Genomic DNA, 134544 nt, shown 5'->3' with positions numbered 1-134544 from the left:
ATTTAATAATCCTCCATTATTTTCCGGGCTCTTTTATTACTTTGGTCGCAGAAGCATTGACTTTACCAATCTCAAATTAATGGGCCTCTACGTTCCAATCATTATATCTTCACCTTTCGGTTTTGTTTTATAGCATTATGAATAAATGTCTAACTTCTAAACAGAGTCATCAGTTTACGTGCAACAGCTATTAATCATTAATGCAATAATTTAGAAATATAGTGTCTTTGCCATACCCATAATAGCGATTATTATGTAATTTTTATTATTTTATACTAATTATAAAATTTGTACACTCTATGATCCAACCTAAGTGAGATGTTATTTATTTTCACATAAGAAATTTAGATAGTAGTGTTTAGTAAATCAAATTGTACTTATTAGAAAGGAAATCAAAATTAAAAAGAGAGAATAAATTAAGAAAAAAATAAAACATAAAAGAATAAAAAGATGTACGGAAAATTGAACTGAACTAATTATCATTAAAAAGGAAATGTTTAGGTCAAAATATCTTAAAGAAATTTTCCTCCTTTAGGCTGAGACGAGAAGGTAGTATTTTATATTGAGACGTTCTTGCCCTGCATCTAATATGATTACAATATAGTACTACTGGTATTATTTAATTTAAAAACAAATAAATAGGCTCTGTTTGTGCAATAGTAGTCTCTTTTATATATCTCTTTAATCTTTTTTTCCTTTCAATGCCTATATTTTTATTTTCCTCTTTGTTCAATCCACTTAACTTGTTTATCATTATCCTCCTTTTTTAGTGCATAAACATCCTGCAATTATTTAACTATTACTAGTATATAATTGAGTGAACTGCAAAAATGGTATCTACACAATATAAGATATATATTTGAGATATTTTGTGAAAATAAATTGCATTTAAGGTATATGGATAAAATTTTAATTTATTTGAGAAACTGTTATTTCTTTTTGACTTTATTTCCATTTCTTTACTTTTTTACTTTTTTTACTTTTTTGTATTAAGGGGTATTTTAGTACATCGAAATTATTTGTGTCTATCTTTTCTAATTTATTTATAAATCACTCATCTCTCCACTCTTTTAATTTAGTTATGATTTCTATTCCTCTTTATCTTTTTTCTATTTTCCTTCTTTCTCATTTATTTCTCTTAAAATTATTAGTTATACTCCAAAAATTAATATTTTAAAATACTGAACGAAAATAATACAAAAAAAAAATTAATTTAAATCATATATCATATTTTAATTTAATAAAAAATAATTTCAATAAATAATAATATCATATAATTATCGTTAATGCCAAAAGCAAATGAATAACGACAAAGAAAAAATAAGTCTTTCAAATATAATTTTAAAAATATGTAATTAATAATAATGTTAATAGAAAATGTATATAAATAAATTGAATTTCAGTACAAATTATAATTCAAGTCGAAATTATTTTTTCATCAATTGTATACTCCGTCTGTTTCCTAAAAATAATTTTTCCCCCTTTTAGTCCGTTTTCTAAACATAGAAACTCTCCATTTTAGAAAATAGATCTCACAGTCCACTAACACTAATTTCACACTTTTTTCTTTCCTCTCTCTTACTTTACCTATTTCTTTTGCTTCTTATTTTTTACTACTAAGGTCCTATTTTTAGGAAAGGGATGGGATGGAGTACTCCTATTACTCTTGCCGCGGGCGTTACAAGACACCCTCACATCACTCCCCGTTTTCTTTTCTGAATAACGTTCTTTTTGGGTAGACAACACGAACAATCAAGGAAAAGTCTCTTTTAATTTTTCTTTCCAACCAATAGTAGTGCCAAAATCTTATGTGGGACCCATTTCCAATTACACACGAAATACCTTTTGGAGCCACTTCCTGAATCTTTCTTTTAAAGCTTTTGAATGATGTAAGCTGGGGCCAAATGCTGCTATAGGTTGTATCCGACACCAAAATGCAGTATATACCATGATGAGACTTCCAAAGTGGATGTCGATCATCCATGAATCTCCACTCTTTTCAAAATAGATTGGCAAGTCGTGGGATGGATGAAACATATGTCGTGGAGAAGGGCCACCACAAAGAGACACAGGCCGATGACCATGACTATCGTAGAACAGAGAAGACGACAGGACTTTGTAGAAGCAACCAAACAGTCCATTAATGTCTTCAAATCATTAGCATAGGAGCTAAACCACTGTTATTATAAATCCAAAACTAAAAAGTTAGCGTAATTTGATTTTTTATTTTGTTTTAAATATCTTACTATGTACTACAGTATTAATCTTTTTATCTTTAATTATCTATTAATAAATAAATTCTCAATTTATTAAAAAAATCATACCCCGACATCCAGAGTGCTTGGCGATCATTTCAATTACCAGACGCAACAATAAACTGGAGTAACATTCTTTATATTACGTCTTCAACAAAAATTATCAAGGAAGTCCAGATATCCGAAGGAACGTGACACTTGAAAGTTGAAACCCAATAAAGGGATGCCCAAAATTTTTAGCCAAGTAACATTATAATTCTTGAATATATAAACAATTAGCTTGCATATAATCAAAATTTCCAGTGAACCTATAATAAATCTCCAACACATCTCTTTTAAGAACCGAGTGCCTGTATCATTTTCATGTATGAGTAGAGCTCCATAACAATGTCTCTTTTAAGGAGTGTTCCACACTGCTATTATGTCCTTGTAATGAAGGTTTAAGTCTCACCTCCTATCCTGCAAAATTAATTTTTTTTTGTTTATATTAAGGCAATGCAGATACAAGGCACACATACGAATTATGGACTTTCACAGCTGGTGTATATGGAGATTCGTACCTCAATATAATTTCAATAAGACGATAATGTTTTCTGGTGTTAGTGAGTGTCACTCATCCTGGTTCTTACCTTTCCTCTTCATTCCGCCTTTACGGCCCCGCTTTGATGCCTGAAACCATGACTTTGTGTAAAATGACAAAATCATACAGCAAATAACCGCATTTGACAGTAGCTATTGGCAGCGAATGCACCCAGTTGACAATATCAATTATCATCACAGAATTATACTAGAATCCTACATGAAGAGGTAATTCAAATGCAACAACGTTGGAGCCATGCAATCGTTTGGGAGAAGAATGGAAAATTGGAGAAAGCCATTCAATACATCTCAACCAGGAACGAATAATTGGATAAGGTCTGTGTTCGTTATCAGGTGAGGCAACTAGCAAAGAAGAGAATAAAGTGGACGACAAGAGCAGGAAAGTATTTTACCTCAGCGGAGAATGTTTTCAAGGGATCTCTACTTTTTTTGGATTTTCCTTTGAAACCTCTGCGATTAGTAGAACCAGTATTTCCCATGGCAGCTCTAGCAAGCTTTACAATCTTGCTAGCTTCTTTTGTTGTTGCGTCAAGTAAGTACTCCGGCACATCACGAAGGTGCGCAGCAGGTTCCTTTTTGCTCAGAACTTTGTCATGTTTCAACAGATCTATCCAAAGAAAGCAACAGTTATAACAAGTATCAACTATCAAAAAAATTGATCAATTTTTTTAACCCAGTAGGATTTCAGTTTACCTAAGTCCTTTGGGTTATCTTGAAAATGAGCCTTCAACCTACACATTTTCAGAATTAAGACAAGCAGCATTCTTTGAGTAATCAAGATAAAATCAATACTAGTAACATGTAACTGCAGTTAAAAGATCTGGGTTCATAACTAAAGGGTAAAGTAACTCTTAAGTAAAGTCTCAAACATATAGCACTAGAAACAAAAAAAGGGAAGAAACAATTTGCTTTTCCCAGAAGAGCTCTCTTGTCAGAAGATAACTCACTTCTCAGAATTGAGAATTTCATTTCTTAGATCCTGTGCTCGTGATTCTCTCACTGCAAGTTTTGTTATACTCCTCGAAACATCCTGAAATGAAAAAATTAAGGTTATGCATTAAGAACCAATCATTATAAATAAAGTAAAAAACCATGCATGTTTTATGCTGAGAACTCAATACAAACATTCGAAAATATGGTTATGTGATTAATTCAAGTACTGAATACAGCAACTGTAATTGTTAATTAGACAGCTCAAATAAGTTGTAGGTTGTGCTTAAAGGGCATTTTTTACTTTTCATGGCCTACAGAAACAATGCTGGTACTTTCTGCACTTCTGAACAAGGTTTCACTTTCAGCAAAATTAAGAGCATATGCCTTGGGAGCAACAAAGAGTAACTATCACTGACAGGATACAGGTCACAAATGACCTAATGTGGGAATAATATTTAAACCATGCCTTATCCGGCGCATGGGGGATTGGAAGCTAGAGAAGGGTAGAGTTCATGATTGTTGAAACAATTGTTACCGGTGAATTAAAGACTTCAATGGGGAAATTTAGAATGTACAGAAGTTATCATATACTAGTTTCAATGTATAGATTTTCCAAGCTTCAGAAATCAATTTTTCCAACAATTGCCCTTCTCATTGACGGATAACTATATAGGTGTTCCTAAAGTATTTGGAATTTTGGATTAAAAATAAATAATTCCCACATTTTAAAAGAATGTGAGTCAAGCTTCTGCAGTATTTAAAAGAAAATTGTCAGATAGATTGTGTGGAGAAGTATAGCCTCAGATATTCTACATAACCTAATTTACACCACATAGCTTCATGGAGAAAAGGAAAAGAGAATCAAGACATCAGAAGAAGAGTCACAATGTGAACTGCATAATCTTACAAGTTGCAAATAATATGGGTGTGAAATATAACATAATACTAGTATTCAAGGAATTCTGCCACTTGTAACATGAGCTTTTCCTGAAATGAATAATGAATTCAATCTACCTCGGTTCTGTAGCGCAAGGACTCCACGGCATTTTTACTAAGCAAAGGGAATGGAGCAATGTATTTGGAGTCATCCGCATCATTTTTGCCCAAAATAGATTTGATCTCTTCGAAAATTTCCATCTCCTCGGGAGAAACCTATTCAAAGATTAATCAGATGATTGAATCAGATTCCATAATTAAAGAAAGGTATAAGAAAATTCCAGCATATTCAATAAATGCTGCTACTAAAGAATTCGCTCAATTAAGGTGAAACAAATAGTAAGTAATAAGTCCTTTTGAAGGTGCAATGGAGATCCCATGAATAATCTTACTAGAGAAACAGAAGCACCAGTATTATATGCTCTTCCAGTACGTCCAATCCGATGCACATATCCAGGTGCAGTTTGAGGCATGTCATAGTTAACCACCTATAAAAAAGTAAGAAAGCGCAGGCATGCAGCATCAATTTATCTGAAATAATTATCAAATAAACAAGCAAGGTAGTACACAAATCCTGTTGATGAAACAATTCCAAATCACAAATTTCACATATAAACAGGGTTGCAGAAATTGACAACTAAGTCAGAATGGGCAGCATACAAGTTTCAAACAGATGAAGTGGCATAATTGCAAATGTATAAGATTAGTCATACAATAATCTTCAGTTCATTTCACACATAAAAGGAGTAGGTAATACAGATTAGAAGGAAACTATCTCCACAAGCCCATCCAGAATGGCATACATAAACAATCAGAGAATACTCAGCTAAGTAGTAACTACAAGTTGACGACCAATCATCAGCTCACCGTGTATACGTTTTTAAAGTCTATTCCTCTTACTACCCCGAATTCTGCATCCAACTTCTTGGAATGCTTTTTAGATTTTTTTTTAGAAGAATGAGTTTCCTTATCATTCTGCTCTTCTGCTGATTGACTGTCGTCAGTTGCAATAAGGTAATCAAACAGACCAGCATTGAACTCCTGAAATAAAAATAAATAAAAGGTTTAGAATTGGTGCCAAACATAAGTTCTCTCAATTTGACTAAAGAACGAACAGCATAACATTCAATCGGAACTAGCAAAGAGAATATTTCAAGTTCAACTAGTACCTCAAGAATATGTAGGCGAGAATTCTGAGGCAGCTCAGCATTTAAAACTGCAGATTTTATTCCAAACTGCAAGATTGAAACAGTGGTCAGACTTTTGATCCCCAATAACCTAATATTATGAAGAATTAAGCTTCAAGTTAAACTATGATACTACATTATTGGAACATAGCATTGGGCAAACAACAGTGGGAGCTATTATATTAGACGACACAAAGCCACAATCACTTGCCAATGATGCTTAGTTTCAGCAGCTAGTTCTAAAGATAACAGGTCTAAACACAATCGTTATTCCTTATTTACAGTGATATGTATGCAACTATATATGCATATTTATGTAGGCGAATTCCAAATTACATACAAGAGTAGGCAGTTTTTATTTCTCATTTGTATCTGCAAGTATTTCTGTTTTCAATTCTCTTTTAATTAGTTGCTTCCCCATAACTTGTAAGTGATTGGAATGTTTCTGTTCAATTATTCTGATTGTAAATCACAAGATTCACAACAGACAGAAAATATCACTAACAGAATGCGCTTTTCTTAATGCTAATGGTTTAAGGGGATACATTTGGAAACATTTCGACTCTTTCTCAATGTTTTACCAAGAAATATTTGAGGCTGGGCTGTGGTAATATGTTTTATGGTCAGTATACATAAAATTAGTTAACTTCATTCTCATTAGGCATCAATATAACATCACTCCATATGGTTGAGTGGTGAACCATTTACCTGTTCAAAGAATAGCTTCAATCTAAAACTCGTGTCAATGGAATTAACAAAAATCAGCACTTTCTTTTGAATCAGCTCCAGTTTCAACAGAGCAAGGATATGGATAAGCTTGTCACGTGCACTACACGAAATCTACACAAGTAAAAAGATCAAACACAAAAAGTTCATTATTAGGCAACAGATTGAAATCAAAATCCACTGAGACAGACTCAAAAGGGTCATGAGTTTACACATACGTCACCAAAAATTGAGTAAACTAAACAGTTATTCAGTGCCCATAATATACAAAAGTAGCATGCCTAGAATAGAAAATTTACTTCAACAACTGTGTTGAAAAATATAAGGATAACTTACATAAAACTGCTGAACATTTCTGGGGACGATGTCATCCTTTACGTCTCCCACCTCTGGTAGTGTTAGAATGTATGGGTTATGTAATATAAGCTTTTTCAGCTTTTCAACATCAGCACTGAATAACATGCAGGTCAAAGGAGGCATTAGAGATAGCCATGTTTCTCAGTTCACAAAGTGAGAACAACATCAAAGCAAATATGCATGGATTGATGAGTAAGAGCAATAAAATACATTGATGGATGTCATGATGAAAGAATGTCATATGTGATGTGTATGATTCTATCTTAAACATTTCGTGCAGTAATTACGCAGAAGAAACAGAAGGTGGTCATAGTCATCTGAAAATAAGCAGCATGTATCTCACTGAGTTTATAAAAATATTCCCAGTACCCAGATCATAACAATTCATAACTTCAAAAAAGAAATAGCAGCAGACTCCCACTGATCTGGAAATCAAGAAATTGTTTTCAGGAATAAAATGCCAACTTAATGATTTACAGTTTACAGTATACACAGTATTGTATACTATGTTAAGGTGTGGAAGTTTGTATGTTTGAAGGGATAACACACCCAAGTATGTCAACACTCACATTGACAAATGACACATATAAGGGATTCTAGCCACAGTATGCCATGGAGCCAACTAACTTCAGTACTAATGGTCAAGGTAAAAAATCCAACTATCAACTAATTAGTGCAGCAGTATTATAAATGAAATGAACCTTGAAGTAGCAGACATGAGAAGGCACTGGCAGCGCTTAGGAACATAAGCTGTAAGTGCTTTTATATCGTCCTCGTATCCATATGACAACAGAAGATCTGCCTGAGAGATAATATTCAGAATGAATCACATAGTACAATTGTATCAACATTAAGTGGATTGATGAGCATCCATAAAAACTACGCCCTTGTAACTTGCTATAGTTCAGTGAAGACACTGTAAATCTAATGATTCATTGGAGATCTTGGCTGATAAGTTTATAATACTTATTGTGGTAGGCCACTAGTTATTATTGTTATTATTGTTATTATTATTAACACAGTTAAGTGATGACAGATCTTGAATATCAATAGATTATAAAAAAGTCAGTGGATATATCAATACATTATTTACGCAGATAGTATCTAGTATCTACAGCTTATACAAGATATATATAAGCAGACGAGCAGGTCTATACTCTTTCATAGAGTCCACTCTCTTTGCCTATAAGTTTTGTCTACAAACTTTCTGAACGAACCACTAAGCACTGCATTGGTTCTACAAACAAATTCGATAATACCTGTGTTCTACTGTCTACACATCAATCAAATTCTAGTTGTGTTCAAAATTCAAATTATTAAGTGAAGTTGTGAATAGGACAAAAGGGGTCGGCATACCTCATCAAGGACAAGAACTGAAAGTGATTCTTGAAGAGCTTTAGCTTGAAGAGTACCATTTTTCAAGCATGTTTGTACACAAGCAGGAGTTGATACAACAATATCAGGAAGCCCAGCCAAAGACGTTTTCTATGAGAAAAAGGGAACAAGAAGTTTCATTCTTCGCACGATCACATTTAAAATAAGAACTGATTATAACAGCATAGAAGATCCCAAACTGATTATTGTGACGAACTAAATTTACCGACCAAGTCAGAAGCAGACATCGTGCTCCTTAGCTGAACAACTTTTAGTTGCACTCTGCATAGCTCAATCAGTGACGTCACTTCCGAATAAACCTTGATAATTCACGAGTAAATGAATAACCACCAGGATAAATGCATATTTCAGAAACTAGATTCAAAGACACATACTTGTTGGCACAGCTCTCGAGTTGGAACAAGAATAAACACGGCGGGAGCAAGATTCGATTTGGATGGCGAATCAGCGAACAGATTGTGAAGCACCGGGAGAAGATAAGCTAATGTTTTACCGGAGCCGGTTTTTGCCCGAGCCACCACATCTTTACCCTCCTGCGGTTACAGAAAATACAAACTAAGCTTAATAAACAAACAATTGAAATAAGTAATGGCAAATTTATGAAGAATACATACGAGGATGAGAGGGATAGCAACGCGCTGGATTGGAGTGGGCTTCTCGATTGATTTCTTCGATAAGGCACGAACTAGTCGGGCTTCGAGCCCTAATTCTTCGAAGCTCCGCTCGTCGTCATCCTGTTCTTCTTCTATTACTTCTCCTGCAGCAACATGTTCTTCTTCTACTACTTCTCCTGCAACAACCGGTTTATCTTCTGCAATTTCTTGATCATTTGCGCTCTGTGGTTGGCGATTTCTTTTCACCATTGAAGCTGGGAGTATTGGAGAGAAAGGTGTCGACGCGGATTAGGGTTTAGCAGGGGTTTTTGTTTCAGAAACTCTGAGACGGGTTGGACCGGGTCGGAATGACTTCGCCTAGGGTCTAGCGATATCAATTTAGCCAGCAACATTTAGGCTAGCCAATAGCCCGCCACATTGATAGGGTTAAACTGAAATTTTCTATCCTCATAAAAATTAAAACTCAATTAGCCCGGATTAATCGCAACCTTTTAGGACAGATCCAAAAACGCGATGGGATGGCCTGAAAATCCGATAAAATTTCTATTATTCAATTTTTTTTACTCCTAATACGACACTTCATTGATTAATTTTAAAATATAAATACCTAAAAAATACTTAACTTTCAATTTTATATTAAATATAGTACAAATTATATATTGAATTTTTATTAATATAGTAATTAATAAATAAATTAAAAACTTCAAATTCACTAAAATATGTTTAAATTTCTAAAACATGCATTAAAATTTTATGAAATATCTCAAATAGTAGTATCTGATCGTGTTTATGATTGAGTTTAAGCATATATCTCAAATTTATCATAATTAAATATTTTTACATTTTATAAATATAACTAATTTTCATCATTATTTATTGGATTGATCGCATGTTACTCTTATCAGTAGCAACCCGATTAACCCGTTGTGCTAGCCCGAAACCCGAGCTTCTAGGGTTAGGGTTAAACTTACAACCCAAAAGAAATCACAATTCGATTAGCCCGCACTCGATTGACCCGAAACCCAATAGGCCAACCCGATTGACATCCCTAAATCTATTCGATCCGCGCTCTTGTTAGATTGGATAAAGTAATTAATTAACAATTAAAACTCGATTAGAGTCACTTCAACTTACATTAACGTCAAATGTCATACGGTTATGTACTTAAAAAGTAGAGTACTCTCTCCATTTCACAATAAGAGCCACATTTGGTGTGAGCATGCGTTTTAAGAAATGTAAAGAGTGACCGTAAAAGTTAGTGGAATATAGAGTCTATTTTTTATATTGGTTTTATAATAAAATGTGAGTGAAGTGAGTTGGTGAAACGTGAACCTACTTACTATTTATAGTAAAAGTGAAATGTGACTCTTATTGTGGAACGAACTGAAATTGTAAAATGTTATTCTTATTGCGAGAAAGAGAGAGTAATTTAAATTTGTGTTAGTGTAAACCTAAAAATAAATGGGATGAGTTATGCTCTAAAACACAAAATGGGATTAATTCTGAAGTACCATTGGAATTAGCTAAGACTGATGGTCCTTTTTTTTTTGGAAGAAAAGACTGATGGCCTTACTTACCACTTTCCATCTCTTTTTTAAATCAAAACACTCGAAGGTGAGGGTTAAATGGACCATCTACATGTAAATATAACCGAAATAGTTCCAAACAAAGCTTAAGTCCAAAAATTATTTGAACCCAATAACCAAACGAGAATGAAAGAGGAAGCCACAAGTCAGGTGCAACCAAGTAATCAAAATCTAAAGAGATATAAAAACAATGACAAAAATCACCAATAAAATCACTCTCAGAACCTCACCCAACTCTGCGACGAAAATAAAAGTTAACAAGGCGTAGAATAATAGCCATTAATAGTAAGAAAGTCAATTGCCCCGATTTCTTTTATGTGAATGCATAGAAGCGAACCTGCCGCTGTGAGAGCATACTGCGAATGCGAACCTTATTGATGGAGTGTCTCACATCCGAAATACCATGTTGTAGAAAACTCCACAGCAAGCATGAAACCGTTAATAAAAGTAAGAAATCTCACCTCAAAATTTGACGGTATCCTAAGGGGAATACAAAAGGCCCTAATACACATTTTTAATACCGCGGAAGTATTAATATGTGAAGGTAGGATTCATATTCCACTATTTTTTTAATTTATGTTTTTATAAAGGTTAACGATTTCTTCAAATATGAAATGATAAAAATAAGACCCATACTATTTTGCCAAAATTTTAAAATGAAAGACTGTTCAATTAAAAAGTCAATATAATGACATAAATTTCTCACTTTTTCTTACCTACAGCATTAAACCTCCCAGCAATTATGTGATGCAATCAATGCCAATATGAGCTCATAAATTTCTCCGCTACGGACAATTAGATATACAAGATCTGTTTAGGCAGCAGTTTGTAACTCGTAACTTAGTGGGGGCCTGATTAAATGAAGATCCTCAAGTCAACCGTAAAAGTTACTATAACATTGAAAGATATATATTCATGTTGTTTCGTTTAGAATCTCACTATTTACAACAAGATAATAACTTAGAAGTCTAACTCGATCTAAAAATGTTGAGCAGTATTTGAATATCAGCGGGACGAAAACATTATTATTTAGGTTCAAATTTCAATATGTTATATTAGTATTCAATTCAGCTTATTTACAAGTATACAATATACTAGTACTACATAATTTGTGCATACTAGGAGTATATAATTAGACTCTTTTGCATAATTCACCTTTAAAACCTGTTCATGAATATTAATGAATTTATATATGAATTCACATTTTACAGATTTATCTGTTTGCAATAATTTAATAAAAAATAGAGGCTAACTTTTCCATTGGATATAAAACAATTATATCTAAATCAAAATGGAAATACATGTACTATGAATTTATCATTCATATCGTCCATTTTCATCACCACGTACACAATAATATTATTAATAATAAAAGCGATTTAAATAAAATCAGCCTGGTTCAATTTCAAAAATAGAGATATTATGTACATGGTAGTATACTAAGTTATAAGAGTGATTCAATTGGAATCTATCTTTATATAAAAATTTTAAAACTTATTAATTGAAAGCACAACAAAATAAGTTGACGACACGATCAGACAAATCATTTCACTTGACAGTTGTCAATATAAAATATATCAATTGTATTATCATCTACTCCCTCTGTCAATCACGGACCTTACTCGTGGGGTCGGATATAATACATAATTAATAATAATAATAATAATAATATTATTGAATAATTGTTTTAAAAACATAATTTAATTAATAAAAAATATAAAAAAATAATTATTTAAAAATAATTCAAATTATATAGTCATATCTTCTGAATGATATTTTTCCTAGGAATATCTATATTCAACAAAATCTACTAACAAATTTCTTTCATTTATAATACTAGTAATTAAATGTTTCCCTTTATATATGTATTAAGATTTTTTTCAATCATACACCACCATCATATTTTTGCAGCTTATATAAAAAAAATTAAGAAAATATTATAAAAATAATAATCACTTGGTAATTTATAACTAATTTTAAAAACTTAATAAATGAAATAAAAACAGAGTGAAATTATGATTAATAACATATATATTATGTAATAATTATGGTGATAACCTAACTAATTTAACTAATTAAGCCATCAATATGTATGTAAAAACAAACCGACTGATTTTATATTTTAATATGCCGTGATGCCCTTTCATCTAATTTATTGTTAAATAAAGGGATATTGACATCTAATATCATGAAACTTTAAAAAAGTTAGATTTTTCTCACGAACTTTAAAATTGGCAAATAATACCATGAACTTTACCCCGTGTTTTTTTTTCCCACGAATGAAAAAATTCCCACAAATAATATTATGATATCGATTTTTTTTCATAATTTCTCGACAACAATTTTGAAAGTTTCAAGTTTTTCAATTTTTGAAGATAGTTTTTCTTGAAGCGCACCCTCCAAAATTATTCTTCAATCTATTAAAATAACATGAATTTTTTCATTCGTAGGAAAAAACAAACACGGGGTAAAGTTCGTGATACTATTTGTCAATTTAAAGTTCGTGGGAAAAACCCAACTTTTTGAAAGTTTCGTGATATTAGATGCCAATATCCCTTAAATAAAATAAGTGGGGAATCGTTTAATCTACGGAGTATTACTGATGTATATCGATTCTACTCCTATTTTTTTACTGTCTCTCTCCTCCATCCCCAATATCTCCTTATTAATCCAACTGATTAGTCCTCTCGTGACTCTGATGAAGGCCAAACCATGGGTCGGAGATCTGCTGTATGGGGTCGGAGATGCTGCTGCGTTGGGTCGGAGGTCAAAAAAATGAAGTTTCTCGACAGCCTCATCTGACGGCGGTGGGGTCGGTCGACTCCACCCGACCCCACCTGCGTCCGTCATTGCCCTCTGTCTTACAATAATTGTCACTCTTATTGTGGTCATGGATTTTAAGAAATGTAAAGAAAAGTTGGTTGGAAAAGTTAGTGGAATGTGAGATCCACTTTTTTATATTGGTTTTATAATAAAATGTAAGTTAAGTGAGTTAGTAGAATATGAGATCTACTTACCATTTATAATAAAAGTAAAGTGTGACAATTATTGTGGAAAAGACCGCAAGAGTGACAACTATTATAGGACGCACAAAATATTTAATAGTACCAACTGATCATTTTCAAAATTCTCATTAAAATAATAATGAAATGATCATCTCTTCGGTTGTACGTATCTATCCTTATTCTATTTGTACTAAAACAATTTATAATAAGAAAATAAACTGTAACTCTCAAACATGATAATGGAGGACATCTATTCTCCCAAACTCGGTTTGCTAGTGTTTGACTTCATCTAAATGGAATGAATTTTTTAAATCATATGCACACACGCATATAAAAACAAAGAAAGAAAGGATCAATGAGAATTAGCCACCGTCTCGTACGGAACAAAATATCGCCGGTAATGGGCACGGCCGCCGCCCGCAAGGCTGAGGTGGTGGGATCCGATTGGCCACTGTTTCAAAGCTAGTTGGATTCCAATTTCAGCTCAACAAATTCCACCATGTTTATGCTTAATTTATTGTTTTGACTTAGATGCTTATGTCTAATTTAAACTCGTCTCTATCGCTTAACACTTATATGTCATGCCACCCACGATCGTTTTTTAGTCTACAATTTTGTCCTGATTGAAATACTTTAGTTTTGGAGATAATATTGTTTACAAGTTGAACACTTACAAATTGATTAACTAGTAGTAGTAGTAGTATAGAAGATGAAATCTATCATCATAAAATTTGTTTCTTAATTATCCTGTGTTAGATTAAAAATAAGCGAAAAAGATGAGATATTTTTCTTTCTATGATCCTAGCTCTTTTGTTTTTATGATAAGAAAAATTTGCAACTGTAAATACATAACTTTTTTTTCTGTATAAATCAAAATGCTCACGTCTTAAAAGGACAAATTGAGCTACAAAGACACATTGAGAATAAAAAAAAGTCTTGAAAACAAGCAAAACAAACATTAAAAAAACAACTATCAACGAATCTATCACGTCGAAAAACAAATTTATCAAAGACAGCCCAAAACTAAAATCAATCAACGCAAGGATCCCCTACCACAACAAATAAAAAGAACAGAGTCAGACTCATAAAGAAGTTGAGAGTCACAAGGCCAGTATTATAGAATATAGCTTCAAGATTTTCTTCCTTTGATCCAACCCGCTACATTAACACACTTTTCCGACCAATAATTTTATTTTTTCGACCTCCAATTTGGGTTTAGTCGTTGTTATGTGCAATTTAACAAATACTATATGGAAAGTATGATAACAAGTACTAGTACTATTTTTTCTACAACAGTAAATATATCCCAAGAGTGGAGTAAAAGCAAAGTGGTAGTAAATCAATAGGGAAAAAAAAAATGAAAGCCGCGTGGGCCCAGCACCAAGCACGATACGTCTCACACGCCATAAAATATCTGTATTTCTGTATGCTTATAAACCCAGCAATCTCATATCCTTCTCTTCCTCACATTAGACAGAGCCACAAATACAATCATCTCTCTTCTCTCTCTCCCAATTCACATCTCTCTATATAAAACACCCTGATTTGTCATTCATTGTTTTTTTCTGTGAAGCCGCTCGCTCTCTTATTAGTTATTACACAGCCTCCTCATCACATTTTCCACCTTGTTCTTGTAACAGTTTATTTACTGATTCAATTTCCCAGTGAGTTTTAGCATCTGGGATTTGAGATTTAATCAAGAGCGAGCGGCCAAACAAAAACAGAGCAATCATCCATATATGGATTCATGTTCATCTAAGAGTAAAGGAAAATCAAAGAAGATGATTGGAATGGATTGGGAGAGAGACGAAGGACAAAAATATTGCCCTGCTTCCTTTTCAAACCGCCCTTTCAAGAAAGTCCGTAGCCCCGACCGCCGCCACAACTCCTCGTCATCTACTTCGCCGCCGCTTCTACCGGCAATGACGTCTCCGCCTCCGTATTTCCCCTTCTCGCTGCCGCCAGAGAACTCGGGGTCTAATCCGACCCCATTGTTCCGGCCGCAGCAGCAGATGATCTCATTCACGCCGCACCACCAGCAAAATACGGCGTTCCCGCCATATTTTGCCGGGGAGGCGGCGTCTATGCAGCAGCAGCAGATGCTGCTGCAGTACTGGAGCGACTCCCTCAATTTGAGCCCGAGGGGGCGCATGATGATGATGAGCCGCCTCGGGCAGCCTCTGTTCCGCCCTCCCGGTATGCCCCTGTCGGCGACGAAGCTCTACCGGGGCGTGCGGCAGCGCCACTGGGGGAAGTGGGTGGCCGAGATCCGCCTCCCCCGCAACCGCACGCGCCTCTGGCTCGGCACGTTCGACACGGCCGAGGACGCCGCCCTCGCCTACGACCGCGAAGCGTTCAAGCTCCGCGGCGAGAACGCGAGGCTCAACTTTCCCGACCTTTTTATCGGGAAAACGGCGGTACCTCAGCCGATAGCAGCGGACGAAGAGGAGAATTCCTCTTCCTCCGCTGCTCCTCCGTCAGTGCCGGTGCCAGCGGCTGCAGCACTGGCACTGACACTGACAAATGAAGAGGAGGAGGAGCCCCCGCCTTCCGCTGAGGAAGTGGAAGACGGAGACAATGCCGGCAGCGCATCGCAGTCGTCGGAGCTGGTGTGGGGTGGCATGGAGGAAGAGGAGTGGTTCGAGTCGATTCCGGCGGGGTGGGGCCCGGGAAGCGCGGTGTGGGACAATTTGGATTCGAATAATAATTTGATGCTTCCTCCAAATCTTGTTCCATTTGAGAAACAAGACTCTGAAAATCATTGTGATGCACACAAACAAGACAACAGAGATTCATCATCTTCTTCTACTTCTTCTGCTGTCAGACCCTTCTTCTGGAAATAACTCTCTCTCTCTCTAGAAAAGGAGAAACATCTTTTTAGTCATCTCCTCTTCAATTCTAACTCTCATCAGATGCAGAGGGCTGTGTATTAGAGGCCAATTTGCATGGGAATGTGTGAGTGTGTGTGATTTAGTTTTAGTTTTAGTTTTAGTTTTAGCTTTAGTTTTATTTGAAGTTTGTAAAATCAGGAGACATTTTTTGTGATCTCCTCTATTACTATTAGTGGTTTTATCCATCATTGTTTCATTAGATCTGTTTTTGCCATGATCTAAGGAAGGTGGAAATTAATCAGTAGTTAATTGTTTTAAAATTCATGGCATGCCACTTTTGCTTAGAATGTTGCTTGATTGTTGGTTGCTAATTCTAGATTCTACTTAGTGGAGTAGTACTTAATATGGTAATGGTTGCATTTCAAGATTTCTTGTTTTTTGCTTTCACGTAGTAGTAATACAAAATCATTATTGGTCTTTTCGCATTTCCCAACAAATAGGATCACGTTAATCATATTTTGTTCTGTTCTGATTATATCCATTTTCACGTGAAACATGATTATGTAATTACATTTTTACCATGATTCTATGAAATACACAAATATTTAATAACCAAAATTTCTATTTTGCTATGAAGATAAAAAAAAATATAGTCCATAAAAGATTAAAAACACGCTGTTGCAATATAATACTGTAAGCAAAATGTAGACCACGACAAAAAATGTAAGTATAGTGGTTGCATGGTTGATTCACTATTAGTAATTAAGAAGGTTAATGATTGTGATTTGTGAATTGTGGTAAAATTTGGTCAGTTCACGTCTAAAAGATATTTTGATTGTTTATTTATACTACTACTAAGCAAATAAAGTATGGAACGCTAAGAACCCTTATGATTTTAAAATACTCAAATTCTATGCAAAATATGGTCACAACGAAAGAGTTTTGTGAATGTTGATTATTACAAAAATGAAAAGAGAAAATATAAAAAAATAGCTATTTTTAACTACTTTAGAATTTAAATGATTATTTTTAATATTTACAACTATATACAAAATATTTTATTAGTTTCCTCGGTATAATATCATGCTCGCAAATAGCACAACTTCCACACACAGACACACTACACCAATTTACCACTTGCCCCCACATAATTTTTCAGCTTATTTAAAAACAAGTACAATTAAAATAGTTATAAACTCTTAAATGAAAAATGTCCGAAAGATTGTATTTTTTATCAGATAATCTCATAATCATACCTTCAATCAGTACAGATTTTATATTATAATCGAGAGTTCGAGACTTCTTAGTTCTAACATAATTAACAACCACATAGCCACATCTATCACTTATAAATATTGTAAATTACAAAAAATACAAAACATAATGGGCATGCGTTCCAAATTTAATCTATTTATTAATCAATCAATTAGTGTTAAAAATGTCATGGGTGTGCTGAGGGTGGGGCCAAATAACCGGCCCATGAGATCATCTTAATTTCTTAATTGCGACGTCAAGAAATCTGAATTCAATTGGATGCTTAAAGATAATGATATGATTAAAAATAAATATACTATTTTATTATCTATAAATATCTAATTTTTGGTCTTCTCTTTAACCAATCACGCCCAACATTGATATCATTGGGGTAGGGCTCTTCTTTTTTATTTTCCCTCAGTTTGTGGAGAATATTACTAGTACCTATATTTAAAATGAAAGGAGTGGGCCCAATAATTTGAATGAAAGATAATCTAGGACGAGGTAATTAGGCATGCAAACTAACGAGATTTATGTAATTGTAACAATTAATACTCCTACTTCTTAATTGTATTTATTTCAATGCGTATTGATTAAATTAATAAACAAGAAATATATAGCGAACATTATTATTATTCCTATTATTATTATTACTACTACCACTATTATTATTATTATTATTATTATCATATGTATGTATGTAATCTTATTGGATTATTATTATTATTATTATTATTATTATTATTATTATTATTATGTTAGTAATCTCATTGGATTAGTATTTGATTATAATTCAACTTATCAATATTTATTGACATAGGTTTGTAAATTTAACTGCAAAATGGTAAAGCAAATAATGGAGTTGTTGTGACTACTACTTTTACGTGAAGCCGCCCAATGTAGTGAATTGTGATAGACATCAATCATTGACGACCGACCTCATAGAATTTCATACACAAAATTTTATTAATTATTAAGTGCACAAAGACAAAGTCAATCTGAATAATGCTTATTTTAGGTGGAGGGAGACTGCCTCTGAGGCTAAAATTTGAAGGGTAATTAAGGTTAGTGCCGTCCACACTAGGTTAGTTGTTCTTTCCCTTTCAATCTAGGTAGTAAATTTGACTGGTTTTCCATTAATTAAGCCAATATATAAACCAAGACTAAATTTCAATGTTTTCAGGTTAAAGCTATAGCTTCGAGATGTACCTTTAGAGATTATTGATTCTTCTATTCTCTAATCAATTCAACATCAAGTTGGAAAAAATAAAAGAATAAAATATGAAGAGGAGAAGAAAATAGAATAATAAATTAAGTCGAGATTACAAATCTTTTTTATTCTAGTTCTAGTAATAAAAAGCAATAGGCATACCCTTAAATAGCTACTATAGGATGGAATATATATGGCACTGTTTATCATTTTAGTATTATTTTCTTACAAATAAATTTATCAGCCTATTATGAATCATACTTTGCTATTTCTTAAAAAAAATGAAGTTAAAGAAATGTAGGAGTATATATACCATAACGTTGGATTTACCAATCCTATAACTAATAAAAGAATGAATGATACTTGTATCTCCAAATCGAGTGATATAAATTGCAGTAGTTGCTCCGTCCATAAAATGTTGTCCAGTTTTGTCATTTCGGTCCGTCCATAAAATATTGTCCATTTTGTTTTTTTACCTTTTTTAGTAAATTGACCTCACTTTCCATTAACTCATACTCACATTAACTAATGCATAAATGTATGGCCTACATGCTACTAACTTTTTCCACTCACTTTTCTTCACATTTCTTAAAACTCGTGCCGAGTCAAACATGGACAACATTTTGCGGACGGGGGAGTAATAGATTTGAGGTATACCTTAATTTTAAAGCCAAAATTTCATGTAATTATTCCAAATCACGAATGATTAGACAAAATTACAAACTTGTTTTCAAATGAATAGGTCTTTTAGCTACTAACTATGCACAAATAAAAAATAAAGCAATGCCTTAATTAAACTTTTTTTTTATGGAGTACTACTATTTCTTTTATATCGTGGAGAATAGTTATTGCAGTGACGGGCTTTCGAAGTGGAGCCCAGTTTTATGAAATTGTACGGCCCTAAAAAACCCTACAAAGCCCAGCCCACAATATCAGTAGAATCTACACGCAAGATCCACTTTTGAAGATTTAAAACTTTCTCGCTGACACACAGAGTATTTATTTTACAAAAGATTATTTTTTAAGTACTTAATAACTATACAAGTGGCTAATTGTTTAAAAATTACCAACTTATATCTAAGTTTAGTTTCAGAATGACCTGTCAAATATGCTAATAATGACCATTATTTATTTATTAATTCGTGCAAAAATAATTTGGACACATTGCAAAGTGCAGTGATGATTTTTGTCAAGTAACACACCTACAGCAATAAATTGGTGGAGTCTTGAATAGCCAAAATATTTTTCTGATAGGACCGATTTCTAAACCACGTATTTCAACTTCGCATTTGAGTAGGAAAAGGAGAGATTACAACATCATTGACATTCATAGATTGATTACTTCAGTTGAGATGATGAAAATGACGACGTCAGAGGAAGTGGTGAAAAGTATTAGAGAACATGTTCAAGATGTTGTAAATGCTACCCTTCAAATCAAAGCAGTGCATGATGTTAATGAGTCGTGTGAAGAAGATTATAAGTTGCCTGCACAAGAAGATGAGAAGTGAAAGAAATAATTATGGTGTCTTTTGCAATTCCTTTTGTTGTTAATTTGATATAGTTACTTGTGTCTTTTGTGATCCTAGATCGATCAGCAGATGTGTATTTAAGCTATATCAGCTTCTTGACAAAATTGAATCAATACACTGTATTCAGCAGTTTACATATTCATATTTCTCTTCCAATGGTTCCCAAGCTTTTCTTTTATGGTATTAGAGCAGGATCCTGATTCTGTTTTTTTTTTCTCTGCTTGTTGACTTGTTGCTATCTCTTCGTACTTTCAATGGCAATTCAAGTGAGTCAAATGCCACTTCTTCCGCCAGAATACCATCTTTGCCACAAAATTTTCAAGTCTCTGTTAAGCTATTGGAGGCAAATTATTTAATGTGACGGCAACAAATGGAAGCTACCATTTGGGGCCATGGACTTGAGTCCTATATTACAGGTGATGAACCTGCACCTCCAATGAAAGTAAAGGTTGGTGAAGTTCTGGTGAATAACCCAGAATATATAGCCTGGAAAAGACAAGATCAGAGGCTATCGGCCTTGATTCTATCATCACTCTCAGAGAGTGCAATGGTTATTGTTGTTGGTTTGAAAACAACTAAAGATATTTGGGATGCCTTGGAAACGAATTTTGCTAGCCAATCTAAGGCAAAGATTATGCAATACAAGATGCAATTTCAAGCTTTGAGAAAGGAGTCTCTGCCGATGATGGAATACTTGAATAAGGTGAAAAAGTTTTGTGACTTATTGGGATCAGCAGGATGTGTTATTGCTGAAGATGATCAGATTCTCCATATTTTGGGTGGTCTTGGATCAGATTATAATCCAATAATGGTATCAATCTCATCCAGGATAGAGCCTTGGACAGTGAAAGAAGTCTGCGCACTTTTACTCAGTTTTGAATCAAGGCTTGAGGGTATAGATGGATCTGGTGGAAGTTCAGAGGGATCTCAACCATCTCTTAATTTTGTTCAACAATCTGGTCAAAGAAAGGAGTATTCTTCTCAGTACAACAGAGGTGGTTCTTCTGCTAGAGGATCATTCAGAGGAGGTAGAAGTAGTAGAGGTGGTAGAAGTTCTGGAAAACTAATTTGTCAGTTATGTGAGAAACCAGGACACACAGCCAGTAAATGTTGGTATCGTTTTGAGCATACTTTTGCTCCACAAAGTTTGCAGCCAAGACAGCAACACCAAAATCTCTCTCCAAGTCCTTCAGCTCATCTGGTTCAGGCTAGACCTCACTCATATGCTCAAATTCCTACACCTCCACCTACCTCAGAATACAACTTTGACAGCAGCAGTTCCACATCATGGTTCCCTGATTCTGGTGCAACGAACCACATTTCCAATGACCTCAACAATTTTGCAATTTCATCAGAATATACAGGAGGTAAAAGACTTCTTTTAGGAGATGGTTCTGGGGTTCAAATTGCTCATATTGGTCATAGTCATATTCAATATGCTAATACTTCTTTGTCTTCCAGAAAACTCATACTTAAAAATTTGCTTCACGTTCCTGATATTACTAAGAACTTGCTTAGTGTATCTCAATTTGCCTCTGACAATCATGTCTTTTTTGAGTTTCACCCCACTTTCTGCCTTGTGAAAGATCAGGCAACCAAGCAGGTCGTGCTCCAGGGCAATCTTGAAAATGGTCTCTATCAATTCAATGCCAAGCAGTCTGTTGTCAAGCCAAAGTCTCCATCCACCTTCTCATTCAATCAAGCTCGAAGTCCACCCTCTGTGAACTCAACATCAGTTCAGCCTTCACATTCCACTTCTAGTCTTGCCTTATGGCATCAAAGACTTAGGCATCCAACTTTTGATGTAGTTAAAGAAGCTCTTCATAGTTGTAATATTCCTTTTCAATCAATGAAAACCAAGTCTTTATGTCATTCTTGTTGTGTGTCAAAAGCACATCGATTACCTTATGTTCACTCGAATACTGTCTCTTCTGCTCCACTTGAGCTCATCCATAGTGACCTCTGGGGTCCTTCTCCAGTTACTTCAAGAAATGGATACACTTACTATGTATCCTTCATAGACCAGTTTAGCAGATACACCTGGATATATGTCCTAAAGAGAAAGAGTGATGTTTGTTCTGTCTTTCAAAACTTCAAGTCCCTAGTTGAAAACATGCTATCTTCTAAGATTAAAGTTTTGCAAACTGATTGGGGGGGTGAGTATCAAGCTTTATCTGGTTTTCTTAAGGAGAGTGGTATTCATCATAGACTTAGTTGTCCTTATACACCACAGCAGAACGGGCTAGCTGAAAGAAAACACAGACACATAGTTGAAACAGGTCTCACTTTGTTGTCTCAATCTGGTCTTCCAACCAAATTCTGGGATGATGCTTTCCTCACATCAGTTTTTCTGATTAATCTTCTTCCTACTAAAACCCTCCAAAATCTTTCTCCTCATGAAAAACTTCATAACTCCAAGCCTGACTACACATTTTTGAAAACCTTTGGATGTCTTTGTTATCCATATACCAGACCTTACAATAAAAACAAACTGGAATTTAGATCTTCTTCCTCCATTTTCCTTGGGTATAGTCCTTCACACAAGGGCTATAAAGCATTGCTACCTAGTGGAAAAGTCATTGTTACAAGAGACATCATTTTTGATGAGTGTGTTTTTCCTTATAAAGAAACAAATAAGCAAGTTGTTTCCACTATCACCCCATCCTTTCCCTCTTGTTCTCCCATCGTTCCCTCTGTTACTACTCCAATTCCTACTCTCTCTAGTGTTACTCCAACACATTCTATTTCACAAAGTCTCTCCACCCATAACCATGATGATTCTAATTCTACCTCTTCTTTCCCACCTTCATCATCTGATCCAGTGCCTTGCACTTCTGCTCCCATATCTTCAATTCCAACTCCTGAATCTACTGCTACACATGCTGGCTCTATTGCTTCAATTCCCACACCTAACTCAGTTGTTGTTCATTCTCATCACATGGTAACCAGGGCCAAAGCTGGCATTTTTAAACCTAAGGCCCTCACTCTTGAACTCACTCCTTACACTCTACCAAGATCTGCCCTTGAAGCCCTTTTGATACCTATCTGGAAGGCAGCTATGCTGGCTGAATTTTTGGCTCTTCTTAAAAACAAAACATGGATTCTTACTACTTTACCACCTGGTAAAAATCTAATTGGATGTACTTGGGTGTTCAAACTCAAGAAGTTTATTGATGGAAGCATAGCAAGGTATAAAGCCAGGCTTGTGGCGCAAGGCTTTTCTCAGTTAGCAGGTTTTGACTTCAATGAGACATTCAGCCCAGTTGTTAAACCCACTACAGTCAGACTTATATTAAGCTTGGCTGTATCTCAAGGCTGGTCAATTACTCATTTAGATGTTAATAATGCTTTTCTTCATGGACATCTTAAAGAGGACATCTACATGAAGCAACCAGTAGGCTTTGAGCAAGGTTCACCAAATTTAGTTTGCAAGCTCAACAAAGCTATCTATGGATTAAAACAAGCATCTCGAGCTTGGTTCCTTACTATCTTTTCTGTCCTTCTTGATCTTGGCTTTCATCAATCCAAATCAGATGCTTCATTGTTCTTTAGGCATAAGGATTCTGAGGTGGTCTATATTCTTATATATGTTGATGATATGTTGATTACAGGGAACTCATCGGCTTCCATATCTCAGGTTATCTCTCAGCTGAATACTCATTTTTCTCTAAAAGATTTGGGAGAGGCCAATCTGTTTCTTGGAGTTGAAATCTGCAAATCTTCTACTGGTTTGCACCTTTGTCAAGCTTCTTATATTAAGGATCTTCTTCAGAAAGTGAAAATGACAGGAGCAAAAGGGTGTCCTACCCCCATGATTTCCAACAGTGAATTAAGCAAGACAGTTGGTGTTCCTGTTTCTGATGAGAAATTGTATAGGAGCACAGTGGGAGCTCTTCAATATGCTTGAGAGGTCGGGATTTCGCACGCGTGTCGTAGGCGCGTGTCCCTTCCTATTCAACAAGATTTATAAGTTCCCACTTTCCAAAATACTATTAATTAGTATATGATAAGTTAGGGTGTCGAACCCACGAGGAACGGTAGCATCCGTTATGCATTTCCACACTTAGAAAGGTTTTGGCGATGCCGCCACGCTCTAAATTAGGGGTGGGAACTGAACTACAAAATATAAACAACACTTAAGCTAAGATTGGGAACTAAACATGCAAATAACATGCAATTAAAATAAAGCATTTAAACTGGAAAGTAGACTGGGCAAGTTGGTAAACTGGGCAACTTAGCAGTGGCGAAAATAAGAACATTTCGGAAATGAAAACAAAGCAGCATCTAGCACGAATTTTACTAAGTTCAGAAGCAAAAGGAACTAAGTTAAAAGCTAAGGAAGATAAACTAAGTGTTAGCTACTAAAGAAATCTAGAAACTAGGATTGTGACATGTTCAAAAGGTGAACTTTAAAGCCCTAACTAATGTGACTTAAAGCTTAAATGAAAAGCATGTGGAGTGCACAAATTATCTAATCTAAATGGCTGCCAAAAGTGAAAGGAAAGCATGTACTTGTTGTCTCCTAAACTCTATTACCCAAGGTGTAAAACCATTGGATAAAAGCCTACAACTAATGGACAAAGAACTTGACTTCTAAAAGCTGATCTTAACTCCTAATTCTACACTAAAGGGCACGAAAATTAAGTGAGATAAAAGACTACTTGGCTGCTACATAATTAAAAATACAAGGAAAAACACAAAATCAACAAGTAAACTACCTAAACATGCATTGAAAACAACAAATGAAAAGCTGAAAATTAAAGCACTTAACCATGATGAAAGAAGCTTAAAAAAACAACAACAATGGAGGATGAAATACAAGACAAGAAATTAAACAACAAACATTAAACTTAAAACATGCAAAACTAATTAATCTAGGTGATTTAAACTCTAAACAAGAACACAAGAACTACGAGTAAATGCTTTAACACTAGAGAAATTAATACACCAAAGCTCTTAAGATCAACCTCCAACAACCATTAACTAGAGAGTTAAGATGTTGGAAATAAGTTTCAACACAAGTGCTACAAAGAAACTAAAGCATTAAAGAAACTAAAATCTACTACAAATTTCAACCCATGGTGAACAATGATCTTCGCAGCCTTGAGTTCAAACCCTCTTCTTAAGGAAGAGAGTAAAAGCTTTCTAGAGAGAGTGTCAACTAAACTAAAACTAAAGCTAAAGTGATAAAGTTCCTAGTTGTTGGTGACTAAGTCTTTTTAATACATATCCAATAAAAGATATTCTCTTTCTTTTTTACTCTCCAAGGGCAGATATGGGCGTGTGTAGCAAGTGAGAGTTGTCCTTGATAAGTGTGTGGAAGTGACTTTAGTCATTTTCCCGTCAGGTTCAAACTGGCCAGTCCAACAGCTTGGGCAGTTTGGGTCTTTTTTGCCTTCTTTCTCCACTTTCTTCTATTCCTTGTCAGTTTGCCCTCTTTTTTGCATGTTTTCCTCTTGATGTCTTCATTAAGCAGCTGCCAAACTTAATGATGCATTCCCTGCCAAAAGAACATCTTTTTCATGCAAATATTCAACTAATAAGTGCGAAAAGTGATCAAATCCGAGTGACGAAAACTAGCCTATCAATGCTACTATCACCAGACCTGATATCACTTTTGCTGTGAATAAGGTAAGTCAGTATATGAGTGCTCCTCTTGATACACATTGGAGAGCAGTTAAACGAATCTTGAGGTATCTTTCTGGGACAATAGATCATGGCCTTCACATTACAAGATCAAACTACAGAATCACTTCTTTTTCTGATTCGGATTGGGCTGCTGATTTGGATGATAGACGTTCTACTAGTGGATATTGCACATTTCTGGGTGATAACTTGGTTTCATGGTGTGCCAAAAAGCAGTCAGTCGTTGCTCGTTCAAGTACTGAAGCAGAATACAGAAGCTTAGCTCATGTTGCCTCTGATGTCACTTGGTTTCATTCCTTGCTAAAGGATCTTGGAATTAAAAGAGAAGGTAGTACAGTTATTTGGGTTGACAATCTAAGCGCCATATCTTTAGCTTCTAATCCTGTACTACATGCTCGAACAAAGCACATTGAGATTGATGCTCATTTTGTTCGAGATAAAGTCTTAGCGAAAGAATTGGAGCTGAGACATGTTCCTACTATTGATCAAGTAGCTGACATTTTCACTAAACCTCTAAACCGGCAATCCTTTGTGAAGCTGCGTGCTAAACTCCGTTATAGCTCGATCTTCCCTCGGATTGAGGGGGTGTATTAGAGAACATGTTCAAGATGTTGTAAATGCTACCCTTCAAATCAAAGCAGTGCATGATGTTAATGAGTCGTGTGAAGAAGATTATAAGTTGCCTGCACAAGAAGATGAGAAGTGAAAGAAATAATTATGGTGTCTTTTGCAATTCCTTTTGTTGTTAATTTGATATAATTACTTGTGTCTTTTGTGATCCTAGATCGATCAGCAGATGTGTATTTAAGCTATATCAGCTTCTTGACAAAATTGAATCAATACACTGTATTCAGCAGTTTACATATTCATATTTCTCTTCCAATGGTTCCCAAGCTTTTCTTTTAAAAAGCACATCGATTCATACATATAATCCAACAATAATATTCTTCAAGGTGTCCGGACCCTATAAGAGCATCCACAATAGGAGGACACTTTCTTCTGGACACTTCTCTATTTTTGTCCATAGCCAGTTCTGATTTGTCCACGGCCACAAAAAAAAGTTTCTGCAGCAATAGTGGACACTTTTGTTAGCCACATTTCACTTTATTTTTATTCTTTGTATATTTTAATTCATTAGAATTTATATTTTAATTCAATTAGAATTAAAATTATCGGACTAAAAATAATTAGAAAACGAGATAATAATAAAATTAAAAAAAAGCGATGAGACCAAATATTCGCTGTATTAATGGATACCGGAAAATTGTACAACGAACATTTTATAAAAAAAAACATATAAAAACAAATAAAAACACCGCCACCATCTACTCGGTGGCAGAGTCGGAATCCTCTGCCTCTTCTTCGTTGCCCACTGCCGCCGCCCCTGCCCCCGCCGCCCCCGGCGCCGCTGAACCAGACCACCCCAGGTCCTCTCTGATCCTACACATGAGCTCATAGTATATCGCCTTGGTGACCGGGTCGGTCACGGACTCGTAGAAACGACAATTTTCTTGCAGTTGTTTCATCAACTGCACATTCAGGTTCTTGTTCAAGACCACATGGGGACCAGTGCCCACGGACTGAGCTCCAGAAGGCGGCTGCGCGCTAGCGATCCAGACGCAGCCGCCGAGTAGCGGGAGGAACTTGCAGGCATTCTGGCGCTGCGGATACTGGCCTTTTGCCCTGGAGGGCGTGAGCGCCTAGTGTGTGTATCAGAGGGCTCCTCCGTTTGGACGTCGTTGAGGTCGATTGATTGTGAGCCGCTGCTGCTGCTGTAGTTCCCGTCTCTGTTGCGTCTAGTGCGCTTCGCCCCTTGAGCTTCAGTCTCCTCCGCACAGATGGACTTGAATTTCGGGCAGTTCTCGAGAACGAGAAACTCCTCCCACTGGGTGAACTTAGGCTTCCATAGCGCGTTGTATTGGGACACAGACAGAGCCTTCATGTCGGCTTCGTTGCGGCCACTCTAAGCGTTGATAAGGTTGTTGCCATAGATGCCCGCGAACTTCCTGGTGGGTGTCAGAATCCTCCCAAACTTTTTTCGGATCTATTCCGCGTCACGCGGTTTGGCGCCTCTCGGCTTGAACTCATTGTAGGTCAACAAAACGCGCTTCAAAAAGCCCATCTCGGTCTGATCGGTGCCAACTACGGGGTCTGATGTGACGGCATCCCATGCCCTCGCCACAACAATCGACTCCTCTTTGGTGTAGTGCACGGACCGACTCACTACTGCCGACTGGCTACTGCCGCTGCCGCTGCCATCCTCGTCGCCGCCTCTCCCACCACCGCCGTCGCCGCTGCCTCTCCCACCCCCGCCGTCGCCGCCTCCGCCTCCTCTCCCACCGCCGTCGCCGGAACATCTCGTCGGCGGGGTGTCCGGTAGACCCGGACTCATCAGCCGCATCATCTGCTCCAATGTGAATCTATCGAAATCAGACAAAGGAGACTGGGTGCGCTGGAAAGAGTGAGAAGGGGTATCCAGATGCGGATGGTTGGTCGAGTCCATAGTGGGTCGATAATCCCCGAATGCCGATCGACCCAAATTCCTCTAATGCGAGGACTGACCCCGATATCGGGTTTGTTGCCACGACGGGGATGTCGGTGACCACGACTGGAATGGAGGGGGACGGGGACTCGATCCCCGGGGAGTGGGACTCGATACCCACAGCTGAGATGGCTGGAAAGAAGGATAGTATTCGTATCCCGATTCTTCAGTGCCGGGTGAATCTTCGTCTCTCCCGTGCATTTTGTATAAATTCTGTAGAGTGAAATTGGATGTGGAGTGAAAATGGGTGTGGAGTGAAAAACCCTAAAATGAAAATTGATGGGATATTTATAAAAATAAGCAAAAAAAAACAATTAAAAATTAGAAATTAAAAAAAATGGAAATCGGCGACCGCCGCGGCGGTTTCGCCGTGCAATAGATAGCCGCGGCGGCCGCCGCGTTTCTCTCTCCTGCGGCTCGTCCTCGGCGCATTCGGGGCGAAAGCCCTTCCGCCCCACAAAAGTTGTCCGCCTCCGGGGCGGCCTCTTCCGCCACAATACACAGCCGCGGCTTAGCCGCGATCGGGGCACCCGCCGCGACGCCCCTACTATGGATGCTCTAAGATTTTTTCACTGGATCTATGATAGGGACATGATATTCAATTTTATTCTATAAGAGAGCTGATATTCTCTTCGTATATTTATTTAGTTTATTTTATGTTTTAGTATTATTTAGTTGTTATGTTTTTATTTACTTTCCACTCTTCAATTTTCTGGTATTAACCCCGTGAGATGGATTTTTGATATTCAAGCATATTTTGACTATCATTTGTTCTCTGATTCCGATCGTCTGTTCTTTGTGAGGTTATTTTTTGACCATCCAGCATTCGTATGACTCCATAAGTATTGATGCTCGAGTCCTGATTGTTCATGGCAAGAATTCCCGGATGCTGTTTATCATAACTTTGTAGTTGACTCATCATCTTTTTTTGCAATAGTCTCGATGATAGAATCATATGTGACCTTCTTTTCAGCCATAGCCTCTTTTTTTGCTAAATATGTAACTGTCTCCATTATTTTGTTGAAAAGTTTATTAGTCCCAACGAAGTAAATGACCTCATTAAAGTTAATGATAAAACAACATCCAAAAATTCTTGCCACGAGCAATGAGCGTAGATACACGTGGAGCCATACAGATGCTGGACGGTCAAAAAATAACCTCACAAGAAAATAAACGAATCAGCATCAGATGATAATCAAAATATTCCTGAATATCCAAAATCCATCTCAGGGATTAACACCAGAAAACCGAGGAGGAGAGTTTGACAGCAAGACGAACATGGTGGGTAGAAAGTAAATCAATTGGAGGATGAGAACCTAACGAAAACACCAATTTGATAGGAATTAACGAGAGGTTAATTTATATGGAAGAAATTATTATTTGAGAAAATATTGATGAAGAGGAAAATAGCGTGACTTTGTAGAGAGAAAGACCCTAGTAGAGGTGATAGGGGGCGTTTCATGCCGAAAAAGAATGAGATTAATATTTTAATTCTTTTTAAATAAAAATAAAAGACTCCACACATATTTATAATATGTGGGATATAAAAAGATCTCTATAAATTAAGAAAGCAAATAAACTCCTAAAAAGTAAATCAAAACATAATAACTAAATAATAAAATATGTGGGAAAAAGATCTTATAAATTAGGAAAGCAAATAAAATCCTAAAAAGTAAATCAAAATATAATAACTAAATATTAAAATATAAATAAACTTAATAATTATATGGAGAGATTATCAGCTGCCTTCTGGAATAAAATAGAATATCAAGTCCCTATCAATATATCACGAATTACCTAAATATATACAACTATTATTATTCATCGTATTTCTCACAAATGACAAACCCACGTCATTTATGTGCTCTTACATCCTTTTTATTCAATATTTTTCTCATATACACATGCCGATCTATATTAATATTACAACTAATTATTCACAAAATAGTAAAATTTTACACAACACTAATTACTTATTATGCCAATTTGTTTCGACTAAATGTTGAGTATTATTACTCCTATTTCTGACATTAATGTTTTTTGCTTACAAATTAGTACACAATGTATATATATACCGTACTACTACCAATATCTCAGTTACTCCTATTTCAGCCTCGACGTCAAAATATGATTCCGCCACTGCATATCCATATCGTTTATGATGTAAATATTGATCCGTTGTTGGTGATTTTTCATTCTACTTGAAATTTTCATGTGCAAGTGACACGTAAGATTCTTGGTGAGAGTGGCATTTGAATTAGGTGTGAAGCTTTTGCAAGGGAGACGATGATGAGAATTACCGAGATGGAGATGAGAGTGGTTCCTATCATTCAAATTACTCCAATGTCGACGACGATTGCAGCAAGACTGATTCTTTGAATCCCACCTGCCCTCAAGGTTACAAGTAAAAGAAATTATCATACATTTTGCAATGACTAAATTTACAATTCACTTTTGTATAAAAGTATATTTAGGTTGGTATTGTTTGGAACTGATTGATGCACCATCCGATCATTTGTAAACAAATTATTCTTATTACATTAACTGATATAGAAAGTTAAGCACGGATATTGACTTAAATGAAGTTACTTCATTTGCACCTAATTTGCATATGCATGAATGTCCATTTGCCACAAGTAATTGGTAAATAAGAGTATAACTCATGATGTACTTTTTCCCATTCTTTTTGTCAATTCTTGTTTAGTCTCTTTCTCTAGTTTCTTTTCATAAACAATAGAATTTATGCTGATTTCACTTAGGCTGTGTTTGGGAGTATAGAATTGGGGCTATGGAATTGGAATTGGGGACTCTAATTCCAATTCTATTGTTTGGGGTTAAAAAATTATATAGAATTGGAATTGAATTATAATTCCAAATATTTCAATTCCATTCTTTCAATTCCATGATTTAACAAAAGAATTCGAATTCCAAATTTCAATTTCCGGGTCAGAACTTAAAAAGGCGCGGATCCTATTCGGGTCAAAATAGAAAAGCGGGTCATAGTTATTTTCTCCAATTCGTTCTGCTTCTTCTCTCCTCTCTCGCTCCTCTCTCGCGACGGTCTCTTTCTCCGCAGATTCGACGGTCTCTTTCTCTGCAGATTTACCTCTACCTCTGTTCAAACGATTATCAAGGTAATAATTCCCCATCTAAAATTCAAGTTTACTACCATCTTTTATGTTATGGCGTGTTTCTCTTGTTTTTGCATTTGAATTTGCAAAGTAGTTAAACTTCAAGTTTTTTAAAATCTGGCAAAAAAAATTCAGATCTCGATTGTATTTGTTAGCTAGGTTAATTGTGTTGAATTGGGTTTTTTCTTAGTCGACGTTTTTGGCTTTTGGATTTCTATCTAGGGTTATTTTTTTCTGATCTCAATTATAATTGTTAGCTAGGGTTAATATTTTCGTGTTTTTTAAAATCTGCCAAAGATTTGATTTGAGATTATTGCAGTAACACCCATTCTTCATCTTCGGCTTTTCTAATTCATCTTCTACTTAGTCTCACCAAAATCCCATTAATTTTCCATTTCGCCTCTTCTCCTAAACCCAAAGTATGCTTTCATATTGTTTTATTGCTTTCTTGTTTGTTGTAGATGACCGCTGAGCCACAAGCATTGAAAGAAAAATCAAAATATTTGACTTGGACTCCCGAGATGGATAAAATTCTTGGAGCCAGCTTTATAGAGCAAATTAATCAAGGAAACAAGCTTGATGGAAAATCGGCTTGGAAGTCTACCTCTTGGACAGCTGCCATAAATGCACTTCGGGTGAATCTAAACGTGAAGGTGGATAAGCCAAATATTCAAGCTCGTTTAAAGACTTGGGAGAAACACCACGATATCTTGCATCCATTGCTGATATCATGCAATTCTGGCAGTCCAATCACATGGGATTACACGATGGGTAGAATTTTGGTTCATGATGAAAATGTGTGGAACGAACGACTAAAGGTAAGTTCATTTCTGTATATTCTTGTCTTTGCGCTTGATAAGAGATTATTATCTTTAAGTTTTCAATTGATGATATTTAGTTTTTACTAAACTTTCTGAACTTAGTTTTTTACTTGCTGTTGTTATCTTTGCAAGTTTATATAATGACAATGATATAGTGTTTCTATGTCATTATTAAATTTCAAGAAATGGACTTTCTGATCTGTTCATTTCTCCTAGTGTTGTTAGTTGCTTTTAGTAGTATGATGAGAGGTTTAATATCTGTAACAGTGCAGAACTAGTTTGTTGCTCTACACTTATGTGATGTTGTTGAGAATAACTGATGGAGGTTAGATGAGAAAAAAATTGATTCATATACTTTTTTTCATCCATTGTTTAATTTATAGTAGTAAAATACACATGAAGTCGGTGAGACCTCGGAAATTTCTTGAACAATAAATTCAATTGAATGATTCGAATCTTGCATGCACTCTTGTTTTGTAGGCAAATCCAAAACTTGCACCTTATAGGAAACGAATTACTGTAGAGAATTGGCATGATATTTGCACTCTTTTCTCTCAAGATCGTGCTGATGGTCATGGTTCGAAAACATTTCAAGAAAATACTAATGAGGAGGTTGATATTGAGGTTGATTCTGCTGCCACTGGAGAATCACTCGATATGAGTGCTGAAGAAGCTAATGCTATGACAGATTTGGTGGCCCGAAAAAAACGAAAGGAGACAACATCTTCCTCAAATTCTCTAGGGTCAAAGAAGAAAGCGTCATCGACTAAGGTCATATCTGATTGTGTGCAACGAATGAGTACTGATTTTAGTGACTATCTAATGGTGGAAAAGAATAAGTATGAGCTTGTTGTGGAGCAGAAAAAACTTGATATAGAACAGAAAAAGCTTCTTATAGAAGAGAAAAAGCTTATTATAGAAAAGCAAAAAAAGATGAATCCCCAAGAAATATTAGCAGAGTTGAAGACGATTGATTTAGATGAGATGCAGTTGATCAAGGCTCTCGATTTGATGATGCACGATGGTATATTATTCGATACATTTGTGGGTAACCGGTAGAATTAAAGTACAAGTGGCTTAAAGCTCAACTTGATAAGTGACATTCAATTTGAACTTTATTTGAATTTGAATATGTTATATTTACTGGATACTTTGTTTATGAAGAATAGCACCTTTGAATGTATAGTTGAAACCTTAGTATCTGTTTTGATATTGGTCTTTTACCACTTGAGCAGGATGCAAATACTACTTTAAAATCTCATAAATAGAAGCAAGATCATGATTTTTATATTACTATATTTATGTATAATATCTTAGATTTCAAAATTTATCATTTTGCTTCTGTTAATGTATATAATGTCACGTACTGATTTTATTTATATATTAGCTTTAGAAGATAAGAAAAAAAGTTTATTTATTTATTTAATTTAAATGTATGATATTATAGTATATGGATCTAATTGAATGTGATAGTAATTATCAAAAGATAGTGAATGTTATTTTAATAATATTTATACTAATTCCAAATATATGTCAATTTTTAAGTAACCAAACAATGGATTTGGAATTATAATACAATTCTACATTAATTCTGTAATATTGCCAAATAATGGATTTAGAATTGAATTGGAATTCAATTCCACTCAATTCAATTCCATAGAATTGCAATTCCAATTCAATTCCAATTTTGTGTTCAAATGCACCCTTATTTTCTAAGTCAAGCATCAGTATAAATCAACATACCACAAATATTTCAGCACATTTTAATACTCCATAAAAGATCAAAAGAAGTCTAGAAGAACCAATGACTCAATTTTAGGCCAAGTTAGCACATTCTATATAAAAGGGTCAAAAAGAGTCTAAAAGAATCTGCCGAATCAATTTCAGATTTCAGATTGAGTTTGACTGCATAATATTGGCCCTAGAAGTTTTCAGGGAGTATGTATTTAGGACTGACCTAGCCTGGATTTAATTTTATGCAATAGTTCGAAGTTCGAACCGGATTGAAATGTTGTGAACATGAATCAATTCATTTCTGTTTGTTAAAGATCAATGCTTAGATGAGTAACCTATATAGCTCAAGGGAATAACGCAGTAAAAGAAATTTACCATGCGGGTAAACAGACACATCTATATCTATTGCTTGGAAAGGTCCATCAAACCTTAGACAAGTAAAAAGTCAAGAACGTGTGACGGCATTTACAAACCTTAATAAAATACATAAGAAAGAATTAAAAAATTTGGATTTTTGACATGAACCAAAAAGAAACTCCCACTTGTAAATTAGTAAAAGTCTTCATCACTCCCGATTTCAGATCTGGGAACCAAGTATAACTCCCAATTCCTCTCCCCCAACCCCTATCACCTGTCTGCAGTTTCAAGAATATAGCTGAAATTCTTGAAAAAGATCCCTTTTTTCGGTTGGAATCGGCAGTTCTGGAGATGGGCTTGCCTAAAATCCAAGAAAATGGGAATATGGAGGTGGGTTTGTCGTTGGGAGCCAACAACAAGTATAGAAGAATGGATGATGATTCTGAGTTGAGAAACGGTGATGATTTTGGTGAGGATTATGATGCTGCACAGCATCACCGACAGATGGAGAGAAGTAAAACTACTAGGAAATATGTGTTTGCTTGCTCTGTTTTTGCCTCTCTCAACAGCGTGCTTCTTGGTTATGGTGAGAGAAATCTTGATTCTTGATCCCACATTTGCTATTTGTCAGCTGTTTTTGCCTCTTTCTCTTCAACAAGGATGATTCTTGCAGTTTCCACTTATCTCTTATGGGTCAAAGTCAAAATTTGATCTTGATTTATTGATTCACGATCCCACAATTTTTTTTGGTATCAATAATTCTTTACTTATCTTTCTTCAAATGGATGATTATTGCAGGTTCCTGTGATGGGTCGAAATCAAAATTTGATCTTGATTTATTGATTCTTGATCCCACATTTTGTTTCATATGGTCAAAGTCAGTCTTTATGTTCTTGATTTCTGAATCTTGGTTTGATTTTTGTAGGTTGATGTTGTTTGAGTGTTAATAATGTGTTGTTATGAATGTGGATTTCTAACATTTGTGTGTCTAAAATTATGATGATAGTGTAAGAAAGCTGTTGTTTGATAGGTAAAAACTGAGATTAATTAAGCTTTTGATTTTCAGATGTGGGAGTAATGAGCGGAGCAATCCTCTTCATTCAAGAAGATTTGAAGATAACAGAGGTGCAGCAGGAGGTTCTCATCGGAATCCTTAGCGTCATGTCCCTTTTAGGCAGCCTAGGCGGCGGCCGGACCTCCGACGCCATTGGCAGGAAATGGACTATGGGACTGGCCGCCATAGTCTTCCAGCTCGGTGCGGTCGTGATGACCATCGCCCCGACGTTCCGAGTCCTGATGATTGGGAGGATCTTGAGCGGCATTGGGATCGGATTCGGGGTCATGATTGCGCCCGTCTACATCGCGGAGATATCCCCAACTGTTGCACGAGGCTCGCTCACCTCGTTCCCGGAGATCTTCATCAACTTAGGTATCCTCCTCGGATATGTCTCCAACTACGTGTTTTCCGGGCTTCCTGCTCATTCGAACTGGAGAGTGATGCTTGCTGTTGGGATTCTCCCATCAATCTTCATTGTGTTCGCGTTGTACATCATCCCCGAGTCGCCTAGATGGCTCGTGCTGCAGAATCGGGTGGATGAAGCGCGGTCCGTGCTTCTGAAGACGAACGAGCACGAAGCAGAGGTCGAAGAGAGGCTTGCCGAGATCCAGCTAGCTGCTGGACACGGGAGCAGCGGTGGGGGGCCCGAGCAGAAGGCCGTGTGGCGAGAGCTGCTCAGCCCGTCCCCTGCTCTTGCGAGGATGCTTATCGCAGGTTTCGGGATCCAGTCGTTCCAGCAGATCACCGGCATTGATGCCACTGTCTATTACAGTCCAAAGATCTTTCAGGCTGCCGGGATCGAGGATAAGTCGAATCTCCTCGCTGCGACCGTTGCAGTCGGAGTGACGAAGACTGCTTTCATACTCATAGCTATTGTGTTGATCGATAGGGTAGGGAGAAAGCCTCTGCTCTACGTGAGCACCATTGGCATGACCGTGTGTTTGTTTAGCGTCGGAGTAACGCTGTCGTTTTTCGGAAAAGGGTCATTTGCGGTGGCGCTGGCTATCCTAGGTGTCTGCGGCAACGTTGCCTTCTTCTCCGTCGGGATAGGCCCTGTTTGCTGGGTCCTCACGTCGGAGATCTTCCCGCTGCGAGTCCGTGCGCAGGCGTCGGCCCTCGGGGCAGTTGGGAACCGGCTCTGCAGCGGCTTCGTTGCCATGTCATTCCTCTCCGTGGCACACGCCATCACGTTCGGGGGGACGTTCTTCCTCTTCTCTGCGATCTCAGCGGTCTCTGTGGCGTTCGTGTACAAGTGCATACCGGAGACGAAGGGGAAGTCACTGGAGCAGATAGAGCTGCTGTTCGAGGACCGGTACGAGCTGCAGGAGAGCGAGGTTCAGCTCGGAGACGCTGAGCGTCTGGTGCAGAAGGAGTAAATGCATTTGCTGAAGACGGATGTTTGAAGACCCGCCAACACCGATCACGAGACTGACGGTGGTCAGATTGTTTAAGCATTCAGCTTGAAGGAATCAGCTGGTTTTGTAGGGAAATTGCAGATAACTGAACTGCGAGAGAGAAGCCTATTTGTATAGTTCATTCTTTGCATACGTCTCTTGAATGTACAAGTATTAGAATTTTTGTTTGTTACGCACATAATAATCTTGTTTATCATTTATCCTAGTTTCTATGTCTTGAATCTTGATTCTTTCCTGGTGCACACGAGTCAGCAACAAATTCAACATGCGCCAAAATAGTCTCTAATTCATTTTTCACGTAGATTAGAAAAAGTCTCATGGCCTTCATAAAAATGTAGTACTAGTACATGATTGTGCTATTTTCCTCCACAACTTATCTCACGAGGTAATCTCAGCTAAAAAGAAAGCAGGCTACATATCCGAAAATAATAAAGAAGTAATTTTGTGGAATAGAAGGAATAAAAATGTATCCTAATGTTAAAAAATAATGATCTATAAACTTATTTTGACTTTTCTTAGAGTCGATGCCATTGCCAGATAACGTCCATTTCTTTGGATTCCCAAATTTTATAATTGATATTTATTTTCGTAGGGACACGATGCATCCGTGGTGTTACAAAACTCTGATGTGTTCACTCTTTACGCACCATTACTTTTTTTCGGACGAAGACATTTCGAAAGTTCCATCTTTAGTGTTTTTCTACCTAATCCCAGATTTTTGCCGTTATATGTTAGGACTCGCATCAGGAAATCAAAGGTGCCACTATGTCTAACTTCCTCTTAGCCATTGCCTTTTGTGGACTAGTTTGCTTCTCTGCTGGACAAGATGCACTTCCAGCCAACGGGACCTTATCTCACAGAACCACGATTTCGAGCTCGGCTTCTTCTCCCCCGGCTCGTCCAAGAACAGGTTCGTGGGGATTTGGTACAAGAGGAAACCGGACGTCGTTGTTTGGGTTGCAAACTGGAGCTATCCCATCGTAGATTCACAAGGAGTGGTGTTACGAATAGGAAGATATGGTGCATTAGTCACAAGCAGAGATGAAAGCATACTTTGGTCGACGAATTCGTCAAGAGTGGCTGCATCAAATCCGATCTTACAGCTCCTGGACACCGGAAACCTCGTTCTTGCAGTAGACATAACGGAGGAAAACTACATATGGCAGAGTTTTGATTACCCGAGGGACACAAGATTGCCGGGGATGTTCATGGTGCACAGCCCAGCGGGGGAGGATAAGTATTTGACTTCGTGGACGAGCTCCGACGATCCTTCACCGGGAGATTTCACCTACAGGATAGAAAACAAAGGGTTACCTCTGATGGTGATTAGAAGGGGGAATGTGAAAATTTACCGGAGCGGCATGTGGAACGGGGTTTACATCAACGTCCCGACCTTCTACAACACCGTTTTCAAGGGCAAGATTGTCACAGACAAGGGCAGAACAACGTATATCGATCCTTATAACAGAATATCTACATTCGCCTGCCGGTTTCTGAACTAGGTAACTCCATTTTTTCCCAGCAATTCAAGAATTCGCCTTAGCCTCTACATATCCCGATTCATAACTTCTATTTCCCCCTCTATAGAATCAATCCGTAAGTCAGACAACAAGAAGAGGAGGCATGCAAAGTTAATAGCAGTATCGGTTGCTGTGGGAATTCTGATATCTATCTTATCCTGTGGAGCTATAGTTATAGTGAGACGACGGAGGAGAAGAGGTAAAAGCATAACATTCACACCAGCATTCTTAATAGTCAAAGGCACTGAATTCGTCTTTTATGAAAAACTGTAGGAAGAAAATATGAGGATTTAGAGTTACCTCTATTCAGTTTCGCGACAATAGCTGCTGCAACAGACAACTTCTCCGAGGAAAGCATGATTGGAGAAGGAGGTTTTGGCCCTGTTTGCAAGGTAAAGATTCATGCTAGATTTCTAAAAACGTTTGCATAATACGTTCTAAATGCAATTATAATATGCAATAAGCAGGGAAAATTATCAGCGGGCGAAGAAATAGCAGTCAAGAGGCTGTCGGGAACGTCAAGACAAGGTCTTGAAGAGTTCAAGAACGAGGTTATTCTGTTTGCTAAACTACAGCATACCAACCTAGTCAGACTTTTGGGATGTTGCATTAAAGGAGACGAAAGGATGCTGATCTACGAGTACCTGCGGAATAGAAGCCTCGATTATCTCCTTTTCGGTATGGCCCAAGAATTGTATTCATTTTCTATCTCTGTTCAAAGAAACTGAAGTAAACTCATGTTGATATCTTGTCCAGATCATAGCAGGAAAGAGAGCTCACGTGGCCTAATTGGTACAACATTATTCTGGGAATCGCGCGCGGACTACTCTATCTCCACCGCGATTCCAGATTAAAGATAATCCACAGAGATCTCAATACGAGCAATGTTTTACTGGACGAAAATCTGAATCCGAAGATTTCAGATTTTGGCCTAGCAAGGACTTTTAGAAGCGACCATTTTATGGCCAGAACTAGAAGAGTTGTCGGGACATAGTAAGCTTTCTTATCATTCTATTCATGAAATTGCGAAATCAATTATCTCATTTCCCAACACGACAACTTTGTTTAGTGGCTACATGGCACCAGAATATGCAATTGACGGGCAATTTTCAGTGAAGTCGGACGTCTATAGCTTTGGAGTCATGATACTGGAGATAGTTGGGGGTAAAAAGAATAGAGGATTTAACCATCACGTCCATGATCATAGTCTTTTGGGACATGTAAGAGGAAAACAATAAGAAATCATTCTCTTGCCATAAATAACATACAAATCTTTTCTTAAAAAAAAATTACAAGCGAATAGCATTTTTGTAGGCATGGTTGCTGTGGAAAGATTGCAAAGTGCTAGAATTGATGGATGAAAGTTTGATTGATACCTTTGTTGAACCTCAAGTGAAGCGGTGCATACAAGTGGGCTTACTTTGCGTCCAGAAGCTCGCGGAAGACCGACCAGCCATAACGTCCGTGGTCTTCATGTTAGGATGCGAGGAAGCAGCTATTTCCGACCCCAACAAACCTGGTTTTTTCACAGAAAGGAGTTCCAACGACGTTGAAAACCAAATATCACGCAAAAATGAATCACTCAGAGCAACAATAACAATTAGTGAATTGGAAGGCAGATAGATATAGATTAGAAAGTGCTGAAATAGTATTAATTTATACAAAGCATCCATAAACATGTAATCGAGACGTTTTATTAACAGATATCATCAAAGTTCATAGGCTGGAAATCTAGCATTCTTAGGCTGAACCATATCCAAGAAGAGATGAGCCATTCCACCAACGCCTTCGAACAGTGAAAAGGGATTATCTCCTCCATGCATCTCACCCATCGACATGAGAATGTGGGCTCTGTCAAGCAAGAAGCAGGCAAAAGCTTTGGCTCGGTATAGATACTCGACAATCCCAGTGAGGCGATAGAGGGCAAGGAACGCATAAGCGTTCCCGCTGATGCCATGACAAATCCCAAGCCGTTTCAGCAGGCCGCGGTTCCAAACCACTTCTGCTGCATCCATGGCAGCTTTTAAAAACTCCCTCTCCCCAAACACCTGTATATGACCAAATCATTTATACATTATCAACAGAAAAATTGAATGAAATATTGAATCACCTCAGCAGCTTTGACGAGCGTAAGGGTGACCCCAGGAGCTCCATGACACCAGTGTACTAGAGCGTCATGTTTCTTATCTTCTTCGCCAGCAGGGTAGTTCCCACTTGGGAGCCGATGGCTGATCATGTACTTGAGAGTTCCTTTGACATCTTCGAGCTCGTCCGATGTTAGTTCGAATTCCATCAGAACATGTATGATTCCAGCCAAGCCATGAGCCGCACCCCAATACCTTTCACCGTGCCATTCGAACATCAATGGGCACCTTCCCTGTTTTCCTAGTTTCCTTCCATTCCTGATGATCTCTTTCACAATATCACCCTGCCATCATCATCCAAATCGTCTCTTTGAAAAAAATAGCATTTTTCTTGAATAGAACACAAAATGAAGGTTTTAACGCGTGGACCTACCATGTAGGTTGCCGGAATAGTATCCTTGCCGCAATGCTTATTCATAAATAAACAAGTCCACAAATACCCAGCTCTACCATACAACAACTCGTCCTGGAGATCTTTCGACAGCTTTATCTGTTTTTGCACAATGAAATTCTCACTTAACTGGTGCAGTTATAACAACTAAAGATCTAAAAACATCCGCCAAGGAAATTTTCACCTCTTTGAATTGGGAGAGATAGTAATCGAACAACTTGCAATTGTCGACATGCTTTGCAGCCACGGCTCCCAAAGCACATACTCCGGCTCTCCCACATAAAAAGGTTACATCCCTGACTCCATTCATACCTAATGATTATGGTGTTGCACAAACTACAACTTCATGTTCGACGAACCAATTGTGTAGTCTTGAGCTAATTTGGGATAGATACAAACACTAAAGAGAGCACGGAATAATGTACAATGTCCCAACACTGATCCCATCATTTTCTATTGATTAAGCATTCATGGAACGAGTGCATCCAGTAGCAACTATGTATCAAATTTTGTGCTACTCCTATATTGTGTCCATGACTTATGTTTTCTCTTTAAAAAACCCCCAACTTCGCAAAACGTTTAACTTATGTCCCGCTTGACATGATCTGACTATGGCTATGATACATTGACTCAGCTCGGTGGATACTTATATGTATTACAGTTTAATTGGGGCGGATTTTTGGGGGTTAATCATGTTAACTTATTTATTATCCACCTAAGAATCCGGCAAGCTAACTCAGCGATCGCCACTGGATTATGTATGTCAAGCAAACCTAAGTTTGAGACATTTTTCTGAAATTCATTAAAAATTTAGAGAAACTAAACGTGGATAACCCTAATCTTCCTAATGATTAACTTAGAGTCTTTGACAATCAGCACAACGAAGTATTACTTGTGGACAAAACATAAATAACTTATGAACTTAATAAGCATAAATGAGATTAAGGTACAACCTGGATTGAGTTGAAGCAGAATCGCAGGCCTTGACAATCTCTAAGCATAGACTCAAATCATACTTGTTACCAGTCACTTGGAAAGATTTGAAGAGCAAATAAGCAGTTCCCAATGTGCCGGCATAGAGAGAGTAGTCTTTCACAATTCTCCCGCTCAGCCCCCACGTCTCCACCACAATCTGTGGATATAAAACCACTTCATATAACTCTAAGCAACATCACATTGAAACAATCCTGACACTACAAGCTACTTCATTAGATGTCAAAAACGAGGGGTAACACTACCTACCACCAGTTTGCTAGTACTATGTGTTAAAGCAAGTAAAAAAGAAATGAAATTCAAGTTGCAGCACTCTATTTACACGAAAATTGAAGCGTGTAATTTGGATCAGCAGCATAACACCATACTAGCAGCCTATATCAATCTATACATGAGTTGTACTAAAGTCTATATCAATCCATAAAGGAGTACTCCATAATTTATGACCTAAACTGTAAAGCTTGTTTAATTCATAAACCCCAAGTTCAATTTTTTAGAAAAAGCTCATGACTGTTTAATCATGCCTCAATTTATTTTTCAAATGGTTCATAATTATTTAAATATGCCCCGATCGCTTGTAGATTCATTTTTTCAACATTCCAGCTTGATAAACATGTTTTACCAGCTTGACGTAAGCCATTATTAGACAATTATAGAAGGCCGGTGGGTTTATTTAGAAAAGAAATTGAAAATCAAAGGAGCGCTTAATTAAAACCTTAACATTTTCCTCTGAGGAATTTCATCAAACAGGTTGTGGGATTTTGGCAGTCTGATTATTAGTATTTCGAAGAATGAGCAAATCAAGTTTAAGCATAATTGAGAGAGTTAAAAGTGAAGGAAAAGAAAAGGAGGGTGGAAGCAATGGGGATAGTACAGTTTGTTTGAGGTCGAGGGCTGCACGCTGTAGCTGTGGAGAGAGAGAGGAGTATGGCAGTGAGAGAAGCCTCAGGAACGAGTCGCGAGTGCCCTGCGGGTGAATTTGAACCCTCTGGCGATTTTCGGTGGGTTCCTCCTCTTCGATGATGTTGGGGTTTTCTTGCAGGAAGTCGGGCATCTCATTCGGGAAGAAGCGGTCCGCCATTGTTTGTGTTTGTGTTTGAATACGGAAATGGGGTTGACTTACCTGAAAGTGAAAACAGCAGTCAAGGAAGAAGAGGTGGAATGGAAGTGGAACACGTTGACAAGCTTCACAAACGTGGCGTTCAAGTCACCTGTTTCGGAATTGATACATCACACTCATCCACCTAGTGCAGCGCTCTTGTCCCACCTTTACCTTCAAAAAAAAATATACTGTTTCAAAAAAAGTACTACTATAGAGAACTAAATACTAATACTACCTCCGTCCATCAAAATTTGTCCCATTTTTCCATTTTCGTCCGTCCTTTAAAATTTGTCCCATTTCATTTTTATCATTTTTAATAGTGGACCTCATATTCCACTAACTCATTCTTACTCACATTTTATTATAAAATTAATATGTAAAAGTACATAATCCACTAACTTTTTCAACTCACTTTCCATTATATTTCTTAAAACTCGTGTCGGATCAAAATGAGACAAATTTTGGTGGACAGAGGTAGTAACAAACTCCAAGGAAAAAAATATATAGAAATATAAATTGTTTTTTAATATAAAAAATAATGCATATAAGATTTTACTTTCAATTGATGGAAAGATAAAAATACATTTTTTACAACAGGAAAGGATATAATTTCTTCTCAAATAAATACTGCAGTTATAAGACTTTACTTCTACTTTCGAAGATGTTCTTAGTTATATCATCATTGTCATCATTGTAATAGAAATAAAATTAAAAAATTACAAATCTTAAAAGCAAAAACACCAAAAATCCGAGCATGCAAAAGAACCCCATCAACGACTCATTGGGTAATACTTTTTCGGTCCGGCTTCGGTCATTGGCTTTTTTGCCCCTTTCTCGGCTTCAAACGAACTGTCATTCAACCCCATGAATAGATTTGGCGAAACAACATTTGGGTCGACTTCCAAATTCGCCAATGCCTACCAAGTGCCAACCTTATGTTGGACAAATTAGTGTTGTGAATCGTAGTGGCTGAAAAGCTCATTGAATCGACGTTCATTAAATGAATTCGAAAATATAGAGAGTAAATGAGGAATGAAATAAAAAGTGGAGCGGCACGACTTCTCGCTTGCAATGGGTGGCAAGAAACACCCACACCGCACTACCCTAAGCGCCCCCCTTGGCCCGCCCGGTGTGGGTTGCATCTGGAATTTTTTTCTATTGTGAATGCATTAATCCAATATTCTATAAATTATTAAAAACAAATGCATTGAAAAAAAAAATGAATTTAAGATGAATAGTAAAAATTGTAGAACTATTAAAATCTACAATAGTTAGAGCTATCAGTTTAACATAAAATAAAGACTACCCTATCTTTCACTTTCTAAACATTAGTTAAGCCATTAAATTTTTTTTTTTAAGAAATTGATACTCGACATACTCCACTATCTAACTAGCTAAATGAATAAACAATAAAATAAGCTAGCAAATATTAAGAGTGTTAATATTATAAAAAAAATAATAAACGTTCAAAAAAATAGTACTCCCACTTAAGATATAATAGTACTATATAGTAACACAATTCCATTAGGAAGATGTTTTTTTTAATGAAAAATAAATTTTAAAGATCCCGCCTAAGATATAATAGTACTATATAGTAACACAATGAAGATGTTTTTTTTAATGAAAAATAAATTTTAAAGATCCCGCCGCATATGACTTGAACCCGAAATCTTTAACCTTGAGAAATTACTTTTCTATTGATTGGCTTAACTCATAAACACCCATTCGTAAGATGGATTCATTCTAATCAATTTGGACAAGCTATACACGTCATATATTGGATATGCGAGAGGTGTGACAAGTGTTTTAAATATAGTCATCTATTTAATTGTTCAATATGACAAATATTCCTCTAAAAATGTCGAAGATATATTCCCAAATATATTTTGAAAATATGTTGAGCTATTGAATTGTTCAAGATGGCACATATTCCTCTAAAAATGTCCAATCCAATGCCACAAAAGAAAATCCAGAGTTAGAAATAGCTTAAATGCACCGCTTTCTTCTCCAAATCTCATCACACACATAGATTAGGTTTCGGAAAAATGGAAGGATTCGACGAAGATGTCTACGTCGGAAACAACGGCGGCGCCGGGGACGACAACGCCATGCACTACGGCTACGAAGGCGGCGCCCCGCCACCTACACCGCCGCCGATGGACGGATTGTCCGGGAACGACAACGACGGCACGGAGGGCTACGGCTTTGGCGGCGCACCACCGACTCCGCCGCCGATTGAGGGGTACGGCCAGGAGAAACCGTACAACCTCTCTGCCGACGATGACGGCATCTTTGCGGAGGCGGACGCCGGCGGCCCGCTGCTGCCGGATCCCAGCCAGATGCGCGAGGAGGGATCCGCCTTTCGCGAGTGGCGCCGGTCAGCTAATTAATTTAATACTATTTGTTTTTATTATTATTAAAAGAAACGTTTTACCCGCTGAAATCACATATCAGCTAATTAATTAATTTATTAATCTCAATTGATTTATATAACCATTTAATTCATAGGAAAATGAAACTAAATTCAAAGTTTGTGAGTGTGTTAAATTTAATTTCAAGTGTTAATTAGTGATTTATTTATATTATTGATTTTACTAATTCAAGCAATTGTATAGTAGTAATATGCATGCATGTTGATCTTGGCACTGAATAAAATCATTCCCTAGTTTGATTCATCGTCTAAAATTCATGAATTTAAGCCTGTACTATTGTTTTATTTATACATGTAAATAGTCAAAATATGATTTATTTGGAAGAGAAAGAGAAGAAGGAAAAGGAGATGAGGAATCAGATCATTGCCGAAGCTGATGAATGGAAACGTAAATTCTACGAGAAGAGGGATCAGACGTGCGAGACCAACAAGACTCACAACAGAGAAAGAGAGAAAGTAAACATTCATTTTTTTTTAATAAAAAGGATCCTGACTTATTAATTGAAGGAAAAACGTGTTAACTAAGCGTTAATTTGCAGCTATACTATGCACAACAAGAGAAATTTCACAAAGAAGCAGACAACCAGTTCTGGAAAGCGATAGCGGATATCATACCCCGCGAAGTCCCCAACTTCGAGAAGAGGCGGGGAAAGAAAGACGACGAGAAGAAACCTTCAGTTTTCGTCGTCCAGGGGCCGAAGCCTGGGAAGCCAACTGACATGGCGAGGATGCGTCAGATCCTCGCCAAGCTCAAGACGAACCCTCCGCTTCACATGAGGCCGCCTCCCCCCAAGGAGGAGGGCAAGGATGGGAAGTCGGAGGCTAAGAATAGTGGGAATGAGAAGAAAGACGGGGCAGCAGATGAGGCCGCCTCGTCTGCTGCCAAAGCTGCAGCAGCAGATGGATCGCCGACCGGCGGAACATCTGCTACTGATGGAGGCAATGAGAATGTGAAGAAGAAGTGACCGATTGATTAAAGGTGTTGATTCTTTGATTTTTTTTTTATTTAGTGTGTGTGACCATTTATACATGAACCATTTTAGTTTCTAGTGTTACATATAATAAGAGTGGATACTACTTGATTTATTAAGGGTTAACCTTTTTGAGGAATTTTGCAATAATGCTTCTATGGCTGAGTAAAGCATTTTTGGGAGGATAAATCAAAATTCACTAATAGTTCGTGTTAGTATTTCATAATTGGTTATATTTTTTTTTATGTATTACTCCCTACGTCTCCGATTAAAAGTCACACTTTGATCGGATACGAGTTTTAAGAACTGTAAAGAAAAGTTGGTTGAAAAAGTTAATGGAATGTGAGATCCATATTTTTATACTATTAGTTTTATAATAAAATGTGAATGCATTGAGTTAATAAAATGTGAGACCTATTTACTATTTATGGTAAAAATAAAATGTGGCTCTTAATTAGGGACAGACCGAAATAGAAAAGTGTGACTCTTAATCGGGGACAAAGGAAGTATATGAGAACATTATTTTTGTAGTGATTCAAAAGTATTCCACTACAAAAATAGGAGTAATTTTTCATGTCTTCTGCAATAATGTATGGTAGTACTAATATTTAATTGGTGCCGAATTGGTATCACACCAATTGGATCTCGTGGAATGACTAAAAGCACATATTGGTGTGATATTGCCTAAAAGTCAACATTTTAGGTAAATTTATTTTACTTGCATATAGTAATATTTACCAACACGTATGATTGAAATCGACATGACTTGCTCTTACATTATTAACGCTCAAGCAAACTGTTAGAAATGAGCCACTCACCCCTTAAAAGGCCTCATAAGGGGGAGGGTTATCCACACTTATATAGATTAGATTGGATCATCACCAAGTCGATGTGGGACAGAATTGAGAGAATTTAACAGATAACCCTCCCCCTTATGAGGCCTTTTAAGGGGTGAGTGGCCCATTTCTAATATGGTATCAGAGCGGGCCCAAGTCGATGATGGTTTATCTCTTTATCTCTTCTCTTGCCTACCCATATGATGGATAACCCTCCCCCTTATGAGGCCTTTTAAGGGGTGAGTGGCCCATTTCTAATACAAACCAAACAAAAACGAGGGAAGTGATTAATATTGGACTTTTGTAGCATAAGAGAAATTGACTGAGATTCTTTTCATCGCAATATTGATCGAATTTATAGTAGTAATATATTCTTTTCACCACTATTTAAATTGTGGACCTTTAATGTTCCTACAATTTGGGCGTTCACATGCAAATTTTATCATATTTTCTATTGGATCGTATTCTATCTTAAGTCTATCTATTTTATTTGTATTTATTTTGGTGTCTTTTGTATCGTTTTGGCATTATAAAAATTACTATTTGGTCATTGGAAATAAGAATGTAAGTTTTATGTCACACATATATGACATGTGATAAAATCTTAAATAAAATTGGATTTTTAATATGATACATTAACTTGGTATAAGACACATTTTTACCTAATTAATTAGCTATCAATAGCTATCGAATCCACAGAGACAGATGCGTAAGTAAACATGCTAAAAGACCTGGAAACTATTTTTGGCTGTTGCCATGCAATTTTCTCGGGGTTGAGATTTAATTCCTGGACTCGGGAGATTAAATGTTCTATCCTAACAGCTAGATCTAGGCAGAGATAACAGAACATGCATAATGATGACCAAATGCGCTTGAAATTACTACTAGACCTGGTAAACGGCTTCCTAAACTATCCTAGACACAGGAACGAACAACATGTAGAGACCATTTCCCTAAACGGCATAGTACGACGGAAAAGCTGCAGATTAACCAACTAAAGGACTAACTAACAGCGACATCATCTTCTCTAACTTTTATCACGAAATTTCAGAAGAAAAAACATAGCAAAGCAAGGATCGAAACAGGGCAAACGAAATTAAACCGATAAACGCAATTAACTACTGAAACTAAAGCAGATCTACGATTACTAGGCGAGGTAAACAAGTAAACAGAATTTAAATATCACAACCATGCAAGCATGAACAGATCTAAACGCTTAAACGCTGGATGCTTCATCCACTTCGGATCCAAGCCATCCACAACAATCCAACTCAATTTCCATCTCCGATCTTCACAGATTCAACCAGATTCAACTGATCAACTACAAATCTCCATGAAATATAAACTCCACCTCAGATCAATCAACAATATCCACCAAAAACAAATAGATAATGCAACAATAACATAACCGAAACCAAAGTAGCAAATTCCATAGCAAAATAACGCAATATCCAACGAGAACGTAACAAAACACGACCGAGCTTCGAACAACGAAGACTCGGGAAATCCAAAACATAAACAGAAAGCAATAAAAGGATTGTATCTTCGCCTCCCTTGGAGACGGTGTACACAACGATTGATTTTAAAACGTGAACCCCCTCAATGATTCCCCTAAAGTGTGTGTGTAGAGAAATGGAAAAGCTAAGCTAAGAGCTGATTATGCAGAAAGGAGAACTTTTTTCATATTGAATGCGTGCTCTTATTTATAAGGGATGGAGCTTCTAGACTCTTCCTGGTGTTTCCCATTTTGCCCTCCATGTGGATGCTCCTCCGTCTAGTAAACTCTTCCCTTTTTCTGCTCACTTTTCCCGCCAGCTTCTTCCTCCATGTAATCCTCTCTTTCTTCCCGGGGTTGGCATTTTCTCTACACACCTGGCTTATAAAACTTTGTTAGACCCAGGAAATCACAGAATTTATCCCATAACCAATGCATGAAATTAGCCTAATCAAACTGCTCACACTTAAATCATACTTGTCCTCAAGTATAAAGACAAGAAAAAGAAATAAGGCGAATTTCAATGCATGGTTATTCCATGACCGACTCCTAAAGACTCCTAGACCTAGACACCCTACTGATATACAAAAGAAAAGGAAAGAAAAACAAACACTTAAGAAAATAGAACACATAGGCATGAACTAGTTCAAACTTTTAAACAGTCGCCCCCACAAGCTTAAGGTCAATCAAATAGTCTACACACTCCAAATCCTCCCCTTCCCTTTATCTACCTAGTCGGTTTGTCAGCTTGTCCAGATGGCCTATAGCTTACTAATTGTTGGATTTGCTCAATCACTCATTCCTCACCAGGGATGTTAGGATCGATCACTCTTAGTTATTTCCTGCCACTGATGCCTCGGGTTATGAGAATTTCTCCTTCTATCCTCCTTTTCTATTTTTTTCTTTTTCCCTGGACTTCGTCCAGCTTATACCTCCTCATTTTCTTGGACTTCGTCCAGCTTATACCTCCAGGATATTTATTTTTTCTTTTCTTTATTTCCCTCCTCTGGACTTCGTCCAGCTTATACCTCCAGCATATTTTTTTTACTCTTTTTTTTATTTCTCTCCTTTATTTTTCTTCCTTCTAAATTCTTCTCCCTAAGGCACCTTCTATCGTTCTTGCTTCTTCCAAACCGATTTCAGCTTTTAAAAGAAAGAGGGCTCAAAGTTGTCGTGCATCATATTCTCAATTACTCTTACTAAGGGAATCTTGCCTTATGATTATCACCGGTTCATGCTAAACACGTAAAATCTAAATAAAAAAAACTAACTCCTAGACCTAATGACTCTTACGCATGCTGAGCACAAACTGCACTAACTCTCCTACCCCCTCCCACTTCACTCCGACTTGTCTCCAAGCTATCCTAGTGAAGATGGGAAATAAGGGAGTTGGTGCATACAATCAAAATAAAACATAGAAAACAACATACTCAAAAACACAAACAAACTTCTCACACTTAGACCGGGCAACGGGCTAAGTGGGAGAAGACAAAAATACAAAACAGGAAAATAACATGCTGATGATACATGTAAACTTCTCACACTTAGACCAAGAATTGGGCTAAGTGGGAGAAAATTATAACAGATAAACAACATGCTTACTTAAACAAAAACTTTTCACACTTAGACCAAGGATTGGGCTAAGTGGGAGAACACACATAACAACAACTACACATGCTCAGCACAGGTAAAACACAAACATATAAAAGAAAAATAAAATAAAATAACTAAAAAAAAATAATTTACTTGGTCAATGGGGGAATTTCAATTCTGAGTCTGGCTCTCCCTTGGGAGCCAGACCTGGGTAGTACGTTGGGGCGGTTCTCTTTCAACTTCTTCTTTGCCGATGACGCTGGCGCTTCCTCCTCAGCTATCACAAGTGTTTTAGACAGGGGCTTCTTCGCAGATATAGACGCAAGGGACGATGATGTCAGTGGGGCTACCAAAGGCTTAGACTGGGGTGGGAGCTGTTGGTGTGATGAGCTTCCTGTTGGGACTACCGCAGCGGAAGACACGGAAACCAAACAGGTCCTAGACCGAATCTATTTAGATGATTATGCATTCGACTCCAATTTCATGCAATTTACATAGATCTATAGATATAACATCAAATAAACACATAGTCATGCAATTTGATGTAGATTCGATTGTTACCTCATTTTGATCCATCATAGGATCGAAGTTGCTAGCTGCACCACCCGGAGATCCTTGGTTTATCGACCGTGAATCTTCCAACCTATTCCCTTGTCCTTGACCACTCATCCGTGTGGGCGGATCTTGAATAATCAATAATAGTCTTGAAGAGATCTAGGGAAAACCAATACAAACACGAAATTGTCTAGATCTAATCCTATGAATTAGGATAGATCAAGAACAATAATCAAAACCCTAATTCTCCCACGTGCCAAGGCACGAAAACCGAGGCTAAGGAGAGAGAGAGAGAGAGAGCCGGCGACGGCTACTAGGGTTTAGGGGGAGGAGTGTTGTGTTGAATGGTGTGCTAGGGTTTCCACATCTCATCACTATTTATAATGGACTTGTTGGGCTAGGATGAGGATCCATGGAATGACTTAAGTGTTGGGCTCACCCATTAGATAAATTACTAATTAAATCAAATGACCCATGATTTAATATATTATCAATGGAATATTATTTTGTTCCACTAAAGAATAATATTGCACTCCCACTTAAATCACCAAATTACAAATAACTTGGGTCCATTTTATTTTATAATATTTCCCGCGTTTAAGATTATCTTGATCCGTCAATTTAATTCTTTTGTCTGCTATGTGACTAGAATTAAATTAATTCTCCAAAGAGTTTTTCTAGTTTGAAACTTTATTTATTATTCGTGGAATAAATTCCAACTGCGCAGTTTTCTGAATAATAAATTCCTCTTTCAAACACCTCTTGGGGATCACCCCTTAGGGATTTAATCATACCACACTGGGCACGCGAATTCTATGAAATAATATTCCAATACCTTCATGTTATTCAACTACTACCACCCAAGATATCATGAACTTGAGTTACGTACAAACTCTAACATATTGATAAGTCAAAGTGGCGTTTGATTGAATAAACAATATTGATATTAATATCATAGACTAGAAAATACTAAACTTTCTGAAATATATTCTTTCAGTAGATAGCAATAAAGAATACATTTCGGATTAGATCCTTTCAGTGCTTTACCACACCGGTGTTACTAATCTCTTCTTAGGTAAGAGAGAATTATCACAAACACCGCAACCGTACCAATAGGTAGCCAAAGCCTATCTAGGTTGTGAATACGTTTTTCTTCTTACTAGATCTAGCCAAGTTCCCTACTGGAAAACTCATGATGAGATTCATCGAATTTCCCTACTTGACCTTCTTAGTAAAAAGCCTTAGACTTGTTTATTATATTTCATTAATAAACCATTATATTATATTATTTATTCTCATAAATAGGTAAACAAGTGGACGTGGCATTTCTCGTATACATGCACAAGCTGACTGTACAAAGGCATGTACACTCGAAGCATCTTTTAGTATACAAACTCCAACACTTCCCTGACCGGGCTGCCTGACCACTTTACTGGGTCCAGGTGGCAGCTTCTTCTGGGCCTGGAAAAACTTCTCCTCCAACCACTCTGTCATTTTCTTCATAATTTTGACCGCATCGGTCATCCTATCATTTTGGGTAGACGACCGTTTGACCAGAACATCCAGACTCCCTTTGATTCCCTGCAGCTCCTTCTTGACTCCTCCGAGCTCCTCTCTTATCACAGCCATCTCTTTCCGCAGCTCTTCCACGTCCGCAGTCATCACATCCTCTACCAGGTCCGGTTCGCGTTTCACCTTGTCCACATTAGCCCCTACATCGTAGAAGCAGACCTCTTCTCCCTCCATGTACAGTAGCCCCTTGTTAAAGAAATCCAGACCAAACACCTCCGGTGGCTCACATATTGTCACATCTGGTTCTGCCTTTCCAAACTTCATGATATAATTACGTTTGATGTAGGCACCCAGCAAATGACAAGTGTACATGTGGCGAGAGGGATTTGCGGCCATCTGATGGCAGGCTTGTGCTAACTAGTAACCCAGGTGGACTTTAATACGCTTGGACATGCACCATATGAAGTATAACTCGATAGTGGTGAGGGCAGAGCTCGCGGTTCCCATCAGATTGTATCCGATAAACTCCTACGCGAATCTTAAGAGATGGTTTGTGATGTGTAGGCCCTTCGAGACACTCGTCTTGAACTTTCCACTCCTTTCATGTGTGATAGACTCTCATGCGGTCTGCGGCATGAATCCTGGGGTATACTTCGGCGGTCCAAACATCCGCTCATTCTAGATTCCTTCATCATCCTCAGCACTCGTAAACAACCCCATCCGCAAAGACCATTCTTTAATCATCATCCCGTGCTCTATGTTGAAGAGGCGGAAGGAGATCGCATCTGCATCCGGGTCAGTGGTTGCCTTAAGCTTGAAAGTCGAGAAGAATTCCCTTGCTGCTACGAGTGGTACCTCCTGATCACTATGGTTTAGCAACCATTCGAAGCCAATGTCCTTAATGAAGTACATGAATTCTTCTGCTGACTCGATGTATTCCAGAGTCTTCAGATCAAAGCGCTTCCCTGATTTGGCCAACTTGCCCACTGCACTGCTGTCTCTGTATGTTTGGGCTCGCTTGGGTCATCAAACTTCGCCATGGACGTCAGCAATTTCTTCGTAACCCAGATCTCTTCTCGCTCGAAGTTTGGCACCTCTTCTTCTTCAGACTCTTCCTCTGACTCGCTCTCAGCATTACCAGGTCCAGAATATTTGGGTAGTGTACGAGGAGATTCCCTAACGGAGGAGGTCCTTTGTGACTTCCTGGTCTGAGGAGTGGCTGCCTTCTTGTCCTTCCCTTTGCGTTCCATAGCCACTCGACGCTCCTCAGTAGCGTCTACCTCTCATTCGGACCCAGGTGTCTCTCCCTCCTGCACACTCCCTGCCCTTGGGGCAAGGAATCTTGATCCCCTGGATTGTTCTTCGTCGTCCACCTCATCTAGCAGACTCCGTCTTGTCTTTCTCCTGAACTTCGTACATTTTACCCGTGAGTCCTCTGGCACATCGTCCAGATCCACAATTTCTAACGGCCTGTCATCCTTGGACCCTTGTTCTTCAGCAATAATGGAGACCTCATCCCCTCCGGACTTTTTAGGGATTTCTCCCTCAGCAAACATGGTCGGGGTTTCCCCCTTAGATGGTTTCAGAGTCTCCTCCTCAGGTTTTTCAGGGATTTCTCCTTCAGACACGATTGGGGTTTCCCCCTTGGATTTCCCAGGGATCTCTCCCTCAATAAACATGGTCAGGGTTGCCCCCTCAGATTCAGACTCGGGGTTTTCCCCTCCACAGACTTCAACATAGGGGTTCCCCCCTCATTAGACATTAAAATAGGGGTTTCCCCCTCATCAGACTGTACTACAGATGTGTTACCTTCCCTCGTGGCCTCATTCCCAGAGTCGTCCACCGTCATTCTATCAATCTCGTCCGCGAAACCGCTAACGCCCTCCTGTTCCTTCTCAAGTCCGCCACCCTTTTCTTGTTATCCGATGTCTGGGCTCGGCCCAGTCTCTGCATGTGCTCGATCTAGGGTTTGGGCTCCCTCCCTCTGAGTGTGGAACAGGCAGTTGGGATGTCGATTCGTCAGGAATCATCTGCGGTTGTTGGCGGAACGCCTAAAAACAGGAAAAGAGTCTCATGGCCTCCTCTTTACTGCCAAATTTCTCCTCCAACTCCTTCAAGAACGCCTCCTCCTCAAGATTTCCAATGGTAGGGGGTTCTGGAACGAAAGTCGGCCGCCACTCCGAGCGTATATCGAGGACTGGAAAAGTCGACAGAACCGGCAGCTTTTTGGACGAATCGCCGGACGGTGGATTGGTGGCGGGGTTTTCCTTCCTCGCAGCAGAATCCTGTGCCTTCTCCATGGTTTCTTCCTGCACAAAACTCGCAAAAACTAGGGTAAAATTCGGGTTAGGGTTTGAGAGAAATTGGGAGAAATTAGAGAGAGAGAATTGTGAGAGTAGAGAGAGAAAAGTCAGTTGAATTTTGATTTGAAAGGAAAGAATAAAGGTAATGGGCTTTTCAGGGTGGGCAAGCGAACAGTTGCATGGTGATGTAAGCAACCGTATGCCCCCTAGAAAAGCGGATTTTGAAATTCGAATAGTAACCGTCTTCCCTCCAAATTCTCACTGTGAAAATTCTTCCTCCCCCTAGCAACTCACAATTCCATAAAAACAAAGGTGAAACACCAAATTCTCGGGTCGAGGAGTATGAGTGACAAAATAATTTCCCTAGAGATTTTGGTGCTTCGAAAATATTTTTGGAAGATTAATTTTTTTTGTTTGAATTTTCTTATATTAGAAAGCAATTAAACTATTTACACTTGCAAACGAGTATTCTCAAGATTCCTTAGGTCAGTGTACAAATAAACTTTTATTCCTCATTTTAATTGACCTAGGAGTTCATTGAAAATAGTCATTTGTCTGACTAATTAGGAAATAATAGCGGATGCATGCAGTGGCACTTCTTCCACCACTTGCAGATCTGCATTATCCCTATATACCTTCACCTGGTGTCCATTGACTAGGAAGGGAACAGAATTTGGGGTGCTTCCTCGGATTTCCACTGCTCCATTTGCTCGAAGGTCAACGATGGTGTATGGTCCTATCCATTTGGATTTCAACTTCCCAGGCATCAGCTTGAGCCGAGATTGAAAAAGAAAGAAAAACACTGTTGATCGGTGTATATACCTCAAGGTTAGTGGGAGCAAGTTCATATTTTTGGTTTTGTATGTTGATGTTATATTGCTTGCTAGTAGTGACATTGCATGACAGTAAAATTATCTCTCTAAAAAAATTCCAACATAAAAGATATGTGTGAGACATCCTACATCACAGGATAGAAATATCGTGTATATCTTGTGATCAATCACGTGGACTTTTGGATTGCCTCATAAAAGCTACATAGATCGAATCTTTTAGAGATATATGGCATGAGTGTATGTTCTCCAAGTGTTGTTCCAATTCATAAAGGTGACTCAGTTTGAATCAATGTCCAAAAACTGAATTAGAACTTAAAGAGATAGAAAATATTCCTTATGCATCTATTGTGGGAAGTTTAATGTATGCTCGAGTCTGTACTACCAGACATTAGCTTTGCGCTCAAAATGCTAGGTTGTTACCAAAGTAACCCTGACATTGATACTTAAAGGGGCAAAAGATTATATGCTTACATTTAGGAAATCTGATCAACTAGAAGTGATTGGATATTTCGATTCAGATTATGTTTGATGTGTTAACTTTAGAAAAACAAGTTTTGGTTACATTTTTCTTATGGTTGGATGAACCGTATCATGGAAAAGTGTAAAGCAAAGTTCTAATTCAACATCCACCATTAAAGTTGAATTTATTGCTTACTATGAAGCATTAATGATTGCAAAATTTTATTTCAGACCTTGATATTGTCTCCTCGATATCCATGTCCTTGAAATTGTATTGTGATAATAGTGCAATCGTATCTTTCTGTAAGATTGACAAGTATTCAAAGGAGCTAAACACATGGAATTAAAGTTTCTTGTCGTGAAAGATGAAGTTTTGGGAACAAAGAATATCTATAAAATATAAACACACAACTTATAGTAGCCGATCCATTGACTAAGACGTTACCGCCTAAGACATTTATGTAATAAGTTAACAGAATGGGTCTTGGGTATGGAAACGTCTAATCTTTATGTTTTCATGTTGGTTCAGACACTTAAGTTATGGATATTTTAAATTAAATAAAGTTGTTTCTACTTTTCCTGCATAAACTTATTATTGATATGCATATATACGTTTTTAGTATTAATGCAGGAGGTCTTGAAATAAGACAATTACGGACGCGGTGTCACTTATAGTTATATTAGAGTGGATATTGGTGATGTGGTGCATGGAAGGAACTATATCGATTGAATGATATTCGCCCGCTATGACCCGCATTAGTAGTCTCTCTAATATAATACTTATGTTTTCCAATGATGAAAGTATTTATAAAGTCCAGTATTATGCGCGTCTTATGTTAATTATATCTATTTTACTGTGGCTCTGTCACGTATGACAAGTGGGAGAATAAAAAACTTTGTGTCCCACATGTTCGCCAAGTGGGAGAATGTAAGTTTTATGTCTTACATATGTGACATGTGATAGAATCTTAAATAGAATTGGATTTTTAATATAATACATTAACTTGGTATAACACACATTTTTCCCTAATTAATTAGCTATCAATAGCTATTAATATAATGGGAGGTTTTCCTAAATTATAATCATTCAATTAGGCATAATATATTCCCTAAATTAGTCATTATGTTTGACTAAATATATGTTCCTATACTAATAAGGAAAAGGAGAATATATTAACATAATTACAGTATATGTATGCGTATTTGGTTTAGTCATTAAGTGAAGGATTATTTGATTCCTTTAATTATTAATGGACGCATATATATATATATATATAGTTGTGATCAATGTCGAACTAATTTTAAAGACCGAACTAGAGACTAAATCTGGGCCATTAGATCTAGTTTTTTTGATGAGATGTGCTGCTGTGAAAATTTTTTCGGCTTCATTACAAACCCATTTTACTTCATTATATAGGTTTACTACTTCATTTTGTACTTCAAATGCTTCTACACATACTTCATTTCAATAATTTATTACATTATTCCATGTGTTTATTAAACCATATTAGCGCTATGGCATTGGTGATAGATATTGTAGAGAGAAAGAACGGCACCCGACGGCAAAACCACATTTACATACTGGAATGAAGTAAAAACCTACTGGAATGAAGTAAAAACCTACTAGAATGAAGTAATATATTCTGGAACGAAGTTAAATCTTCGTAACATGTTAGTATGACTTATTTACCTTCAGATGAATTAAAATAGGCTCGTGATGAAGGTGAAAATAATTTATAAATTTTTGTATCGTATCCATAAAAAACTTGATCTAAAAGCCCTAATTTGGTAGGGTTCGGTGGTTCGGTCTTTAAGAGTGGATTTGTGGATAATAGGACTCTATATATACATATATATATATATATATATATAGGGGAGCATTAAGCTCCTTTTACCCCTTTAGATACTATTTCCTTCTTAATATCATCCATTAGATTGATAAAATGAATGGACTAAATTAAAAGGGGAAAATTGATCCCGTGTTGCATTATTAGGTTCATTCTGTGCATTATATGGGTATAATTGTAAAACAACAATGAATAAAAACGGAAAAAGCGAGAATTCAGCGCCATTTTCCATCTACTCACTCTCTCTCACTCCAACCGCCTCACTCCTCAAACCCACGATTAAATTTCGTTTCCTCTAATTCCCCCCATTTCCAAACCCTAGCCGCTACTCCAAGCCACCGGAAATCAACACTACCGTCGATTTTCGCCGTTAAATCAAGCTTCTGCCGCCGTTTTACAGTCGAAACCTCACTCCCTTCGCGCGCGACCTTCCAGTTCAAGTCGACAACAAGGTAGGGCTTTAATGATTCAATTTTTCGTAATACCCACTCTTAATCGCCTATTTTCACCGCCGACACACCACCTAATCATCGATTCAATGTTTTCTCCCAAATAGTTTCAGGTTTTTCGCACTTGTTTTGTTCGATTTTTTTGTAAATCGTAAAATTGTGTTATTTTGTGTTAGATTTCTGTTCATTATTGAAGTTTGTAGTTAATAACTGGTTTACAATTGTGTATTGGGCGATTTTGGAGAGAAGATTGTATCCCAATTTGATTTTTGGTTTGTGTCACGGATCTAGGATGACGAAACGAGGAAGGCCCTTCAGATGCCAACCAACCCAGACTGCAGGTGAGCAATGTGGACAGCCTGTAATTGAGTGTATCTTGTATTTATTTGTGCATTATTTCATGCAATGTGTACATTATTGTATGAATTGTTGTGTATTATGTTTTTGTTTGAAGCTACATAAACCAGTTTGATAAAATGGATGTAAATGAGTGAATGTTGTTATCGTAGGTGCATTGTATGGTCCTATTTGTTCAGTATTGTAGGGAGTTGTTAACAAAATTTGTTATTGGTTTAATATTCATTTGTGCATAACTAGGTATACATTATGGATTTTTGTTGAGTGAATGTTATATTATGTCGTGCATTATTTGATGGAATGTATACATTATTGTAGGAAGTTCTGTGCATTAAGTTTTAGATTGAAGCTACATCCGTCTGTTTAATTCAGATGTTAAATGTACATTATGATTTTAATTTCAACATTATTTGATGCTATATGTACATTATTGTAGGGACTGATATACATTATGAATTTAGTTTTAATTCAGATGCATTATTTGATTATCTTTGTACATTATACAGTTAGTGTTGTGCATTAATGCGATACATTAATTCACAAATGCGATACATTAATTCATTGGTGAATTATTTGATTACCTTTGTACATTATACAGTTAGTGTTGTGCATTAATGCGATACATTACTGATTTTTTGACAGCAGCGAAGCTGCCAAGGTTGGATATTGACGAAGCAGTGGATGATCTTCTTGCAATTGCAATTGCCCAAATGTTCAGGGAGAGATTGGCTGAACAGCAAAGGGCCGAGGCTAGTTCGTCTCATGAAGACGCAGAGAAGAGGAAGCCGAGGGGAAAGAAAGTCGATCACCTCTACTGTCGACAAACCCCCACCGAGTTCATTGCCTGTATAAATTGCCTAACTCCACGGCAGAAGGAAGCCGTGAATGAACTGGATTGATCGTATGGATAATCATTGGAAATGCTACTTATATTACTTTTAGTACTATGTTTTTTTTGGATAACTAAATTTGGTAGGGAAAAAAATGACTTGTTGCCATGTCTGTTTTGATCCATACATAGTATGCGGAACTACTTGCTAACAGAAGCATATTTTGGTACTAGTATCTGATGTCGTAAACACAACATATATAATGGATGTAATGAACCGAGTAATGCACATAATAGCATTATTAATGCAAGGCTATTATTCGATAATGCACGTTAACAAAGTAATGGAATAATGGTATAAATAAAGGGAGTAATGCACAAAAAATTATTATTAATGCAAGACTATTATTCGATAATGCACGTTAACAAAGTAATGGAATAATGGTATAAATAAAGGGAGTAATGCACAGAAAATCATTATTAATGCAAGACTATTATTCGATAATGCACGTTAACCAAGTAATGGAATAATGGTATAAATAAAGGGAGTAATGCACCGAAAATCATTATTAATGCAAGGCTATTATTCGATAATGCACGTTAACAAAGTAATGGAATAATGGTATAAATAAAGGGAGTAATGCACAGAAAATCATTATTAATGCAAGGCTATTATTCGATAATGCACGTTAACTCCCGAAAAATGCAAATTTATTATGCATAAAATGTTCACAGCGCTAGAATTAATAAAACTAAGACAACGAAACAAATAATAAAACTGAATACAAGACGAAAACTAATTTTTTAGATACAAAACACATCAAGCTTTCCTCTTGCCTTTACTAAGCTCTTTCTCCTTCGTCATCTCTTTAAGCATTGGACAGTTTCTAGAGTCGTGATGACCCAACTCATCGCACGCCTTACAACGTCTAAGAGGCCTAATAGCCTCTTTTACAGCCTTTTCTCTCTTTGAAATCAGTCGGCTCGCGGAGCTTCTAGCATGACCCTTGGTCTTTACAACATCCGAAGGATGGACCTCTACTACTTCAGGCCTTGGCATTCCATAAAACTCTTCAATCATGCGCCTCTTTTCAAAGGCCGACGTTGGAGGAGTTCATAAGTTCATAACATACATTCATTTAGTTCATTATGTAGTGAATATAGTTCATTATTTACTCCAGCAAGTTTTTATCGAAAAAAAATTTAAAAAATTAAAAAAAATTAAAAAAAAGTAAAAAAAATTAAAAAAAATCTAAATAATAAAAAAAACGTTTTAATTTAATAAAATATTAAATTAATTGTAAATTAATCATAACCATAAGATTGGGAAAAATGAGTGGTCCTAATTTGGTCTCTAGTTCGGTCATATATAGTCCCATTAACCACAAATCCACCCTTAAAGACCGAACCACCGAACCCTACCAAATTAGGGCTTTTAGATCTAGTTTTTTATGGATAAGATACAGAAATTTATAAATTATTTTCGCCTTCATCACGAGCTTATTTTAATTCATCTGAAGGTAAATAAGTCATACTAACATGTTACGAAGATATAAATTCGTTCCAGAATATATTACTTCATTCTAGTAGGTTTTTACTTCATTCCAGTAGGTTTTTACTTCATTCCAGTACGTAAATGTGGTTTCGCCGTCGCGTGCCGTTTTTTCTCTCTACAATATCTATCACCAACGCCATGGCGCTAATATGGTTTAATAAACACATGGAATACTGTAATAAATTATTGGAATGAAGTATGTGTAGAAGCATTTGAAGTCCTACTGGAATGAAGTAAAAATCTTATCCAATGAAGTAATAACGTTTCTGAATGAAGTAATAAACTCACTTGAATAAATTGCATTTTTAAATGTTAATCAAGCAAAAACCCACGTCAATGAATTTGAATGAAGCATATGTTGAATCATTTCAAAACCTACTGGAAACAAGTAAAAACATGTTGTAGTTTCAAGGTATTACGTACAGAATGAAGTAATAAACCTATATAATGAAGTAAAATGGGATTGTAATGAAGCCGAAAAAATTTTCACAGCAGCACATCTCATCAAAAAAACTAGATCTAATGGCCCAGATTTGGTCTCTAGTTCGGTCTTTAAAATTGGTTCGACAATGATCACAACTCTGTGTATATTTATATATATATATATATATATATATAGGTTTGTGTTAAAATGACAACACCTCTTAAGGTAACACCATACCACCAATCCTAGCCAATCATTTGTACACATAGACGAATAATCAGCTGCCATGTGGCAATTATAAAAATTGCTCAAGGGTAAATTTTCGCGGACTGCAATATCCAATACGCTAAACTGCAATTTTTCCCGCCTGCAATATCCAATACGCTGGACTGCAATCTATAGATTGCAGTCTAGTGTACTGGATATTGCAGTCTAGCGTTTATAATATTGAAGTCTAGCGTGGTGTCACAGTGTCATTTTAAGAGTGTTGTCATTTTAACACACCCCTATATATATATATATATATATATATATATATATATATATATTTATGGTTTAATATATTATGGACTATAAAAATTAAATCAAATGGTTATGATCAATTATTTAATTTGATTTTGGTATTACTTGGTAAAAAAGAAACGTCCTAATTAAATAGTCACTTTGATGGAAAGGGCTTTAATGTTTTATTATTAGGGTTTGTCCTCTCTCTGCCTATATATACAAGTGTGGTGATCCCATCAAATCACACACATTAAGCGAACACATAAATGAGGGAAAGAGAGAAAAACAAATCCTTGGAGTTGGAGTTGCGCCACTACGTTGAAAAGAGTTCAAGGAAATCGTCTCCTCCTTCCTCAATCGCTTCCGCTATGGATCGCCAAGGTATATTTCAATCCTATTATGTTTATGGTTTTACGTGAAATACATGTTGTTCAAAGATCTTGTTTTATTTATATTCAATTATGTAATAGAGTGACATGCGATGGAATTCTAAATAGAATTGGATTTTGAATGTAATACATTAACCAGGTACAAGACACATTTTCCCTAAATTACTTATTATTATTGGGACGTTTCTTAATCACGTGATTAATTAGCTATTAATTGACAAAATCAATTAGTAGCAAATCGTATATGATTCTTATTACAATTAAGGAAATGAATATAGGGGCATGTTAGGGTGCCACTACCACTTAAAATAACATCATACCATCATTCATAGTCAATCATTTGTACACGTGGACGAATAATAAGCTGTCACGTGGCAAAAAAAAAAAGTTGAAAAACTCGGCCAGCAATTTGTTGCTCTTTATACAGGAATTTTTCTTGTCCAACAATATCCAACACGCTATACAACAATCTATAAATTGTTGTGTAGTGTTTGTAATATTGTTGTGTAACGTTTATAATATTGCTGTATATATGGTGTCACGGTGTCACTTTAAGAAGTGTTGTCATTTTAACACAAACCAATGAATATATTATTATATATAAATTAAGTGTGACCTTGATTGGGGATGTATCGAAATGAAAAAGTGTGATTCTTAATCGGGGGAAAGAGTAAGTACATGACAACATTATTTTTGTGGTGGAATACTTTTGATTCCACTGCAAAAATAGGAGTAATTTTTAATGTCTTCTGCAATGATGTATAGTAGTACTATTATTTACTTGGTGCCGAATTGGTTTGGTATCACAGCAATGGGATCTCATGGAATGACTAAAAGCACATCTTGGTGTGATATTGCCTAAAAGTCAACATTTTAGGTAAATTTATTTTACTTGCATATAGTAATATTTACCAACACGTATGATTGAAATCGACATGACTTGCTCTTGCATTATTAAAGCTCAAGCAAACCAAACAAAAAACGAGGGAAGTGATTTTTGGACTTTTGTAGCATAAGAGAAATTGACTGAGATTCTTTTCATCGCAATATTGATCGAATTTATAGTAGTAATATATTCTTTTCACCACTATTAAAATTGTGGGCCTTTTATGTTCCTACAATTTGGGCGTTCACAGGCAAATTTTATCATATTTTCTATTGGATCGTATTCTATCTCAAGTCTATCTATTTTATTTGTATTTATTTTGGTGTCTTTTGTATAGTTTTGGCATTATAAAAATTACTATTTGGTCATTTGAAGTAAGAAGCCAACAACTTCATTGGTTGTGCTGCAGCCTGCTGAGTGCCGAGCATGTGAGAGTTGAAATTAACCACAGCTTTTGTTGCATTCATATCTTCTGACAGAAAGGAACTTACTCTCAATACTTAAAGCGCAATTCAATACTTAAAAGAGCAATGATAAATAACCAAATTTTGTACAATCAAAATAATATTATATTAGTAATTTTGATGTGTTAATTAAATATTAAATTAATAGATATAGTTAGTTAACAAATTAAAACCAATTTATTAGTCTTTGACCTCGTTTTTAATTTTTTATTTTTATATTTAAATTATTTCTCTATTATTTTTCAAATTTGTATTAAAGTATGTATTAATTACCTTTTATGGTTCAAAAAAATTTAAAAAATTATACACAAATACCATAATATTATGCACATTCCCTATACTATATATATGTCTATACTTTTTAATTAAATGCATAAATAAATTACTTTTTTACTCAAATAAACCAATTTTTGGTTGTACAAAATTTGGTTACATAGACTTATTGATACTTAAATTGCATTTTTTTGGAGTATAGTCGTATACTATACTACAATAGATATAAATTACATAAAATACTAGTATTAAAATAAATAATACTAGCAGTACGTATGTTCGGATTAATATTTACACTGAAAGTGCGATTTATTTTTTAAAATTAAATAAAGTGATATGAAAAGGTGGGTTTGGTCTAGATGTGATGTGATAATTCAATGTAATTTAGAGATTGTAAGCACAATTATTCGTCATTGGAAAAATGAATTTAGTCTACATTTGAAAATAAATTAAAATCAACTGATCAGTACGAGTCTTATAAGGGAGTCTATTGCAAGCTAGTGCAGTTTAATTCTTAAGTTGAGTGTATGTAAATTACATACACTCAACTTAAAAGATTGATAAATATTTCAAACAGTTGAATCAAATCATATACTGATTAACTGTAGTTATACTTAGCAATTGAATTCTAATTAATGTAAACCAAGCTTGAAAACTTCCATATTGGGGAGCAAAATGGACGAATATTAGTAGCTAATTAAGAATGTTTTGACGCAAAAAATCAATTGTATGTTGAAATGAAACCAGCTTCGATTTACAACTAAGTTAGACTTCCTGCTGCTTCTTTCATGGAGAATTAATTCATTTCCCTTCTATTAATTGAGCTCAGTTCAATATATGTGTATGGAGGAGAGAGGCATCATTTGAAATGATGATAAAGGAAATAGATTACCTTTACCAATAAAAAGGTTAAATTGACTAAAGTTATCTTGTAAAATAAAAAAATTAAAAAGAGTAGAATAATGAAAATATAACAATTACTCTTCAATTATTCTTTTCTTCTTTATTTTGGTATATTTAATTATTTGATATTGCTACCTAACATAAAAAAAACAATAATTTTTAAAATCTCGTACTAGTGTCATTTATTAAGCATGTCATCTTCTCCGCTACTGTCGGTGGAGTAACAAAAAATATAAAACCTGGAGTTATTAAAAAATCATAAAAATAATATGATATCCGTGAAAGATAAAAACTGTTAATTATGCGGGCCCAAAATGAATGTACCCGCCTAACCGCCTTTGACCATGTTCAATACACCAAAGACAATTTTTTTGGCCAATAAAGTTTTTTGGAAAAATTATTCTATTCGCAGTATTATAATTGTTGAAGTCTAATATTTTCTCTGTTCTAGAGTAACTATCGCATTTAGTGTGCTAAATAAAAAGAAAAAAATAGTTAAATACTTAGTAGTAGTATATTAACTGAAAGAAAAAAGAATTAAAATAATAATGAAGAGATAGACTAGTCATTATATGTATTAATTACAATAGTACATTTTTTAAAAAGGTAAATATAACAGATTTTGTGGGACAAACAAAAATAAAATAACATTTATCATTAATTTGATAATTTTGAACGGATGGAGTATATATTATGAGCGGACAAAAAATACGAAAAAGAAAGGGACATGGTGAGTAAAAAAAGAATGTGTAATCCCCACATCACCTACAATTTCCTTCAACGAAAACAAATATGATTGCATTTATATTATATTGCAATGAAACAAAATACAACCATAACTTGTGCAATGTAGAAAAGTAGCACCACTCACGAACTAGAATTATATAGTACCCCCACTCTCAATCGCACTCTCTCCTTTGGAGAGGGCTACAAACACTAAAAGCAATTTCATGCTTCGCACACTACACTTAGTAGGGAAAAAAAAGATAAAAAAAAAGCTTCTAAGGAATCGCACAAAACCCTCTGATCATCGTCCGTCTCCTCACCTCCCAGCTTAAAAAGAAAAAAGCTAACCATAGTGCAACTTTTCTTGGCCACTTTTCCTTTGAAGGGATTAAAAATATATAGGACTTTGATAGAAACTTGGTATAAAAAGTTACTACTGAGAATCAGTGGTTAAAATTAAGGCGGGAGGTGTAGGTAGCCCTGGGAGCCCAGTTTTGAGGGATCACCCCCCTCGCTGACAAGGTTTTTCCGGTGGATAGGGTTGTGAGCTTGACGGAGAATGGCCCTTGTAGAGGGCCACCGATAATGCACCAATTTGCACCCCAAACGTGACTCATCTCTAGCCATTGGTTCGAGTTGGCCTGCAATATATACACAAAAATAAAATAATATCACACCTATTTAAGACCTAATGAAGTGTGTGTGATGCACTTAGGATTGTGACATGGCACTAGAGAAGAGAAAGTGGAGCCCTTTTTTTGGTCAATGGAAGGATAAAAGAGAATTGGCCTAACATTTAAGGCATGTGTGAAAGAGAAAAGTTTTCCAAAGAAAAATGATTATAGTTAAGTGAATCTCTTTTTCAAAGGCAATTACACCTTAATATTGGAGATACTAAAGTTAGCTAAGTGTCAGAGGCATGTGATGCTAGAGATATAAAGTTCAATAAATAGAGCATACTATATCAGATATCTGTATAGACAAATATTCATATACTATAAGATAAAATAAAATAGAATGTAATATAAAACCGTTGGGATTTTGGAATTATGCTATAAGTATTTTGTTTTTTCTCTAGAATTTCATATGATGGTCTTCTATGAGGAGATGAGGTTCTTTGCCATGATAGGTGTGAAAGTTGGAAACTTTGTGAAAGAAAATCCAACTAGAAAAAGGGGAACGCTTCTTTGACTATGGTAAATAATAAATCAACCAAAAAATAAATTTCTGGGTCCCTAACTGGAAAATCAACTTTTATATACTGAGATATAAAATGTAAGAAGCGGAGAATTGTTACCTCTCTTATGTGCATGGATCCGACATCGCCATCTCCACCTTCAAATTCGACTAACAACGAGAGCCAGTAATTAGTTGATCCTTCGTTAACATGAAACGCAATGTTTCTGCCCGGGTACTTGCACGGAGTCCTGTACAAAGTACTTTCATACCATTAATATAAGTCTGTAACCATAACTATAATTAAATTCTACATATTTGGTAGCTACTTAATCAGATCCCAGTATTTGTCTGCTAATTTATTGGCAACAGAATATTTTCCAGAATTCTTTAAATTATTCAAACAAGAGATACAGTCAAATTTTGACCAAAAAAAGTGCAAACATGTGCGCGGGTTTTCTCATGAGTGTCTGCACTCTGCAACATACCATTTCTAAATAATGAAATAGGGATTCTTAATTCGTTAACCAAATGCTTAATTATCATTAATAAAACCTAATCATAATAAAGTGACAAAACAGAACAAGACCGTTAAAGAAGACTGGATAAAGAGATGATGTAAAATAAATTTGTGTGAAAATATGAGCATCATTTCCAGGCACAATTGTTTAATACCTATGCAATTTTTTAATGAACTACTAGAATAAAAAATAATTAATTAATAATGTTCACCAACATTTCCCATTAAATAAATATTTACAATTTTAGCAAATGCATTTCACGAGTGTTGCAAAATTAACAGACGTCACATTACCTCCGAAAGATGACGGGGATTTCGCCGCGATTGCGGAGCTGGCCGCCGTCGCCGGACACAGCCAGCCTGCCGAAGGCGGCGCCGCTGAGGTCGAAGTGCGTGCGGCCGCCGGAGCAGTATCCGCCGGGGCACTCGTCGGTGATGATGACGGTGACCGCCCGGCGCGAGCAGATCGAGCGGTCGAGGCACCGCACCTTATAGCACGCGCCGCAGCCCTCGCCGCCCTTGAAAAGCACCGGACTCACCGCGCCGACTCGAGCGCGGAACGGCTTCACGTCCACCAGCGATCCGTAGCCGCACGCGCCGCCGTCGCTGCCGTCGCCCTCGGGGCTCCCGTACCAAGTCGCCGTCGCCGGAGACCAATGCTGCTGGGTCACCGCTGCCGCAGCCACGGAGGAGAGCAGAATGCAGGAAACGAGGAAATAACACGGAATCCCCATAATGTGGCAACAGCAGCTAATTTCACGGCTGTAGAGGAACTGAAGAGACTGAGCGATATCAGTGTGTTTTTTTTTTTTTTTTGTTTTTCCTATTTTGTTTGGTATTCCGAGAATATATAAAAGGGTGGAATTTGGAGGGACGATATGGCCCATGACGGTGGTGCCATAGGCTTTTGGGGTGGGACCCGGCGACAGTTAAGGCGTTAAATACGCAGTTCAGCATCCACGTGTTGGGAGGGTAGTTTGGTCATTGGGGTAAAATATCCCTTTCAACCTTCTGCCGTTATGTTTGCTTTCCTTCTTCTCTGGAGCATGTTGATGAGTAGGAGTTTTATTTTTGTGGGGATCGAAAAAACCGTAGAGTTGAAATCTCAGTTTGTTTTGCTAATTGGTTGCAGTCACAGACACAAGATTTTGATGGTGGGAGGTTGGAACTAGTGTTCCTACTTCCTAGTATTACGGTATTTTTGTGCCGACGAATTAGAGAAGCAATTACAAAAGATAGAGATACGTGTAAGATGATTGTTGATAGATGTAACACCAATGTAAAAAAAACAACTTTGTCGAAAAAGAGATTTTTTAAAAAATAAATAAAATAAACATGAATTATTGAAAGAAAGACAGACTTGAATTGAATTCTAAACATAGCAATGTAAAAATATAGGGAAAAAAATGATATAAATAGTGGAGTAACACATAAAATAGAAACATCAATGTAAAATGTAAGAAAAAATTTAGTAATTGCTCTTATAGTGAGAATCGACTCTCAATCGTATATAATAAAGTACTATAATATAACTTTTATAAGAATCAAACTCAAAGGAAAAGTAAATAAGAAAATAAGAAAAAATAAAGACGCAGGAAGAATCAATTAAAAAGGGTAAATCCTTAAATCAGGGGGTTGGTTTTGCTGTGAATCGAACTCTCGCCAATCATGGCCGAGAAGAAGCCAACTACGCTACCGAGTTATTTAGCACTATTGTTAATATAGATAATATATACTCATTTGTAAAATGGTTGGGGGTTCCATGGGTCCCCCATGATCCTATTTAGGTATGTCGTTGGATGGTTGTGAAATCAGAAAGTGATGCATATAAGGTATTTGTGAGAATCGAAGATGGTTATGTATAAGAATTTTAATTAATTGAATGCAAATTTATTACTCCTACATGATCAATATAATTGCGAAATTTAGTCAAATTCTACATTATTTTGAACCGTACAATATTTGAATGATAAGTAAAATTTAAAAAATACATATTCATCCCATTTAACGAAAATTGTCTTACCAACTTAAAAATTTTAGTTTTTTAGACACAAAACAAAATAACATAGTTTAAAGCTTCCGCAGCATAGCCCGGTTGGGGATGGCTTGCATGCAGCCTAATCGGTGGGCCAATTGCAGTATGGCCCGGGCGGGGGCAGCCCTAATTTCAGCTTGACTTGGGGGCAATAGCCTGATTGGTGAGTTGTATATATTAAGTTCGGTGGAAAGATAATAAAGAGAAAGTAAAGTAGGACACAAAATAAAATAGGAATGGGAAGTGGAGAATAATAAAGTATAGTAGTATAAGAGAGTAATGTGATGTTTCTTACTAAAAATTAAAATCAATCCCTAGTGAGATAACAGAAAAAAGTAAATTAATCATTTTCAGACATAGAGTAGGATGTGTACTCCATGAGATGTGTTATTTTTTGTCTAACATGTATGAAATAAATGAAGGAAAAGAAGATTTTTTTTTTAATTTAGTGTTAATGGTTAAAATTACTTTTGATATTAATGGTTGAAGTAAAATTATTTTTTACATCGTTTTAAAATTGATTTTAGGTTTAGTGTAAGTTTTGAAGATGATCAAAGAAAATGGACAAGAGTTTATGATGTCCTAATTTCGAGTTCTATTATATTCCGATTTTTCTTAAACGTTAAAATATACTCCTAGAATTTTACATGAACATATCCCATTAAGAGAAAAATGGACCAGTATGTGAAATAATTATACAATCAATCAATGTTTCATTTTGTCATTGTTAATTCTCCATAACACTGTAGCTCTTTTGTTTTGTTCTACTAGTGTTAGCACCACTGACGGACCCAGGTGGGGTCGAGTGGGGTCGACCGACCCCACCGTCGTCCGCCGAGAGCTGTCGGAGACTCCATTAAAGGACCTTCGAGATCCGGCGCAACTCTACCTTCGACCCCCGGAGCTCCGCCTTGACGCCAAGAGCTCCACCGTAATTCTTCATCTTTTGAAATAAAAAAGAGAGATAGGTGAGAATAACAAAGAGATGGAGAGGAAGGGGGAGGGGTTGCCACTATGGAAAGGAGCGATGGAGAAGTGTTCTAAATTCTAATTCTTACTTTTGAATGAAATGGGCTGAACAATTGGGCCTACTCTTAAAAGTGATAGTTATAGATTAATTAGAGTAATTATAATTATAGTTATAATTATAATGCTCATTTTATTAATGACAATTTTATCATATTTTTTATTTATTTATTTTTTTGTAAAATTATTGATAAATATCAATAAGATTATTAGTTTTACAATTAAAGATAACTTAAAAAAATTAAGTCAGAAAATAAACTATTTAAAGTAAATATTTTAAAAAAAATAATTATTTAAATATTATATTTATTATTATTTTCTAGTGTATTTGACCCCACGAGTTTTAATTCCTGCGTCCGTCATTGAGGAGGAGGGAGTAGTATTTTATGTTAACATCATACAAATTCCTCCAAAATCTCAAATAGAGGGAAGAAATAGAAAAAAAAATGTCAAAATAGTATAAATACGGAGTATTGGTCATTTAAGTTGCGTATTGGTCATTCTAATGTACATCACTATTTACATAATTATGTCATTGAGCCCACAAGGACATTTGACATTTATACTGCATTTGGTGTTTGGTTGAACTTAATGATTTTTAACAATCACTCTAACATTACTTGATCCCACATACATGAAAGAGAGAACAACTAATTTATTTTCAATTAGTACTACTTATTTTGGATTTTCCCCTTGATTAACGGATTCAACTGCATGTGAATACCTTTTCAAAGACTACGCCTTGTAACTTTAATAAAGCAAATGGAAAGGATAATTTTAATTATTTTATCATGCCAATATTTTACATATGATTAACTAAATGACTTTAAAAAGAAAAGCTGCGACTTTATTAATTTGTTTGTTTTTTTGTGGTAGGCAAACCGTAACTATATAAAACAGTATCTCGTGGGATGTGAGGCATAAGAGCATCCACAATGGCGGCTAGCGCATCGGCTAGCCAATTCGCGTCGCTAGCCGGTTGGCTAGCCGAACCATTAGAACCGGCCAGCGGCATTTCGGCGAAAAAACAGGCGATCGCACGCCGATTTCCAGGCGCTGGCCGCCATTGTGGCGTGCCGATCGGCGAGCTATCGGTCAGCGCAATTTTTTATTTTTTATTTTTGAAATTTTTTGAAACACTATATATACGCGATTTTAGTTTCATTTTCATTTGCACCACTTGTTTTAACGAGTTTTTTCTCTCTCTAAATTTCTGTACAAGAGCAACGAGCAACATCGAGCGATGAGTAACGCGGGTGGTAGCAGTGGTAGTGGTGGGGATGCTGAGGAGTACGAACGGCGGATGAACGAGGCTATGGAGGCCTACATGAACCGCGAGATAGAGCGGTACATGCAAAGGGTCGAACAACCGGCGGTACCTCGCCCTCGACCCGCTGTCCACCGCCGAACAGTGATTGATCGGGATCACGTAGCTGCACATCAGCGGCTATATGCCGACTACTTCGCTTTGGAGCCGCGGTTTAACGCAAACATGTTCAGGCGGCGTTTTAGAATGCGCAGGTAGTTGTTTATGCGCATCGTTGACGCTTTGGAGCGTCGATATATGTGCTTCCGCTTCAGGCACGATGCGGCTAGCAGACCCGGCCACACCCCTATTCAAAAGTGCACGGCGGCAATCAGGCAGTTGGCCTACGGAGGCGCGACAGACATGTGGGATGAGTACCTCCACATTGGTGAGACGACTGCTCTGTAATATCTGAAGTTTTTCTGTCAGGGCGTGATTACAATTTTCAGTGATCAGTACCTTGAGCCCTATCCCCCAAGATTGTCAGGATCTGATGCAGATGCACGGGGAGCAGCATGGGTTTCCCGGGATGTTAGGTAGCATAGATTGTATGCATTGGGAGTGGAAGAACTGTCCAACTGCCTGGAAGGGGGCCTACACGACCGGCTACAAGGGAAAGAATCCCACGATGATCCTCGAGGCCGTAGCTGATTACCGGCTGTGGATCGGACATTCGTATTTTGGGGTAGCCAGGTCGAACAACGAACCTCAACGTCCTCAACTCGTCGCCCCTCTTCAACGAGCAGTGTCAGAGCATCGGTCTGGCCGTCTCATTTGTGGCCAACGGCAACCGACATGATATGGGCTACTACTTGGCGGATGGGATATACCCTAGGTGGCCTGTCTTCGTGAAGACGATCAGGCACGCAAATGATGACAGGAGGGCCTACTTTGCGGAACGTCAGGAGTCGGCGCGCAAGGACGTGGAGCGCGCATTTGGTGTGCTCCAGTCTCGATGGGCGGCAATTAAGGTTCCAACGCGTTTGTGGGATGTCAAATGCATTGCTGATATAATGTATGTCTGCATTATCATGCACAACATGATCGTCGAAAACGAAGGCGTACAACTGACTAATTGGGCCAATGACGATACTGATGCAGCCGGTCCAAGCCACGGCGTGGCCACCCCCAACGTACGAAGGAGGGTACCTCACGATGAAGTTGATGCTCATATTCAACTCCAAAAGGATTTAATTGAAGAGTTGTGGGCACAGAAGACTGCACGGCGATAGTTTTTTTCTTTATTATATTATTTTTTTTAAATGAATGTACTTTTTTTAAATGAAACTAATGAATTTTTCCATATATGTCTCGTAAATTTAATTCCGTAAATGTAGTTGTTTTTGAATTATTTTTATTGTGGCTAGCCTATTTGATTAAAATGATGATGTGACAGGTGGATTTTTAGTACTGATGACGTGGCAGAGAGAGAAAGAGTGGCTAGCCTGAGACTAGCCTATAGCTGACCTAAAGTGATTGTGGATGCTCTAATACCAAATCTTAGTTCTTAGACATCTTTAAAAAATCTTCTTTTGATTGCACATCTAGAAACTTTAATTTGTTAGAGTACTTCTTAATTGACTTTGTTTTGTGAGATTTATTCCTACCCAAGTTTACATTCTGCATTTAATTTCAATATCATCGTATGTGTATTTCCCCTCCCCCCCCCCAAAAAAATTGGTTTTCATACAAAACTATCATCTCATTTGCATACTTGTTAAATTTTAAACCATGAAATAGACATGACTTTCACATATTTTCTAAAACATTTGCATACTTGTTAAATTTTAAACCATGAAATAGACATGACTTTCACATATTTTCTAAAACAGCAAAATTTTGCATTTTTTAAATTCTTGTTGAATTACCAATCTATCTATCAATATATAAAGGAACAGTTTTTTGGATGCTTATATGGCACACTTTTTGGCGGGAAATCAATTCATTGGCCAAAGAAGAGGCAAATATTATTGAGTAAAAATTGGTCCAACAAAATGCAGATAAAATGGCTTCACCAAGAAGTTTATACACTTATAAATAGAGACACCATTAATGTAATCTGCAACATCCTAAAAAATTGTACAATAACCATCTCTGTTCCCCACTTTATGCCTTGTTCAAAGCCATGTCAAAAGCCAGTTCGAGGCCACTGTCTCATCGCCGGCCGTCGGAGGACAGGTGCACCAACCGGAACACCGTTCAGATTTCAGACACATGAAGAACTCCATGGCACCGTTGAAGAATGGCGGAAGGAACGCCGATGAGACATGGCTGAAGGAGCACCGACGCACATCACAGCGAGGGCGCCGAGGCTATCGGGGCCAAGCGGGCGGCGAAGCAGCGAGGCGGATGGAACGGTGGTCATAGCAGCACCGATGAGGGAGAGAAATAGAGAGAAGGAAATGGTGGCGCCTCCTCTGTAGGTTTGATGTGAGGGAAATGGGGGGCGTGTAGGTTTAGAGAAATATTTAGGGTTTGAATGTGTATAAGTTTATGATGTAATTTAATATATTTTATATAATAAATCATAATAGTTTGTATATAATTTTATATTCATGCTAGGTAAGTAATTGGCATCTTTTTAATTAAGTAGGGCTTTAATTTAGACGTTGAACTCTATTGTTATATCTTCAAAGTTGGGCTCTAATTTTGACTTTTAATATTTGTTAGAGTTTTATGAGCTTTTTAGTATGTCTTACTGTACAATTTTAGAGAAAAAAAATACTAAACTTGCATAGCACAATATATTATATACTTTAAGAAATATTCAAAAAATTAATTGCACAAAACGATAGTATTTGGGTGATTGGAATTCATCGAATAAGATAATGACAAAATAATATATATCTGTAATCTTACTCTTTGTGTAGAACAACAAATAAAATTAAACACGTATGAAAATGTTAATAAAAGTATAATAATTAAAAAAAATTACTATACTACATATTATATTCACATGTAACGTATTAAGAATACTATTCTTAAATTAATTGTGTCGACTCAATTTATTTGGAGTGGATTTTTGTTGGAGTGGCTAAATGATACTAAAACTAACAAGGTTATTTTAATATATATCCATAACAATATTAATAATAAATTAATAGTTATAGTAATTAATATTCAAATATTTTTACGAAGTACTTAGTACATGCTTATCTTCTCCCATAAATTCTAACTAGACATTATTGTTATTGATTTATTTTACTTATTATTTCCATCAAAATTATTTAAAGACAAAGACTAAGTTACTTGATGTTTTAATAATTTATTAATAGTTTAATTTTATAAAAAATATAAATCTAAAAATATAATCAAAATATTTTATAATTTTCATTTATAATTTTCTTAAGGAATGTCGTTAATATTTCTATTTAGCATCACTTAAATGAAACAGAGAATTTAGATTTTCATTTATGAAATGGTATTAATTCCTTAAACAACAACGTAACTATTTGCCGCAAGTATCATAGTAAGAATTTAAGAAAAAATCTGCAAAATAAAAGGAAAAATAACTTACTCCTTTGACTTTCTTTTCAATGAGTGCGGGCAAATAGCTTTATGAATGCAACTTCATGTATATGTTCATCTCTTTCTTTATGCTTTTGGGAGGTGTGAGTCTTACCGTAGATTAGATTGCTGGTGGGTATTGTGTTTATTGTCATTTTGCTTTATTTTTTTAATTAAAAAAAGTTGAATAAAATTGGAATAAAAATAAAAATAAATTTCTACTTCCCCAAATATTACCGTTTTACTACCGTCTTTTTCATTCAATTATTTTTTGTTTCTTCTCACAAATTACAAATGCATTAAATTTTATTTCGAAATGAAAATCTTTTTGTTCAAATTGCAACTAGAGTATCATTCTTATTTTTTTTTATAGTATATATAATTATATTTTTTTTAATTGTTTACAATTTGTATTCTTTAGCCGAATTAATAACGATGATGAAAATCGAAATCAAATTAATGTCTCCAAGTAATTAAACAATATTACTAACTTTATAGAATAAATTATGAAATTATATGAAATTATTAAATAATTAAATTTAAATCTAATATGGAATTGGATTAAATTAAAAATATTTAAAATTAAATTTAACATATAAAGTTTGTATGACTTTTTCTAATATAAAGAGTAGTATAAATTTTAAGTGATTAAATGTTACTCCCCCGTCCACAAAGAATATGCACTTTGAGTTTGATACGGGCTTTAATGGAAAAATTGTAAAGTTAGAAATGTAGAAAGGAAAAGTAATTACTCCCTCCGTCCCGCTTAAGATGACACGTTTTCCTTTTTAGTTTGTCCCAACTAAGATGACATATTTCCTTTTTTGGTAACTTCTCTCTCCAATTAATACACTCAACCACTTTTTCTCACTCCTATTAAAATATTCATCTTTCTTTATCTCTCTACTTTAATACTTACATTCACCTTCACTCTCTCCAATTAAACACTTTAACCAATAACTTCTAAAACCCCGTGCCGGCTAAGCAATGTGTCATCTTAGCCGGGACGGAGGGAGTAAAATATTGTTAGTGGGAATAGGTCCCACCCCATTATAGAGAAAAAAGTTATCGAAATTAGAAAGTGCGTATTCTTGTGAGACGGACTAAAAAATAAAGAGTGCGTATTCTTGTGGGACGGAAGGAGTATCACTTAATGCGTAGTGGAAAGTGGGTGGAAGATGTTTGTGGAATGTGGGTCTTACTTTTTATATATCAATTTTTTATGTACTAATATTTGTTGATTGAATTAAATCACGAACTATTTATTCATTCAAATAATTTTCTTATCTTCTTTTGTATTTAGGAATACCTGTTTCTTTATTTGTATATCTTATTCTATTTAATTCACGCATGTCCTTTTTTGTTTTTTTGTTTTTTTTTATTTTATATTACTACCTCCGTCCACCAAAATTTGTCCTAGTTTTCCATTTCCGTCCGTCCCCCAAAATTTGTCTCATTTCACTTTTACCATTTTTGATAGTGGACCCCATATTCCACTAACTCATACCTACTCACATTTTATTATAAAACTAATATATAAAAGTAGGACCCACGATCCACTAACTTTTTCAACTCACTTTTCATTACATTTCTTAAAACTCGTGCCCGGTCAAACCGGGATGAATTTTCGTGGACGGAGGGAGTACTATACTTATAATTGATACTAAAATTGTATAATGCAATTGCATGCTGAATATGAATGGTTTCATTACGGTGGCTTAAAAGCATTACCAATGTTTGTTTGTTGTTGTTTATAATGTTTTTAATTGCTTATAATTTTATTAATACTATTTTAAATTAATTCATATTCTTAAAAGAAATATATTTTTATATTATTATTTTTCCTATATCCTTTATTTTGATCTATTTAACTGTAAATATATTTTCATTATTTGAATTTTTTTTGTCCCGTGCATAGCACGGGTGCTAACCAATGACGGACGCAGGAATTAAAACTCGTGGGGTCAAATACACTAGAAAATAATAATAAATATAATATTTAAATAATTATTTTTTTTAAAATATTTACTTTAAATAGTTTATTTTCTGACTTAATTTTTTTAAGTTATCTTTAATTGTAAAACTAATAATCTTATTGATATTTATCAATAATTTTACAAAAAAATAAATAAATAAAAAATATGATAAAATTGTCATTAATAAAATGAGCATTATAATTATAACTATAATTATAATTACTCTAATTAATCTATAACTATCACTTTTAAGAGTAGGCCCAATTGTTCAGCCCATTTCATTCAAAAGTAAGAATTAGAATTTAGAACACTTCTCCATCGCTCCTTTCCATAGTGGCAACCCCTCCCCCTTCCTCTCCATCTCTTTGTTATTCTCACCTATCTCTCTTTTTTATTTCAAAAGATGAAGAATTGCGGTGGAGCTCTTGGCGTCAAGGCGGAGCTCCGGGGGTCGAAGGTAGAGTTGCGCCGGATCTCGAAGGTCCTTTAATGGAGTCTCCGACAGCTCTCGGCGGACGACGGTGGGGTCGGTCGACCCCACTCGACCCCACCTGGGTCCGTCAGTGCTCCTCCTATAGAAATGTAGACAATTGATATAACACTGGAATTACAGCAAAATTGGTAAAATATAAGAAAGAAGGAGAATAATAGTTAAAGTAGTGTTAATGGATATTGAAACTCACATTATTAATAGTGTTTAATCGAGAAAAATGTCAAAAATTATGATATAATCAATCAATTTTAAAAATTGCAGGATTCACCATTAATGATCCAACTTGGTGGATTTTTTGACAAATTGCTCTTTGTTTTACTACTATTGATTTCCACTATAGGTAGTAACTGAGTGACCTCTTGATATCGAACGCTCAACCATAAAGGTATTCCAATTTCTCTATAACTAATAACCTGGTCTTCTTTATTTTGGTCGGTCAACAAAATTTAGTCTTTTTTGGTTTTTGTAAGTTGCTCTTTCTAATAAAGTAATTCTCTTTTCAACTAACAGTAATATATATTCTTTTCATATTTATGTAGCTGAGTCTGTATTCTTTTTTGGATTGTCCCAACTAGCTATGCTAAATTTTTTTTTGGGCAAAAAGTCAAACTTCTTTTTCCTCTTGCACATTATTCTCTATTGGTACTTTATTATCTCTTCATCTCTCTATCTCTTTCCTTTCCTACTTTATCCTTCATTCACTTAACTCATTTTTAATATAATTTCTTAAATTTCATGCCAAAAAATGTCTTTACTATAAAGGGATAGAGATAGTAATAACTATTTTCTCTTTTTCATACTCCATCCATCCTCACTAAGTGAGAGATTTATTTTCACCACGGAATTTAAGACAATAAGGTTTCATTAGTTAAGTGAATGAGAATAAAGTAGAGAGGAAAAAATAAAAGATAAAATATATAAAACAAAAGAAATGACTCGTCTATTTGGAGATATTCTAAAAAAAATATGAGTCATTTAGCAAGGGACAAAGGGAATAGTATTTTTAATATTTTTGTGTTAAAACTGGTGTCGTTAATAATGTAAACTTATAAACTATGGAAATGATGATGAAAGAGTTCTTAAATTTTATCAACGGTCAAAATTAAATAAGTAATGAAACGTAATGCACGATTAGAAGAAATTAAATACGGAGTAATTCTGTTTGGTTTTGTAGCCGTACAGTTGGGCCTTTTCAAAGTAAAAGAGAAGCCCGACTGAATTATTCCCATAAAACAAATTTTTATTTCTCTACCATTCCCTCATTTCATTCGATCCTACAGTTTCTGCTCTCTGTGATTTTCCTAGCTCCGCAATTCAGGTGTTGTATCGTTCTATGTTATTAACTTATTTTTACCTGAAACGAATTCATTTTCAATATAGGGTTTGTTACTTCCGTCTGGATTAAATTATGAGTTTTTAGCTGTCTCAATCTGGATTTCTGAACTTTTAATAGTAGGAATCATAATCAGGTCTGTTATTGTTGTAGTCGTCATTTCCTAGATCGATTTGTGCGCTGCTTTGCTAGAGATGCTGAGTTTGATTTTGACCTGCTTTGTGTTTGTATTTAATTTTTTTGTAATTTCCTGCTTGAGTTCAATTTTATGGTTTTTGGGCAAAATTGCCGAGACCTTTTTGGTTGTTTTAATGGCAGTTATTAGATTGTATACTAAACCATTAACTGTCATGAACTTTCGATAAAGGACCTGAAAATATTGACATTGTACCATAATTATCTTCACTGACATTTTTGGTTGATAGAATGCAAATGTATGTAGTTGCTAAATTTGTGAAAATCACATCTTCTTATCCTTCTTATACTCCTTCCTAGTTTCTTCATGATGTTCTTGCATAACTTAGTTGCTAGTATAATTTAACATTCTGTGAACCAAAAATCTTAGCACCGTTATTTTTGCTACAATGGCAATAGTTTGGGTTTTTTTATTGATGGCATTATTTAAAAAAAGTTCAATGCATTTTGGGACTGGGAAAAGTAGTTTAGGATTTAATATGGTGATTACACTTGTTTTCAATGCTTTTTTTTGTTACTTCATACATTTACGATCTGTCTCCTTCAAGCATGAGTTCTTGAATGAACACTTGTGTGGCTTTGAATTGTGATAAATGATAATAGGGTGTCAAATGGAAAAGGCTGTTTAACAATGTCTCTTGTTATACTGTGATCAAGTATTTTGCATTTTTCTGTGGATCAATGTATTGAGACTAACAATGTGTAAAACCCGTGTGTTAGTTCATACATATTTACTGGTAGCGTCAAATTCACTTGAATTAAAAATAGTATTTAATCTTTGTCAGCAGCTGGAGGCCTTTAGCATGAAGTAATTTTTTGGACATGTTAACTAATAGTACCATGGACTTCTGCTTTCTGATTTTGCATATAATGGTTGATAAATATGAGTCTTGATCGTTCATTACTCTCATCTCAATCATAAAGACTGTACTTTAGTTCAATAAAACACACTAGCTTTTTCAGGCCTGAAACCCAAGGCTAGTGGGGTAATGGTGATAACAGTAGGACCTCCACACTTTTGTGATTACAAATTCGACTTTGAATGTGGCACATACTGCCCCCCCAAAACAATGTTTTAAAAATCACCCCTAATGAATGCATTTGGTTGTGGTCGTCATTGGAATACAACTGAGTGAAAACTTGCTGGCAGAGAGAATAGTGGGAAGAGATGCCAATCAGCGCAACTATGTTCGGGGCCCTGCTGGGGGTGGGGACCCAAATGTACTCTAATGCTCTCCGCAAGCTCCCTTACATGCGCCGTAAGCGTCCTTTTCTTTCATTTCTTTTGTACTGGTTATTTTATCGAAATAAACATTCTGAGTGCCCAACTGCAGATCCATGGGAGCATGTGCTGGGCATGGGTTTGGGGGCGCTATTTGTTAACCAATTGATCAAGTTTGATGCAAAGGCTCAGGAGGATCTTGACAAATTGCTCATCAAAGCCAAACAAGCCAATGAACGCCGCTACTTTGGTAATATATTCACCCTCCCTGTTCCTTTCTTAATCACACCAAATATAGTTGGAATTGGTAATCATTCCCATTGGATTTGCTTCCCTTTGTTCTTGCCCTCTCATATATTCATAATCTACTAGGGTGTAGTTGTATTATATGGCTCCTATAAATGAGTTTAGTTTTAGGTGAACTTGAATTTTTCCTCACTACAATAAATTTCAAAACTGCACATCCCCTTTTGATATGCCTAACCATGTTCCTCTTTTTATACAATCGACACTTTTTACCTAATTAAGTAATTAATTATTGATCTTGTGATGATGAAACTTGAAATCTATGAATTCATGTATGCTTGCAATCCTTTTCTCTCAATATCTGAGAACCATTGGCTCTTAGCTTGCACTATCATTGTTCTACTTATTAACGGAGTATTTACTACTGCGGAAGTTTAAGATGTGAGTTGTGCTATCTTGAGTGACAACTGAAAGTCTATTGTGGATTATTAGGACTCAGTTTCAATGCATGTAGCTACCTTATTAATGCCATTGATGGTATTCTTGAGTGGTAGGGGATACTAAAAGGAAACAAATTGGTAGAATAGATTTTTACTCACACGTGAATCAAAATTTTAAGAGGGAGGGAGAGATCATTTCATGGACCATGATAAAAAAAAACCAATCCTACTGTTGTGTAATAAGGCTAATATAATTTGTTGACTTTACTGGGAGAGTTGTGAACAAGGTCAAGGTGTAGAAATAAATCTGGAAATGAGGCTAGACATAACAAGGTTTGTTTCACCATTGCAATAATCGAAGAGTACATATTCAGGATGTCTGCTACCAGACTTCATCAAGCATGTCTTTGACTATTTTTCTTTTGTTACAATGCAACTTTTCACACTGATTTTGGGGATATGAGGGAGGTATATTAGTTTAAGTTTCAAACAGTAAATTCCATCTTCTACTTTCAACTATTAATGTTATATGAGTGAATAGACATCTTGAGAGTTGATTCAGCTTTGTCAATAACTAGTAGTCTCTAACAAAAGTGATGAGCTCTAGAAGTAATGATCACGCTTCACAGCCATGGGAATACAATGAGGGTCATACTGAACGCTTAATTTCTAGCCATGTAGTCGCGTCCTCCTTTTTTTTGTGATCCTACTGAAGGTTGCCAATATTTTATACTCCCTCCGTCCCAAGATATTAGACCCCTATTCCACTTTGGGGTGTCCCAATACACTTGAACCATTTCTATTTATGGTAAAAATTTACTCTACTACCAACTTCACTTACACCACTAAACAACTATCTCCTAAATTCCTGTGCCCAAAAGAAAGGGGTCTAATATCTTGGGACGGAGGGAGTATTATTTATCTGCTGAAAAAGTTGGTACCTGAGGAGATAGTCGGCTAGGATTAAATTCAAGTTTTAAAGTTCTTTTTTTCTGTAGTGTAGTCTGATGGTATGGGTTTCACTTCATTTAGCCATTCTTCACTCCATTACGTTTGGATATTGTGTTTGCAGATGATGATGAAGAATAAAAGATGTGTGAAGGGTCAAAGCTCTTTTGTATCAGAATTACATGTCTGCAATCAATTGTTAGCCTAGTTTTGTAACAGGCTTGTGTTGCTCGGTGATCTTCTTGCTCCGACTGTTTGTTTGAGAATAAAAATCTGTGGTGCAAATATTTGCAACAAATATGTTAAATTAATTTCTACACGCTTCATGCTTTACAAACTTACGTAAGCATACAGCTTAAAAAGTTGAGTGTGCGGAAGTGGAAATTTCTTTGTTTATAAAGCATCTGCAATCTCGCTCAGAAGCCAACTTTGCCATTTGAATAACACTCTATTTTGAAATCTAAAGAATATGTGGGCAGTCTAGTTAACAACTTAGTGTGGAAAAATTAAAAAAGTTCAATATGCGCTGTGCAAGTAGGATTCAAACAATTTCCAAATTTAATAAATTGTTTGGTTTTACTACAGAGGCACGATCAGATATACATAGAATCAAGGGCACGAACACGCAACATAAAATCAAGGGAACGAACAAACAAAGAAATAACAATCATGACATATAATGCATGTCAAAATGTGAACAATTAAACAACTAGTTCTAAAATGACAAATTACACTGCTTAAAGAGAGCTGCACCTAAAACAACAGGTGAACAGCTATCAACAATACTAGGGTTCTGTTCATCACCCAGTCGATATGTCTAATGATATTCACAGATGTACCACTTGATATAATTTGGCATAAAAATTAGCGTGTACAAGGTTGGTGGAGATGATGTCGACCAACTAAAGCTCAAGAACACTCTATCGACTGCCAGAAACTAGTAAACTTGATGTTTTGAGACGCAATAGCCTACTCCCACTGTTTGTCTGCACACTCCCGTTTCATTTCTTTACCTGAGGGTCTGGATAGGAGAATAATAAGTCATCAAAAACTATTTAAGAGGTCTAAAAGAATTTAAACAAAACACATCATTTAGGTATTTGCAGTGGGTGAAGTGAAGAAAATCTTGAGAAGCAGTTGCATATGTGAAGTTTCTATTCCAACTTAAGCAAATACTTGCAGAACTGGTAAGTGTATAAAATGAGGTCATTACTATTGCCTCTAATTAACTAGCAAAATTACCAACGTTTTCCTCTTTTTCAACATTTGGTTTTTTTCAATTTTGAGTTATGAATAGTAAACTTGTCACTTCTTTCTTGCTATCATTAAGTTACCAGATGACCAAATTATTGTTATACCATTTCTAAAGTTCCTCTTATGGAACATGTATATTTGTAGCATGTCCATGGTTCTACATCATACATCCTGAAACTTTTTTAATACAAATCAGCAACCTTGTTACTTTGCAAAAATAGACATTGATTTAAACTATGAAAAAGAGGAAGCCGAGACAAATTTGAACCATTCACAAATTTACATTCCGGTCATGCAAGTGTCATGAGACCTTTGAAATTATAAGTGCACGTACCTTACTGTTGGACCTAACAATCCAGGAATCACTTTTCCCGTATGCCGGTTCACTACCATGTGGAGGGGCATAATTCTTCAGCAGGGGCACCCTATCTGGTAGATACTCATCATCACTTTCATAGTATTTCTCAGAATGTGGACCTAAAGCTTTGAGTACCATAGCCAATAACATGCTTAGTCCCTGCATGCATAAATAATAACCTTAATAAGAGGCTGACAAAAATCAAGTGGAACAGGATGCTGTCCATATAAGTACTTATTGAAAATTATACAGCAAACATGACTTGGAAGGCATATTACTACATGGATAGCCTCTCATTAATCTTTCGATTCATATTTTGAGGATTCTGTTCATAATTTCAAAGTAAACAGCCACGCACACACATTTAAAGGGAGATTGTGCATGCGAAGAAAAAAGCTAACCTGCACAGCAACCACTGACAAGCCAATCCATTTACAGATGTCAAAATTGTCCTTGACAAAGTCCTTCAACTTATCGAGATTTCCAGTTGCATCTGCTGGGAAGTCCTGACAAACACTCAAGTTATAATTAAACAATTTCTAATATCAATGCAGTGTAAGCATTATTAGTGCAAAATACCTCTTGCCAATTGTGGTTTAGGAACACATCTGCAGTAACTGCAGCTTCCAGCAGAAAAATCATGAAGACAAAAGCCATGTACTATGCTGGTTAAGGTCAACATAGAAATTTGATACATGCACTTTGCTAAATGTTTGATAGACAGCGAGTAGAGGTATAGGGAATACTATATCTTCATAACACCGACTAAAACCACTCCATAACACATCAATGCAAAGTTTATGATAAACAAAGCATGAATTCCCAGACCTATATAATGCTTCAGGGAAGAAGGCAAAGATGCAACTGAAGCAACTATTCTACAATCAAGATAGTCTTCTAAACCAATCACACATGGCCCAGCTTTAAAAGGTTGATGATGTTAAACTAGAATCAGCATTACCTAGGAGCATAAATAACAAAGTGAGAATGAATGGCAAGTTAAGTTAGTTGCAGAGATCTTGTTATGTGTATTTAATAGAATGTGCAAGACCATTCAATTACTCCACCATCAATTTACGCAAAATAGTTCATCTAATTTATAAACTGAATCACAGCTACTGCATTATCCAAAGGAGTACAGAACCAAACAATTTCAAAAACCAATGGCAACTTGCTAGCATATGATTTAACATGAGAATAGGAAATCTAACTGTCTGCGTATTCTCACCACCCATAACTAAGTTATCTCAATAGAGCTCATTCTTGAAAAGAAAGGGCAAATTTGCTTCACATAAACAAGAACTCAAATGCACCAATGAGATGACAGCCCTGTACAATGTAATTTCATTCTATGCATAACTGCTCAAAGTTTTTAGTTCAAGATAGAATGGAATGAAGGGATTATGATTCTATCAATGATCACAATGTGTTGCCGGATAAGTAAACAAATGTTACAACCAAACAAAACCAAACCCCCCGTGAAAGGATACAATGTACAAGCAGCAGCCATTGGCAGTCTCCGCAGCAATGTGACCTGAGCATGTGATGACGCACAAACTAGCACCAATGCCCAGAATAGCGTATATAAACCTGTATTAAGCAATAAAATAAATAAACAAATAGCTAATTACTTCATACATACGCAGAAAAAACACATGAATACCAATCCTCACATAACACCCCCATAATTTCCAATATACGTTAAATTTCAATGCCAGCTGCAATACCGCATCAGTATCCATGAAATCCACTTACCACGGAACAGGGACGTCAGTAGATTCGTCGGTGCGGAGCCAGACTCTGAACATCCAAAGCGAGTAAATCATCATGGCGATTCCGACCATTCCGAGGAGCGAATTGACCAGCTTCAGAAGAGATTGAACGCAGCAGCGAGCCATTCGACCCATTTTTTTATTATCTGGTTTGAAGGAAATAATTCAAATTACCACAGCTCCCGAAGAAATTGATCGGCGATGTAAAAAATTGGGGATCGGGAGCCGCGGCGACAGAGGGGAACCCTAACTCGGAGAAAATCAAAGTCAGGGTTAGCGGTAGATGAAATGGATAGAGACGAAGAAACAGAGGCGTAGTATATGTATGATATATCCCAACTCCCGATCGATCAGAAATGCTTCATTTTCTGTTGCGATTTTCTCGGTTTCCAGAATTTCACGCTGCTCCGCTATTATAATTTGTCAAAGTATTTGTCCGTTCCAAATCACAAGCGTTGCTGTGGTGTAGTGGTTATCACGTTAGTCTTACACACTAAAGGTCCCCAGTTCGACCCTGGGCAGCAACAATTCTTTTTCGTGTTTTAATTAATACGCCATTATATTATGAACAATGTTATATTCGTACAATTCTTTTCCTTTGTCTAATAATTATGAAAATTATGAGAAATAGTATTATCGGTGTTTTTTGTACACGGTGTAATCTAATAGAGTAATATTATGAAATATTATAATCGGCCTTTTGTGTGTACATGTAATCCAATCGAGTAATATTATTGTAATATTATGCTCCAAAGTGTATTGTTTATATAATTCTTATAAATATAATATTTACAATAGAGTACTATGACAATCATGAAATTTTATTAAATTCGGATTAATCTCACAATTTTTTTAAAAAAATAGATAATTATATCATAACTTTGGCCTTTTTAAGGGTAATTTGCTTTTAAGAATTTTATCATTTTGCTTACTAGGTAATTATCAAATTATTGATTTATTATGATTTTGCAACAAAACTATTAATCTATTCTATAACCAATCAAGACTTGTGCACTAACATAACTCAATGAGGTACTTATGTGGCAATATCGGAGATCGATTAAATTGACGTCACGTTTTAGACAGGGGTGGATCTAGCCTTGTAGCACATGGGGCAAAGGCCCCTCCTCACCATTTCTTTACCTTTATACATTTATTTAAAAAATTCAAATATATAAATAAATTTATACAAAATGCCCTTCCTCAAATATATATAAATTTTCTACATATAATTTTGCTCTTATTACACCGAAATCTTGGCTCGGCCTCTGGTTTTAGACAACGAAACAACATCTTATTATCTTTAGTTAGTAATTTCATTTGTTGAATACGATGATTTTATTAAGTAGTGTTAGCACCAAAATTTTAATTGATTACAAAGTCAAATTTATAGGCAGATTTCAAAGCTGGTTTGCAAAATTAGAAGTTGATGAAAGTTTTGAAATTTACATGCAAACACCTTTTTTCTTAATTGATCATTTATTTGTATGTGGATGATGTGGAAACCAAAATTCATGTTTTTTTTTTTTGCAAATTTGTACTATCACTCATAGAAACAATTGATTTTAGTATGAAAAAATTGGGGTGACAAAAATATTTGAAATTTGAAAATTCGACTCGAACCAAAAGAAATTTAAAATTTCGTTCAGATTTTCAGTTCGAATTTGTATTAGATATTTTATAAACTTCTGAGTTCTATTTTTCGAATCGAATATTTTAAAATCCTAAGTAATATGAAATCCAAACTATATTTATAACAACCTAACAAATCTAAAACTCTTTTGTTGAGCAATTTTAATGATACTTGGTCGCATATTTTCAGATTCGGATATTGAATTTCAAATTTTTATGCAATTTTTGATTTTTTAGATCGGGTAGGATATTATTGTTCATATTTTCGGACAATTCGGATTGGATTATTTTTTCATTAAATTTCAAATTTTATGATCAGATTGGGCGAAAATGAGATCTGAAATCCAAATGCTCACCCCTAAAAAAAATACTACATAGAAATAAGATAGACTAAAAAAGTACATGTGTCTAAGAAAAATACTACATAGAAATAAGATAGACTAAAAAAGTACATGTCTATCCAGATCATAATTTACCCTAAATCTAAATTAATGGTATAATTGTGAAAAAATCAAAGTCATCATATATAATTGACTATTTTTAAAAGGACTAAAGTCCAAATTTGATCTCCTAAAATTTATAAGATCAAAAAGTTTTTTAAGGCTAATGTAAGGGATAAAAAATTGACTTTAGTTTTTTAAAAATTGTAGAATTGACTAAAATTTGACCAAACTTGAAGTTCATAATTTTTGTGGTAAATAATCATCATATAATCTAAAGCATGATTGAGTTATGGAGAGGAGTTTTCGTAGAATCAAGTATCTGTCAAAGAGCTTATCTCATCATGGCTTTTAAAAATTAAAGGGAGATAGAGAGAGAAGGAATGATGAAAATTGCTCCACAAGTACTCTATATCAATTTTATTCAAAATTAAAATGTACATTTAATATGAGTAGATGGAAGATCATCAAAATTGGACATAGGGAAAATTATAAAGGGAATATAGATGCACAAGAAGTCAAGAACATCAAATTCTTTTATATTTTTCTTCCATGTTACATTCTATTCTTTGCTATCTCAGTGGCACAAATTCCCTTAAAAAATGCACTAATTCTTAAAAAAAATCCTTGGGATTTGCCAGACGAGCTTGCAAGTTCCAGTGAATCCTGCGGGAGCACTACACCAGAATGAAGACCGATCACACTTGAACAAACCACTCCAGCTAATCCATCTCAAAATCCAAATACATTCTGTAGGCATCCCTACCCGAAGAGTAGTAGCTTTCTACTAGACTATCCACCTCAAACCCGAGCTTCTTGTAGAGAGTCATGGCAGCCGTCCTCAAGGGATCTACATGAAGTGATATGCGGTGGATTTTTCTAGTTTTACATTTCTCTATAGCTGCTTTCAGCAATGCTTCCCCATGACCCTTCCCCCTACAGTTTTCTTTAACTGTAACATCCCAATTTCAGCAACAAGAAAGCAAGCGCATTGCAAAAAATATACTCCTACTCTACTTCTCAAGTTCTCATAGTGCCACAAAAGGCAGATTACAGTAATCAACATTCAAGTGATATTTAGCTTAGAGGAACTTGAATCAGAGAATGTAATATGTGTTGCATGAAGTTCATACTCTTGTCAAATGTTACATGTTATAGGCTGTTAAATGTTTATTCATAGAACTCCTAAAATGCCTAGTTACATAGGCATTTTGAATATCACAAGCATGCATCTTATCTAATCTAAGAACTTCTTGAATCTTTTCTTGAACAAGGTTTATGTTATGAGATTCTTCAATAACCTCTTAACAAAGTTCTTCCCACTTATCTCAGTTTAGCAGCCATTGAATTGCATTTCTCAGATGTGAAAAACTCAATGACTTCCCAATTTTAACAACTCAGTGAGAATTAAAGTGTGGAATTCCAAATACAACTCAATAAACCAAACCAAACCTAAACAAACAGAATACACTAATACATTAACTCAGTAAAGGATCCTCAACAAAAATATCTTCCACCCGAGAGAGAGAAAGCAAAAAAAAGGCATGTTTAGCTAAGCTTTTCACCATAAACATGAATAAGCAGGACAAAATACTTCCTAAATCAGCATATCTCATTCTCGGTCGCATAAGCTTAATTCAAGCTAATTAATTTCACACGCCCAAACCCACAGTTGTGAGCAAACATTTTCAAATCAAATAAAGTTTGGCTGAAGTGAGAGAAGTAGAACCTGCAAGTTTTGTGATGCAAGCATAGAGAGAAGATGGCCAGGAATACATGACGTATCCGGCAACTTGACCGCCGATTAAGGAGTAGATCAATCCGCCGTTCCTCTTTTTCGCCTCTTCCTCGAACGATTTGGCGAGCGATTCGTGCTTTGGGAACACCTTTTTCTCTATTCTCACAATTTCTTCCACGATTTTCGCCCAATTGAGGGAATTCCTGTGCAGTTCAATTATCTCGCAGTTCGCCATTGTATAAACTCAATACCTAAACGCAGAATTTTAGTTTTAAATGAGTTAATTTTGGCTAATATTTCTCACAAATTTAAAATAATTTAAAATGTCACAAAGTTTATAAACCGAATTAAAAGAAAGTGATATGTTTGCCAAATCATTATTCTATGGTAGCTAATTGCACATAAACCGAATTATAGGGGCCAGCTTGGTAATTCCCATTCTTCCTATTTCCCCAAAATATTTTCCCCATTTTCATCTCTACATTTTGAATTTGGACTGATTGCTTTGATCCTTTACTTGTAATTCCCTCCGCCTCGAAACATGCAAAAATCGGCAAGCCCATGATACGCATTGTAGCTTCGACTGATTGATTAGTAGAATTCCTAAAATTTAGTATGGCTGCAGCATTTCAACGGTCTTTGAGTTTAGCTGTTGCATTACAATTGGGGATTCTTTTGTTGATCCTGTCATCAATTGCCTTCGGAGACGACGTTTCGCGCGCTGCCCCCGACGATGAACCCGCCGCCTGCGGTAACGACTTCCGATTGGTATAGTAATCTGACCTCTGGCAATTTTTGAGGCTGTTTCCGAGGTTCTAATATTTTTTGGGGTCTTGATGTGCCCGATGTTGTTGTTAATTCAATCGCTAGTAGGACTAGTATGTTATTATGACACGCGCCTGATCGAGCCTCGCATCGGTCCAATTCAAGTGTCGACCTGTAATGGTTTGTGATCACTCGATATGAACAAGTTAAAAATTGGACGCTCTACTGTGAATTTATAGTTATTCAGTATTTCCAGAGAAGAATTATTCAGTTTACTTGTGAGTGGTGATGAGAAGTTCGATGGTGGAGCAATATGTTGTTACTGGTTGACTAGTATACCTATACTGTTCTTCTGATGGAGAGTAAAATGGATTAAAATTATTTAGCTCAGCTAACTCAAATTTACACTTCTCTTTTGTAGCTATGTTTTGCCTCAACTTTCTAATCATGATAGTGTAAAGAAAACTATTCATGCATAATGCACTAAATTATTTCTTTGTTTTTTAGGTTAAGGTCAAAAGGTGGGTAGATGGTGTGGAGAAGGAGGCAATAGGTGGACTAACTGCCGATTTTGGGTCTGCATTGCCTGCTCATGCTGAAGAAGGCCACCGTTTCTCAGCTGTTTTTGCAGATCCTTTAAATGGCTGTTCACTCTCATCTTCTAATGTATTCTTCTAATCCTTTTATTTTTCATCCATACATCATACTATTGCTGTTAGGAGTTTTGATGCACACTAAGGGCTATAGTATTTGTAAATCAAATAGGAAAATCATCAGATGATTACTGGTCTCTTGTTCCCCTGAAAATATCTATAGTTGGATCATTTTTTGGCAGTTTAAGCTTGTTTTTGAGTTTCTCTGTGGCCTGATTGTTCAAATCAATGCAGTGTATGGTACTAGCCACAGCTTGTAAATACTATTGTATCAGCTAAAATATACACAAAAAGGACCAGAAATCGACAACTACCTGAAGCTACTGCGAAATGCAGGCTTGCGTAATTACTAATTACCTAGTTCTAAGAAATTAAGGGCCTGCCTCCGTCTACATTGGCCTATTCTGAGATAGATCTCAAACATCAAGAACTAGTCTACAATCTAAATTGGAATGCTCAATGTCATGTTTCAATCCTCTTCTGCCATAATTGGGGAATATGAGATTACTAGGGGCTAGTGGTTGGGAACTTACATTGTTGGGCTGCTTGTAAAGGAAGATGACTGTCGTAAAATTAGTATGCAGCTTTTTATATAAAATTGGTGAACTTATAATCAATAGAGCTGGACTTAGAAGTGGTGGTGCAGGTTGGTTGCACTATTGGATTATGAGTTTTATTTCATACCTTGGTGAAGCAATGTTGAATGTGAAAAGGAACACTCTTTTTTCTCCATTACGAATCACTCCAACATATCATCATAGTTAGGTTTTGAACCATTATGCTAAGAGCCTCTTCTATTATCTTGCAGGTATCAGGCTCTATCGCACTGACGGTACGTGGTGATTGCATCTTTACAACTAAGGCTAAAGTCGCTCAAGCCGGACAAGCAGCAGCATTGATAGTGATAAATGATGAGGAAGGTTAGCTCTACCTCTGATGCACATATTATGTAATTTTGATATAGCTTTCCATTGCTTAATGCCTCGTATATTGGCTGAGTTTATCCCAATTGATTCTTAATGAATGTTACTTTGCTTGAACTTCATAGGCCTTGTGCAGATGGCTTGTGGGAATGATACTACTTTAAATATCAGCATTCCTGTTATTACAATCTCTAAGTCAGGAGGAGATGAACTAAAGAAATCCATGGCTAATGGGAGAAAAGGTGATACACCCTTATATGATTTGATGAGAATATTTTTGAGTAGGTATTTCTGAGGGATCTTACATGGCTCTGTAATACGTCTTCGACCAGCCTTTCTGAGTACCTTTATCTATTTTCTCTAAACAGTTAAATGTTACTCTCTTAATATTTTCTGGTAATGTTTTCAGAATGTGGTATCAGTGTTTTATTTTTGTCCTCATTTTATTCTCGAATTCGCTACTTGTATTTTAAACATTAAGTGGTAACTGGAAATTTAGAGTTGTCAGGACTCAGGAGAAATGATGGAGTCCGATTGACTTCAATCTGTAGCTTTTGCTAATTCTTGTAGAGCTATCCTTTCAAACTCATTCTACCTTTCTCATAACAAAAGTAAACTAATTGGATATTCTTCAACCAAACTTGATGAACCACAAATGCAGTAATATTGCAGGTTGACCTAGTAGAGCATAAATAATTGGAATTGGCATGTTGAAACACTTTACCATCAACAGATGGTGGTAAAAAGAAGCCTACTGCCTATGGTTATTTTCTTTAAAAATAGTATTGTCCTTCTATAATCTCAAACTGCACGCATCTATTTCTGATGAAACAGTGGAACTTCTGTTATACTCCCCGGACCGGCCAATTTTAGACTACTCAGTGATATTCTTGTGGCTGATGGCTGTTGGGACGGTAGTTTCTGCATCACTTTGGTCGGAAATCACTGGATCAAAGCAAACTGATGAGCACTACAATGAATTGTCACCACAGGTTCCTTGAATTTCATAATGTGCCTTTATGTTTTTGTTCATAATGTGCCTAGTGTAAAAGAGTTTCTCAGGTTAGATTTTATTTATAATTAGATGATGACGTGATATGCTTCACTTAAGAAATTGGTAGTTCATTTCTTTTTTATTAGGTACATGTGATGCATGCACTACTAATTGTATTTTATATCCATGTTAGGGATCTGGTTCTGCAGCAGACAAGGATGACGAAGAGAAGGAAATTTTCCACATTAATGCTAAAAGTGCTATAGTTTTTGTTATAACAGCGTCAACTTTTCTGCTACTGCTTTATTTCTTTATGTCATCATGGTTCATCTGGTTCCTGATCGTACTCTTCTGCATTGGAGGTATTGAGGTAAACAAATATTTTTAATACACGTCCTCCATCATCATTCATGCCATTTAGTTTCATAAATTATTTCAATGTAGTTTGTTTGTTTGCATGTGCACAAGGAAACAGACTCAAGCATTTCCTTATCTCTTGTGTTCATTTGAATGTGGAACCTATGAGATCAGGACTTTTTAAGCTCATTGATAATTTTTTCATTATCAGGGAATGCACAATTGTATTGTTTCATTGGTCTTGAGGTATGATTTAGTTGTGTTTCTGAAATGGCAATGCTGATATTTATGTGACAAAAATTGTTTAATAGTAATCTTTTTGTATTTGTTCTTCTTTTGAGCAGCAAATTTAGGGGTAGTGAGCAGAAGAAAATGAATCTGCCACTTCTAGGGGAAGTTTCCATCTTCTCTTTAGCTGTTCTGATCTTTTGTGTGGTGTTTGCTGTTGCCTGGGCTGCTACACGGAAGGAGCCCTACTCTTGGATTGGACAAGACATCCTTGTAAGCAGCTCACAATAACTTGTCCTCCTTTGTCCTTATGTGATTTATAATGCCATCATCAAGTTCCATTTCCCGTTTTCCTCTTAAAAATACCCTGGATCTGCCATGTATTGTTGATTTAGATTTCTAATCCTCCAATAAATCTCATTTATTAAAGTTCTTGGTTTAAATTCGAAATGATAGAGCTATGCAAATTTATGGCAGTTCACACATATTTGCCATATAATTATCTAGCTGTGCGCAAGAGGGAACATATTTTTCTCTTAACATCATGTGTGTATAAATCCGCAGGTTATAGGCTGACAACTATATGCCCTTAAATTCTATTAGTATGTCGAAATTGGTGCTTGTTACGTAATTTCTGTGTTCATGGCACATTGAAACCGTCTTTTCTTCTTTGTGTGTAAGTTTAATTGAATTGATGATTTTCGTGGATGTCAGGGTATATGTATGATGATAACTGTCTTGCAATTGGCTCAGTTGCCAAACATAAAGGTATGTGGATAAACTTTGTTAGGAAACATGAATTTGTCATCTTCTAATTTTTATCTCATGCCAACTTTCAGGTTGCGACGGTACTTTTGTGTTGTGCATTTGTGTACGATATTTTTTGGGTTTTCCTATCTCCACTTATATTCCAGGACAGTGTTATGATCGCAGTAAGTTCATACATACCCTTCTTTCTTCCTTTTCATTTTGTAAGTCTGAGAGTTATGAATAAAGTCATTTTTATCGCCGTTTGTTTCTAGCACTTACACTAATTTTAAAGGTAAACTTGTAAGATCTTTTGCCCATCAATGCTCACAATTCTGAGCTGCATATGATATCTTTACTTAAGTTGCTTCCTCAGCTTTGGATATTTAATAATTTACACCATCTGGCTTACCTCAATTTATTCCTGGTGCTTACTCATCACTAATTGACCTGTATGATCATATCAATAATTAGATTCGGTCAATGTTATCAGCATTACTCTTGAACTCTTGCTAACTCAGTAGTCATGACCTTATATATATATTTTTTAATATCATTCAGGTTGCTGAAGGTGATAAAGCCGGTGGAGAATCAATCCCCATGCTTCTGAGAGTTCCTCGAATTGCTGATCCATATTATGGTTACAACATGATAGGCTTTGGGGACATTCTATTCCCTGGTCTGCTAGTTTCCTTTGCTTTTAGGTATATTGTACTGATATCCCTATAATTTTATGATCGACAGGTGTAATATCACGAGTAATATTTGTACTATATGTTGTTAACTGTATGGATACAAAGCAAGGAACGAAACTTGTTATAGTTAAAATATTTGTCTAATTTCTCGGGGTGTTCACTGCAGATTTGACAAAGCTAATAAGAAGGGGATCTTAAATGGGTACTTCCTTTGGTTGTCAATTGGCTATGGTGTTGGTGAGCAGAGAAACACCCCCCTCCCCCCAATATATATGCTCATGATTATGTAATATTAGTACTACTTGAACTAGAATTTAACGAAAATGGACCCTGTAAATCTCCGCTTCTTTGGTAAATACTGTAGACCTGTATGACAATAATACAACAAAAATAAAAGTTCAGTTTATGATGGTTGCACCCACAATCACAACCTACTTTGTAGTTCCTAATTCAACAGCATCTTATCAGCAGTTCTTTACTATGCTTACTGCTAGCTTGGTTGTATTTTAGAAGCAAATGAGAGTGAGTAATTACTAAAGAATATCTCAATTGTTGCAGGCCTGTTGTTTACATACTTAGCATTGTACTTGATGGACGGGCATGGCCAGCCAGCTCTTCTCTACCTAGTTCCATGTACACTGGGTATGCATTCCTTTCCTTTCTTGACTTTGCTTAATACCTTTTTTTTTTGCGTCCCTTTCTGTTTTGTTCCACAAATCATATGGCTCTCTCCACAAATCCCAGGAACTTGTGTCTTGTTGGGTTGGATAAGAGGTGAGACAAAACATCTGTGGAACTACGACACAGATGATGCGAGAGAATCAAATGAACAAATTGAACCTGGAGAATTAGCTTAATGAGCCAGACATCTCTTAAAACCCCAACATCCGCCCCCTTTTTAAGGCTGTTCTTCAAGTGTGCCTGATGTTCCTCGAGCATTCTCCTGGATTTGCTGTATATACACTTAAAAAGGTGTACATATATCGGTAAGTCTCACAGGAATTGTTTGAATTTTATACGTACCTGAAATATATCTCATGTTGATATGTTGAAGTGTTCTTTTGTTTTGCATGATTTTCACGAACAGATTATAATCCTATTATTTCATATTTTAACAGAAGGGTTTTTATATGTTGTGAATGTTGTTGACTTGGGTTATATACTACTATGAGACATTTGTAGATTGAAGTAGTCAATTTTTGAGTGATTGAATAGTATGCAATTGGAAATCATTATACTATAAAAATTCAGTAGATCGATTTAGGTTATTTATTTCTTAATTTACTTGGGGAGTTTGATGTGAGACGTCTTACTCTGAGATGGATCAATAATGCAAAGCCCATTATTTAAATGACAAAATTCATTGTGACACGTTAACACTGAAAGCTTCTTTCCCACCCCCAATTACTCCCTCGTTCCATAGTAATAGAGTCATTGAATCATTTGTATTTTTAGTAAAAATGAACACATTTTTCCACACATACTTTACTCTCTCTTCATCTCTCTATCTTTTTCATTTTTTTCACTTTAGTCTCCTTTTACTTAACTCATCTAATATAATTTTTCTTAATTTTCATGCCGAAAAAAAACGCATCCATTACTATGGAACGGATGGAGTAGTAAATATTGGAATTTGTGATGCGGTTATGACTTTTGGGAACGCAGTTAAATTAGACCTCATTCAAACAGTCACTCAATTATTCAACCAAAAAAAACTGTCTAAATCACAACTTATTTAAATATGTCGCGCAGGAACTATTATGCTACTCCATCCCATATATTTTTCATATATTTTTATTTGGAAGGTCCTAAAAAAACATATCATTTTATTTTTACTATTTTTAGCAAGTGAATCTCACTACTTACTAGTACTAGTATTCATATAAAAATAAGATTTATATTCCAATTAACTTTCCACTCATTTTCATTTAGAATAGGAAAATCAAAATAAGGAAAAAATAAATAAAACTTGGTTAAGTTTGAATTATTTGACAAAAAAGAGATCACAAAATATACATGGATATATTGAGATAAAAAAAAAAGTAGTCCAAGAGGCCATGGTTAATTAGAGTGTATATTATATGGAGACATGGAGTACAATACATAATAGTTACAAAAAGAAAAATGAAAAAAATAGTCAATGTTGATTGAAAGCATTTCCCCTATGAGCAAAATATCCAAGCACAGCACAAACAGCAGCGACGAGATTCCCTTCCTTGATCAGCACCTTAACCACAAAGCCGATGATCTCCGCCGTCAATTTCTTCCTCGGCTTACCGCAGAAGGCTAGCACCACCAGCACGGTTATCCACATCACCAGCGTAGCCGGCACCGCCACCATCGACAGGACGCCGAAAGCCGCCCCGAGCGACGACGACGACTGGAATTGGTACCAGGAGAGGACGGATTGGAGGAAATTCCATGAGAGGAAGAGAAGGAGCGTGTACACGGAGACGAAGAGGAAAATAGAGGCCGCCATGGCTTGATCACAGTCACGCAGACGACTGCTACTCTGATATTATCAACACATGTCAGTGTCTACTTTCTACTTTCTCCCTATGATTAAATATGTCTCCATTTTGTTTATCTCACTTGTCATTCTATATACCAAAAGCATACTTATATTCAATTAAGAACTGATCTTCATGAATCAACTAAATATGAAATAATAGAAATATCAACTTATATTAAAAGATATATATTATAATTATATATTCCTACTTTAAAAAGAATTGTGAAATAAACCATCTCATATGAACAAAAACATAAATATATTTAGAATTAAAATATTCTGTTTTTTTTCATCTTCCTAAAATGGAAGTATCTCTTGTTTTATTCAACGCAAGTTGTTTTGAAAATGCAAATTTGCAGAATATTGTTAGCAGAGACGACGGAGCTACATGAGAATTTGGGGTTCATGGTTTTTAAGATTTCTAGAATATTTTAATACTTTTATGTCAATTTTTATGTTACTTTAATTGTCTTTTATTTTTTAAAAGAAATGTTTAGAAAACTGCGAAATATTTTTTGTGAGTGACTAGTGATTGAGTTGACTTGTACGACACTTGGTTCTTCAAGTAGAATTTAGAAACAACAAATATAAATCGAAATCGATCTGAACATAATAATTGAGGTTTTATGAGTTATAAACAAGATCGAATATGATGAATAATCCGAATTTCCTACTCAAGCAACAAAAAATTTGTTTCAAAATTAGAATATATTTGGGCAGTGGGCACATTAGTATTTATTGCAGGTGAGAAGGCAGATGGCATATGTTAAGTGTGAAGTTAATAAATTTTGAGAGAGTCAGGGCCACGCTTGTTTGTCGGCAGAGGACCACATCCAAACATTGGGCTTCAATTTTTACATTTTTGAGTTTTCTCTTGCCTCGTATAATAATTTAGATACAAACCGAAGCAACCAATTTCACCCTTTATATATCTACGAGGATTTGAATTTCAAATTCTTTTAAATTAGGGATATTGGCATGTAATATCACGAAACTTTCAAAAAGTTTGATTTTTTTCACAAACTTTAAATTTGACAAATAATATCACAAACTTTTCTACTTGTGTGTTATTTCCCACCCGCTAGCTGAACTGGCAAAATCAAGCATAAGTGGCTTGCCGAAGGTAATCGGAAAGTTGATGTGGCATTCGCCGGAATTTCGACAAAACGGTGTCGTTTTACTTATGAAATTTTGCACTCTTTCTCTTGTTCTTGAATGATTTTCAATTCTGTCAAAACGATTTTCAGTTCTTTCAATCTGAAAATCGATTCATCCTTCAATTTGCTCGCAGAATCTCAGAAACATTTCATCCTTCAATCTCATAATCGATTTATCTTTCAATCTCAGAATCTCAGAAATATTTCATCCTTCAATTTACAATTTAGGGTTCGCAATTTGGTTGGGGATTTGAAGCCCGAAATCAGAGGAAGAATCTGCTCGCAGCTCATTTGATTCTCCATCGACGACGTCGGAGGAAGAATTAATGAAAAACGATTCTTCTATTCCTATTGAAGCCCAACTGTGCCGTCTTTCTGTATTACGTAGGTAGCTCTCGTACTGAGAAGGGTCGTTCAATATCCTCACAATTGGATATCAAACAACATCTATGTTAAGTGAGCTTGTTCTTCTCTTTCTCGTTTGCATTTCACAGCTTTTTAGTGTTGCTTTCGAAAAATGCCAAGTTGTTAACTATTCATCTAGTAGTTAGCCAAATATGATGAATAAGTTAAAAAAATTGCCAAGTAGATTGCCAACTAGGTTTAATTTTCCAACTCAACATACATGTCATTTACTAATAGCCGAAAATTTAGCCGGTGGAAAATAACACACAAGTAGCAAAGTTCGTGATATTATTTGTCAAATTTAAAGTTAGTGGGAAAGAGATATGTTATGCTGCGCGATAATTGTGAGCGACAACTTGAGCGACACTTTCACAACCACGCGCTCCTTCCATTTATTTTTCTTCTAAGGGTTTCTCTCTCCTCCCTCGTGTCTGATCTCTGCCTATCTTCCATAATTTTCACCGCCTAATTCTTGTTTTTCTTATCACATTCACAAACTATGGATACACTCATAAATTTTCTGATATTCTCACTCAATCTCTCTTCCACAATTTTCTCCGCAGTATTTTTTTAATCCAATCAAAAGCCATGGATATTAAGCAATTTTCTGACCTCTATCTACGAAGAGGATAATACTATTGAAGGAGAAAAGATTCAATTGGATTACTATTCAATTGGGAGGCGTAATTAGTTTCGGAAATTTATCAAATTCAGAAGAAGAGATTCAATTGGATTGCTACTGTGACAATTGGGTTTCAGAAATTTGTCAAATTCAGAAGAAGAGATTCAATTGGATTGCTACTGTGACAATTGGGAGGCGCTATTAGTTTGGAAAATTTATCAGATTCTCTTCGCTATCCATGTTCTCTTTTTTCTTATCAATTCTCTTCATTGTGTGAGAATCAAAATTCAACTGCTCAATTTTTATCAAATGCCAACTCATGTTCTCAATTCTCTCATTAATTTCTCATCGTTTATTTGTATGCATATTAGTATTTATTTCATCAAATCTTTTCTGCTATCAATTATGAATGTTTGCGTTTTCTTCTATTTGTGTTTTACTGCTCATTCTGGAAATAGATCTGCTATGTGATTGAGGGCTGCTACCGATTGTTATCACCTAGAAACAGAGAGCTTGACAAAAAACAAGAGTCAAATTGTGTTCAGAAAATTGAAAACTGCGGAATGTTTATCATTTTTAGCGTATCTTTATATTGATAATGAATCGAGAAGAAGAAAAGTGATGAAGAGAAAGAGATACTTTTTTTTATACCAGGTGAAGATGTATTGAGGAGAGAGAAACTCAGAGAAGAAAATAAAAGGAAGGAGCGCGTGGATGTGAAAGTGTCGCTCAAGTTGTCGCTCCCCTTCATCCCGCAACATATCATTTCTCTATCACGGAACTTTCAAAAAGTTGGGTTTTTCCCACTAGAGAAATGATATGCTGCGGGATGAAGGGGAGCGACAATTTGAGCGACACTTTCACATCCACGCGCTCCTTCCTTTTATTTTCTTCTCTGAGTTTCTCTCTCCTCAATAAATCTTCATCTGGTTTTTAAAAAAATTATCTCTTTCTCTTCATCACTTTTCTTCTTCTCGATTCATTATCACAATATAAAGATACGCTAAAAATGATAAACATTCCGCAGTTTTCAATTTTCTGAACACAATTTCACTTATCAAGCTCTCTGTTTCTAGGTGATAACAATCGGTAGCAGCCCTCAATCACATAGCAGATCTATTTCCAGAATGAGTAAAACACAAATAGAAGAAAACGCAAACATTCATAGTTGATAGCAGAAAAGATTTGATGAAATAAATACTAATATGCATACAAATAAACGATGAGAAATTAATGAGAGAATTGAGAACATGAGTTGGCATTTGATAAAAATTGAGCAGATGAATTTTGATTCTCACACAATGAAGAAAATTGATAAGAAAAAAGAGAACATGGATAGCGAAGAGAATCTGATAAATTTTCCAAACTAATTGCGCCTCCCAATTGTCACGGTAGCAATCCAATTGAATCTCTTCTTCTGAATTTGATAAATTTCCGAAACTAATTACGCCTCCCAATTGAATAGTAATCCAATTGAATCTTTTCTCTTTCAATAGTATTATCCTCTTTGTAGATAGAGGTCAGAAAATTGCTTAATATCCAAGGCTTTTGATTGGATAAAAAAAATAATGCGGAGAAAATTGTGGAAGAGAGGTTGAGAGAGAAGATCAGAAAATTTATGAGTGTATCCATAGTTTGTGAATGTGATAAGAAAAACAAGAATTAGGCTGTGAAAATTATGGAAGATAGGGCAGAGATCAGACATGAGGGAGGAGAGAGAAACCCTTAGAAGAAAAATAAATGAAAGGAGCGCGTGGTTGTGAAAGTGTCGCTCAAGTTGTCGCTCACAATTATCTCGCAGCATAACATTTCTCACAATTATCTCGCAGCATAACATTTCTCTCGTGATATTACATGTCAATATCCTTTTAAACTATAATTCAAATATTTAACTGTCACGTCAACAAGTCCACTCAACTACACCACCTACTAATTAAAATATTTGTAAAATCAAACAAATAACTACATATTATAAAATTATTAATTAAAATTCGAAAAGTTGTTAAAAAAAATTACATTATTTAAATTTCTAAATTACTTAATGAAATTAATTTCAGTTTTTGTATGCCAAATTTCTTTGATTATATCTTGTTGGAAACCATAAGTCAATTCTTCGTGTAGAATGTGAATAGAAGTGAGTACATATAGATAAAATTTTATATGGAGTTAAATTTTTTGAAAAAATTAAAAGTCTAATGGTCAAAGGTTTGAAACAACAAATTGCAAAAATGGAATTAATAAAAATAAATCAAAACTCGTCAAAGGATGTGGTGCCAACGTAATGCGTAATAAAAAGAACATCTAATTACGGATTGATGACAAGTAAACTCTCTTTCTTTTCAGTACTAGTAGTATTTTTTTGTCCTTTCAAATAACTATATGTTCTTTTTCTTATTATCAGTTTTAGTTATGTGGACTAATTTTTTTTCATGATGGTAGGTAGAAATTGTCGACGATACACAACATATAGCTAGATCGACATAATCAATTAATTTGCATGCATGTTTTTTTGTTTTATGCTCCGTAACTCTTCTATTAGTAGCATAACAAACTTCCCCGTTGTTAATATATATAACCCTTTTAGTGTGGTGATGGAACATGATAGTACATTCATATTGCCCTCTGAAAAAAAAATCGAACTTTAAAAAAAATTATTTTGATTCAACACTTGAAAGAAAGAGTTGCATGTAAAGGAAGGGGATAATAACTTGTTCCCGTAGAAAATATAGGAACAAGAAGATTGAATCGGAACTATCAACAAATTCTTTCCAAGTCCAAAGAAATGAAATTAAAAAGTGAGGCTGATGAACTGTTCTAATTCAAATTTCATCTCTATCGAATTTTAATATCAGAATAGTGGATATGGTTATAATTCAATGGTTATTCCTAAACGAGTCATGAAAGGTATAACGAACATACCCTGTCTCCACATTGGATCAAGAATAGGGTCAGAAGGATAAAAAACTGCTAATTCTTTGATTTTCGGCTAGCCCGACGCTAACTCTTCGATATATCTCTTGCTGGAAATAACCCTGATCCCATTGATAATGAGTGGGACCAAACAATTCGATGGGAGTCCAATAGAAATCCTTTCATATCGTTCGGGCTGTAAATTGGTTGAAAAAAAGAGATGAAATCAAGAAAAGACGTAAGAATTGAAATAACAGTTCGGAACCAAGAAATGGAAGAACTAAAGGTGTCTTCCGCAATGGAATCTGATAAGTGAGATTTCGAGTAAGTGTTTCCATAATTTTCTTTTGTCCGAAGAAATGATTCATCGAAATAATGAATCACCATTGATATCGACACATCCGAGATCGCCAAATGTTTGGGAGTTCCTCTATTCAATCCTTTTCCTTCTTCTTGTTGCTGGATATCTCGTTCGTACACATCTTTTCTTTGTTTCCTGGGCCTCTAGTGAGTTACAGACAGAGTTCGAAAAGGTCAAATCTTGGCTGTTGGCATAGAGTTAGCCGATGCTTATTCCCCAGATACCGTCATTGCTTCTACGCCAGGAGAATTAGTAATGTGTCAGGAGAAATTAGTACAAGAGGCTGTGGATACACTTCTTGATAATGGAATCTGTGGGCAACCAATGAGGGACGGTCATAATAAAGTTTACAAGTCATTTTCAGATGTAATTGAAGGCAAAGATGGAAGATTTCGCGAGACTCTACTTGGAGGTAAGGTCCAAAATATGGAAGAAAAAAGCGTTTCCACCACTCTACCACCCAGTCAATTCTGTTCCACTTAATCCCTCTTTCATAGTCGCATATCTTTCCAAGAAATATTGAATGGTGATGTGGGCGGGGGTTTCCGAGGAATACAAATAACCTCTGGTTTTTTTTCAGATTTGGCGGAGCCTTCATAGTCCAGGCACAACGACGCAATTATCAGGGGCGCGCTCTACCACTGAGCTAATAGCCCGTCGTGAAACAGATAAATGGAAAAACTAGTTAAAAGGGCATTTTCAGTACCATTTATCTCAGATCAGATGGTCTAAATTAATACTAGAAAAATGGAGAAATTTTTTGTGTTATGATTTTAATGTTTTTTTTATCCATGTCTAACTTCTTCAGTGAAAACTTTAGTTATTTAATAATTTCAATTAAATTCTTTTTTGGCTTCAAGGACACAACCCATTGTGGATTTTTACATCCACCACTTTCGATTTGTCTAGAAATGAGGTGCTCTTGGCTCGACATTGTTTGTTCTGTTACACTTGAACCAGGGACGGATCCAGCATGTATTAAGCAGGGGCAAATGCCCCTCCTCCATTTTCCTCGCATATATATAATTTATATAATATAAAATTTATTTAGTTTAATTTCTCACTAATTGCCCCATCTAAGATACTTGAATTTTGCCTATGTATATTTTTGCCCCTCCCAGTATAAATTCCTGGCTCCGTCCCTGACTTGAACCCTTCCTTTTGTGTCCGGTTGTAAATAGTCGATGATGGCTCTGAAAGGAGATGGAAGGGTGGAATGCCAACAGGCGTCTATTATTGAATTGACCCGATTCGATAGTACCCGTTTTGGGAACGTCTAGTGCCAAAGTATTGATACGGGCCTTTTCCACAGAAAAGGGGAATCTTGTGTTACAGTAGAAGCAGAAGTGCCAAAGTATTGATACGGGCCTTTTCCACAGAAAAGGGGAATCTTGTGTTACAGTAGAAGCAGAAGTGACGTGGATTATTCAAGAATCGATTTTGTCCTTTCAAATAACTATATGTTCTTTTTCTTATCATCAGTTTTAGTTATGTGGACTAATTTTTTTTCATGATGGTGTGCATTCTACTAGTAATATAATGTAGAAGTATAGTAGTGAGTAGTACAGTAGTTTACTTGAAGGAATGATTAGGAGTACCAAATACTCTTAAATACAGTAGTACAGTTACTTTCAAGTTTCAACATGAAACTACATAACTTGACCAAGTGCTTTTAGTTATAATCATGAGGCAAAGTAGTCAAGCATAATATCATTGCATAGCATATCTGTATTAATTTCCTTATATATGATGGAAAAACAATGATCATGGAGTAAGAATTATAGAAAGGTTTAAGATTAAACACAACTTGGGTTACAATTCAAATAGTATTTAAAATTTTAAGCTTACATAAAGTTTTGGGTTACAATTTGTGTAGACTAGAGCAATAAAATGAATTTGACGACACAGATAAAATTAGGGCAATCCAAAATATTGTTGGAATCTAGAATTTCATTTTCCCAACCCGAATTTCATCATCTCAACAGCTCGATCTTCGCCAACCGTGGCGAACTTCTGATTCCGGCGTCACTGGCCACTGAACTTTGTACCGCAGGCAGATCCGACTCCTTCGCCTTAATCCTCTTTCCCGCCGCCACGACTCTACCAACTTTAACACCGCCATTGTTTTTTGCCGATCCCTCATTTATTCCGCCCAATTTCTCCACCACACACTGCTTTTCTTCTTCCTCGTCATCCACCAATACAGCCACACGACGCCGTTTGATCACCGCCGGGGATTTATGCTTATACCCCGATTTCTTAAAGAGAGCATCGTCGCGCTGCACGCGGAGCTTGTCCACGTTGCCCTCGATTCGGCCTTGGAAGCGGCGGCGCGTGGTGCTTACACCGCCCATGGACCAGTGGGCCTCTTCGGCCCAAGCAATCAGGGGATCCATCACCGGGACCGGCGGATCGATTCTCTCCCCGCCGGAGTAGAACCGCGGCCGTGGGAGGCTGCCGCCGTAGAACTTGCCAAGACCTAAGGCCGCAACCATTGCTGCAACTGTGTGTGTGTGTTTGTGATTGTGATTGTGATTGTGTGGGAGAGACAGAGAGAGATTTGTGTTAGGTTAGAAATGCGAGAGGGATTTTATAGTGGCCTTTTTGGCGGGAAAATTGGAAAGTCGCCATCGAGAATGAAAATCTTAAATGGGTAATTCATTAAGTTCGTAAATAGTCCGTTAGGAGTATTTCATTTCTATCCGTTAACAATTTAGGTTTTTTTTTTTTTTCTCATTAATATGGAGTATTAGATTTTCTTGTTCTCATAATATACATCTGTTTAATGTTCTTTTTAAAAATAGTGAGCCGTTTTAACAAAAAAAAAACAAAAGCATTGCATACACCATTTTTTTGGGTTAAAAGTGGGTAAATTATTGAATTTTAATCAAATTAGGTTTTGTAAACCAATTTTAAAATATGTCCATAATTACTGATTTTATTCATGTACTGATTCAATCCAATTTAATGTTGATGAGATCGCCTGCAAATTTGAAATAGCTATATTGATTGGAATAAAACAACAACGTTCTGAAATATAGGAATAGCATTTAAATTATTAGATTTTGACCGAAGTTTATTTTTGCACCCGAATTAAATGACTACTCCCTCCGTCCACCAAATACTATCCACATTTGACTTGGTGTGTGTTTTACTTTTAAGAAATATAAAGGAGAATTGAAAAGATAAAAATGGTAAAATAAAATGGATAATATTTTGTGAATAAAGAAAAATGATAAATATGGACGATATTTAGTGGATAAAGGGAGCATATCATTTGATGATTACTGAATAGTACAATTCGAATGAATTAACCTACCAAAATTATCATTTTCAATTTGATGAATAGTACAATTCGAATGAATTAACCTACCAAAATTATCATTTTCAACTTAAATAAAACACAATAGACAGAAAATTTATTTGAATGCGAGGGTATGATTTCAGACGAGACGACAACGCAAAATTTTCTCATATCATGGATTCTCCACCCGACTACCAACCAAATAATACAATCTCATAAAACAACAAAATCTAGGTAAGTAAAATTTAAACCCTTCTTCATTGACTCATATCAGGCCATCACTGTGAGAGCTAAATTCGATTAAATTAAAGAACAGAAAATAGAAAATTAATTTAAGTAATTTTGTGATTGAGAAGCTTCACTGCCCCAGAGTATCCCGATTTGCTAGTAACAATGAAAAACTGAAAGGAACAAAGAATAATAAATACGGAGAAGTGCAATAAATATGAAGCTGGCAATATTTACTCAGAAATGAAAGAAACACATCATCCACATACTTTCTTACAAAATCTGGGTCATATATTGATGAATACAAACAAATGAAATATCAGGAATCTCAGAATTTTATAAACAGCAAGAGAAAGATGGAGCAACCGGCAATGTCGATAATTGATGAGAATCTCCAGTTCCGTGGTTGTAAACAGAAAGACGTACCTATGTCCAAAGTTCCGTGGTTCTATCTTTTCCACGAGTCGCCTCTAAACCTGCGGTTCACAGTTGATTCATTAAGAAAACTGCTTACAAGGTGCATATAAATGTAAGAGCATAGACAAAAGTTACTAATCAGAAACAGGAAATGATAGCATTTAAGAAAGAATCTAAAGAAATTGAGTACAGAGGTCCTCATATTCATTCATAAATAGTACTCCCATAGTTTATATCTATGATCTCAGTGAAAGTAATACCTTATCTTTACTCATCAGCCTTGGGTTTCTTCCCAGCCAGAATTTGAGATATGTGTAAGCCCCGACTGAAAGCTTGGTTGAAGAGAATCCTCGTCTGCATGTTTTGGAATCCGGGCAGCCATGATAGGAGGGCGACAGGGGCCATGACAATAACACCAAACATGATGTCATACATGCGAGCTACAGAGAGAGCAGTATCCCACAACATGGTTTTCTCCAGAAAGGGACGAAGGGTCTGTGCAATACATATGAATCCCCAGCCCGTAGGAACAAAAGCCAATAAGCTGGTGAAGATATCCAAAAATTTGAAGTGGGTAAACTGGAGCAAGGCAACTATAACAACTACTCCAAAGATGATCACAAGGAACTGAACCAAACGATAGTAAATGTGCTCCTTTGCAGCATATTTCTCCCGAGCATAAGCTATTACCCAGTAGAACCCAAAGGCCACTAGCACATATATCCATGAGAGCATGTAAACAGCAATGCTCTTGCTACCAGCAGCAATGCCTAAGTGATACACAATACCATACTGGAAAAAGAAGAAACGGAGGTTCAAAATGGTCTCCAGTATTTTCCCCCAAAGCCCAGTCGTCCTTAAATGATCTTGCTCTTCGTACCACCACTTTTCCCAGCTCTGTTCAGATTTTGCAAATACACCACCCTTGAACCATATCCAATTCATGAAGTCATCAAAGTCATACACAGTTTTTAACCAATCAAAGCCCAAGGGGTTAAAAATAAAGGGGCCTAAAATCCACGAAACCACTAAAAACCAACTGGTAACAGTCAATGCTATGTACACCAAAGTATCTTTAGCAACTGGGCTGTAAGAAGCATAAACAGTAAGTATTAATCCAAGTTCAATAGCCTTAACAAAATGGCTACGAGCATATAATCTATAGTTCTCAGCAAAGCTCTTATGCTGCACCACAAAACCACGGCCAGTTGCACGGTATTTTGCACCACCATGCAGAACCGTTCTGCCAAAGTAATGACCACGGGTCCCCATAGAAAATGTATAAAACACTGAAGAGAGTTGGAGCTGCATTGTCAGAAAATCCCAAATAGAATTCAGAAATCCATGCTCAAGAGAGTTCTCCACAACCATTGGCAAGGCAGTAAAGAGACCAAGTTGGATGATGAGCTGCTGGTTCAAGATTGTACCAAGTGCTCGATTATCATTGGCATTTGACAAAGCAGCACCTTCAACCCCACTTAATGCCAAATAGAGCCGACCCCACAAAAATGCATACACAGTGAGGTTAATCATCATGGTATTGAAGAAAAAGCCAACGGTTGTATAAAAGAAAGAAAGCATTCGGAAGAAGTCCAGCCGGTGACCCAACCTATAAACATCTCGACTTAGTATCTGCTCACCATTCCCGCTGGCAACCTTGGCTTCAAACATAGAGATCTGATTCAGCCCAACATCCCTTCCCTTTCCAACTTGGATGTATTCATGGTGGGTAACATTTCCACCTCTCAATGTGCAATTGAAACCAGCAAAAATATCCTCACTGATGTTGATTACTCTGGAAGCCTTGCTTATACCTCCCCGAGTTAGAAACCAAAACCTGTCAAACACATCAGGATGCCCATAATGCATCCGAACTTTCAATGGATTTGCTAAAACACGCTGCCCCAAGGTCACAAAGCTCGTTTCCTGAGCAGACATAAACCAAGCAAGTGATGATACAGAACCTGTAAAAATGTGCTCCCGAACTCCTAGGATGGTAGGTTTTCTGATACCATAGTAGGACTTGAATTCCTCCAAGAGATTCCGCATCTTCAGAGCTTCCTCAAAGTAGTTATCCTGGTTCATGTCGATGGTCTGAACTGCATCTCCTCTGGTGAATATAATGGCGTGGTTTTGATTCTCTGGTTTCCCTTCACCAAGCTTCACTGGACCAGGCAGCTTGACCCGATATACCTCAACTTCCTTCTTCAACTTCTGGTCATACTTCACCAGGACAGAGTAATACTCTTTCTCATCCCTCCCTGATTGCACCTCATCAACGTAGGCAACACGAAGTGCTTCGTTGATCTTCATCAAATAAAGTATCTCTTCAGCATGGGGATCCTTCTTTGCCTTTTGAGAACCATAAATCTGGCATGCAACTACATAAGTAAATTTCATTAAAGCTGTTCCGCGCTCGTGCCCTTTATAAATAAGACTGACTGAACTACTGGCTCTGCTCAAAGTTCTTGAAGAAGGAGACTGATCTAAGCTCAAACGGTCCGCTTCATCATTATGCCTCATGGAACTCAGTTGCTGAGATCCTTCTCTCATGTCCACCTCAGAAGCAGAATCCAGAAAAGCCAGCAACTCAAGGGCACGGTAGTAATACATCATTCCCCTCACTGTGCGAGTGAGTGTCTGGCCTCTGTATGACGCCCATAATCGAAGATCTCTCAGCCTCTCATTCCACAGTTCTCTTTCACTTTTCATCCCTTCCCTACGCATCCTCTCAATGAAGTTCCTCCAGTCACTGGCATAAATGGTTTGCATGTAGTAAAGGGTTGAAATCCCATCTTCATTCTCAGTTCGTAGCTGTTCCTTGCTGAATAGCACCTCCTCGTTGTAGTATGGGGTAAGAACACTGAAGGCTCTCATTTTCTCAACTTGAGGAGCATGAGGCATGTTCATGAACAAGGAATTACTGAAGAAGGCAATTCGACGCCTTGCCTCAAGATTTTCTGGAACTTTTTGCATGGAATCATGAGAGGTGAGAATGGTATGCAACCTCCGAACACGACGATAGAAAGTTTCATTACTTGCACTAGGCAACTCAACAGCACTCTGAAAAAGCAATGCTTCACCAGAAACTGCCCTTTGAGGAGCCAGACCATCCGCAATCAGCTGGTCGCTGTTTCTCGGATCTTTCAGGAAATCTCTGATAGCGACCTCATAAAGGGCCTGAAGTGCATTCACCACCTTATCAGCATTTTTATCAGGCTTGACGATAAGATCAAGAAGACGGACCAACTTATCATAGATCTTGGGGAGGGCAGTCAGTTTATAGGATTTTGTGAATTTCTCCAGCTGTACAAATTGATCAATTTCTTGGAAATAAGTTCGGATTATGGAGCGCTCCTCGGAATCGTACTTCACAATTGCGGGCAAAAAATGCTTTAAGCTGTCGTATGCTTCAATAACTGCACATCTTCGATACTCAGACTTGCAGATCTTATACCAAAGCCACCTGTCAGGAGCATCTATTAATTCTTTTGCCTGGCTCAGTGCAAGAAGCAGCTCATTACACAGGAGCAAGCATGGCCACTGAATTACCCCGATATCCCAGTTACTTCTAGGGTCATTCTTGTCATTTTGAGGCAGCTCCAAGAGCTCAACCTCACGGTCAGAGACAATGTCTTCCTCTCTGAACGTATAGATTACCTCATTCCATATTAATGCAAATTTGTAGGCCTCAACCTGGTTGGATTCAAGTTTCTTAAATGGCCGGCCGAGTCCATATCTCAGCTTCAATCGATGAATGGCATCCTTGATCTTGTTCTTAATATTACCTCTTGAATTCAAAAGCTGCTCCTCAGGCATAAGATTAAACTGGATAGCACTAGCAAAGAACTGAAATCTCAACCTCAACTGCTGCATATTCCGAATTTCACCCAAGTGATCAAACAACCCAACTGCTGCACCAACAAATGAAGAGTATATTGAATACCAAATCTGGATATCCATTAGGTAAATCAGAACAACTGGAAGCCACAACAGCCCAACTGCAAACCGATTACTGTTGTCAAAGAACTCATGCCACTCATAGGTAACATTTTTGAGATCCAGCAAAGCCCTTGTTGGAGCAATCATGGGTTTAATCTGCATGAAGTAACTAAAAACAAACTTTGTGGCAAGCACTGCAATCCAGAAAAGGCTGTACTTAACATTGTCAACAAGACCTTCCCGTAGCCCTCGACCCACAAAAGTCCTGCTTTGAAACCACCAGGACAGCAAATAAAATATTTTCCAGTTTGTGTTCTCCAAAAAGTTCCTAATCCATGGTATCAAGAATAAAGCCACGGCCAACAGCTCTGGAGCAAGAAAAGCCACCACAACCTCAAGAAAATTGACCATTCTCCTCTTTGTAGCACCACTATCCCAGTTACGATCACGATCTTTCTGATCCAAAATCCTCCCGTAAAAGACCCCAAACACCACAACCCACACAGCCGCAACCACAGTTTTCAAAACCATCCTCACCCCCAAAGACTTGGTCTCCCTTGAAACCAAGCTGTACTGCATTCCGAAATCCAATAGAGACTGTAAAAACCTCAGAGCGCTCCATGTAATAAACACAGTCAAGCACTTTCCCTGAACTTCTGTAGTTCTCAACGACTGCCATGGATACTCCCTGCCTTCCCAGGCAACAATAATCGCCGCTTGAAGAAACAGAAACAACATAATCCACAGCTTATCAAAGCTCCTAAACAAATTCCAAAACGATCTCTGCTCCACAAACCCCGTCTTCCCTACCTTCTTCCCCTTATGTCCAGTCACGAAAAAATTACTCCCAAGATCAATTGGCCATTTCAGCTTATCAAAACACCTCTTACTCCAAAAGTACTCATTTATATCGTCATAATTCCGCCACGCAGAATGTGGTGCCGTCCCATTCTTACTATTGTCAACCTCGGCTTTAATTGTATCATAAATTGGCTTCACAATTTTATTCAGATAAGCATTCTCCCCAGATACAGAGGGCAAAAACGGCCTCCCCGTGTTCTCATCGATATAATCCTCCAATATCTTATTCAACTCCATCGCCATATTGTGAAAAATATAACAGATACATTCAGGAACGAAGCGCAAGTTAGCCGACTCACCCCAAATCAGGAGATACAGAGACACGTAGAGAAGCTCCCGCCGGTTATCCGACGCCGCGTGGCGCGAGTGCGAGTCGGAGAGCCAGATGTTCGACTTGAGGTTGAGGTAAGAGCACCAATTGGAGTAATTCCTAAGCAGCGAGCGGCGGAAGCGGCGGAGAACGGTCGGGTCGAGCGTGTCGATGTTGTCAGGCGGCGGAGAGAGGCGCATCTGAGCGTTGGAGAGGTGGAGCACGATGTGCTCCCTCTGGTTCTTCACGCTGGATGCCTGAAACCCGAAGAATAGGGCTAGCCAATCGAGGAGGTCGTAGTGAGACTTCCATGGTGCGAAAGGCGGCCGGCGGAGGTCGCCGACGGAGCGGAGTGCGGCGGCGGCGGCGCGGACTTCGGGGAAGCGGAGGGAGGGGTGGTCAGCGAGGAGATTGTGGACGGGGATGATGTTGTAAACCTCTTCTTCCTCGGCGCTCTGATTCATTGCTGCATTCGCGGAGATCTGAGGATTTCGGAAGGCGCTGAGGGTGATGTTTGTGATGATATTGAGATTTGAACCGCGACCGCCGAGGTAGTAGCGGCGGCGGTGGCGGTGGAGTTTAGATTTGGGTGTTTTGGATGTCGAAAGTGGTGATTGAGAGGGCTAAGGTATTCAAATGGCAATGGCGGATGGGTTTTGCCGTTTTGATGGAGATGTCGATAGTACCTCTTGCTTCTATGGTTGTACCGTTGATTTCAAACAATTTTCCCTTGTGTGACAGAAGGTTGTCTTGGTTGGACTCGGTAAACTCTTTGTTGGCAAATATAAATTTCAAAATTATTTTAAATATTATTGATAAGTAGAGTACGATATTAGGCATTAAAAGTGCAAGATAGTAAATTTTGTAATTCAAATGTTAATACAAATAAACTTATGAATTTTCGCATGTCCAAGTTTGACACTAATGTTTAAGGAAAACACGTCTATACTTGGTAAATACGAACATTGACCTTATTTACATTATGAAGTCGTATGTGCTTAAAATTTATTTAATATAATATCCCAAATATCATATGGGATTTACGATATTGCTACTAAAATTAGGATTTCTAGAATTGAGGTGATAAAATTTGAATTAATTGAAAACCATAAAAAATTCACAAAATATCTAGTTGCTGAGGTATGCAATCATAACATTAACATGAATATTGGATAACTTTTTATCACGCATTCATTAACCTTTGTACCTTTATCGCTCTATTTATATTTCACAATCATTATTTATAAAATTGCCATAAAGTATTACCATTATTATCAATAAAAATTTGTTGCTAGCATATAATTCAATCGTGGAATTTTCTCTATCTTCAAACAAACGATAAAAATAGTAGAATCTGATCATGTGACTTGATCAGTCAAAGAAATGGTGAACTTTTTTTTGCTAATTACGAAATGGTAAACTAAGATACACTAAACTCAAGAAATTAAATTACTATGTAATTATTCAACACGCTTCCGCATCTTCTGTCACTACAAAAGGACGCTTTTTCTTTTCTTGTTTTAGTCAGCTTTGATTTATATACACCACTTTTATAAAGTTGGATTAAAATATATGCTGTCAGTGAATGGAGAAAACTATTGACAAAAATTATTAATTTACGATATTACTGTTAAATTACTTTTTCCATTAAATGAGATTGCACTTCTTTATTAAACTTATTGATTTGAATGATTATCCAATGGATTCTTCAGCTGAATTAATGGCGATTTATTTTTATTGTATTTTATTGCCATTGGAACTTGAATAATTTTTGTTCCTAGAGCTTTACATGATTGGTTGAACTATGTCAAAATTAACTGCTAAAGATTATTTTACGTGACTTGATTGTTTTAATGCTTCTTCTCATAAAAAAAAAAAAAAAAAAAGAAAACGCAAAACACATTAAAGTGATTGCCAAAGATTAAATTGGGTAGTGATAAATTAACAAAAATTGTATACACAAAATTGGACATTTTAGTTATTTTACATTTATAATAAATTTATGATAATTAATTAATATAATGTATTACATAACTATCCTTCTATTATCATTTAGGGAAAAATAAGCTTTCCATAATCTACATTTACACATTTAGGAATGATTTACTACATCTTCCTAATAAATTCCTAATTTCTTCTTCCATTTCTTCATTCTACTTAATCCAAATTTAAACTCTCCTTCAAACTAAATTATTGTTTTGAATCGTGCAGGGTGATTCATATAATTGTACTCATATATTTTCATTATTTTACTTTTTAAAAATAATATGTATATTTTTCTTATTTAATTATATTACTTGTTGTTCTATCATAAATTGAGGTGATTATCTTTGTATAAAACTGAAAAAAATGGTGTTTATTAAATCAAATGACTTTTCTTTAAGACACTAAATTTGAAAAAATAGTGATTTTTTTTATTGCATAGTTTTCGGATGCTGAATAGAAATGAATAAATATTTTATTTCACAATATTTTACTACATTTGATATAACAATATTTGACTATGCAATATTTTACAATATTTAATTTTTGGATGATGAAATGAGTATATCACATGTATATATAATTAATTAAAGATTATTACATGTCTACATAATTAATAAAACTGACTACATGTATATAATTAATTAAAGACTACTACATATCTATATAATTAATAAAAATTGACTACATGTATATAATAATTTTTTTAGTGTTATCGTCAAACAAAATACAAAGTAATTATAATCATTTGCATCCAATTGTTTTATTACTAAATCTGTAAATCATCTTTAAAATTTTACATTATAAAAACGACTACATGTGTATATACCTGATTTCTTAATGTTACTATTATCCAATGAAATAATATTTTGTCACATTCAATTCTTTTTCATTACTTAATTATTATTATAATTCCAATTTATAAAAATGGTTACATGCATATATTATTAATTTCTTATTGTCATTATCTAACGAAATACAAAATAATCATATATCCATTCATTTATTTTTTAAAAATTTTAAATTATAGAAATGACTGCATGTACATATACTTAATTTCTAAACATAATCATCCAAATGAATATTATTAGACATTCATATTTAATTATTATTTTTATTAATAAAATCATTCTTAAAATTTTATGTCATAAAAATGATTGCATGCATGTATAATTAATTTCATAGTGTTATCAACCAATGAAATAATCAAATTCATTAACATCCAATTATTTTATTATTAATTCAAATTTAAAATTATAATTTATAAAAATATATGTGCATATATCTTAATTTCTGAACATTACATATAATAAAATAATATTAGTAGTCATTCACGTCCAATTATTTTTTATTACTAAATTTTAAGGTATAAAAATTACTGCATGTATATATATACTTGAATTTTAAACATTATCATCCAATGCAATAATCATCATCATTCACATCAAATAATTTTTTATAACACTAAATACAATAATTCTAAGTTATAAAAACGAATGCATGTGTATATACTTATTCTCTAAACATCATCGTCCAATGGAATAATAATAGTCATTCACATCTAATTGTGTTTTTATTAGTACTAAGTACTCCCTCCGTCCCATAAGAATATGCACTCTTTCATTTTTAATCCGTCCCACAAGAATATGCACTTTCCAATTTAGAAACTTTTTTAGAGGTATGGCTCATACCCCACTAACAATACTTTAATTACTTTTTCTTTCTATCTCTTTATTACTTTATCAATTTTGCATTAAAACTCGTGTCCAACACAAAGTGCATATTCTTTGGGCGGAGGGAGTAACTCTTAAAACTCTAATTTATAAAAATAACTATATGCATATGTAATTAATTTTTTAATGTTATCATCCAATGAAATAATAATAGTTATTCACATCTAGTTATTTTTGTATTACTAAATAATTATAAAAATTCCAAGTTATAAAAATGGGTATATGTATATATAACTAATATTTTAATATTATAATCCAAATTAAATAATAATAATAATAATAATAGTTATTTGCATCCAATTAATTTTTACTACTAAATAATTATAAGAATTTCAAGTTATAGAACGACTACGTGCATATATAAATAATTTCTTAGTGTTACTATGCAATGAAATACAGAATAATCATATTCATTCGCATTCATTTATTTTATTATTAATTCAGCTTTAAAATTATAAATTATAAAAATGACTACATGCACATATATTTTTTGTAAACATTATCATCTAATGGAATATTAGTGGTCATTCACATTCAATTATTTTTTATTACTAAATAATTCTTACAATTCTAAGGTATAAAAATGACTGTACGTGTATATATTTCATTTATAAGCGTTATCATTCAATGGAATAATATTAGTAATTCATATCCAATTAATGTTTTATAGCTAAATCATTCTTAAAATTCTAAGTTTTAAAAATAGCTAAATGTATACGTAATTAATTTCTTAATACTATCATCTAATAAAATAACTTAATAAATTTAAAAGTTGTAAGTAATTTCATATTTTTGACTTTTATGGTAGTACTAAATAATGGAACGTTTTGAGTTGTGTGTATTATGATATCATTTGTATTGCATTTATTATCCAGAATTTTATACCATATACATACAACAGGGATGTTATCAAATGAAAACTCTAAATATTGTACAAATTCAAAACTATAATCTGGACCATTGAAAGATGTCAACAGATCACAAAAAAACATCAACAGGAAAATGTCAACAGAATTTCAACGGTAGTCAATGCTTGATGCTGTGTTGATATTGTGTTGATACTGTATTGACATTAAAATATTGAAATTTTACACTGTGTTGATATTGTATTGAAACTGTGTTGGAGCTGTGTTGAGGAATTTTGAGTTTGTACAATATATAAGTTTGCATTTTATCACTACCCCAACATAATAAATATAATTACGGACCGATGTGACTTTACAAATATGAAGAAAAGGGTAAGGTAGTAAAGAAATAATAGTTTGACAAGAAAATCGGTTTAAATAAAAACCTGTTTAAAATTCAAGGGCATTTTATTTGTACAATTTTTGTTAATTTATCTCTACTCATTAAATTTGACTCGCTACAATTCTAATAGACAATGGTACAGCTTTAAATCAACTAGCGGTTTTGAACGTGTACCACATTGTACTTATTGCGATTTTTCAGTCACAAATCTATACATATATAAAAGGCGAGTTTTGGGTAGGTTTTAACAATCATTTTATGCTAGGGATACAAATGCAATTTTGAATACTTATAGAATTACATTTCATTTTGATTCAATTCGTAACAGTTACATCTAATCACTAATGGTAAAACCGTTACATCTAATTACTAATGGTAAAAATCACTTAAATTATCAAGTTTTGTGGAGTGGGCTAAATTTTTTGATTGGTTACACTATTTACTTTAATAAGCATGAATAATTCAACCATGAAATCAATCAATCAATGGTTACAAATATTTAATCGTGAATTTTGAACATTCAAGCTGCAATTGTTTATTAAGAGCAATGCCATGATTAAAAACGTGTGGTGAAAAAAATTAGGATTATAATTTTAATAAACATAAATGCTTAGAAGCCTTTTAAATTGGCCAAAGGTAGAACCGGCGGTTACAAATGACAATGAGCATATAACTAAGGGAAATTGGTCTCTAAAACCATGAACTTTGCTTAAAATTTGGTATTTCCCATGAACTTTGAAATTGGTATATAATATCACAAACTTTGCATTTTGTTTGGTATTTCCCACGACATGTTTATTACTATATTTGACTAACTTACGAGACTTTTATCATACTTGACACAATTAAATCAACGTGGTTTTCAACGTGACTTTTTATGCTACATGTTATGAACTTAAAATGTGGTTTCAAATATTATAAAACATATCACGGTTGCCTATGTTAAATAAGATTTTGATGAAAATATCTTATTTGAGTGAGTTCGGGAAATACCAAACAAAATGCAAAGTTCGTGATATTATATACCAATTTCAAAATTCATGGGAAATACCAAATTTTAGGCAAAGTTCATGATTTTAGAGACCAATTTCCCTATAACTAACTTCTATTCTCTTAAATTTGTAATTTATGATATTTTAATTCCATAATTTCACATATCCTAATGTTGTGCCTATAAAAGACATAGAATTGTGGATGAATTACACACCTAACAAAAGCATTATCCATTCTCTATCAAGTTCTCAACATTTTATTGTATATTTTAGGAATATTGTATTGTTCAAATTTTGAGCTCTATCAAATTAATCGGTGCCTAACGAGTTGGCATGTTATATACGTTAAGAGGGAGTCGTTTCATCTTTGGGGTTAATACGTCAATTCGAGAGCACTAATCGTGATGTAATTTGTCTTGCGGAAAGATGAATTTTCTTGACTAGACTTACAGGTCGATTTATTTTATAATTTTCACTGTAAAATTTCCATTTCATTTATTATAGTTTTTTCTTTGATTATAATAGTTAGAGTACCGCGTGTATATGGTTCGAGAATTTCTAATACTTCTTACAATTCTTAGAGATGAAAGAATTGTAACATCCTTAACTCAAACATGCATAATATTTATCTTCATCTTTACCCAATTTATCATTTTTGTATAATCACTTAACAATTTAAAACTGAGGAAAAAATATTCCGTCATGCATCGCAGTGGGTTAACACTAGTGAAATATAATTAACGACGTTTACGAATTACGATGATGATGAACACTGAAAAAGGATCAATAAAGGAACATAGTAGTGCTAATTAATTCATTATTTGATTAGTCGATATTAACTCAATCCAACTACTACATATCTAAAGAACTAGAAGTAATTAATTGTTGTAAACTAACTCATAACTTTAATAATATTTACATGTACTATCATCGTTACCTTCCAAATGGTCACTTTTATTGCCCAATCATGAATTTTTTTTGACTAATTCATAAAGTAAAAAAAGACATAAAACAAGTAGTAATGCCGTCCACCTAACCTAACCTAACCTAACCTAATTGTATATATCATCCTACGTATATACTCCTATATCAGTTAACGCTCATCATCGCTATGTAATTTTACTTCTATCCATGAAAAAAAAATTAAGTCACAAGTTTTATGTAATAAGTAGTTAATGATTAAACTAGTATAAAACGATAGATGAAGTTGGGATATCATTGTTAGCCATTTAACACATGCCATTATTCTTATAGAATTCTTTAGCTAGCTATTTTGAGTCTATTTTTTACTACTATAAGCTAAATAATAGAAATGAGATATCAGCGAGTTGGTAGCGCTTGTTCGATTTCATATAGTTTCAAAACTATTTTATTATCTACAATACAAGTCCATCCTAAGTCAGAAAGGATGATTTCCAGTCCTATAAATACCCCATTCAAGACCACAATTCAGACAATCGTGTAAGATATTAGAAATAGTAGGCGATCAAACTAGAATTAGTAAAATCAATATCATAGTAATGCGAAAACCAATGCCTAAAAACGACGAACCCCATTAGGGCTCATTGGCATAATAGTCTTCAACGCGACATGCAACAACTTTTCATATTCACGTGGCATGTACGGCCTAGGTCGTCGAGGTATATTGGAACAATAATATTTTGTTGCATCCGCCTTTCTACCACACATTGGCCAATATCGGTTGAATAATATCATTCTCGCCATTTGAATTGTCATTTCCTCTATGGGTTCCATCAAAATCATATCCTATAGTAGTAAGATATTTCGTGTAAGATAGAAATTTCAACCTATTAACACGTCCTTTTTCTTGCCCTCTGCTTTCTGGGTCACCTTGAAAACTTTGTGCCTAAGTTTTAATTTAACCAAGTAGTGGAAAATGCCATGAAAGCGCTTGTCGAACGTATTGGACAGGAAAGCTACTTAATGTCAAGGTCCACTCAATAATACTATTAATCTGAAATGAAGAAAATTGATTTAAGATAACTAAACATAATTGTACGACACGTCTTGCTATGAATCTTCAAATTACGGAGTACTAATTATTCTGTCACACTAATTATCTTTGACAATAGAAGGTTCTCTGTAATACTCTCAGGCAAACTTGTCAATCTTAATTTATTAGTCGGCACGTACTTATTTATTTAATACATTACATAAAAATCTTTGTATTTATTTGTAAAGTCAAACGATGCGCCCTCTGTTCAAATATGCCAAGTGGATGTATTCAATATAATTATTTTGTGTTTTTAGATCTCGATCCAGTTAATTTTTTCTTCACCAATAGTTATTTATTGTATGACTTTAAATCTTTAATCTGGTATCCATCAATTTTGATGTACGAGTTTGAACTGAACACTTGTTTTTTTTTTCATACTATATGACTTTCTTAATTACTTACTATGTTTGTATATAATAGCTTTATCATAGAAAATACAGTACTCCATTCTTTAATTTTTTTTTTCTAATAATGTCACTTTTTTTTTTGCTAACTTTTCTTCTTGTCTTTTAATTTTTGGCAATTCAACATTTTGTCGATGATGACGAGCAGTTCAAGTACTCCCTCCGTCCCCCATTAGCAGTCACAGTTTGACCGAGCACGGGTTTTAAGAAATGTAAAAAAAAGTTGATTTAAAAAGTTAGTGGAATATGGGGTCCACTTTTTTATATTGGTTTTATAATAAAATGTGAGTGAAGTGAGTTAGTGGAATGTTGGACCTACTACCATTTATGGTAAAAATGAAGTGTGACTCTTAATTGGGGACGGACCGAAATGAAAAAGTGTGACTCTTAATCGAGGACGGAGAGTAGTATTTTTTTTAAAAATATTTGGCTGTCAACCAAAATTAGTTATAGTCTATTTTTAGTAGGTTTCATTCTAATGTGATGGGTTCTATTTTCATTACTTATATATTAATATTTTATTTCTCTATCTCTCGTACTTCTAATTTATAATATCATCTATTATGAAGATTATTTTTTATGAACATAACTAGTAGTATTACATTGCTCATAATGTGACATACATAGATTTCCACGTCAAGGCCGATACACCAAGTGATTTTTAAATGCTAAAATTGGGATATCATGAAACTCTTAAAAAAGATATTTGAATGTTAATATTTAATTTGTCAAAAATAAAAAAATTGACTTATATTAAAAAAAATAGAAGATAAACGCCTTAAAAATATGATATGAATCCCGGGGGAGGATCCCTTGCTGTGGGGATAAACACAGCACCAAATGCTGGGACATGGAACGACGCAGTTTTACTTTCATTAATAATCTCAGCAGCAATTTTGTTCTCAATTAATTCGATTTAATAATAATAAATTCATTTCATTCCTGAGATTAATATGTATATATATATAAAAGAAGAAGGAAATGAATTAATTATTATTAAATCGAATCAATTGAGAACAAAACATTAATCCGATTCAGAACAAAATTGCAGTTATAAGCGCACATTTGGGCCTATTAATCGTAATGGGCTCCAACTAGTCCCTTTTAGCTAATCGTGGGCTTCACTAAATTTAAATTAGGTGTTTGGGTAAAATCATCTGAAATAATTTGACCTCAAAGTTTAATTAAGCCCTATAGTTAAATCTAATTAATTGGTTTGTAAGTAATTAAATCTCTATATATCTTGATTATTACTGCAACCATCCATTAAAAATAGAATCTATTTCCATTTTAATCTTTTCCTTAAATAGAAATTTTCTAAATTTTATATTTTTAGAAAGTGGACTCCACAATCCACTAACACTATTTTAACTACTTTTTCTCTTCATTTTTCTTAAATTACTTATTTTTTTCTTCTTCTCTTACTTTAGTAATTCTTTTATATTAGTTTACCAATTGTGCATTAAAACTTGTGCTGTTTCAAATGAATCTATTTTTCAAAGACGGAAGTAGTAGTTTTTAAGTGAATGTTCGATTATTATAGATTCTCCTTCTTATTATTTTTTATAAAATGATAATTAATTGAACGATAATATTATTATTATAAATTCTCTTTCTTATTAATTACTCCCTCCGTCCCAAGGAAGATGACCCCTTCCTTGGACGGCACGAGATTTTATGCATTTTTATTTTGTGTGTAAAGTGGAGAGAGGAAAGTAGGAGATAGGGAATAAAATAGAGATAAATGTGTTTCCAATTTTAGTAATGAGTCATCTTGATTGGGACAAACCAAAAAGGAAAGTGAGTCATCATTAGTGGGACGGAGGGAGTAATTTTTAAGCGAATGTTTGCTTATTATATACTCGTGACTTTCTACATCTTGCTATCCTTAATAAAGCATGGTTATGATAATTGCACTATTGTATACATATACTCCCTCCGTCCCACATTTGGAGTCACTTATTGTTATGACTCGGATTTCAAGAAAGGATTGAAGTGTGTAATAAATGAAATGAGATGGTGGAGTTGGTTGAAGGTGGGTTCCTTTTGACTTTTGATTTTTGTTTTGATTTATTTTAATGTAGATAATTGCATTTTTATGTAATTTTGATGAAGAATGGGGTAAAATTGTATGACCAAATATGAAAATTTCTAAAAGTGACTCTTAAACTGGGACGGACTTTTATGGCAAAAAGTGACTCTTAATCTGAGACGGAGGGAGTAATTAAATAGGTTTAACGAAACCTAATATGTTTTGCAACATTTTTTAGTCCCCCCATAATTGACGAAGACGAAAATCACATTTTATATCCTCATCAAATTTAAGTAATCATATTTACAAAATTATATTCTACTTTTTCCTGGTAGCTAGTAGGAGTATTTCTTAATATTTAATTTAAGAGTTTCCATACTTTCCATAATTGACGAAGACGAATATCTATGATTTTGTCCACACATTGTAACGATATAATCTTAATATAAAGCGGAGTACATAAAATTGTTATCATCCACGTCTTTACAATAAAGAAAAATACCGTAATACTCCATAAATAAGGTAACTTTCCATAATAAAACGTCCATTTAAATTTGTTTCCATATTAGAGTTACCTAAACAACAATATATACATTACATAATCCCAATTGCATAAAAAATCCCAAATTCGATCGATCATGGAGTACTACTTGGATCCCCACACCTTGTTCAACACGGTCGAAACAACTTTCCAGCACTCAATTTTCCCCCAATTCAAGATCAAATTCCACTTCTTCTTCCAAATCCAATACCTAAACCACTACGTAAACCACAACATCACCCGCCCCCGCTTCATCCAGGAGTTCCCCTCCGCCGAAGCCTACGCCTCCGCCGCCGTGGTCGTGGCCGCGGGAGGCTCCCTCTCGCCCGACCACGTAGCGACGGAGGTCTCTCGCGCCGTGTCCGGCCTCATCCCGGCCGCGAACCGCGACCGCGTGGACGACTTGATCGACCTCACCATCGCGGAGGTGCGAGACTGTTTTCCAGGAACCCTGCCCAAGTTCTCGACCCTTCACGTGAGCTTCAACGTGTGCGTCGAACACCGCCACGTGTACGTGGTGGATGGCGAGCGGCCGTTCACGATTCCGGATGCGGAGGCCGCCAAGGCGATTGCGGATTGGGAGAAGGAAGCGTTGGCGTTTTTGGAGGAGCGGTGTTGCTGCATCTGCTTGCAGGAGCTGAGAAGCCGCAGAGTGGAGAGGCTGCCGTGTTTGCATTTGTTTCACGGCGAGTGCATCCAGGAATGGTTGAGGAAAAGCCTTACTTGCCCGCTTTGCCGATGTGTGTTTATTCAAATTCAAGATTCCACCATTTTATGTTAGTATATATTTTTAATAATCTGAATGATTGTCAAATATGTATAATTGTATACATGTAGTCATGTAAAAGACTACTTGTGGATTCAATAATTTATTGATTGTGTAATTGTATACAACTTGACATTTAATTTATGATGATTTGATTCAAGAATTTATTTGATTGTATCGATCCCAATAGTTTATACACAAATCAATAGTCATGTTTCAGACTCCAATCAAAGTATTGATCGATCCAAAGATGTTGGAAGATTCTCGCCCGAATCAATTCTGCTTACGAAAAACAAATTTTTATTAACTTTCATCTCCTTCAATCCATCAACAGCTATATCATACATGTAGGCAGTCTTATAATAAAGGATCCGAGTTTTCCTGTTTGGCTGCTTTAATAACACCATCCCCCAATTAGGGCACACTTAGTGTGACAAGAGTTTAATACTTACGGGGGTGTTCGGTTTGCAAGATTGTATCCCCGTATTGAATTATAGTGTGTTTGGTTCATAAGATTTAGTCTCCCAACTCAATCCTAAATGGATAATCATGGGATAATTAGACCCCTTACGACTAAAATAACCTCACAACTTAATCATATATTATATCTTGATATTATTTTATCTAGGAAACTAAACACCACCTACATAGTGTGTTGTAAGTGAATAAATTGTAATTAGTGACATGATGTCCTAAATACCTGAAATCTCAATAATCCAAATCTGAATAATGAATTGAATCATATTTAGCATTAAATTTGGTTCGAATTTTTTAAATTTTGATAGGATCAATTTTTTTTCTGTCAAAATTTGGATTTACCAAGAATCCGTATTATACATATAATATACTGAATAGGCTTTAAATAAGGTTAGGATTAGGCAACATTCACCGAAAACCGAATAATCATTCATATATTGTGAATTGAGAAATAGACACACTTTGGGGTTTATATATGTAAATAAGTTAAAAAAATGAGGATAAATATAAATACATTGATGTGAAATAGTGTTAAAAATGAAAAAAAGACAAGAAATGTAGACTAATTTGGAAGAATGGATTATCTTATACTACTACTTTTGTTACACAGAAGAAAGGAAGAGTGCAATATATAGTTTGTTGGAAAAGATTGTCAAAAACAGGGTTTTTAGACAATGGATAATGTTTTTTTTTCCGAGTTAAACTCACATGTCTTTGTCCAGGACAAAACTCGTATCACCTTTGCTTGACCGCCCAAAATAAGTTTTGAATACACCACATTACATTGTGGATAATTATTGATATAAGAATTACTATCTCTTTATGTTGTACTACTATAAATTTTATACTAGTACTTATAGTGGCCGTTCGGTTGGTGCAACCGTAGAATGTGCACTATGTAATCCTATGTTCAGTTAGTAAAATTGGACAACTAATTAATCCATGATATTATCTTAGATTGATAATCTTTCCATTATGAGTCGCAGCCGTACCTAGAGATGTCAAATGGGCCGGGCCGACCCAGCCCAGCTCGGGCCCGGCCCGGTATGGCCCGGCCCAGGCCCGGCCCACCAATGAAACAGTGCGGGCTTGAGCTGATTTCAGTAGATTAATCGGGCTCCAATTGGGCCTTTTTACAAACCCAGGCCCAGGCCCACTCAAAGCCCGACCCAGGCCCAGGACCGGCCTGAGCCCAGGACCAGCCGAGGCCCGGTCCAAGCCCGGCAGAATATAACTTATGCACTTAATTTTATATTATTAGTTATTTCAATAGAGTTATCTCTGCATATACTTATATCAATCTTATGTGTATAAATATATTGCGTGAATATATGTATTATGTACATGAGTGAAAAGTGAATATTATTCATACATAATTACATACCCAATAACCATATCCCGTAGTTAATTTATTATTAGAATGATTATGAAGTATTATATTTGTATATTTGTCATTGACTTTTTAAAAAAAAGTGCATCCTAGAATTGATTGTATAACGTGTTATAATAATTTTGATTTGCATAATTATAGAAATTAGTTGTCAATGATTTATCTCAATCAAATATAGTTCCATAAATATAATGATTGATTAGTTATTTAGATGTATATAATATATGTATATGTATATGAGTATGAAAATTGATTGGATATATGTATTTGTATATTTCATGATAATCATAGATTTTATTAATGAAATTATGCAAAATAATCAATTAATTTAATTACTCAACCTAAATAAAAACTTATAACAAATATATTTCCATTTTGATTTGCATAATACTAATAAATATTAATTGTTAATTGATTTGCATAATTATAGATATTAGTTTTTTATAGATTTATCTCCATTAAAAATAGTTCCATAATTATAGTATTATAATTCCTAAATTTGTGGGTATTTATGCGTGTGTAATTTATAAATATAATACACAAAATTTGTGTGAATATATAAAACTTCATGTATGCAAAATCTTGATTCCTTATTTTGTGGGAATATGTATTTATATACATCATTAGTACTATTCAAGTAGAGATTAATAGTATTATTTAATTAGCACAATAAAAAATTTTGAACTTGGCCCAACTCAGCCCGGCCTACTTACCAACTTGGCCCGGGCTTGGGCTGGGCTCATTCTATATATGAAAACCTAGGCCCGGCCCGGCCCGACCCGGCACATACATGGGCTCAAATACTGTCGGGCCTCACCGGGCCCGAGCCGGGCTGGGCTGGGCCGGCCCGACCCACTTGACATCTCTAGCCGTACCCCTGCAACAAAAACAGTATGGGGAATGATTAAACTTTAGTTCCATTTTTGCCCCCTATCGTTTCCTTCATCGTCAACTACACCGGTCAGATTTAGATTTTGCCGCCTTGGAAAACTCTGTTACTTTATCGATTCCCATGTCTCAGGCGGCGACGGCGGTGCTGCACCAGCAAATTGGTGATTTTCGCCGGCAGAGACACTGAGGTGATGGAGCTGTTCGATCGCAAATCAAATCGGGGAGGGGAGGGGGGAGGGACGTGATTGGGATGATTGAGGGCTCTCCAATCAAAGCAGGCGGTGGTTTGGATGGTTTTTTGCTGGTCGTGCCGCCGTGCTGAGCCGGCGGTGAGGGAGAAGCCGGTGCGGAAGTAATTTGTGGACGGAGGGATATGAAGGGTATATTAGTAAATACGTGTTAAGTAATTATATAAATTAAATATATTTTAAAGCATAGGAAGAATGTCAAATCAACCGAACACTTTTTATTTATCCAATATTCAATCTACATTTATCCCATACTTAATCCCCATATTATTTTGTCATGTTAACCGAACGTGGCCATATTTTACAGTGACTAGGCCCCTCGGATCTGCAGGTTTTAATAAGCTAGGGGATAGATACATATTTTGGACTATTAATTAATATAACTAGAGATATAACAGGAAAATCAAATTTGTAACTAAAATAGTACTTTCCAAGTATAGATTGATTATTATCTTGAGCAGTTGTGTTTTGTGATGTAGTAAGAAAAAGTGGAATAGTATACAAATATATTAAGTTGTACAAACAAATATTTTGCGGGTGCCATTACCAAAAGCTAGCACCATCGCAAATTAGCATAAACAACATTAAGGGAAGGAGATTACAGATATAAAAAGCATCTCCACTCATCCCTTTATCTAACAATCCTTTATTCCTTGCACTCTAAAAACGGAAAAACTACAAAACTCTTGCACAGGCTGTAAGCATGCTTTCACCATCCTCTATGAGAGCCTGAAGAGTGTCCATTAAACCTATCGAGAACCGCATTGAAATCGACAGTCTGGCCGCTTTCTTCCAGCCTCTGGATGATGCTGAGGACATGCTCACTTCTGTAACCCATGCTCACCAGCTTCTCGATCAACTCGTTGTAAGGATGGGTGCGCATGGGCTGTGGGGGAACCATCGCACTATTGCTGGGAACACGGGGTGGGTGGCTCTGCTGGGGAGGGTAACTACCTTGTTGGAACTGAGCCTGTGGAGGGTGGTGATGTGTTCTTCCTGGCTCGCCATCGAAGACCACATAAGTATTCCCAGGCGGAAGCTGTGGGCGAGGCCCACCAGACGTGTAAACACCTTCCCCTGATTGCGGTGCATACCCGTTCTTGAGCTTTGGAGGTTGTTGTTGCATTGTTTTGCCAGCAGCGTTGTACCCGCAAGCCATTCCATCAGAACCTGCTGAACCAGGACGAGATGCTCCGCTGAATGACATCTGCATGTGTATGCTACCGGGAGGCATTTCAACAGGTGACTGATTCGGCTGACCTGGCAGATAGGAAGAAAAAAGCATTGGAGAGGAGGCTCGAATCTGTGGTTGCATAGCTGGCTGTTGGTTGGACTGAATGGGCTGCTGTAGCTGCTGCTGGGACCACTGCTGTTGGTAAGGAGGTAACAACTGAACTTGTGAGCCCATGTTTCCCTGTGGTTGGGATGGCTGGGGTGCCATCCTTGAGAGATCTTGACCTTGAGATTGTATCGGTATGTACTGAGTCTGAGATGGTTGGGATTGGTGTGGAATATTGGCCATCTGTTGGGGATTCATGTAATACGCCTGTACTTGCGACATACTTTGGGGAGGCATAGATGATTGGGGCGCGACTGAGGGCTGCTGATGCTCAACCAGCCGAGTGGGGAGGGAGGGCTGTGGGGCTATTTGGTTAGGTAGTGCAAGTGCCAACTGCTGTTCTTGAAATTCTGAAGAGTTCTCGGTCTTTTTGGGCTCAGAAGCGGGTGTTGAAGTTCTCTCCTTGTTAGGTTGTTTATTACTACCCAAACCAGATTCCCTTTGTGCAAGCTGAAGTTTGGCTAATTCCTTCTGAGTATCTGAAAGTTCCTGCTTATCTCTTAAGATCTGCACGGATCTGTGTACCTGTATTCCCTTAATTAGTTCTCAATCAGACGGAGCGGGTTGAACTCATTGAAGTAAATCAGTTCATAGGAGAAATGAACAGTTAATGCCTGAGTGTGACAACTGAGAAAATCCATATGATGACCTTTTTCAATGTTCAAAGGTAAGATAAAACCCAATGTCCAATAATATCCATCAATGTACGGGTTATGAAATAGAAATTTGAAAATGAAATTAGCTTCCATCAATTTGAAAAGAAAATTGATGCCTGCACATACCTCTTGAATATGTTTTTCCAGAGATCTGAGCTTTGAATCCGACTCTCCACAATCACGAACCCAGTCAGAATGCATTTCTCCAATCGATTTGTCCAGATTGTAGCAATATAATTCCAACTGTGACAACCGTGAACTAATTCCCTCAAGAAAACGTGTGACATTATCAGTGTGTTTCTTCATGCTGTTTTCAACAGTATTGGTGACACCTTGACTATAAGAAGATTCTTCAGGGGTAAAGTAAGTTGCGGCTGTAAAAACAGATGATCTCACCATTCTGCTTTTGTTTACCTCCTAATTAGTTCAGAAAGAATAGTTACAAATTGCAATGCTTGACTGAACTTGATTCAATAATTAAACAAATAGCAGCAGCAACTAGTCCATTCCAACACACACATGAAAACTACTATTGCACCACAAATTTATCAAGTAACCATCATCAGTTAAAGCAATCACAGAGAATGTAATACCATGTCCAGGACTTGTTCGGCCCCTGCATCCTTATGTTAGTAACATGTTACCAAAGAGGAACAAATTGCTTAAAAAACTGAAGTGACTATGTCTTCAATTTCTGTTTCTTTTATGTAAGGAGGCAACTAAAAGCTATTCCCTCCGTTCCACAGTAACAGAGGCATTTCGTTTTGAACACTCATTTTGAAAAAATAATAATAAATAGTTAAAGTGGAGAAAGAGTAAAGTAAGAGAGAAAATATTGTAGATAAGACTCTTCACTACATTATTCTCTCTCTTACTTTTACTCTCTCTCCACTTTAACTATTTATTAGTATCATTTTTTCAAAACGAGAGCTCAAAACGAAACGCCTCTATTACTGTGGAACGGAGGGAGTACTACTTTGAAACTAAAATTCCACATAAAAGGCCATCTCATATTCAACTCCATGGTTACATTGTGTGAAAATGTTTGAACAGACACACTGCATCCTTGCACAGGAATAAGCACCCAGCAAACTATCCTAGCCTCATTATAATTAATCTGGTTTGAGTCCACAAAAGTTCAAAACTTTTCTAGATTTCAACATACAAATCTAAAGACCTTAACACATAGTCAGCCTTCCTACCTCAACACAATATGCTCTCAGCCTATCCCCTTCTAGAGCCAGATAATTTCATTCTCATTACAGTTATCTGAGTGCTCAATCTATTAAATTAACACAGCTCGCACAAACAATATGGTTACACATTCACCATCAACAAGAAGGATGTTTCCGCCTTATAGTCTGAAATAAATGAATACAATCGAATAATATAAAAATTCCATTTAAAGCTCCCGACCTGATCAATCTCAATACCTTTAATAAAATGCCAAACCCTAACTGAGATCCCCAATCCAACAGGCGGAGGAAGCAAATCAGGACAATACACAGAAAAATCTCCGATGCACCAATCCGCAAGGGGGAAATATTTTAAATTACCTTAGGTGAATTGTTTGCAATGGATGGATCAGAATGAGCAGCATTATTCCCATCTTGATATCCGTAATCCTCGTAGGAACAGAGGATATCATCCGACCCGAAATCGAAAGATTTGGAGTCCGAATTTGGACCGCGACCCGATGATGCCATAGCTACTCACGGGTTTTGGAGAGAGGGATAGAAAGAAGACTGGAGAGTAGAGAGAGGAAAAAACTACTCCTATATATTGGCAGTGAGAGTTAAGAGGCAGGGTTTTATTTTGCTTCGGAGCTGTTGAAATCGCTGCGTAGAATTGAATTGGAATGGAAAAGCAAATTAGCCACCAACAGTGTGTGATAATGAAAACGTGTTTTCAATTGAAACTCGTGCGTCGCAAAATCTGGATAAGCCGCACCGACTTCAATCATTAATCCGACTTTTTTTTCCTTTCTCTTTTAATTTACGAAAAGTTGTTAATTACTTACTCCGTCTCCCATAAGTTGTCACCATTTGATCCGACACGGGCATGAACGGACACAGTAAGAGAGAGGAGAGGCTTAAGTCCTCACCCAAATTTTTGTTTTTATTTTTTTCTACTGTAATTTTAATGAAAAATTTCAAAAAATACGTTTAGCCCTTCCCAAACTGACGTTATTGAAGAGTAAAATATCGAAATTTGAAGGTAAAAAAGGGCTGAATTGAATTTAGAAATCAAAAGTTGCGGAGGTGAAGTGAAGAAACAAGAAACAATGGCCGCATAGTTTTTAGAGAAGAATGAAGACTCCACTTTTTGAAATGGATTAAACAATAGTACTCTATTATATTAGCACCTAAAAATGTCCTATTATTCCGAGTACACGTATTATTTTCTTCTCAAAATGAAATTTTTATTTGGGGAGTGAGTATACACAAAAATTCTAAATTGCCAACCAATTAATAATTTCAAAGAATGAATATTGACCAATTCAATAAGTAGTTTAAGTTATTACTATAAGTTTTGTTACTCTTATTCTTTAATAATTGATTTTTGCGTGTTTAATTGAAGATTTAAGGTGGGAAGATTAGATATATTTTTATTGGACTTTGAGTTTAGTTATAATTTGTGCATAAATTCAATTTACAGTTGTCGGTTTGATTGAATAGATAATATTCAATTTTCTATTTTTTTTTCTCGTCAGTATTATTAAATTATGCAATTTTTTTTTTATCATTCTTAATTATCATTCGACGATAAGAAAAAGAATGTGTAAATATGAATTGTTTCATTCTTTTAATTAGGTATTTGTCAATTAGTTTCTTGCAATAAAAAAAAATATCTATGCATTTTCATAGATTTATAATTGTGATATGTATTACTTCAAAAAATATAAAAAAAGTTAACAATTTTTTTTTGAACCAGATTCTACTTTTTAAAATGCACAGTCTATTTATTAAATTAATAAAAAATAAAATGAAATATATATAAGTGATTTTAAAATAGGAAAGTGCAAACATAATAAGTAAAAGTATTTTCTTAAATAACATATATAATATATTACTGTATAAAATACTCGCTCCGTCTCTCATTATATGTCCCAATTTTTTTATTTTGGTTTGTCCCTTATTAATTGTATCATTTGACTTTTACTACTTTTATTAATGGATTTCAAATTCTACTAACTAATTTCTCTCCCATACCACTAAAATTTTAACCTCACCTTACTTTATATTTCTTAAAATCTATAACGGATCAAAGTGAGACATATATTGGTGAACGAATGAAGTATATATAATGGAGCCCCTACTGGAAAAAATTCCTGCGTCCGCCACTGGACACGGATTTTAAGAAATGTAATAGAAAATATGTTGAAAAAGTTGGTGGCATGTAGGTCCTATTTTTATATCTTAGTTTTATAATAAAATGTGAGTGAGAATGAGTTAGTGCAATATGAGGTCCACTACAAAAAATGGTAAAAGTGAAAGGTGATAATTTTTTAGGGACGGACGAAAAATGAAATAGTTGACAAATTTTCAAGAACGGAGGGAGTAAATCACAATTCTAAATGGACTTCCCACAACTTAAAATATTAGCTAATTAAATACTCCATCCGTCCACGAAAACTAGAAAAGATTATGATTTATGAATAACACAAACTTTAATATATAATTGGTAATGTAACATCCCGAAATTTCGAACCCTAATTTTAGAGCCGTAAAATTCTTATTGATGACGTGGGAGACGTGAATTAATTGATGAATGAATTTATTGCATGAGTTCTTATGACCAAGTTGTGTCTAGGGTTGAGGTTGGGTTGAAAAGTCAAACTCGATGAGTATATGACGTGGCTTGTGAATATTTGAATTAAAGGTGAAATTTATGTGGTGAATTATTTGTTTAAGGATGAGTGAGATTTTTAGGATATTTCCATAAATACTATAACCACATTTTTATTTTCGAAATTTTCGACCTCTTCACATTATGGGAGATAAATCCTAATTCTTCCGGATTTAATTTAATTCTTGGGATAATTATCCAAATTAAATCCAAAACCCAATTATTCTCTATTTCTCAATGAGAAAATCGACACCCCCACTTACTCCATGTGAATTTCGAAAATCACATATGTTTGGAAAGGAGGAATTATTTTATTTGTTTAATTGATCCCTTATTGATTTCCTTCCATACCTAAAATTAAATATTCTAGCAAATCTTACCATACCTCAAGGAGATCTTGCCATATCTTATTTTAGTTAATATTTAAGATTCATTCCTTATGGAAGAACCCATATATATACGCCTATTTCCAATCTCTAGGTGGGAGATTTATTATTTTATTTTGCTCCGTGATATTTTATTCTACTCCGAAAAATATACCAAACAAAATCTTGGCTAAATAAAAGGGCATGATTTCGAAAATCCCTTATTTCCCTACCTAATTCACGCCACTTTATTTCTTCCTCTCTACTTCACAATATTTGTTTTATTTAATTGTGGAGAATCAAATCTTCCCAAATATTCTATTTAATTACCTAAAGATTTTATTGAACCTTATAAATAAGAGCAAAACCTAACCCTAACACTAAAATTTTCGCCCCCCCACCCCATTGCACACGCTTCTCCTTCTCTTCTCCCTCTCTCAATTTAATTCTTCATCTTTTGAGAAGAGTTAGAGTTTGAGCCTCAAGATTTTTGATGAATCAAGTCTTTACTTTGTTTCTACCGTTCGTTTTGACAAGAAAAGGTACCTACATATTAATCTTTCTTCATCTAACTGATTAATCAGTATTCTTGAAACCCCCCCCCCCCCATGCATCTAGATTGAGTGAAAGTGGGTTAAATGGTATATGGAAAATATGTGTGCGTGTATGTATGCGTGTGTGTGCGTGTGACACGTGAACGAACCTCATGTGTGACATAAGTTGATGATAGATCTAGGATTGTTGAGTGAATAAACATATATGATGAATATGACTTGGATTGAATGATAAATGTAAACCAGATCGGTGGGAAAAAGGGGAAGCGTTGAGACATGCATGATTTAGGAGTTGATGTTGAAACTGATTCGTGATATGTGCCTATGTGATTGAAAGGTGAAACCTCGGTTGCGAAGCCGGATAACGAAAGAGAGAAACGTACTTGAAATCTAAGCAGTCGAGGTGGGCTTTATTCTTAAACTCTTTTATGTTGCAAATTTATGAATGTGGAGAGATAAGGGTGGTTTAAACTGTTATGCCATGCCTGTGATTATTTGTGATGATGTTGTGCGCCTGATGCCCAGTTTGAGAGTTCGCTCCATTGGGCTATAGGGCTATGGATATGTATAAACGAATTCGAGTCTGAGTAGGGCCGCAAACCCTACCAGGCTAGTGTACACGGTGGGATCGGGAGCCGTCCTTACTAGTCGGCCGGTCTCGTGGGCGAAAAGTGTGGCCACACTTTCGTCGCACCATGGAAATGTTGTGATTGATGGATTGTTGAGAAAGTGGGGAGTTGTTTGACTGGCCAGTCTAAGAAAATATTTTTGTGATACTCGATGATATTTATTTTGATAATTGTAAAACTCGAGTTCACTATGGTAAGGGTGGCATAACTAATAAAATATTTTGGCAACGAGTTCACTGGGTATTTCAAAATACTCAGCCCTGCATGTGTTTTCCTCATGTGCAGGTTGAACGACGACGAGCGGTGGCGGGTGTTGAGCACATTAATTAAATAAGATGGATGTTTTGAACTTCGAGTGTAGTTGTGTCTTCATATATGGCTTCACTTTCTCTTGGTCGTTTCCGCTGAATTTATGAAACTTATTAGTATTATTTGGCCATTTTGAACTTGTTCCCTTTGGTTTAGAAGATTGAGACCTGTTGTGGTTTTTGTTGAATTTATGTCGAACCCTTGATTTTTGATCATAGTTTATGGTGTCTATTCTTCATTGATGTTCT

At 35.8% G+C, this 134544-nt stretch overlaps 14 protein-coding genes, 3 non-coding genes and 1 pseudogene across 20 annotated transcripts; 9 read left to right on the top strand and 9 right to left on the bottom strand.

The window, feature by feature from the left end:
* Nucleotides 1-2378: 2378 nt before the first annotated feature.
* Nucleotides 2379-9348, bottom strand: LOC125197501 (DEAD-box ATP-dependent RNA helicase 16-like). The gene is made up of 16 exons (XM_048096256.2): nt 9004-9348; nt 8764-8922; nt 8599-8688; nt 8351-8479; nt 7696-7796; nt 6974-7088; nt 6620-6751; nt 5894-5959; nt 5592-5765; nt 5117-5212; nt 4803-4940; nt 3803-3885; nt 3549-3586; nt 3248-3462; nt 2816-2924; nt 2379-2714 (listed from the first exon to the last, which is right to left on the bottom strand). The coding sequence occupies exons 1-15, from the start codon at nt 9250-9252 to the stop codon at nt 2865-2867; spliced, it is 1845 nt and encodes a 614-aa protein (XP_047952213.1). The 5' UTR covers nt 9253-9348; the 3' UTR covers nt 2379-2714; nt 2816-2864.
* A 5710-nt stretch (nt 9349-15058) lies between these two features.
* Nucleotides 15059-16903, top strand: LOC125193043 (ethylene-responsive transcription factor ERF053-like). The gene has a single exon (XM_048090748.2). It carries the CDS (start codon nt 15334-15336, stop codon nt 16435-16437), a length of 1104 nt encoding a protein of 367 aa, XP_047946705.1. The 5' UTR covers nt 15059-15333; the 3' UTR covers nt 16438-16903.
* Nucleotides 16904-21160: 4257 nt separating this feature from the next.
* Nucleotides 21161-21299, top strand: LOC125197613 (small nucleolar RNA Z247). Its single transcript, XR_007172149.1, has one exon. It is a non-coding gene; the product is annotated as a small nucleolar RNA Z247 (small nucleolar RNA).
* A 10364-nt stretch (nt 21300-31663) lies between these two features.
* On the top strand, nt 31664-33660 carry LOC125191783 (uncharacterized). The gene is made up of 3 exons (XM_048089195.2): nt 31664-31740; nt 32199-32555; nt 33039-33660. Exons 2-3 carry the CDS (start codon nt 32199-32201, stop codon nt 33615-33617), a joined length of 936 nt encoding a protein of 311 aa, XP_047945152.2. The 5' UTR covers nt 31664-31740; the 3' UTR covers nt 33618-33660.
* A 1137-nt stretch (nt 33661-34797) lies between these two features.
* Nucleotides 34798-37321, top strand: LOC125196734 (putative polyol transporter 4). The gene is made up of 2 exons (XM_048095346.2): nt 34798-35235; nt 35716-37321. The coding sequence occupies exons 1-2, from the start codon at nt 35001-35003 to the stop codon at nt 37080-37082; spliced, it is 1602 nt and encodes a 533-aa protein (XP_047951303.1). The 5' UTR covers nt 34798-35000; the 3' UTR covers nt 37083-37321.
* A 386-nt stretch (nt 37322-37707) lies between these two features.
* On the top strand, nt 37708-40345 carry LOC125194113 (G-type lectin S-receptor-like serine/threonine-protein kinase At4g27290; annotated as a pseudogene). Its single transcript, XR_016128901.1, has 7 exons — nt 37708-38622; nt 38665-38840; nt 38915-39033; nt 39109-39335; nt 39413-39634; nt 39711-39861; nt 39956-40345. The product of XR_016128901.1 is annotated as a G-type lectin S-receptor-like serine/threonine-protein kinase At4g27290 (transcript).
* Nucleotides 40246-43449, bottom strand: GCL2 (GCR2-like 2). Its single transcript, XM_048092152.2, has 7 exons — nt 43381-43449; nt 43044-43292; nt 42130-42308; nt 41361-41472; nt 41159-41275; nt 40752-41069; nt 40246-40689 (listed from the first exon to the last, which is right to left on the bottom strand). The coding sequence occupies exons 2-7, from the start codon at nt 43248-43250 to the stop codon at nt 40351-40353; spliced, it is 1272 nt and encodes a 423-aa protein (XP_047948109.1). The 5' UTR covers nt 43251-43292; nt 43381-43449; the 3' UTR covers nt 40246-40350.
* Nucleotides 43450-45165: 1716 nt separating this feature from the next.
* Nucleotides 45166-46788, top strand: LOC125196695 (clathrin light chain 2-like). The gene is made up of 3 exons (XM_048095305.2): nt 45166-45648; nt 46005-46158; nt 46242-46788. Exons 1-3 carry the CDS (start codon nt 45317-45319, stop codon nt 46665-46667), a joined length of 912 nt encoding a protein of 303 aa, XP_047951262.1. The 5' UTR covers nt 45166-45316; the 3' UTR covers nt 46668-46788.
* Nucleotides 46789-65874: 19086 nt separating this feature from the next.
* LOC125193574 (expansin-B3-like) lies at nt 65875-68378 on the bottom strand. The gene is made up of 3 exons (XM_048091399.2): nt 67856-68378; nt 67163-67292; nt 65875-66506 (listed from the first exon to the last, which is right to left on the bottom strand). The coding sequence occupies exons 1-3, from the start codon at nt 68293-68295 to the stop codon at nt 66309-66311; spliced, it is 768 nt and encodes a 255-aa protein (XP_047947356.1). The 5' UTR covers nt 68296-68378; the 3' UTR covers nt 65875-66308.
* A 10688-nt stretch (nt 68379-79066) lies between these two features.
* Nucleotides 79067-82607, top strand: LOC125192616 (uncharacterized). Its single transcript, XM_048090240.1, has 4 exons — nt 79067-79222; nt 80583-80691; nt 80767-80904; nt 82413-82607. The coding sequence occupies exons 2-4, from the start codon at nt 80601-80603 to the stop codon at nt 82427-82429; spliced, it is 246 nt and encodes an 81-aa protein (XP_047946197.1). The 5' UTR covers nt 79067-79222; nt 80583-80600; the 3' UTR covers nt 82430-82607.
* A 332-nt stretch (nt 82608-82939) lies between these two features.
* LOC125191923 (tetraspanin-19-like) lies at nt 82940-86064 on the bottom strand. The gene is made up of 6 exons (XM_048089359.2): nt 85656-86064; nt 85391-85490; nt 84480-84560; nt 84302-84406; nt 83877-84059; nt 82940-83309 (listed from the first exon to the last, which is right to left on the bottom strand). Exons 1-6 carry the CDS (start codon nt 85805-85807, stop codon nt 83298-83300), a joined length of 633 nt encoding a protein of 210 aa, XP_047945316.1. The 5' UTR covers nt 85808-86064; the 3' UTR covers nt 82940-83297.
* Nucleotides 86065-86126: 62 nt separating this feature from the next.
* TRNAV-UAC (transfer RNA valine (anticodon UAC)) lies at nt 86127-86199 on the top strand. Its single transcript has one exon. It is a non-coding gene; the product is annotated as a tRNA-Val (tRNA).
* A 2063-nt stretch (nt 86200-88262) lies between these two features.
* On the bottom strand, nt 88263-89769 carry LOC125193341 (Acyl-CoA N-acyltransferases (NAT) superfamily protein). The gene is made up of 2 exons (XM_048091114.2): nt 89474-89769; nt 88263-88696 (listed from the first exon to the last, which is right to left on the bottom strand). The coding sequence occupies exons 1-2, from the start codon at nt 89715-89717 to the stop codon at nt 88467-88469; spliced, it is 474 nt and encodes a 157-aa protein (XP_047947071.1). The 5' UTR covers nt 89718-89769; the 3' UTR covers nt 88263-88466.
* A 156-nt stretch (nt 89770-89925) lies between these two features.
* LOC125196763 (signal peptide peptidase-like 3) lies at nt 89926-96032 on the top strand. 2 transcript variants are annotated; one of them, XM_048095381.2, is made up of 14 exons: nt 89928-90250; nt 90755-90913; nt 91709-91820; nt 91949-92065; nt 92658-92815; nt 93011-93187; nt 93386-93420; nt 93519-93675; nt 94117-94170; nt 94242-94334; nt 94711-94853; nt 95011-95081; nt 95403-95486; nt 95589-96032. In XM_048095381.2, the coding sequence occupies exons 1-14, from the start codon at nt 90098-90100 to the stop codon at nt 95699-95701; spliced, it is 1626 nt and encodes a 541-aa protein (XP_047951338.1). In that variant the 5' UTR covers nt 89928-90097; the 3' UTR covers nt 95702-96032. The 2 variants fall into 2 exon arrangements, with proteins under 2 accessions (XP_088913251.1, XP_047951338.1); XM_089057125.1 differs by lacking the exon at nt 95011-95081 and having other exon boundaries at nt 89926-90250.
* An 8502-nt stretch (nt 96033-104534) lies between these two features.
* LOC125195246 (uncharacterized) lies at nt 104535-105379 on the bottom strand. Its single transcript, XM_048093423.2, has one exon. It carries the CDS (start codon nt 105304-105306, stop codon nt 104785-104787), a length of 522 nt encoding a protein of 173 aa, XP_047949380.1. The 5' UTR covers nt 105307-105379; the 3' UTR covers nt 104535-104784.
* A 1176-nt stretch (nt 105380-106555) lies between these two features.
* Nucleotides 106556-112550, bottom strand: LOC125192987 (callose synthase 12-like). The gene is made up of 2 exons (XM_048090675.2): nt 107021-112550; nt 106556-106819 (listed from the first exon to the last, which is right to left on the bottom strand). Exon 1 carries the CDS (start codon nt 112335-112337, stop codon nt 107028-107030), a length of 5310 nt encoding a protein of 1769 aa, XP_047946632.1. The 5' UTR covers nt 112338-112550; the 3' UTR covers nt 106556-106819; nt 107021-107027.
* Nucleotides 109307-109387, bottom strand: LOC125197612 (small nucleolar RNA J33). The gene has a single exon (XR_007172148.1). It is a non-coding gene; the product is annotated as a small nucleolar RNA J33 (small nucleolar RNA).
* A 14521-nt stretch (nt 112551-127071) lies between the features above and the next one.
* LOC125196236 (uncharacterized) lies at nt 127072-130435 on the bottom strand. 2 transcript variants are annotated; one of them, XM_048094666.2, is made up of 3 exons: nt 130147-130435; nt 128717-129007; nt 127072-128459 (listed from the first exon to the last, which is right to left on the bottom strand). In XM_048094666.2, the coding sequence occupies exons 1-3, from the start codon at nt 130294-130296 to the stop codon at nt 127305-127307; spliced, it is 1596 nt and encodes a 531-aa protein (XP_047950623.1). In that variant the 5' UTR covers nt 130297-130435; the 3' UTR covers nt 127072-127304. The 2 variants fall into 2 exon arrangements, with proteins under 2 accessions (XP_047950623.1, XP_088913903.1); XM_089057777.1 differs by having other exon boundaries at nt 130024-130151.
* Between the last annotated feature and the right edge of the window lie 4109 nt (nt 130436-134544).

The sequence above is a fragment of the Salvia hispanica genome, chromosome 4 (genome assembly GCF_029641045.1).
Source record: "Salvia hispanica isolate PSC_SH4W2 chromosome 4, Shi_PSC_v1, whole genome shotgun sequence".
Lineage (NCBI taxonomy): Eukaryota > Viridiplantae > Streptophyta > Magnoliopsida > Lamiales > Lamiaceae > Salvia > Salvia hispanica.
This window is presented reverse-complemented; position numbering and strand designations above follow the sequence as displayed.

Coding starts and splice junctions, on each gene's coding strand:
- LOC125197501 (XM_048096256.2), bottom strand. CDS start 9,252: ATGGTGAAAAGAAATCGCCAACCACAGAGCGCAAATGATCAAGAAATT. Junction 7,797..8,350: donor CAGTTCTTGTCCTTGATGAG/GTATGCCGACCC, acceptor ATTATCTCTCAG/GCAGATCTTCTGTTGTCATA. Junction 6,752..6,973: donor GAAATGTTCAGCAGTTTTAT/GTAAGTTATCCT, acceptor TTACTTGTGTAG/ATTTCGTGTAGTGCACGTGA.
- LOC125193043 (XM_048090748.2), top strand. CDS start 15,334: ATGGATTCATGTTCATCTAAGAGTAAAGGAAAATCAAAGAAGATGATT.
- LOC125191783 (XM_048089195.2), top strand. CDS start 32,199: ATGACCGCTGAGCCACAAGCATTGAAAGAAAAATCAAAATATTTGACT. Junction 32,556..33,038: donor TGTGGAACGAACGACTAAAG/GTAAGTTCATTT, acceptor CTTGTTTTGTAG/GCAAATCCAAAACTTGCACC.
- LOC125196734 (XM_048095346.2), top strand. CDS start 35,001: ATGGGCTTGCCTAAAATCCAAGAAAATGGGAATATGGAGGTGGGTTTG. Junction 35,236..35,715: donor CAGCGTGCTTCTTGGTTATG/GTGAGAGAAATC, acceptor TTTGATTTTCAG/ATGTGGGAGTAATGAGCGGA.
- GCL2 (XM_048092152.2), bottom strand. CDS start 43,250: ATGGCGGACCGCTTCTTCCCGAATGAGATGCCCGACTTCCTGCAAGAA. Junction 41,473..42,129: donor TCTGCTTCAACTCAATCCAG/GTTGTACCTTAA, acceptor GAATGGAGTCAG/GGATGTAACCTTTTTATGTG. Junction 41,070..41,158: donor CTATTCCGGCAACCTACATG/GTAGGTCCACGC, acceptor TGATGATGGCAG/GGTGATATTGTGAAAGAGAT.
- LOC125196695 (XM_048095305.2), top strand. CDS start 45,317: ATGGAAGGATTCGACGAAGATGTCTACGTCGGAAACAACGGCGGCGCC. Junction 45,649..46,004: donor GCCTTTCGCGAGTGGCGCCG/GTCAGCTAATTA, acceptor ACATGTAAATAG/TCAAAATATGATTTATTTGG. Junction 46,159..46,241: donor ACAACAGAGAAAGAGAGAAA/GTAAACATTCAT, acceptor GTTAATTTGCAG/CTATACTATGCACAACAAGA.
- LOC125193574 (XM_048091399.2), bottom strand. CDS start 68,295: ATGGGGATTCCGTGTTATTTCCTCGTTTCCTGCATTCTGCTCTCCTCC. Junction 67,293..67,855: donor ATCCCCGTCATCTTTCGGAG/GTAATGTGACGT, acceptor TACTTTGTACAG/GACTCCGTGCAAGTACCCGG. Junction 66,507..67,162: donor GATCCATGCACATAAGAGAG/GTAACAATTCTC, acceptor TATATATTGCAG/GCCAACTCGAACCAATGGCT.
- LOC125192616 (XM_048090240.1), top strand. CDS start 80,601: ATGCCAATCAGCGCAACTATGTTCGGGGCCCTGCTGGGGGTGGGGACC. Junction 80,692..80,766: donor CAAGCTCCCTTACATGCGCC/GTAAGCGTCCTT, acceptor GCCCAACTGCAG/ATCCATGGGAGCATGTGCTG.
- LOC125191923 (XM_048089359.2), bottom strand. CDS start 85,807: ATGGGTCGAATGGCTCGCTGCTGCGTTCAATCTCTTCTGAAGCTGGTC. Junction 84,561..85,390: donor ATGGCTGCTGCTTGTACATT/GTATCCTTTCAC, acceptor TAACCAGCATAG/TACATGGCTTTTGTCTTCAT. Junction 84,407..84,479: donor TAAACCACAATTGGCAAGAG/GTATTTTGCACT, acceptor AGTGTTTGTCAG/GACTTCCCAGCAGATGCAAC.
- LOC125193341 (XM_048091114.2), bottom strand. CDS start 89,717: ATGGCGAACTGCGAGATAATTGAACTGCACAGGAATTCCCTCAATTGG. Junction 88,697..89,473: donor TTGCATCACAAAACTTGCAG/GTTCTACTTCTC, acceptor GGGATGTTACAG/TTAAAGAAAACTGTAGGGGG.
- LOC125196763 (XM_048095381.2), top strand. CDS start 90,098: ATGGCTGCAGCATTTCAACGGTCTTTGAGTTTAGCTGTTGCATTACAA. Junction 93,188..93,385: donor TCTGCATTGGAGGTATTGAG/GTAAACAAATAT, acceptor TTTCATTATCAG/GGAATGCACAATTGTATTGT. Junction 94,335..94,710: donor AGGACAGTGTTATGATCGCA/GTAAGTTCATAC, acceptor AATATCATTCAG/GTTGCTGAAGGTGATAAAGC.
- LOC125195246 (XM_048093423.2), bottom strand. CDS start 105,306: ATGGTTGCGGCCTTAGGTCTTGGCAAGTTCTACGGCGGCAGCCTCCCA.
- LOC125192987 (XM_048090675.2), bottom strand. CDS start 112,337: ATGAATCAGAGCGCCGAGGAAGAAGAGGTTTACAACATCATCCCCGTC.
- LOC125196236 (XM_048094666.2), bottom strand. CDS start 130,296: ATGGCATCATCGGGTCGCGGTCCAAATTCGGACTCCAAATCTTTCGAT. Junction 129,008..130,146: donor TTGCAAACAATTCACCTAAG/GTAATTTAAAAT, acceptor TGAACTAATTAG/GAGGTAAACAAAAGCAGAAT. Junction 128,460..128,716: donor TGGAAAAACATATTCAAGAG/GTATGTGCAGGC, acceptor AAGGGAATACAG/GTACACAGATCCGTGCAGAT.